The sequence below is a fragment of the Gallinula chloropus genome (assembly GCF_964237585.1).
Source record: "Gallinula chloropus genome assembly, chromosome: 11".
NCBI lineage: Eukaryota > Metazoa > Chordata > Aves > Gruiformes > Rallidae > Gallinula > Gallinula chloropus.
The window spans coordinates 5,788,321-5,932,499 of record NC_140096.1 but is presented as its reverse complement, the minus strand read 5'-3'; the positions used below and the strand labels follow the sequence as shown (position 1 = coordinate 5,932,499).

The window sequence follows — 144,179 nt, the reverse complement described above, 5'->3', positions numbered from 1 at the left end:
AGCTGACAAAACTCAGTTGGCAATGCTGTGCCGAGGGCCACCCCCCTGGCAGAGGTGGGCATGCCACGGGGCTGGGTGTCGGAAGCAAGATACACAAGGATGGGGGACAGGCGCCCCTTGTAGACCCCAGCACACTCGTGTGATCTGGCAGAGGGGGGCCATGCCGGCAGCGCTTCCCGCCATTTTGAGCAGAGGGTGCGCTCCTCAGCCCCAGCGCCAGACCATGGGGTACCAACCCCTCGGATTCACCTCCCAGGGCGGCTGCCTTTCGGCCTCGGGTAAATTTATCTGCAGGCTCTGGCAATGCTAAAACTCTTTTGAAAGGAGGGCCAGGGGAGGGAAAAGAACATTACAAATACACTATATACCTAGCTGGTCTCCACGACAGTTGGCAGCATTATCTTTTTCTTCAGTAGTTCAAAATAAAATAAAAACATTTCAACCCACAACCACCAAGCCACTGCCACTAATGGGATGCAAAAAGAACCATTTTTATATATCTTGCATTAACATAAACACCATAGCCTTATTCAAAAAGCCATGTCAAGCCAGCAATCAGAAAAGAAGAGCTCCTGAGCAGCCTGCTGTACTACTGCCCGTTCTGTAAGCACCAGAAAAGGGGCAAAAATCTCTGCTAGCCAAGGCGGCCGCCATCCTGTTTCCAATGAGAAGGCCCAGACGTACACATGCCCGCAGTGTGTTTAGCCTGACATGCCTGCCAGACGTTTAGATATGGAAAAGCCCACAGGTTCCCTCAGTTCTGGAATGTGGAAATACTATATTGGAATAACAAACAGCAAAACACACTCACAGAAAAAATAAATAAATACATGGATAGCTTAATAACATAGGAACAATAATAACAACAACAATAGCAATAATCTGATAAAAGATAAGTAAGTTATTGAGTATTTGAAAATTAGACCAAGACATTTTCAGCAGGAAAGTAATAACATTACACTGTAGCATTTAATTGCTGGGACAGACCCTCAGTGGTACCCACTGCTGTATTTAGGATGATCAGGAATGGGTTGAAGCTGTGCCAGGGCAGGGTCAGATCAGAGATTAGGAAAAAGGGTTGTTGGGCACTGGCACAGGCTGCCCAGGGAGGGGACTGAGTCACCGCCTGGGTGTGTTTATCAGATGGGTAGATGAGGTGCTCAGGGATAGTAGAGGACAGGAACAGTTGGACTTGATGGTCTGAAAGGTCTTTTCCAACCTAGGGATTCTGTGATTCAAATGTGCTTATCCTTGCTTCAGAAATCTGCTCTAACCTGAAACACTGCATCAAAAAAACAAAGCCCTGGATCTACTTTGGGATCTGCTTTACATTACACTCCCAGCCAAACAGTTAGTAACACACAAGCTTTAAGGCTTGTGTAAAAACAGGAACGAGATTACACCTTGCAGCTGCTGATCACCAGTGGGTCCCGTATGTATTGCAGGGTGGGAGACACTTTAGGAATCTACTTCAGGAATACACCTCTAGTAAGGGGTGTCCCTGCCCGTGGCAGGGGGATGGAACTTGATGATCTTTCAGGTCCCTTCCAGCCCAAACCATTTTGCGATCCTGTGACTTGGAACAAAATGCCCACTGACCGAAGTGTTCACAAGCATGGCCACTGACTCTCCTCAAGACACAGGAACACTAAAAAAACCTGTTTATCATGCAGGTTATATGCCATTTTACACTCTTAAGAACAGGGTTTAATTTCACTATTTTATTGTAATCAACACAGTCCTGGTGATTTATACTTTTCTGAGCAGATTTAAACTTAAAAGGACCTGTATTTACATTAGTCATTAAAACCTGAGCTCCGTGTAACAAGCAACTGTAGCAACTACCTTTCTGTCTTCTGATTTATTAAGCAGAGCAGGCCCGTGGTAAGGCAGACATGCAAATGTAACATGAAATATTTACGCTCAGTGCAGTATCTCCAAGAATGAACAAAATTAGTGAAAAAAAAAAAAAGGAAAGAAACTTTGTTTTGAGAGGTTCAGGGAAGGTAGAGCTGGGCGAGTAAAATGCTGCTCAAAATCAGACAGGCAGCATTAGCAACAGGGTAAAAAATGCCTCCGATGCACGCAGAAAGGTCAGAGTTAATTCATCATTGGAGAGGTTTGTCATTCAAAATGTGGGCAATAGCTTAGCAAAGATAAAACCGTATCATTCCCAAAAGGCCACACAGCCAATAATTAGAGGTGTTATCAAGTATTTTCTCCTCTCTCTTGCACTGGGGGAGGGGGGGAGAAAAGAAAAGAAAACCACAACACATCAACCACACAACAGAAAATGCAAACAAAAACCCAAACCAGGAAAAAAAACCCCTTGCAACATAAAAAACCAACCACAACACCGGGTGGGGGGGAAACATATGTTTTCATGCAATGCTCTGGGATGGAAATTCAGTGATTAAAGAGTTAAGAGACGCTCTAAAAGTATCTCACCCTGATACGCTGAGAATTTGCCGGGATCTCACGGAGGAACGGGTGATTCTTACATACCATATGTTCTGCAAACGCTTGCAACAACACAGAGGGGAGCCGGGGATGGAAATCCACCTTGGCTGCAGAATTTCCCTGCTTTCTCTAAAGCTATGGAGTCCTATCAAGCAAACCTCTTCCCTCACAGCAGCCTTGAGTGGGGCCCCATCAGGAGCCCAGATAGGGAGGAGAGCTGGGCTGGGAGGGAGGACCAAAGGTAGGGGACCCCAGGCTTTGCCACCTACCCCAGCACTGCAGTGCCAGAGCTGCACCAGCCCTGGTGGCACCTCCCCTGGTCTCAGTTTCTCCATGTCACAGTGGGGCAGGGCAATAGAGCTGGAAATGCTTTGAGGAATGACTGGAAATGGGCAATCACACCAGTTTGGTCTGCATGGAAGATCATGGCACTCTCAGAGGATGCAAGGCTGGGCCTGAAGATTCCATCGGCGATGTTTTGTTAAGGTTTGCTCCCCACTTTGAACGGTACCTACTGTGCTGCAACCAACCCCAGATTAAATGCCAACAAAGGCCAGACAGAGACATTTGATGCATCTGCAAGTCAAGACAAATCTAGAAATATCTATTGTTGGAAATTTCCACCTGCTACAGATAGAATCCCTGGCCATCCCTTGGACCACTACCACCACACAGCTACTCATTTTACAGCTCCAAAGTAAGTTTCTGGGTACGTGGTAGGCTTAACAGTGTTTTTCTGCAAGGGAAAACTCACTATTATGCTAAATTCACTATTGTGCTAATAAATGCAGACAAAAATATCCTGGAGGGGAAAAAAAGCAAACAAAAAAGAGAAGAAAAGCACAAAGCACAATTGGTAAATAACACATCACAGCACCGCAGCCCCATCTCAACCAGTGTGGACTTACCTCTCCAAGAGTTTCCACACACAGAATTCATTAGTGATGAAAAGCACATAGAGAATGTAATCATTTAATTTTATTATTTGTATTGCATGATGGCATCTGGGCAAGATTATAAAATAAAAGACCAATCACCTTTCAAAAGGTGATTTTCACTCTATTCCAAGTAACAGGACGTAGAAGTCACTTTACACACCTTGTCTGGCCCAGCCTCCCTGTAAGAATTTACAAATAGTCTATTTCCACACATACACACACACACAACCCCCACAGTATGAAACCTTTGTTCTGTACTGCAGCTATGGAAAAACATAAAATCTATACAAAATAGGAAAAACTCTTTGAACATACTTGTACCCGTATCTTCACAAAAATAGCCTGGAAAACCACAAAAACTCTGATGATCTTTTCTCAGTATTGCTTGTTTTAAACACTGCTCACAACTCTGGGAGGTAAAAAAGCGTTCTTACAAACAACAAATTTTGAAGGTGATGACATCCCTTTGCAAACAGTAGCTGCTGCCAACAACTAGCCACACAGTTTTTCCCTCCCCTTTTCCATACCTACATTTTTAAGTAGCATTCCCTTTAACTAGAGCAAGAACACATGGAATGGGAGGCCACAGGACTGCCTCCTAAAAGCCACACACACAGGAGATAAATGGGGCAGTTTTGCTGATGGGAAAGCTGGTTCTTTGCCCAAAGACCCCACCCAAAACCCAGCACTACCTTAGCGCCCAAACCCAACCAACCAAAACAGAGTCCAAATCCTTCTACCAGTTCTCTCCCAGCATTCAGAAAGGGATGGGGAGAGGGAAGGAGGACAGGAACCTTATGAAAATGCGGCTCCAAATTCAACCTCTACCTGTACTTCTTAGCCAGAGTAATCTGTGCTGAATTCACAGAATCACAGAATCACAAGGTTGGAAAAGACCTTTGAAGATCATCAAGTCTAACCATTCCCATCCTACGCTGAACCATATCCCTAAGTACCTCATCAACCCTTTTTTTGAACACATCCAGGAAAGGTGACTCAGCCCCTCCCTGGGCAGCCTGTTCCAGGCCCTCACAACTCTTTCAGTAAAAATTTTTTTCCAATATCCAATCTAAACCTGCCCTGGCACAGCTTGAGGCCATTTCCCCTTGTTCTATCCTCTGTCACGTGGCTGAAGAGACCAATCACCCACCTCTCTACAACCTCCCTTCAGGTAGTTGTAGGTGGTGATAAGGTCTCCCCTCAGCCTCCTCTTCTCCAGGCTGAACACCCCCAGCTCCCTCAGCCGTTTGTCATAGGATTTGCCCTCCAGCCCCTTCCCCAGCCTGGTTGCCCTTCTCTGGACTTGCTCCAGGACCTCAATGTCCTTTTTGTGGTGAGGAGCCCAGAACTGCACACAGTACTCAAGGTTCAACCTCACCAATGCTGAGTACAGGGGCACAATTACCTCCCTAGACCTACTGGCCCCACTGTTTCTGATACAAGCCAAGATGCCATTGGCCTTCTTGGCCACCTGGACACACTGCTGGCTCATATTCATCCTGCAATCACCCAACACGCCCAGGTCCTTCTCTTCCTGACAGCTCTCCAGCCAGTCTACCCCAAGCCTGTAGTGCTGCCTGGGGTTGTTATGTCCCATGTGCAGCACTCTACACTTGGCCATGTTAAACTTCATCCTGTTGGTCTCAGCCCATCGGTCCAGTCTGTTCAGATCCCTCTAAAGAGCCTCCCTACCCTCAGGCAGATCAACACTTCCTCCTAGTTTAGTGTTATCTGCAAACTTACTGAGAGAGCATTCAATCCCTTTGTCAAGGTCACTGATAAAGTTGTTGAATAAGACTGGACCCAGGACTGAGCCCTGGGGGATGCTACTCGTGACCGGCCTCCAGCTCCATTCTGTTCCATCCTTTGAGCCCTTCCATCCAGCCAGTTTTTAACCCAGCTGAGGGTCCACCTGTCCAGGCCAGTGGCAGCCAGCTTCTCAGTCAGAATGCTGTGAGAAACCATGTCAAAGGCTTTACTGAAGTCCAGGTAGACACATCCACAGCCTTCCCCTTGTCCATTAAGTGGGTCACCTTGTCCTAGAAGGTGATCAGGTTAGTTTGGCAGGATCTACCTTCTGTAAACACATGCTGACTAGGCCTGATCCCCTGGCCATCATGCATGTGCTGCATGATAGCTCCCAAGATGACCCTCTCCATGATCTTAACCAGGACTGAGGTCAGGCTGACAGGCCTGGAGTTCCCCGGATTCTCCTTCCGGCTGTTCTTATATATGGGTGTCACATCTGCCAGCCTCCAGTCGAGTGGAACTTCCACAGTCTGCCAGGATTGCTGATAGATGATGGAAAGGGTTCATTAGGGAAGAATTAATTACCAGCATTTCTAACATTTTTTGATAACTTCAGCTACCAAAATCCTGTACTGTGTTTCTCAGAGGTGTACAGAAACACGGGAAACGTGAAAGCAAACATCCACTTGAATGTCAAAATGTTCATTCCAGGGTGCTCAAAATGCTTTTCATGCTAAATTATCACATACAAATACAGGCGATGTGACATTTTTTGAGGTGAAAGAGCTGGGGGCGGGGGGGGACAGAAGAGGTTGGTTACTTACAATTGGGCTTTTCTTCCCAATTTGATGCACTTGATTTTTAGAGTTGACATCTCCTCTGAGATGAGCCTCTAAAGCTCATATCTCAATATGCCGCATATTCAGTACAAAATGAATTAAGAGATTACACGCTGAAGGTCACATAAATATCTACAAGGACTGGAAACAATTTTATAGTGGGAAAGAAGCAGCTTAAACCTCTAAGAAAACAGAACGTGCCACTGGAATATCACTGTTGAAGAGAGAACCAACGCCCTACAAGAAGCTACGTTAATTTTAGATCAGAGCAGGCTCTGCCAGATGCCCATCACAGCCAAAACATCACCATCCCCAGCTGCACGCCCATGGAACAGAAGGGCTCCTTTGAGCCCTACCTACCAACTGCCCGCGTGTGCTCATGGACACGGCGACGCACGCGCAGAACCCAGGGAGTTTGGAAGGGAAACCGAATGGTTTTGCCTATGGTTTGGAAGACTGCCCTCAGGGAGGAAGAAGAGCAGCCTGTGAGCATCCACACACCCCCCTCCACCACCGAGCCCAGTCCTGAGCGGCTGCAGCATTTCGTGGAGACAAAGATAGTGGACGCTAAATGCCAGAACGCAGAACGTAAGGGAGAGATAATACATGCACACAGCATGCACTCCACACTCGAACTGTTTATCAGATTGTAACAGCACTGCGGCATCCAGGAGCGTGGATGTGCTGTTTTGTTCACATTTTAATGTGCCATCTTGCAGTAGATGCTTGCACAGCAGAGTAAATACAATCTCTATATATACCCTGCGTGGGCGTCAGGGGTTATTTCTGACTGTCTTCATTACACTTCATTGCCAATTTAAATGTAAAAAAAAAAAAAAAAAATACCTTCAACAATTCTCAAAGTGATTTCAGCCTGATTTTTATAATTATTTCCAGAACCTTTTCATTATGTAATTTCAAACACTTAGTGAAAGCTCTCTCTCTTACAAAGTTATCCTTGATGTAAGGCAAGCAAACCAGACAAGCTAAACCTTCTCCCCCTTCCTTTTCACTAACAAACACAGACATGAGTAACATTCACAATGTTTAGCCCCAAGAACAGTTTAATAATAATGCTGAGTCTTGCTTTATAGGGAGGGAGCTAAAAAAGAAACTCAAAGGCTAATAGGTACAAATATCATGCTTCAATTGTGAAAAATAAATAGTGCTGAACTGTGGAAATGTACCCAACAGCAGCAATCTGAGAGATGTGGGTCCTGGTAACCCTCAAGCTAAAGCCGATTAGGTTCTGTTACATTCATCCTTTGTGTATTTTTGTGCTGCTGCACCAGTTAAATTGACCTCCACAGGCACGTGTGGTGCTTTTATGGTTTAATGGCTTCATATCTGAAACCCAACTTGGGCCAGCAATAACAAACACAGAAAAAATCCCCCCCCCCCCAAACCTCACACGTGTGTGAAACTCACCCATGAAAAGGCAGGTTTCTACAGGCGAAAACCAGGTGCTACAACCCAGGGAAGGCCAAGCAATCAGCCCCATGGCAGCAGGACGTGTGAGCCCTCAGGCACGATGACACTGGGGCTCAGGGATGGCAATCCAGTTGCACACACCGGGCAGGAGCACTGGGTCACACTCCATTTGTGTGTGTGTCCCTCCCCGAACCGCGCTGGGTCTGCCAGACAAGGGCTCTGGGCCTTCCACACCCTGCAGCCGTCAAGAATGGACCTTTCGGAGGGGACATGGAACTTGCAGCGCACAACAACAATGCCACACAAAGCTCAGCACAAGGAAACATTTCTCCCCAGCATTTCCTTCTTTCTGACAATCGCCTGCCTGTAATCGGCTCTCCTACAAATGGAAACCCAGCAGCTGTAAATGAAGGCCTTTGTAAATCCAGCCACTTTGTTTTGACTCAGCGACCGAGCCCAAAGCCAGGCCGCACTTCCCCTCTGCAGTGATACTGCAACCAGCCTTTTCCACTGCACAAAGGGTTGGGTTTTTGAAAAATTTAAAAAAAAAAAAACAAACCCAAAAACCAGAGACCTGAGCAGTTTATTTATTACAGGTCTTCTGCACCTGAGGACAGGAAGGAGCCTGACCAGCACATCCATGCAAAACACGTCCCTGCGGCTGGCACAGGGTGCAGCTGCCACCAAAGACTCTCAAAAAGGGAGGAGACAGATGGGAAAACCTAGGTCAAAATTTTCTTCTATTAAAAATAACACCTTTACTTGCCCACTTAGAACAGCCTGACCTCAGGGAAACTGAGGGGGCTAGATGGAAGTTTTAGCCAAGTTCTAAATACGTGTATTTTTCTGGCACTTCAAGGAAGGAGAATTACTCAGTTTGGCTCCAGGCCATAAAACATAATTACTTCTGTAAAATATGTTTAAATATGTTTAAATATGTAACTACATTTGCTAATAGGAGTGCCCAGCCCCATAAATACACAGCGTTTCTATGGACTAGCAGCTTGGGCACAGGCAAAACGGCAGAGATGGTTCCCGAAGGAGCAACCACCTCTTCAGAAAGAGACCTCAGAAATTTAAATATATTTAATAGGCACAGGAGGCCTCGATGTAGTTGGGCGCTGATAAAGACGGGGGGCAAAACGGTGCGCTCTCAGAACACGCGGCACATCAAAAAAGATGGTTTGGGTACCCTGGGGGAAAAAAAATACAGGAAAAAGAGCAGGAGGAATCTTTTTCATGGAGTAACAGCCCATCTCCAGCCTCCAGGAGATGCGGGGTCAGTGGAGAGCAAACTTCCACCGGAAACAGGAGAAAGTCACTAGCTAAAACTGCCAGAAAACTTCACAGGCACCGCTGAGTGGTAACAAACCTTCAAGAGCTTAAAATAAAGGAATGGTGTATTAAGCGATGTGGTAAACGCAATTTGTCATTTAACACTGTGAATCTATGGATTTTAATGACAGGGTCTCATTTACATTTAACAATCAGTGTACTAGAACATTTCTTGGAAACCACGGATATTTTCTTGTCTCAGTAGGAATATATAGAAATTTCTTCTTGATTAACGACAGAGTACAGGAGCTCTGCCCTGAAATCTCAGTCCCTTGGTTTCTCTCTCAAGCTCGATGAGTATCAACATACCCAACCACAATCCTGACAAGCAAGCTCTCCAAAATTCAGCTGCTTGTAATAATTACGTATTTAACAATTCTTCCACAAGAATAACATTATAAAGCACCTTACATTTTATTGTTCATTTGTACCACACATCTGCTTTAAAAAGCGTTACTGGCGTATCTTGTTCTTAACGATACATTTTGGATGTGACTTTCAAAAGCACTTACAGCAACTTAGGAGCATAAATCCCACTGATATTCAATGGTATTTGTGCCCTTAATGCCTGTAGCCATTACTGAAAATCTCATTCTTTTCCAGAGCTTTGGAGTTATTCCAGAGGTCGTACATGTAGAAAGAAATGGCAAGTGTCACAAGGTATTTCATGTTTTACAGAAATGCTATGCAGCTTTAGGACAGACATCAAAAATACTGAATGCACGTAGTTAAAACCATAAGTGGGAGTTTAGGAAGAAGGTAAAGGCTTGAGTCTAATTCAGCTCGTGAATTTCGGGGATAAGGTCAATTTCTGTTCCACCCCAGCCAACAGAAAGTGGGATTCTTACTCTTTTTCATTCCACTAGCTCATGGGGCAGGCTGCAATGTAACTATGTACTCCCCAGACATACACCCCGACCAGCAGCACAGGCCACCACGCTCCAGAAACGTCTTTTCCCACTTTGACAAGAACAATCAAACCTTTAGGCCATAGTTACAGGCTACCAGTTTAACTTGGACCTCTGAAATGCGTACCTTCTGGCAAGTCCTAATTAGTTTTCATAGCTGGAGGAAATCCCAGTCTCGATTAACGACCACCTCCTTTACTCTCTTGCCATGCTTTGGCTTGTGCAGCAACTGAGTTCCCTTGCTGCTTTCCATGGCCACACTGGTGTTCATCAGGTTGGTGTTGGTGTGTCACTATCTTCTGCAGGTTGGTGTATCCCTGTCTTCAGCAGGTTGTCCATATCACCTACTGCCACCAAGCGCAATCGCAGATGGGAGAGCTACAAAGCTGCCAGAAGCCCCCGCATGAACATCAGTCCTGCTGATCTGTGGAGCTCAGAAGTTGGCATGCAGCTGCAGAAAACTGAGGGAGCTGCAAGCATACACACAGGTCTAAATGGATGGACAAGGCAGTCTGCAGTGGCTGTTGTAGCCACCACTACTGTTTCAGGTTTGCCCAGATCATGGACAGTACAATAAACAAGATCACTCTGACACTAATTTGCAGATGAACATCCACTGGCTCCTATTCCAGGGAACGAGTCAATCTCCAAGCAGCTGTACAGGGAACCTGACTGAATCGCATGACCCGATACAGGCACACGTGCTTTTTGTGCTAGATTAACTAACCTCTGCAGCCTGATCCTCATCACCCCTGCTGACATCCTCAGGAGCTGAGCGCCTACACCACCTTTACACAACTGGGCCATTACTCTGCTTCTCTGAGCTTTACCTTCCATGAAAAAAGGATGAAAAGATTTCTTAAAGAGTGTCACTAGCACAGCCATCACTTTTGCAGAGAACCTGGCTGGAACTGGTGGACATCGAGAGCATTCACCACCTGCACACAACTACACCGGCACCCAATGCTTCTCTGTTGAATTTCTACATCCTGCCAGAAGAGTTTCTGCAAGAGTTTGTCCTGACAGACTGGGAGGCTGTACTGTTATTTTACCATTAACTGAGATGTACAAGTAACCCAGAAAGTTTCCAGAGAACACAAAGAAAAACTTACACTCCAAACACCTGCTTACAAGCTGCTTACAATCAAGCTTTTTACAAAGCCTTAGTATTCTAGTATTCTTAGTATTCTATTCCTTCCTCACCACCCTCTTCCATACCATCACTTTTGGCTTGCTAATTTAATTTCTTGAACATTTGTGTGCACTTACTGGTTTGACTGTGTTATTTGCTGAAACCAATGACAAACTCTGGGTAGCTGTGTACCGCAACAGCCAGGCCATAACAGATTTTACAGCACGCCAACATTACAGGGTACTGTGTTGTGTGAAGGGGTATTGCAAGCAGTAACACAGTCCTGCAAGGAGACTTCTGTGCAAACGACTTTATCGGTTCCTCAGCCCCGACGGCTGCCAGCGTGTGGTCACTTCCAGCACCTCGCCAGCTCACGCATCCCTGCTCCCTATTACCATCTGCAGTTTGAAACACAGCCTCCATGCCAGCAACGCAAAGGATACCAAGCAGGGGAAGCCAGGGAGACAAATCAAACAGACAGACAGTGCCCGAGTTTTCCTGCCAGGACCATTACAGGCCAGTGCGATCATCCAACCCCGAACAGATACCCACGCTCTTCCAGTAACGGGACAAATGCCCGAGCGGGACCTGTGTTTACAGGGCTGTGCCTCCGAGAATCACAACCACCAGCTTCTCCTCTCCTTAAAAGCAGCACTGCTGTCTGTGCAACACCGGACTTGCCAGATGCCTACACCTACACCACAATACTCCAAAGACAGTTTCCTGGAGATGGCAGTGGGATGGCCCCTGCACCTCCGGCTTCTCCTTCAGCATATCATCCAACATTTTTTGCTGAATGACCTTTCTGCTCAGGAGGGATAGAAAGAAGGAACAGCAGTACAGCTGCAGAAGGAGAGTGGTGATTCCTCCCAGCCCAACACAAACCCTAGCTGCAACCTCATGGCAAGCCTTGAGTCCAAGTGCCACACTTCTCACCCTGAAACTCAGCATGTGCTCCCAAACCCCAACTGTCTGGGTCGAACACATACATCTGGCAAGTGAATTCTAACTCCTGATCAGAATCGCTGATCCAGTTATTAAATGAGCTGTGTATCATTTCCACGTGCCCCTCACTCCTGCTCCTCCAGCCGTGTTCCTGGACACACTTCAGATATGCTGTGAGACTCTCTCTTGAGAATGCACCTGAATTGACGAGTCAAGACCTTGAACAGACTTGCTGCAAATACACCGTTCAACCCACTTAATCCTTAATTAGAGTTTCATTTTTTTAATTTAAGGCTTCGATAATCAGCTCAGGAGAAACTGTAAAAGCAGATGCCTGGTCACCAAGGACTTCTTCCACGTGCATCTCTACCAGTGTGGCTACAGCATTACGACACTGCTTTTGCAGCTGCACCACCCTACCTACCACTCAGTGCGGATGCGGTTGCACTGGTCCCACAGCACTTACACCGGTACAGCCTATTCTTGTGTGACAGCGAACTGCATACCCTGGGAGCTGAACTGCGCTGCCGCCAGCAGAGAGTGGAGGAGGAGCCACCCTTCAACAAAACACTTAGCAACCATCCAGCTTGGACGCAAAGGCAAGTGTGTACAGGAAAGGCAGAGCTGTCGCCGGCTTTGCACTAGAAAAACACTCGTATCTCCTTGGAGTCTCGTAGTGTTACCCTGCAAATCTGGGCTTTTCATGCAGGAGGGACCCAGGAGCAACCTGCCTCTCAAAGCACCGCTGTGGGAGGAAACCAGCTCATGTGGGGCTCTCCCAGCTCTGCAGCCAGACCTACAAACAAGGTCTGTATTGTCGCAGCTTCCTAAAGCTTACCATTAACAGCTAATCTCCAGCAATAACCCAGGTAGGTGGAAACCAAAGTCAGGACTGAAGAGAAGTTTCATCAGCTTAACTAATTCAAAGGTAAGGGAGCCACCACCCCTTCCGCGTCCCAAGCTCCTGCCGCGGGACATGGCAAAAACTTTGTGTTCTGGCACCTCCAGCTTGCTACCTGCATTTGTCTGCACACAGAGGAGACATCCATTGGTGGCAATTAGCAAAGGTCTGAGCTGTAACTCAAAATATGAGCTTTAAAAAGCAGTCTAAAAGCTCTCCTACAACATTTCGACTTTGCTAAAGCCAAACATAAAGTGTCTTTGATAAGAAACATGCACAACCACTAGGAACAATAGCTTTAAAAAAAATTAAAAATTTAGAACTATCTTGTCTAGATCAGCTAATTACACTGCTTAATACCTTGCATGTGTATTTCCTGCTCTGACGGGAGCCAGCGGGCAGTTGACAAGCAGCTTCAGCCCAAGTCAGTCGGTGAATTGCCGACCTCTTCCTACGCGCTCGGTCACCAGACCGCGCACTGAGCGGCGCACGGGCCTCCCGCCACCAACAGCCCAACTACGGAGACAGGACGACTTCAAAGGAGCTGAACTATGGGTTTTGTGAAAGAACAAAGGCCATGATAGAAGAGATCCCTTCAAAGAAAGGGTTTGGTGTGCAGGGAGGCTTTCCCTGCCAACTGTTGAAGTCATTCCTGTGAGCGTCCACCGTACGCAGAGCGCACAGTGTGTTCCTCCTCCATTTCTGCATTTCTTTGGATACGTTTCCTTTGTATTTACAGATCAGTAACAAGCACTTCCAAACACGCTGTTCTGGTTTCATCACGCTTGTACCTCCCCAGCAGTCACTTCTCCAACAGCTCCAGACCTGCTGAGACCTTCCCCCAGACTCCTGAAGATGGGCAGACACTTACATTCACTCTTCCTGAAGCATCTGCCTGAGAAGTGCTGATTTTAGCACTACTATTTACTATTAACAACACTTGCAGTGGTTTAGCCCTGGCTGGAGGCCAGACTCCCACCAAAGTCTATTACTCCCCTTCTTAGTCGGACAGGGGAGAAAATATATATTAAGAGGCTCAGGAGACAAAGGACAGGGAGAGATCATTCTGTCAGCAATGACATGGGCAAAATAGACTCAACACAAAGTGAAGAACAGAGAAACTACCTAATTTATTACACTACACTGCAAAGAAGGAAAAAAAAACAGAGCTGGGAGCGCAACCAGATCTTAAAACAAACGTAACCAGATCTTAAAACACTTTCCCCCCACCACTCCCCTCTTAGCAGACTTTAGTCAGGATTTTGCTCCCTTCTTTCCCCCCATTTGCAGTACAGGGCAGGACAGGGACTTGGGAAAATGGGGTTCTCAGTAGCACCTTCCCTCCATTCTAAGCAGACTTCCCTTTAGCCATGATCTTGCTCCTACCAGCGGCTTGTTCCAACGAAGGGTCACAGCATCTCCTCTGTGTCTCCACCAGCATGAAGCCCCTCCACGGGCTGCAGGTGGGGTCTCGGCCTTTTCCATGGGTTTCTCCACAGTCTGCAGGGGCATCTTTCTCTCTGGCACCTGGGCCGCCTCCTCCCCCGCCCTTTCCCAGCCTTGGTGTCTGCACAGCTCGTTACATCTTCTCTCTCCCTTCTCCGGTGGCAAAATGCAGCTGCTTCTGGGTTGTTTTCTCCTGTATGTGACTATCTCTCTGGCCACGACTTTGGCCTTGAATTGCTCGTTGTTTATAGTTTAGGCTGGCAGAAAACTGTAACTGCTGCTTAAAGAAACCGTGTCAGCAGCACAGCCTCACAAAACTGCAACAACACTGTAATCCATAAAAACATGAGTTTATGGGTTTCTTTTCTGCAGTCATGTTTATGTGACAATAGTTTTGTGGACCACAGGTTTACAGGGCAGGGAAACCTCATCACCAGTTTATACTGAACTCCCATCAAGTGACAGGCAGTGGTACGGATGCTGACCCATCCTCACCCCTTCAATTCACCTGCATGATAATTCAAGTCTCCCCCCCAATTTACCTTCATTTTATTAATGTTACTTAAACTACAGTCATTTCTACACATTTATCTGAAATCCCTTTCTACCGAGTGTCCATGAAATTGTCCCTATAACCCTACTGTCATCTTAATTATGACTTCTTTAAGCTTATACCAGTTACTTTCAGCCTGTGATGGAAAACTGGAAAACTTAATCTGACCCACCTCAGTTTCCATTCAACTCCAGTAAGAAGCCTGTTTTCTGTTTCTGCAAAACAGAAACTAATATTGGCTAGTTCTGGATATCTAAGGCCACCATGTTCCCTAGGTAAACTCAAAAATAGTTAAATCCAGGGTTTTGAAAGGACAGCAAGAACTGTGGAAGAGATTTTGTTAACCCTGAATAGGGGTATTGGAAAGACATAGAAATAGTGAAAGAATAAGAAATCATGCACCTGGCAAACTTCAAATAGTTTCTCTTTCCTGCAAACTTTCAGGAAAAACAAAGTAGCCTTTGTCAGAATGAACTTTCTGCATCGCCCCAATAACTGCCCAGCCCCAGCAGCATACTAACTCCACCATACCTCGAGCTTTTTCAGTCCCTGTAACCAAAGCCCCATCCAAACCCAAACTAAGACGGCACCTGCACCAACCCCAACACACTCCTGCCCAGCACCACTTACCCAGGGCCCAGCAAACAGAAACCGATATCAGAAAATACTGACCCATGCAGAACAAACATCCTTCTCCCCCGACCCCCAGTGAGCATCAGTGCAAGTCTGTCTATCAGACAGCACCGCCCAAGCCCATCAAACGCTTCCCCTGGACCAGGAGTAAGACCAGGCCTTGCTCCTGCTGCTTCCCCAAAATGCATCCAGCCCAGTGCACCTAAGGATGTGGCGAAGGCGACTTTCACCTACCGGAGGCTGATGGGCATCCCTGTGCCCGCCCACCCACCCATCAGCTGCCTCTCACACCGTTCTGTCAGCACCCACCCTAACGTGTTTCAACAACACCCAGCTCCACAGGCATCTGGGTTTGATTTCTGATACAATCACTAGCATGTTGGCAGTGCCCATGCACGCTCCTCAGTGACATTTCTTTACAAAACACAGCAATTACACCTTGTTCTGACTTACAAGTTTCTAAACCATTTGGCTACACAGATACCCAATTCCATGAATGAAACTGCCCGATGGCCTCTGACAACAGCGTTGCCTTTTGTGCATCATCTTGCAATGTACTAATTCTCCCTGGAAATGCCTCCACCTGCACACCAAGGTGTGCATATCACCATGCAGGGCATCTGACAAGAAAATAAAAAGGAAATTTTGAAATAATTTTCTTAAAAAGGGAAATTTAACAAACGGGATGCTCAGACAACAACTGCCTTACGGCCTGCGAAACACAGAGAGAGACTCAGGAAGAAAATCTTACTTAATTCATTGAAAAGTAATTTAAGTGAGGAATAATTATTAAGTACAACTGCATAGGCAGCATGGAGATTTAAGACCAGAGACAAAGGTATGAGAGCTGACAGGCACAGTCCAGCTCCAAGCTGGAAATGCAGTTAATAAAAAGCAGAGATTCCAACCTGAAGTTAATATTCCACCTCGAACAATGGTGCAGGAAGTTTGGAAGGTGTAACCTGAGCACCCAATAATCAGAAGACAAGCAGAAGAACATGACATTTCTTACTAAAAAATGCAACGCTGCAGTTTTCGATGCCTGTGTCTGTGTGCTTGCTTTTCTAAATTCACACAGAGATTTGCTCCTTACAGAAAACTCTCTCTCCCTTTTTTAAGCTAACATTATTTGCCAACCTTCCTTTCATTGTTTAGCTTCACAATTCCTCCCCTTTCATTTACGTGCTGTCTGCCGACGGCAGTTACTAGAATCCTCTGAATTCTCATCCTTCCCTTCCCACCCCTCCCCACACAGACATTTTTTTTCTTAACATACGAACATATGCACCAACCCGATGATTTGGCCACTTCCCATCAGGGAACATCACCAGCATCCAGAATAGATTTAAGAATACATGTTTAATTTGTGACTACCACGCCGTCGGCAGCGCTCCCCTCGCTCGGTGTCCTCAGCAGATGGACAGGTGCCCACACCTAGAAGCACGATCTGACACACGTAACGTTGCCAATACCCACTCCGCACGCCGGCCGCAGATGCTTACAGCCGACCAGCGCATGCTCTGTTCTTGGGAAAGGAAACCAATGTTTTCAATAAAACACAGTCTCCCCTCTGCAGGATACAACTCGCTGCGTCTATCTGCTAACAACATCTCGGTATTTCTCCACCCCCTCCCCACGCTTCTCCTTTTTGTCAAGCTCTCTAGCATTTGTTCTGGGATCTAATTAAGGTCCCTTATCACCATGGCAAGAGGGGGGCAAGGTCTAACAAAACAGTATTAATGAACCGATTGTTTTCATCGGCCACATACCGAGTTCTAATCCCCAAGATTGGTACATATCTACACTTGGAGGGGAAAAAAAATGACATCTAAAGAAGTCCATGTTGTTTACATTTTACAAGAATTTAACTAGAAGCCGATATAAAACTGGCATAATCCAGCAGCACCTTACAACTTATTTTTAACGGGAGATTTATTTCGATTAAACAGGCGACTTCATTTTGTTTTCTCTTCTGAGCATATGCAGAAGTCTCGCGCCTACCACCTGACTGTTCTTCTTCAAAGAGATGAGCTTCCCGTAAACTTCATTAGTTAGATGCCATTTTATAGGTAATTCAGCAGCTCTTCCCACCTTTCTGGGTTATTAATTCTATTAACATCCCAGGATATTGTTATGTAAGTACTGCTCATCTCCATTATGCACCAGAATTAGAAGAGAGCTATTAGAACCAAGTTCGCCTTGCTTCATCTCATTCTCCATGTGAACTCCGATACCAGAAGCAAGGCAACCTTCACAGGATGCAGCTCTGGATACTGAAGGGAAAGACAAGTACAGGAGAAGGGAGGAGGTCCATGAAGGGAAAGTAACATGGGCGTTTCAGGTGAGGGTTGTAAAGGAGAAGGTATGGTGGTTTTTTGCCCTGCAAGAGCAAACTCTTCACTCCTCACGATATGTACCTCCTTGTTCTCTCCCTTCATCTTCAATCCAACCTCCAGTCACATCTGAGGATTTCAATACCACCTACAGTCATCCTAGATCAACCCTCAGAAGGTTTGCCTCCAAGAAACGTCTAGGTTAAACTCTGCAGAAAGCCTTCTTAACTCTACCCCTTGCGGTTTAGGTTCCACTGGCTCCCCAGATGCTCTTTGAAGCAACTGCTAAAAGAGGTCATTTTTTGACAAGAAATTGGTTCTGGCCAACATTAATCTGCAGAAAGATCTCCCCACCTTTTACTAGAATAGAAATCTTCATAATAATATCATGAACCTTTCAATTTAGCATGATCGCTCCTCTACGTCGCGTAAAAGGGAAGAAACTCTTAAAGGCCAAACTTTGCCAGGCTGCCTCACCTCATCAGTGCTTAAAGAGAACACAACTTCAAACATGCAGGGTCTGTTTCAACCAACAGCGTCCAACAGTCAGCTGGTCCAAACAGGCTTCCACTGCCATTGCATCGGCCCTAGTCATCCTCAAAGAACATGCCTGCAGTCACCACCTTGTCTCAGGACTGCGGGAAAGGGCAGTATTTCTCTCTCAAGGTCTCATTTCACATCTCCAGGTCCATCCCCCTACACCCCTGTCAGCCCCTCTGCTTCTCAGCTTTCTCCAAAGACGCAGCTAACGTCGTATGAGCCGTAGGCGTCCCTTGCATAGATGTGATGGAGCATCACTGCAAGTATGTGTCAGTGAATGCAGGACCCACAGACATTGCTCAGCTGGGAATGCAACCACCATGGAGTTTCATCAGCATCAGATTTTCTGTCTCCTGTTCCACATTTTGCGTAGTAACACACACACTGAAAATCTGAATCCCAAATACAGGATAAAATAGGATGTTTCCCAAAAAAGTACCTATATACTGGAAGAGCCTAGGGATACTGCACATGAGCAGCACAAAGATCTGCGAGAAGAGTGTTTATAAAGGAGGAGTTGCATTAACAATCAGCACAGAGAGATTTCTTCAACACACTTTTCAGACCTTAACTAATTCTCAGAACACTCCTGGGAAGCAAACACATCCTTATTAACAATTCCATTAACCAAGTGGGGCAAGCAGGACAGAGGAATGATGGCAGTGCCGGACAGCCAGGACAGAAGTCAGTGCTGGTGGCAGGGCTCTGGAATTCCAGCTGTTGGCTCGTGTGCTCAGACCACTAAGTGATGCCTCCTCTGCACTTCAAATGTGAACCCACTACCCTTGACAGCTCATCTACTGCCGTAACACGGCAGAGAAGGAGACAGTATCCTGAGCCCGCTGCTTCAGAGCGCAGGTGAAGATCCCATCTACTTGTTAAATAACTGCCTGCCCAGCTCAGCCTGCTTGGTCATCCTCCTTTCTAGACAATAAAGTACCTTGTGGTGTAAACCAGCTGTTCTGCTCAGAAGACAATTAAACAGTGCAAGTAATGCTCATTGTCTGTTGCTTGTTCTCTCATCCTCTCTGCTGGAGAAGCTTGTGCACCAGTTGTGATGCTTTTTAATAAACACGTGTCTGCAGTCAGCACAGCACAGTAAGACCATGACCTATGACTGGTAAGAACACAAGTACCACATGCTTATGCTAAATGGCAAAGAAACACCCCAACACGCAAACCAGCATTCATTTTGTAGCTGTCCCCTGTTCCAGCATTCATGGTCCTTCTGTCCCAAGCAAGCATGTGTTCCAGGAAACTGGGTTTTTTTCCCCAACAGAGTGGATTAAGACTAGAAAGTTTTGCTGTGCCAAGGAAGCAGTGCTGCCAGCTACAGCCTTGATCTTGAAGACTTGTTAGGTCTTTTAGCTATCGTACGCACAAGGCACGCGCTTCCTTGAAGACACAGACACTGAACTCCACTCAAAATTAGGCAAGAGGCTAAAGCAGAAAAGAAAAGCTCGACTGGGCTGCAGTGTGTCGGGATGCACCCAACCTTCCTCCCCTCAGTCCTGCTGAAACGCTGAAGACTTCATGCCGTGGTGTACCTCACTGCTGTTACACAGTCAAGGAGGACTGAAACACTCTGATGGGATCATCTGTCGGTCACCATCAAGAGCCAGACTCCTCACCCCACTGCAGCAGCAGAAAGCATCACTCAAACATACTGCTATGCTGGAGCCCAGCATCACCACCTGAACCAGGAATGCTCCTCAGCTGTGGACCACATGCACCAGAACGTGCCAGCTTTCCACCAGAGACTTCACCACAACTGAAAAGCTTTCGGTGTCTTCCTTGCCGCACCACCAAAGCCAACATGTAGCTTGGGTTGGGTTTAAATTTCAGAGGCTGACTCCAGTAGCATTTCTTGCACAAGAGCACTCAACCTAATTATGTTTCAGGCATAACGGTAACACAACTACTTCCTATTACATGTAATTAGTGGCTAACTTTCCACAATAAAAATACAGAACAAGGCTATTCATCTACAAAACAGCCATTTTTTGGCTCACACTCTCCCCAAATGTAAATCCACTTAGCACTGACAAATGCCACAGAATTACAACTCTGGCCCACTGGCTTGCTTCTGCCAGTGTGACTGAAACTTCCCCAGTCCTGTGCTTACAGAAACACCCCACCCCCTGCTCACATTCAGAAAATAAATATAACGTATAGATGTAAACAGATTTAGGAGTGCCACTTGCCCCATCAACCGTGCTGATGGATAACTGTTAAAACGGATCAGATTGCCCACCGACTACAGTCGCAGCCTTCCCGTGTCCTAACGCCACGTGCTTCTCCAATTAGTTGCTCTAGACTAATTGTCAGATGTAATTTTCAGTCAGCAGTTTCTCCTTCCTTCCTCCTCCTTAATATATTCCTTTCGCACGCATTCCCCACAGCACCTGACTTGCTCAGCAATCTTTCCTTACACACTCATGCATTATGTCTCAGACCTAATCTCTCCTTACAGCCTTTGAGCAGAGCTCTTCCAGGCAGCTGACATTTAAATAAGCTCTGTATTGACTTTCCTCTGCTGTACCTCAAGTCCTCCTTGTTTTCCTTATGTTCATATTCTGATTCAGCTTCTGTGCCGCTCTTTCCGAGGGTAACGGGAGCGGAGCTCAACTGATAATCAATAAATACCTTTACCTTGCAATCCCTCAGCTGTAAAGCCCAGGAGGAGATTCCTCTCTCTTTCCATACATATTCACTCTTTTGGATAAACTTTAAAAGGAAAAGAAAAGAAAAAAAAATAGTTTTTTCCCAAACCTGCAGCATGTTTCAGACAACACTCAGCCTGTGAACCTTCCTTTAACTTGCATTAAACCGATACAACTTTTAATTAAAAAAGTAATTTTGAAAATTGCTTGTGCGGTACGTAAGGTGATGTTCAGACAGCATCACTGATCCCTGGAGTTCTGCAGCCTTGAGTTTAATAAACTGAATTTTCAAAAGTAAACACAGCTTGCATCAGCACGAACCTTCTATTTTAGACTAATATTTTTCAGCCAGAAGAGGAAGTTTTCAGAGCACCACACACTGAAGGTTGCACGGGTGTCACTGAACACTGGAAAGGGAGAAAATTTCAAGAACCTGGAGGAGCTTTGTTCACCTGCCAGCCAAGTCTTGCCTCTGATGGAGACATCCTCTCTCCCATCCTGGGTGGATGCTATCATCTGACACCTAGGGCCAATAAAAGGCCTTGAAAGCCAAGCTGCGGGACCCAAGGTAAAAAGGCACAGCCCCCACCCCGAATGAAGAAAAGGCCAGGCTCAAGGACTCCTGTAAAATTCACCCTTGCATAATCCAACGCTCACACAACAGCTCCTGCCTTCTAAAATTAGCATTTGGGTTTATTTTGCCCAGTTCATTATTTCCTGTAGTAGGCAACCCAGGAAGGAGGAAGGGTGATGGGGAGAACAAAAGCAAAATAAAAATCAAACCACAATATTTAGCCCTAGGCAGGAACAAGTGAAAAACACTCTCAGGTTTCATTCTGTTTGTTTCTGTAACCGTTTACCTGTTCTTTCTGTGAGTTCTTTCAAATGCATCATGTGAATTACCTTTAATCCCAGAGTTCAAAAAGACACTCAGTGACAGTACAGTGTCATTTCCTTCCTCTTTCCCCTTTATGAATTTATCACCAACAACTCTCCTATCATCACCCCACATGCAGGTAGGAATGAGGGTTGGGAAGTCAAGATTCTTGGGTTCATTTTGTGACTGCATTTCTAGCAGGTCCTTCGTTTCTCCATCAGCTGGTTCTGTGCAGCAGGGAGAGGTGGGCCGCGCAGCTTCACCCAGTGCTTATTAAACAAATACTTTGCCGATCAAGGCACCCTGTGCTGATTTCAAACACCAAGTACTTTGCTATTACACATAAATAAACATAGCAGTTACCATTTCAATCCCTACTTATTCGCATTTCAACTATTTTAAAACTTCTAATTTTGTTAGAAAGGCCAGAAGGAGTCGGCTGGCTCAGCTCTGGTGAGGCCACACCTCAAATACTGGGTTCAGGTTTGGGCCCTTTACACCAAGAAAGACATCGAGGCCCTGGAGCATGTCCAGAGAAAGACAACCAGACTGGGAAGGGGCTGGAGCCCCGATGGGTGTGATGAGATGCAGCTGAGGGAACTGGGACTGTTAAGCCTGGAGAAGAGGAGGCTCAGGGGAGACCTTATTGCTCTCTACAACTACCTAAAAGGGGGGCGGGGGGGGGCAGCCTCTTCTCGCAGGTAAGTAGAGACAGGACAAGAGGGAATGGCTGCAAGTTGTGCCAGGGGAGGTTCAGGTTGGAAATGAGGAGAAATTTCTTCTCAGAAAGAGGGATTTGGCATTGCCCTGGGAGGTGATGGAGTCACCATCCCTCGGGGTGTTCAGGGAGAGACTGGATGAGATACTTAGGGACGTGGGTTAGTGAGTAATAGAGGTGGTGGGGGGACAGTTGGACCAGATGATCTTGGAGGTCTTTTCCAACCTTCATGATTCTGTGACTTTATGTTCTCACACCTGTTCCACCAGCAAACAGTAGACCTGCATGTCAGTTTTTCCTTATGCTGAAACCCAGCATATTTCTAACCTTATTTACACAGTCAAACCTTCCTAATAAAGCAACTGCAAAGGTTTTGTGTTTAGCTGCACCAATACAAACACTTAAACATTCAGCACCAATGCCCACTGAGCAATGTGCTGCTTCTTCATGTCCCTCAACTCCAAGCACCATTGCCGATTACCCTGCAGAATTTATTAACTCTGGACAAGGCCTTATGTTATTAAATATATGCTTGGATTTGGTCTCAGTCCACAAGATATTTAAGCGTGTGCCTAAACATTAAGCGTGCAAGTACTCCACCGAGTTCTGATTTTAGGCTATCTGGTAACACACAGAGCCAACCCCAGAAGAGACACCACTCATGCTTTATCTGAAGAGCTCCACTCCACAGAGCAGCCTTTCAGAGATGTGCCAGCTTCGGCTCTAACAAGCTCTTCACACTTTTTTTTAAGACTAATGGGCTCCCCATATTCATCTCCAAAGAGTATAAATTCCCTTCCTCCCTTTCGCTTTTAAACATGTCAGGCAACATTACAAAAAATAAAACAACATCTGTGCCACAGACAGGCAGTACACAGCATGGTAACCATCAAACCTCACTTTAGAAAGAGCAGCCTGATTTTTTATTTCATTTTCTTTTTGAAAAGGCAGGGGAAAAAAAACCCTCACCTTTAAACCTTGAGACCAGGCAGAGGTTTTCAGTATTACCTCTCTTCCTTGCTTACTTGCTCTGCTGCCCCTATGCATGGATGTTCCACAGCTATTGATGGGAAGTCTGAGCATGCAAGCTATGAGCTCCATGAACGGACTGAATCGGGCTCGAAAGGGCTTTAACATTCAGGAAGAAGATGATGAATCCCAAAAGCAGTTTTAGTCCATGTATACATTTTGTCAGAGCACACAAACAGCACTATGTATTGCCTTGCAAGAGTTAGCAAGCCTTCTTTCTTTGTAAATATAGGTCAACAGAGCTATCCTCTGGTTTTGCCTCAACTCCCTCTTTAAATGCATGAAGAATTAGATTTTTAGGGAGCAGAATGAAAGAAATTGTGTATTTCATGCTATTATATACCCAGCCAAGGATCCCAAAGGGTTTGTTCGGGCTTTAAAAGCAAAACAAAACAAAATCAAACCCCCTCGCATTTGCCAGGCTAAACCCGTTTTTCTTTGGTCCTTACACAACCATCCTTTCCAGATTTGAATAAATAACATCAAACAAATCCTTCTGACTTCTATTACCATGCAATGCACAGACCTTGTCCAAGGAGAGACAGGGCCACTCGTGAAAGCATTTGATAGCAAAGGACTACAAGGAGCACACCCTGCACAACCACTGCCGCATCTAGAAACGCTCAGTCCAAACCCTCCACTACCCTCTTGTTAGTTAAGCAGCCTGTGACGCCCCAGAAATGGTTTAAACAGCCAGAGATTACGTTTAGGAGCTGCCACCATGGGGTACACTTGGAAACGTGGGTGTGATTTAACACAGCCCCTCCAGCAAACGCTTAGGCCTAGCCAAGCAGCAGAACCAAATCCTGCATTAGCCTTAAACCCCCTCTGGTTTCAGCACTGGCCCACAGAATGCAGGGGGAGAACTCACAGGTGATACTGTCGGCTGTAGGTTTTAGGTGTTTTATCTTTATTACCAGTTGCAATGGGGAAAACAGCCCCTACGCTTCCACATGACGCTTAAGGCACCACGCAATCATTGAGCACTTCTGAGACCACAACTGGACTCTGCTGTTCACAACCTTATTGAGGGCGATGCAGATGAAGACTTTCCCGTACCATGCTGGACAGACAGCTTCAAAGCACAACTTAAGCAGCCTCTCCTTCCCCCCATCACCAACACAGCAATGGCACACTGACTGTGTTGCTCCAGCATCACGACCAGGCCCTTCGGGGCCAAACGCCCCAGGGTAAAGCCTGCAACTGGGTTTCTGCTCAGAGCCTCAAGCTGCTCCTGTTGCAGAACTTTCCCTCCAGACCACCTGTGGCAGTTGAAAAGTTAATCCAAGATGCTTCTGAATTCAGCCCGGACTAACCTTTAGGAAGCCTGAAACTCGTCCAAGTATCTCCAGTGAGGGAATCCAGCAGGTATGCTGGCAGACCGTGCATCCAGAGGCAAAGGTCATAAACAAGGGAGGAAAGGACAGGGAAAAACAAACTGAGAGAGGGACTGGGATACCAGGGTTGGCTTTACACGTGAACCAGGTCAGTCACGCCACAAACCATCTAACAGCCAAACACATCACTCACAAACTACGTTCTGCTCTGCATCACAGCCAACACCCAGTTTTCCTCCAAAGCCAGAAATCCTTCAGAAGGGAAAAAATCAGCGCCATAACCCATTGATTGTTAAGCACCAGGCTTTAAATGACTCTCTGCAGAAGAAGGGGAAACAGTAAGCAGCACGAGGCTCATAGCTTGCCTCTGTATGTGGGCACAAACTGTAACCTGAAGGTAAATCCCGAAACACAACGCCACGTTGCCAAACACAGCAATAAATTCCGGGATTGCACGATCAAGCCAATCAAAAATTCACCCTTTCAAACCAGAGACCCCCTCGGAAACACAGTGGGCTGCCCAGCCTCCCACCCACGTTCAGAAAGGCTGGCACTGTGACAGCTGAGACGAGGACAGGCCACCTTCAGACCCAGAAAGAAGCAGGCAAGGAATTAGCACAAATTAAAGAAAGGAACAGGCACAATAAACAAAGCTGTTTTTACTGCAGCACAAGTTCTCCATCAAATTATAAGCTAACCAGACAAATAAGACAATTAAGGAAGCGAAGGTTACTGGGTTAGGACAGATTATTTTTTCGGCGGGAGGTTTCAGCTGACGGGTTCCTCCACATTTGCCGTGCCTGGCTGAGTTACTACCATGCAGCTCCCCTGCTTCAAATAAACTCAGAGGCACTGTGGGCCAGTAATGGTCCTAAATTCCAGTATTATCCATTAATCGTGCTGCCTGTATCATGACCTGCTGTATTCCTGCACAAGCTGGCAATGTCTGCTCGATGCACTTCAAAATTAAATGCATCACACGCACAAAGAATATAAGACAAGCCACTACCTGGGCAGGTGATTTTGATATAGTGGATTTCCTTAGATACAGGCATAAACAAACCACGGGAAATTATTGCGTGCTGCTCCCTACAGAGCCAGCAGTGTCAAGAAGATAGGGGTTTGCTTGTTTGCTTTAATATGAGCTGAAAAATTGTGGTCAGCAGCAGACCTTCCCTTCTGATCTTCCCGAAAATTCTACCCATCCTTCCACATTAAAGGCACCAGCTGTCGATGAAGTAAACCACGCAATGCAAAGCGGATCATTTTAAAAACCCCAGCCCATCACAACCACTTGCTTTCTTTTTCACTCCCCAACAGTTTTCTTCATGCCAACAGGAACAGGCTCTGGGCAACCTCAGCTAGTGGAAGGTGTCCCTGCCCATGGCAGGGGGGTAGAACTAGATGAAGTATTCTGTGAATAATTTTTACCCTCAAGGTTCAGGAGAGGGCCAAGAGTACCAACTGCTCCACCGCCTGATGCAATATGAAAGACCAAGCATCAATCCGCACTGCCCCCCAAAATATCAGCATGAACCTTAAATTCACAGTCAGATTATTAAAATACAACCTTGTGGGCTACAGGGGGAAAAAAGAAAGCGCTGGTAGCTGGCCAACACCAGATTCACTTTGCACTTGTTAAGCTCCCACCCCACCACCCTTGTTATGGCGAAGCGGTTAAGTATTTCTCTGAAGTTATTCAACAACTGTGAAGGTCAAGCATTGTCCAGCCCTGGGGGTTGCAAACAAACACACCTTTCATGGCGGCACATGCTTCGGTCTGCTCCCAGGCACAGCATAAAACCATCACTGGAAGAGAACAGCAGTAAATTGGTGGCAATGGGTACACACACCTGGTCTATAGGGTATACAGTGGATGTTTGCGAAGGATATAGCTGATCCAGCAAGAGACCTGAAAATTGGGGCCAAGGCAATGGACAGGAAAGAACTACTTTTTTTGATGTATGAATCTTATAGTTTCAGCTAAAATACTAAAAATTAAAAAAAAAAATCCAAAAAAAAGAGCTCCAGTGGCACTTCTGAAGAATAAAAAAAAGCCTTTGGAAGCTTTAGATTTGAAGCTTCACAAGCTTCTTATGAAAAATGCAAGCTTTGAAAAACTTCTGAAGATTTAATATTCTTACTTTGGGCTCTTCTGCTGCCAACGGACTATGGATGCTGTAACTAATGAAAAATAATTAATGCCAATAAACAGACCCTTCATAAGGCTTCAGCTTCTCTTCTCTGTCAAAGACTCAAGTCATTCAATGGGACACTGTACAGGAAACAAAACCCATCCACAGAGCTCGTCTGTTCTTCGGTTGGTTCTTCTGCACTACAACTTGCAACCAAAAACCTTCAAAGTGGGAGGAAAGGAATCTGATTTCTTTCCAAACATACAGCTCCAATGACAGCTCCTGAGCACGGCAGAGACCCTGCCTGGAAAGGGGCTGAGGATGAGCTGGGAGCTTGTGTGCCAGCCCTCCAAAGAGCCCAGGTCTCATGAAGCGAGCAGGCAGTTCCTTGGGAGCGCTTCACGCCAAGCGGTACCCTGCAGAGCACCAAGCTGCATCCTGGCACTTCTGAAAGCCTAGCCATGACCTGCAAGGTTCGTAAGCACTCATCTACCTGACAACCTCCATCTGGGAGTCTGAACGCCCTCAGAGATGCAGCAGTCTTCTCAAAGCATCAGTCAGGGAAAGTACATCACAACAGAGACAGGCCAGCCACAAGACCGTCACACCACAGACCACCGTCCCCTGCATGAGAAGCCCCTCTGTGAGGCAAAGGCTCTACATAAGCAAGGTGAGACAGCTGATAAGCTGGCAAAAAACCTAACCGGTGCCTAGGCCAACCGTACAGCCTCTGCCATCCCTGCCCATTCCCGTGAAGACCGGCATGGTAACGCCATGTAATGTGACATCTGAACGTCTGACGTTGAACTCTTCAGGCTCTGGAGACACTCTCGGTCTCGTGCCTAGGGACAACAACAGCTATATGCAAAGACAATGATCACAGAAATGGTAACAGAAATTCAGACAGGGGCTAACACTCATTGGGTAAATGAATCTACGGGGCCCAGGTAGAAGCAATGCCAGCCCTTTCGGTCCAGCATGCTACGGTCCTACCTTCCCCAGGGGCAGTGGCAGTAAATGTGAACGACTGACCGGAAACTTCTAGTGACACAACCACCCATATTCTGAAGATACGGCACAAACAAAAGTAAACAGGAAACACAGGATGGGTGAAAGGAAAGAATTAGCTGGCGGAATTTTCTATCACAGGAGACCATCAAGCCAAGAGCTTGGATAAATTAAGCAAACCAGGCATCTTACAGTAAAAAGCGCTAGTAGAGCTTTGTTACAACCACGCCAGACTGCAAATACGAGCTCACATGGCTGGGCATAAATCCATCTCCTGAATGCTTCAGAGTGAGAAGAAAACTTTGCCCAGGAGAACCCCCCACAGTGCTGCTCGCTTCCCGGTCTCCCCACAGCCCCCTCCGACACAGCCAGCACAGACCCCTCCTGCGGCCAGAGAGTACTGGGTTCCATGCCCGTATCACTCACAGCACTGACGTAGCATGCAGACACAGATCCAGCTCACATGTATCGTTGTTGGGAGACTGCATAATCGCCTGGCTAAGCCCATGCAAAAGCAACACAAGAAGGCCTTCTGTACACAAGAAATTCTCAAGATTTAAAGTTTTAACACAAGCTAACAAATGCCAGGGATGAAAGAAATCCCGGGATGAAAGATCTCCATGACACCTGCTTTGAATAAAAAGATACTGCTACAAAAATATCAGAGACCTGCTGGTCTAGAGCCTTTGCTACATGTCATTCCCCAGACATCAATTTGCAGTAGAGGCACACAAAAGCAGTATTACGCAGATTACATGCTACTCCCCTGAACTGCAAACAAAATCCACCCAGCACTACCACCTCGCTGTCCAAAGCACCACTGAACTAAAGCCACCTTCTCTCACTGTTGGTAAGACGACTTTGCTGGGGATCAGGCACGCAGCTGGGTTCAATGCTGATCTGCAGAACCGACAGCTCCTCCCGCACACTTGGCTGCGGCTCGGCTTTACCAAACGCTCCCAGTCCTTCCTCATGTCCACGGGTACCAACCCTTTGGCATGGACCGCAGGACAGCTTATCCCCAATTCCCGCATCCTCCAGGCAAAACCCTCACCCAACAAGCAGGTGACACCACGGGAAGGAGGGGAGAGCAAGGCACCAACAAAGCATGGCTCGCTCGGTTTTATGCCACATGGCTCATTTACTCGCTGCTGGCAGCTTCCACCAAGCCAGGCTCGCCAAGCACCTGACTGTATGCACAGGTAATGATTATAAAGCCAACTCAAGCGGGGCTAAAAGTACACAAAGATCTAGCATAAAAATAAAACAAAAGTGCAGTCCTCTCCCGGGTGAAAACAGAGGACTTTGAACGTAACAGGTGGATTAAATAAATACAATTTTGCTCCCAATTCTCAAAATATTTCTTTTTAAATTCCCTCCCAGACCAAAAATTATCATTTTTGGGAAGCAACAGCAATTTCACTGCATTTAACATGCAGAGTACCCATCTCTCTCAGGGCTGAACACAAACACAACGACAGCAGCATCTGCAAAGCCCCCGTGCAAGGAGCAGGGCAAGGCCTGGAGCATCCATGGCTCTCCTCCCTGGATTCTGCCCAAGGAAAAGATTATTTCCTGACACTGCTTTTTGTTTGCGACGGGACATAAACTTTACTGTTGGGCTTGGAGAAATGAGCATGGCTGGTTTGTTATTGCTCTGGCTACCCTGGAAAAGCCTCAATATCTGAGAAGTGCTGCTGCAACCTTGCATTGGTGGTTGCATCCCGCACCCTGGATGCCAGCCCTAGTCGGACCCCTTTGTCCCCAAGCCTTGCCTGTGTCTGTCATAGTCCTGCAAACGCGTTTCTTTCCAAAGACAAGGAAAAGACACACACATGATCCATGGTGCAAACATCCACGAGGCATCACCACCTCAAAAGAGGAGGACACCATCAGAGCACTGCCCTGCAGGTGTACCCCCTTGTCCGCGTACCGGCTACAAAAGTTAAAGCCCACTGGCCCCAATTCTTTTCCTTTTGTTTTCCAGGGTTTTTTTAGATTCAAGAGAGTCCTCATGATTCACAACTCAAGATTTCTATGGGCTGCCAGAGCCTCGCCTCTGCAAGGAAACAGCAAACACAAAAAAAGGAAAAACAAAAGCACAAAAATCCCCCCTCCCCAGGAAAGCGCCGGGGGAGGTGCAGAGAGGGGGACGAGGCGGTTGGGGAAGCCGGCCGCTTGCTCCCCTTTTCTGCCTCCCTTTTATTTCTGCTGAGTGTAGTAACACTTGAACTGGCTCCCTTTATTTGCAGCCGGATACGCGCTTTCAAAGATACTGTACTACTGTGTAGGCCAAGCAGGGACTCTCTTTCTTCCCTTAGTTAGGGCTTTTGGGAAAATAATTATTCACCAGAACTGCCATCGCGAACAGAGAAAGCTAAATCAATGTAGCTTTGTATGGGCCATTGCCGCTGCAAAGCAAATACTCCATCAAGACATGGATCAGTGAGAATTTTATCACTAGGAATCCTTATGCACATCATTGCGTGTTTTTAATATCCATCTTATCACCTGGCACACCCCCTCCTTCCCCTCCCCGTGCTCCCCGCACCTCGCCCTCCCCACGGATTTGTCTCGTGTCCCTGGCAGCCACCCGGCTTGGCCACAGGATTCACATGCTCAGTCGAAACACCTTCAATACACACCCAGGTTTATTACCTTTTAAGAAAAAAAAAAAAAATCAAAATAAATAAAATAATAAAAATTGCCATTAAAGCATTGGTGCATAGCAGATTTATTCACTGAACAGGTGGATGTATTTAACAGACTTGACACGCATCAAACCCTACTACGGGCTTACATAACCGCTCCCCACTTGGCAGCTGTGCTGCTTTTGTCGAGTATTTGTTTTTAAAAAGTGCTTCGCCCCAGCCGGGCAGCGCTCACACGCTGAACAACCGCGGTCTTGCGCGGGGCACCGGCCGGGGAGCCGCTCGAAATCGCATCCTACCTGGCGGGAGCACCGAGCCGTCATTTTCTCCTGCATCCTTCCCTCACCTGAGCCGAAAGCACAAACCGAGCCCCGGCGCGGAGCGTGAGCCCCTGCGCAGCCACACACGCACCATTCACTTTCCAGCAGGCTCTCTGCCGCGGGCACCGCCGTTACCGCATTACCGCGCCGCCGACAGCCGGTACCCCCAGCACCCGGACCGCGTGCCCGGGTACCGGGATGCGAATGCTCGTACGGAGGCTCCGGGCGACGCCGGCCGGAGGGGCTGGCGCGGGCCAGAAGGGCCGCACAACCCCGCCGAGCGAAGCGGGGGAACCTCAGGGACGGTCTCTTAGGCACAGAGCCGTTTTGTTTCAGGCAAGCGGCTCGCTCAGGCCCCGGCTCGCACAGGCGCACCGCTCTCCCCCAGCCGCACGCATCCACCCGCGACACCCAGCCGCCGGATTCCCCAAATACGCACCCATCCCGCGCCCGTTCCGAGCGGGAGGCGGAACGCCGGGCGGCATCCCGCAGAGAACGCGCGTAACCTCCGCTTGCACCCGCCGCCGGCCCCACTGAGGCTTGTTTGGGTTAGAGTACTGCAGGCCGCCTCGCGAGCGAGGGGCGCAGCTCGTTTCGGGGACGAGGGCTGCGTTACACACGCGCACACACGCGGGGCACATCTCCCGCCCGGCAAGCGCAGCGCGCCGCGGCCGCACGGAGGGCGAGCGGCGGGGTGACTGAGGCGAGCGGGGTGAAACCCGCCCGAGCCCGATTCGCCGCCGCTCGCCGGGCGGATGGTTAATCGTATCCCCGGCCGCATTTTCCGCCGGGATGGAGTTTCAGACAATGAGCCGGGTTTATTCGATGAGCCAGCTCTCCGGTTTAACGCGCGGGATGACAGCTACTGCCAGGGCCGGGGCGTTTCTTCGTTTAGAGAATTAAATCCATTAAAAAAATCCCATCTCCCCCCTCCCCCCGCTCCGCTCCCCGCGTTTATTTTGGTTTTTGTTCTGGCCGCGGCTGAAGTCAGCGCAGCCCCTCCTGCCCCCATCCCCGGCCGCCGCCGCTGTAAATAAACCGCGCCGGGGCGTGAGGGGAGGCGGAGGCGGCACCGGTGCGGGGCACACACAGACACACGCTCCCCCCGGGGCCCTGCGGGGCGGCGCCCCCGCCCAGCGCGGCACCTGCCCGGGGGGACGCGGCGCCCGGCGGGGGGAGGCGCCAACTTGCCCGGCGCAGGCCGCCCCCCCCCGCACCCCCCCCCCACCGCACACACACCGCGAACACCGGCCCCGCCGTGCCGCGCCGCACCGCTCCTTCCGCCGCCGCGCAACTTCCCCGCAGGCCTCCGCGCTCCGCACCGCCGCGCAGGCCGGCGCTGCCATCAGCATCAACACCCCCCCCCCCACAAACCACCACCCCCGCCACCCCCTCCCCGCTCGCCTCACGCCGCCTCCCCTGCGGCTCCCGCGGGCGCGTGTCCGTGTGCCGGGGTGCGTGTGTGTGCGCGCGGGGAAGCGCCGCCGCGGCGGGACTCACCTCAGCGCTGGGCCCGCGAGGGAGGCGGCCGCGCGGGGCCGGCGGGTCCCCCCGCCCGCCAGGCGGTGTCGGCGGCGGCGGCGGCTGCGGCGCTCAGCGCTGCTCCATGCGCCCGGGGCCCCGGCGCGCGCAGGTGGACGCGCCCGCCCCCCCCCCCCTCCACCGCCCCGCGCGCGCCGGCCCCCGCCCCTCCCCCCGCGCGCCGGCCCCCGCCCCTCCCCCGCCTCCGCCGCCGCAGGGTCCTCGGCGGAGCCAGCGCTCCCGGCCCTCAGCGCCCCGCCGCCCGCCGGCTCACGGCCGGGCCCCCCGCGGCGCGCAGCCAGCTCGCGCCGGCCCCGCGCTCCCTGCGGCGGGCGGGCGGGAGGAGGGAGGGAGGAGGGAGGGGGGGCGGCTCCCGCCTCGCCCCTCCGCCGCCGCCTCCTCCTCCGCTGCGGCCGCTCCCTCCTCGCCGCCGCCGCCGCCCCCCCCACCCCGGTCGCCCGTGCCCATTCAGAAGGTGCCGGGCAGCGCCGCCGCTGCCATTGTTCCCTCCCTCAGCCGCGGGACCGGCGCCCGTTTCCCCCCCCCCCGCACTTCCCTGCCGTCCCCCCCCACACCCTCCGCCGCCCGCGGGAGCGCGCACCGCGCCGCCACCGGGCATAAAGGGCGCGTCGCCGCGACCCCCACACGCGGGCCCGGACCCCGGCGGGGCGGAGCAGAGCGGCCTCACCTGCCGCACGGGCCCGGGGCAGCAGGTGCCGCTCCCGGGGTAGTGGCGCAGCCTCCGGCCGGGGGATGCGGGAGGCGCCGGGCAGCCCGCCCGCTTGCCCGGCCGGCCCGGTGCAGCGGAGCGGCATCCCCCCCACCCCCTCTCCCCGGGCGGGGGACGGCGCACCGGCGTGCGGTTATCGCGGCGCTTGTGGCGGGGGTGGGGACGGAAGATGGGCGCCGGGGGGAAGGCGATCCGAGCGGCGTGCGCTGCCGGGCAGGCCGGGCCGTGCGGCCGGGAGCCGGCGGGCACGGCCGGGCGGATGGCGGCGGCCCCGGGCACCGCTCCGAGACAAAAGTGGAACTCCAGTCCCTCCCCGTTAGCGCTCTGAAGCGGGGACACACACACGACACAGCAGCTCTGGTGCCGAATTCTCGCCATGGCAGCGTGGAGACGCAGCGGCGCCGCAAACCGGGCTGCTTCTTGGGCCGGGCGTTAAAGAGCGGCTTAAAGATGGCTCGGGACTTGCCCTGTGCCCGAGGAACGGCCAAGGCAGGAGTCTGCGAGGTCATGCGACGCATCCCTTGGCGCAAGAGCCCACCGGGACCCCTCCATCACCCCTCCATCGCTCTGCCTGGAGCTCCGTGACACCCGCAGCGCAGTGAGCCTCGCGGGCGCCCGGAGCTCCAGCCCGGGAAGTTCTGGTATTAGACCCGTGGAACAAGTTAGCAGACAGAAAAGTGACCCAGACACACGTATTTAACTGCAAGGGAAGGAACGATGAGTATTAGCCTTTCAGTTTAATTAAATTCACTGTGATATTTAGCAGAGGTTCCTATCCTTAAGTTACCGCTTGAGCTTGCAGGAAATCCTGCTGCCTTTGCCATCCTCAGCAATACAAAGTTGATGAGGTAAACGCTGTGGCTAAAATGTTAACGCATCGAGTGCTTCAGCCCTCATCCTCACAGCGTCAGCGAGCCCCACGTGTCCGTGCGGCAACAAACCAGCAGCAGCGTACAGCAGCGTACGTAACGTGCTCCGGACCCGCAGTGCTTCACCCTCCAACTTGGGTGCTGCAAGATAAAGCAGCGCATCCCCTTTGCTCCTCGTTCATGGCGGTACCCAGGATGTGCTGCGCAGCATGTGCAAGTGACCACAAGTAGGCAGGGCACGTACTTGACGTGTGACACACACTTGACGTGTGACATGCTGCTGTAGTATGTGATTTGGTGAAGGCCATGGCCCAAGTCGTCACCACAGTGGCAGCAGGTCCCGCTCCTATCCTGACTAACCATTTTCCTCTCCAGCATCGCCATGTTGCTGTGGGAATCCCGCAGCTAGGGATCTGCACCTTTGCACATCAGCAGGCTCTGCCAGGGTGCTGCATTTCATGTCACTCTCCCATCATGATCTCCACAGGAGGATTCAAGTAACTTAAAGAAGTTAAGTCAGGTGAGATGGAGACAGAGCACTGGCAGTGCTTGGTAAACCTGCATTGGGATGCTACACAGTAACTGCTTTCACAGTCTCAGGGGAGGTTTTGCCCTCTCTTCCTTCCCCCTTTGGCACACTCACATTCAGGCTGCTACCTCCAAAAGTGCTGCCTGAGGCATGCCGGCAGAACCAGCAGCTCCGTGGGAATCACATGACTAGAAGCACCAGGGCACCAAGTTTGTCAGACATACCCAGCTCCTCCGGCTGCTCTTCCGGCTGCCTGCAGAAAGGAGTTGGCAGCGGTGCTCTGCACAGGGAGCCTCACGGGCACCTATGGAATCAGCAGAGTGTAACCACATTGATACAGTTAGAGGTATCTCAGGGGGATGGAGATACACGTTTGGCTAAATAGGCACCGCAGCTGGATCCTGTTTAGCAGATGACAACCCAGGTATATGTTTAAATGCTGCTTTCCAGAGCAAAGGCAAACGCCGGGCTCAGAGATCACCCCTGCAGCCACGACACAGCAGAGCTGTGATACAACAGCCTTGACACTCGCTTACTCACACACTACTCATTTAAGGTACTTCAATTATGGGGCTACCACAATACGAATCGATCCGCAGCATAAAATTCTGCAGAGCATCTTGGGCAATCTTAAAAATTAACAGGCTGTGCACTGTGATCCTCTTTATGTACTGCTGCAAACACGTGAGAGGTGCGCTGACATGATGGAAGTGCAGCAGCCCACCTTGGCTGGGGATTCGTCTTCCCAGCTGCCAAATAAAGAGACTCACAGGTGTGAGAACAAGGTGCTAAGAAAACTCCTTTTGGCAGGGAGAGACAGACAAAGCCCCGAGCAAGGAGCAATTGCGATGCCAGCCAGCGCCTTGCTCTGCCCTGCCGCACCCCCTCCCCGCTCTCCTGACCTCCCCAGTGCAGTGCAGCCACAACCTGCATTGCAATCATTCGCTACAACCTGTAAGATGGAGCAGATCAGACGTTTACATCTGTCCCGTCCTCCCAGCTGTATCCACAAAAAACCTGTGTGACCAGACGCACAGTTACGCCAGGAGCCTACGCCTGCCTGTCAGTCACTCCAGGGAGCCAGAGTCTGAGGGAGCAGAACCTGGATTACGGCAATGGACTGATTCTTTCCAGCAAAGGCATACCCAGGAAGGCTGAAATCTTTCCTTCAGCCCAGCCTAATTAATTTCTGCCACACACAGCCCCTTGGCTAAGCAGTACCAGAGGGAAAGACAGAGGTTCTCAGGAGGATTCTGGTTTAGTTGTGGCACACCACGAATGGGGTTTTCAAAGATGTCAAATCCTGCACTTTCAGGCAGGCGTGGGAAGCCAGGGTTCTAGCAGAAAGCTGTCCAGATGTTATAAGCCATGAGAAAACCAGAGGAAAAAGCAGCAGGGTAACAGGAGACATTATCATCTGATCCCACCCAACCATAAAGGCCTGGAGAGGATTCCTTACCTCTCTCTGTCAGACTTTGAGGCCAAGCCCTGAACAAGAAGGGTGTAACTACATGTGGAATGGAGACACTCCATGGGGGAAAGGCTTTGGGGCAGGCAGGTGAGGGCCCCCTCCCTCCCTCCCTCCCTCCCGATGCACGATTCAGAACTGAGGGCCTGTGGTGGGAAGCAATGCTGAGCCTGCACAGGGATTCGCTCTCACTGAGGCTGAAGCAGTTGCTGCAGGAGCAACAAAGTTGGAGCCGTTGACTGCCACGTGCTGGATTTCCCCTTTCCCCCCGTCCCACCTGGCAAGCCCTACAGCTTGGTCAAAAGCCCAGCAAAGCCCTCCCCAAGAGAGCTGCTCCTTGCGAGCCCCGTGGTTGCAGAAAGACCCCCTCACGCTCCTGACTTTGTGCATCCCCTGTCCAGTGCGCTGCTGCCTAAGAGGAGCTGGAGAAACAGTGCTGCTGTCTGTGCCCTTCCTCACCTTCCTTCCCTGTGTGGGGGAAGGAAGGTGAGGAAGGTCCCAGGTTAGTTTTCCAGGCTTCTCTGGTCCTTGAGATGCTCCTTGTTCTCTCCACCCAACACAATACAACCCAATCCAACCCAACCCAGCCCTCCCTTGCAACTCAGAAGGTCCCAGTAGGTTAGTAGCCTCTGAGGCTCCCATGGCCCGAGGGGACATTTGAACTCTGGTCCCCCAAACTAGCCCATACCTAGTTCTATATCTGCCCCCACCTTCCTCCCAAGGTTTCAACTCCATATGGTGACTCTGCTGAAATTGTGCACTTGTCTCACCATGTTTCCACAGCCAAGCCCCTCGTTATTGGTGGCTTCTGACCAGGAGGAAATACGAGCTTACATTTGTGCCTTGGCCGAGACGAATGCTCTGGGGACAGAAGGCTCTGTGTTCTCTCCTCTCCTTGGCAGGACTAACAACCTTGGGCACTTCAGGGGCGGCTGCTGTGTTAGCGGGGGGAAAAGGAGGAGGGGAAAGAAACAAAACCAAAAGAAAACCAACCACCGACAGGAGGAAGGAAAGAAGGGAGGAAAGGAGGGAGAGAAGGAGGAAGACCAATGTGTGTAATGACAGCTTCTGAGACGGCACTCTAACTGCAGCAGCAGAGCTGGTGAGCTGCTCAGCTCTTGATGCCCCCAAGCCAACACCCCTGATGCTGCCAGCATCCCAGAGCGCCTTCTGCACCCCCCCGCTCCTACCTCTGTGAGCCCATTGAGGGGACTGTTGGGTGGACAAATATCAACTGGAACGGGGAGGTGGTGTTGAGTCCCTGGGTCAGGCTCCTGCGTTCCTGCTCCATGTTTGGCTTGTGTGCAGTGAGTAGCCTGTGCAGGCCTCACGCACTGCTCGGGCAGGGAGCCTTGGTCCAGCACGTGCCTGGACACAGTCAGACCTGCTTGGGATTCATTAGGGGGTTGATCTACTCTGAGGCAGTAGATCTAGTGACCTGGATGGGGCTGGATGCCTTGACTGATGATCTGCAGAGGTGCAGTAGATGTTTCCGGATATCCCATAGCTCAAACCTTTTTGCTGCTTTGGCCAAGCTGGCTGACACCTGAAACTCCTGGGTGAAGATGGCAGTGAGAAAGAGCTGGCAAGGTTAAACAGGTGGAAACTCAAATTTCCTTTAACACTGCTGTCTCATGTTACACAATTGTCTCTTCTTGGGGCGGGCTGCAGGAAAACAGAAGTGAAGTCCTGGGTGTTGCTGATGGAGTTGTTCCTTGCAGCATTCACACAAATTATTTCCTTTCTTCAGGAAACATTAAGCTTCTTGTGCTCAGAGGCACCTGAGGCTTTCTGCTCTTGCTTCAAGTACTGAACAGAGGTTACAGGGAGGAGAGCTGATGAAAACGGTTGGTTTTGATGCAGACAGGGCAGCGGCATCCAGAAGCCACGAAGACCTTGCCACCCTAACTGCTGCTTGGCTGGTCTTCAAAAGTAAAGGTTAATTCTTCTTCCCAGTAAAAGCATTTGCTAAAATGAACGTTCACGAAAATGTTCACTTCCTTTCACAGAATCACAAGGTTGGAAAAGATCTTTAAGATCATCAAATCCAACTGTTCCCATCCTGTGCTAAACCATATCCCTAAGTACCTCATCCACCCTTTTTTTAAACACATCCAGGGTTGGTGACTCAGCCCCTCCCTGGGCAGCCTGTTCCAGGCCCTCACAGCTCCTTCAGGGAAGAACTTTTCCCTCCCAGCTGAGCTGACCCTGCACTGGGGCAGCTTGAGCCCATTGCCCCTCATCCCATCTCCTGTCCCCTGGCTGAAGAGACCATCGCCCACCTCTCTGCACCCTCCTGGCAGGTCAGTGGAGGTGGGGAGAAGGTCTCCCCTCAGCCTCCTCTTCTCCAGACTGAACACCCCCAGCTCCCTCAGCCCCTCCTCATAGGATTTGCCCTCCAGCCCCTTCCCCAGCCTGGTTGCCCTTCTCTGGACTCGCTCCAGGACCTCAATGTCCTTCTGATGGTGAGGAGCCCAGAACTGGACCCAGCACACGAGGTGCCGCCTCACCACTGCTGAGTAACCTGAGCATCCCCAGACTTTGAACCTGAATATCCTCAAACTATTTTCTGGAGGCACTGAAAGCTCGGGAAGGTCTCTGAGTTAGCGGCAATTCAGCCTCAGCCTACAGAACCACCCAAGCTTAGCTCTCACCTCTTTTAAGCCCTATTTAATTATGCAACTTGACTGCAGCGAGAACAGAGTTTTGCTGAATATGCAGCAGTCTCGTTGTCATCTTCCCATGCGGGGAGACAGAGGAAAAGACCATTTTATTTAAAGTTCAAGCATTTCTATGGGGCTTGACTAGCATGGAAAAGATGGGGCCCTCTCCAGTGTATTCCTCCTGTGCTGTGGGCACGTACCCGAACAGAAAGGTACAAATCTTGAGGGCTCATTAACTACAGGACACACAGTTTCATTAACGTGCACTAACCGATGACTCTCCCATTACCACTGCTGCCTCCAATCAAAGAGTCATTTATGGAAAACAAGGGCAGAGGGAGCAACGTGCTTTGGCAGCTTTCAGATTATAAGCCTGGATCTTTATACCCTCAGTCTTATATTTTTACGTTAAAGTATCATGAGATATTACCGTATTTTTCATTATTATTTGTGGCACTAAATACTGCAGCACACGCTGCCAGATGGCTAATATTCAGAATAAAAATAATGCAACGCCAATCTTAGACTCAGGGAGAATGTACCAGCATGGATCCATCCTGCTTCCCCCCTCACACAGTTAAAATATGAGCAGACTCAAACCCTGGCTTTCCAGTTGAGCAGAACAGCCCAGTACAGCATTCCATGCACACACACAGACACGTATTTAAATACATATGTATAAAAAAGGTAATTCCTTTCCATTTTAGTCACATGTTTCAAGGGCCTTAATGTAACACACGGGCACATCTTCCTTCACTCTTCAGAGGTTATTTTGATGAGTACAGAAAACCAAATAGTTTCAAAATGAATTAGGAACATAAGAAAAACCTTTCTCCAGAAACTGTTATCGGTACAAAATACTCTTTTTTTTCTTTTTTTTTTTTAATATATAAACAGCTTGAGTCCTAAACTTAACCAGATGGAAACGTGCCTACAAAGAGTTGGATCTAATTCAGATGAGACTGACAGCCAACAGATGAGCCAATTTAGACCATCCTATGCCAAAAATGGTCAATCATGTTATCTTATGTGTGACTCTACTCTGGCAGATGCCAACTCTATCCAAACAACTTCAAGCATCTTTTTGGAAGACAGGATTATTTTACACACGCTTTAAAAAAAAATAATCATAATAATGCTTGATTTTTCTGGAAACATTCCACTTGGTTTCAGCATTTTCACAAGAGATTTTTATTAATTTAAGGATTTTTATTTTTTTAGAGCCTCTGAACAGAACAAATGCTTTCCAAAAGACTGATTTTTTCCAAGCATGGATTGAAAAATATACAAAATTGCAGTTCAGTGACAGGCTCCTGTTTACTGAAATGTTAATAAAAGGAAAGCTTTACACCTGCTAAGCCAGTTTGAGGTAACATGTTCACTCCCCAAACCACAAAAAAACATGACAGCACGTAGAGTTTAAACCTATTTCCCTCATCATCTTCCCCCCAAAATGAAGACTAAAGTGAAAATTAAAGGACTTTTATTTTACAGGGATTACAACCAAGCTGGGTTTGGTTTGGTTGGTTGGGGTTTTTTTTCAACTTTACTTGTAATTCATCACATCTCAATGAAATGTATTGAGTTCTTTTTTACCTTCCAGAAGCCGTATTGACGGATGTGCTCTCAATCCACCTCAGACCAGAAGAGGAAAGGGCTGTCTCCCCTTTCCAAGAAGAAAGGGCCTCCTCCTCTGTCTCCACTCTAACCTCTCCGCTCCCCCTCGCGGGAATATAGTGCTGCTAACTTACTTCTTACCCCGAATTTGAATAAGAATAGGCTAAAAGGGGAAAAAACCCACTTCTTCAGTTATTAGCCCATCCTAAGAGCACAGGACCGTTCAGTTCATTCTCCAGTGCACCCCATAACCTGTACTTAAGCCCCGTATCTGCTGTCAGCTTGGGCTCTATTTGAACTCCACCTGAATTTTAGCTTCGCGCTGAAGCCCTAGGAGGTCTCCAGTGATGGGTTTTCTCCATCTGCTCATTTGAGAGCAGCAGAAACCTGTGTAAACGCTTATGACATCATCGTCTTTCACAAGGTACCTCAAAGGGCCACATTTTAGAAGATTCACATCTACAAATCGATTACCTCCAGAGATGACTGCAAGCTCTCCTTCCAAAGAGGGCTGCTAGATAGCCTGTAGTTTGGGTGTCACCTTAACCAACGTTCAGGTTTCGGCTGGTGTGAACATTTATGTGGTTTAGGTAACCATACCCTGCTCACATCAACCCCCATCCTGGGCTGTATCCCCAGGAGTGTGGCCAGCAGATCAGGGGAGGGGATTCTGCCCCTCTGCTCTGCTCTGGGGAGACCTCACCTGCAGTGCTGTGTCCAGCTCTGGAGCCCTCAGCACAAGGACATGGACCTGTTGGAGCAGGTCCAGAGGAGGCCACAAAAACAATCCAAGTACTGGAGCACCTCTGCTGTGAAGCCAGGCTGGGAGAGTTGGGCTGGTTCAGCCTGGAGAGAAGGCGGCTCCGGGGGGACCTTACAGCCCCTTCCAGTCCCTGAAAGGTGCCTGTAGGAAGCTGTGGAAGAACTGTTCCTGAGAGCATGGAGTGATAGGGTGAGGGGGGATGGGATTAAACTAGAAAAGGGAGATTCAGATTGGGTATTAAGAAAATGTTCTTCAATATGAGGGTGGGAAGACACTGGCCCAGGTTGCCCAGAGTGGTGGTGGAGGCCCCATCCCTGGAGACGCTCAAGGTCAGGCTTGATGGGTCTCTGAGCAACCTGATCAGATGTCCCAGCTCATTGCAGGGGCTTGGATTAGATGGCCTCTGAAGGTCTCTTCCAATCAAACACATTCTATGATTCTCCTTAACTAGTTCTGGCTAGTTTGTAGATTATTTTGTTCTTACACCTCGGCAGCACGTTGGGCTCCACTCTAGAACTATTTTAAGGTGTCTCAGCTAATCCTCACAGAGCCATAACTATTTCTGATGCTTTCAGAAACAGACCAGTGTTTCAAACAGCACAACATGCTGCAGGCTGATCCACAGAGATCACTTTCCATCTGCCATGGGAAACAACCTCAGTGTGATTCACAGGCAGGATCAGAGATGCTCTGTGCCAAGCTGACCCAAGGCTGGTGAGAAGGTATGGAGCCCTTGCAAAGACCCACAGCCTGCTGGGGAAACTCTTGAGAAGAAGGTAGGTTTGGGTTTTTTGTAATTTTTTTAAGTAAAGGAGGTGGGTTTGGGTTTTTCTTTTTCTCTGTTTATGGACAGCTAGTCAATGGGTAAGGAAGTCCATCAGTCAGCCACAGCCAGGCTGATCACAGGCCTCCTACAATTCTAGACAAACATCTGGCAGAACAGCAAGAGGCAGCTCAGCACAAAGGGCTTCCACTCACCCTGTTGTTCCCGTACCTCACAGCTGTTTCCCACCTCTGTTGTATGATCCATGATTCAAAAACTGCTTTGGAAACAGTTGGGCGAGTCTGCAAATACTTTTTTTCCTATGGCCGCATTCTTTTAGCACCTATTTTCAAGAATTTAGTTGACCACGTTGCCACTACCTGGTAACCCAGCGTTTTTTTGAGTTCCTGTGCAGCCATTCTAACAGGCCTTCAAACAGGTTCAGTGATCATAGAATGGTCTGGATTGAAAGGGACCCCAAGGATCACAGAGCTCCAACACCCCTGCCACAGGCAGGGCCACCAACCTCCAGGCCTGGAGCTACACAAGGTTGCCCAGGGTCCCCATCCAACCTGGCCTTGAACACCCCCAGGGATGGGGCATCCACCCCCTCTCTGGGCAGCCTGTTCCAGCCCCTCACCACTCTCTCTGTAAAAACCTTCCCCCTAATATCTAATCTAAATCTTCCTTCCTTTAGCTTTAATCCATCCCCCTTGTCCTGCCAGTCTCTGCCCTTTAACAAGCTGATTCCCCTCCTGTTCCTCTGGTCCCCTCAGGTACTGGAAGGCTGCAATGAGGTCTCCCCACAGCCTTCTCTTCTCCAGGCTGAACAAGCCCAGCTCCCTCAGCCTCTCTCCATAGGGGAGCTGCTCCAGCCCTCTGATCATCTTCACGGCTCCTCTAAATCCATTCCAACAGTCCCACATCTTTCTTGTACTGGGGCCCCAGCTCTGGACACAGGACTCCAGCTGGGGCCTCAGGAGGGCAGGGCAGAGCAGAGAGGGACAGTCCCCTCCCTGTCCCTGCTGGCCACCTGCTGGGTACTTTAGGACAAGTGCATATTAAAACAAGTAGATGTTGCCCACAAAACATCCCATAGAGGAAGCTTTGGGCGAGGAGCCATATACTCAAGTCAAAGGGCATAACAAACTAATCTAGCAAAATCTTTTTATGTAAAAGGATGGAGCTCTTCTACTTGACCAGCCACACTTAGGCATCTTGCACGTTGCAGGCCTGCTACACTTAGATGACGTATGTGCACCTGGGAGTTTACATCTCTTCTCACCCTGCCCGTTCCATTCTGAATTGTCGCCGAGCTGCTCTGAACCATGAAGCCATTAGTCTGTGTTTACTTCCCACGTAGACAGCGCTGGTCACGTCAAAGCACTCAACAGCAAGGACTTTGTGAGGCTCTTCTCATCTACTCTTCTGTTCTCTGCAAAGTTCACAGGCTAACTATTTTCACTTCATTATCTCCTGCAGTCAGAGAGAAATAATCCATTGAGTAACTTCCCTTCGCTCTGGCTCAAGCACTCAGGCTGCGCTGCGGTCATGCCTAGAGAAAGTCACCTGGATGACAACACGGGTGCTGGAGGAAGGCTTCCTGCTCCTGCTCTGGAACACAGCCACTCCCTTTGACCATGAAATACCACTCACATCTCACTGCAGCCAGCAGGAATAAACCTGTGCACGGTGTAACAGGTGTCACCAATGGTTTCCAGATTGTCACAGCTTTCTGACGTTTTCTAGTAGCTGGTTATTACAAGACTCTGCAAGTCACCTGCCTGCAGTGCGGCCCCTCTCCCTGCTCATCGCGTCCCGACTGATGACGTGAGCTGCCAGACTGTAAACTCAAAGTTGTCAAATAGCTGTAACTTGCAGATCTAGTAAAAGAACTTAGCACTCCTTTGAGCAGAAGACTTAAGAAATGCATTCAGTGGAATTCCAGGTCTGTGAAAGTCCATACAGTTTGGAAGAGGATCTCCATAGTTGAGCTCAAATGTCAGTGAAGCAGCTTTGGTCTGAATCACAGACTGCCATGAGACTGGAGCTCCCACTCCCACTGAATTCATTTCCACAGAGACTTTAATATTCCATCTGAAAACAGCCAGTGGTAGGATCTGCTTCCTTAGGTCCCTATCAGAGTCACTTGGACACATTTGCCTGGACTTGATTGCTTTCCAGTAAACTAAGCAATGGCTAGGAAGCTTGGGGCTTACATTAAACTAAACCCAACAAAATAATCAATGGATAAAACACTTTTTGACAGTTTCTGGAGCTGGTCAAATACAGCAAAGTAGCTTTCTGGATTTCCCTTTTGGTTTCACCTGTTATTTGTAGTGTAGCAATAGGATGAGGGGGAATGGGTTTAAATTGGAAGGGGGTAGATTTAGATCAGATATTAGGAAGAAATTCTTCACTCTGAGGGTAGTGAGGCACTGGCTTGAGGGTGCCCAGGGAGGCGGTGGCTGCCCCCTCCCTGAAGGTGTTCAAGGCCAGGTTGGATGGGGCCTTGAGCAGCCTGGTCTGGTGAGAGGTGTCCCTGCCCATGGCAGGGGGTTGGGACTTGATGGTCTTTGAGGTCCCTTCCAGCCCTGACCATTCCATGACACCATGATTTGCATCTGGCTTGCTGTCACTTACTCCAACACTGTTTATATTAGGTCACCTTCTCAGTACTGCAGTTCACCTTCAGTTGTTGCCTGTTCCTCCTCTTGCTAACTGGGATCTCAGGTGTGTATTTAGTACAGACACACACACACTCTGGGGGGGACCAGGGACAGAGCCCAAAGGAACAGCATGAAGCTGCGCCAGGGGAGGTTTAGGCTGGGTGTCAGGAAGAGGTTCTGTACTGAGAGGGGGGTCAGGCACTGGCACAGGCTCCCCAGGGAAGGGGTCACAGCCCTGAGCTGGCCTGAGCGCAAGAAGCACCTGGATGATGCGCTCAGTGCCCTACTCTGACTTGGCTGGGTCTGTGTGGAGCCAGGAGCTGGACTCGACAGTCCTTATGGGTCCCTGCCAGCCCAGGAGACAACATGGTTCTATGATTCTACATCGGCTTCCCCATGTCAGTAACAGTGGCAGTCCACTCCTCGGGGGTCGAGCTGGTTTGCTTACCTTGCCAACGTTAGTGAGCTGCTCTTAGAGCATCCTTCCCACTGAGCCCGCAGGACTGTCCTGAGACTTGACCTGGTGCCTCATTTTTTGGTGAGTTCTTATGATCCCAGATCCAAAAACCCAAACCCCACATACACTATTTCCCCCAGAAAACAGTCTCAATCTTTTATCTGTGTTCTTCAAAACCCAGGAAGCTTCTCAAACCACCAATGAAAGACAGATACGTGCACCCCTGTGTGAAAAATGCATGAAGAGGCATCTCCATCCTTCAAACGCGTCCGAGCCTATTTTGTAATTCATGCAGGAACTGTACTTGAAATGTTCATTCCGAATTACAGACTGACCTTCACATTCCATTCTCTCTCTCACCAGTGCAAAATGGAAACTTTTCATCTTTTCAGCCTCCACTTTTCTAAATTTTTCTTGGTGGACACACAAGGCCAGCCAAACCTCGGGATGACACTAGCAGAGCACTTCACAACAGTCTCGAAGGACACGACACAAGCTGATACGCCTTGTTTCAGCCCATTCCTTCCTCCCCATAATGGAGGAGGAAAATTTTTGCCTTTCCTTTTCCCTCTTTTTTCTCCAGGATAAGGTTGATAGCTTTACAAGACACATTTTAAGTTGGTGTGACATAAACGCTTTACCTGACAATGTTATCAAGGGCTGCAAAGCATTGAAAACTGGAAATGAAATGTGGGGGAGCCGAGATGTCACATTAGTCTTTCAACTTTGGGAACGCTATTTTAAATTCTGCCCAAGACACTAGTAAAAATGCTTGTATTTTCCTCTTCTTTTTGAATTAATAAATTCACCCAGTACCACTTCTCACCCGGGAGAGGGGCTGCACTGAAACACCCAGGGCACTGAGGGCACGGCGGCTCTGCGAGGGCTTAGCTTTAACTGAGCACACAGACCGTGTTCCACCAGCCCTGCTTTCAGAAGCTGCTCAGAAGGAAGTCTGTCCTCATTTACTCTCACAGGACAGGTCTTAAAAGGCACCTCCCTTTAGCCTGGCATGCAGCTTGCCAGTATAACCAGTGCTTTAGCCAGTGCTGTGCAAAAGAGTGATTCTTACTTTAGGCACCCTGGCTGGGCTCTATCAGGGTCCTGGTGGGAGACGAGAAGGAGCTGGGGACTGGAACAACCTTATCCTGCAGACATTCCTCGAGCAGACTGATCCCTCAAGGTTCCTGTTGGGTTTCCCATCCACATCGAGCTCTCATCTTCTCCTTGAGTTTGGTTGTGACATCTGCAGAAACCAATTAAAAGTCACAAAACAAGAATTTAAATGCTATTTTTTCCAGGGATGAACCATTTAAGGATTTTATTGAAATCAGGTTTATAGACTGAAGTCAAGTAACTGAATTCCAGAACATCCCCTCTGCAGGATGCTCAGAATCTGCAATTTGCCTCCCTCAACATTTTATCAACAAGACGCCTGCCCATCACAGCACTGCTGCACCTCTTCCCAGTGCCTGTTCTAAAATAGCAGTTGTATTTTTCTAAAGATGCCCTGACTGCTTCCAGGAAGGACAACACACTCTTCAGCAAGCAGTTAAAAAAAACATCCAGTTGCCATCAAGTCTCCCATCCTGTGCTGTAAGAGCCCAGCAAACATCAAGGCTAAAGGTAGGGAAGGCTGCTGAGATGCTCAACTAACCAAGATAAATGTAATTGGAAATGTTTCACTGGGAAGCAACAGCTAATCGATAGAGTACTAAACTGTCACTTCTGCAACCATTGTTTGAACGCAGACGGGATGTTAAATGAGCGTGGTAACCTCAAAACGACTCCTAATTTATGTGAAGATTACAAATCCAGCATTTTCTAATGACTATTTTCCTTGGTGCACACATGCAGCTCAAATTAGCACTCATAGCAGTTGTTTGAACACACAAAGAAGGAAGAACTCCACTACGGTCCCGTTACAGCTCCTTCCCCTCAATAATCAATGGTGGTTTTTTGTCAGCAAAACACTTACAGAGCTCTCCTGCATGGTATCATTACAAGATGTAAAGATGAACAAATGAACCTCTGGAACTGAGAGCTGGAAGCTCACCTGGCCACACTTCAGAACAAGGCCACTGGTTCTGGGATCTCGCAGCCAGCCATTCGCTGCTTCATTCCAGACTTCGCTCAGTGCCAGCGACCTCGGGACAGTGCAAAAGCAGGACCAGGGGTACTGCAGCTGAGTACGGTGGCAGCACATCACAAATATCAAAATTCAGCAAAAATGGGCCGTAACATACCCCTACATCTCCTACTTTCTCATTTGGCAGTGAGAAACCAGAGTTACAGCAGCACGGAACCAAGCCACAGCCAGGAATTAGCCATAAACTCACATCAAGGGCTCAGCGAACTCCTACAGCAGATCACAGGAGTGCACATGTCTAAACATGGTACATAAAGGTGGCATTAATGTGGTATGAAAGGTGACACACATTGCATGAACTTACCTGCCGGACCCATCACCTGGAATGTGGCCGCTGTGCGCTACCCCGCAGCCCCACTGCTCCTCACCCAGTTCCGCAAACAAGGGCTTCCACTGAGAGGGGCAACCTGGCCCTGTTACCAAAATCACTGCTATTCACTTGCCGTGCTCTTTCCTCTGGGAATTGCAGGGAGCTGGAAGAGCCCTTTTGTCAGGACACCCATTGCTGTTTACAAAGATAAACCCTTTATTCAGCAATAATTATCTATACACAGATGAACAACAGGACCAGGGGTAAGTAGTCTTCCAGCAGAACGTTTACACAACACAACAGTAAACTCGTTTCTGTTGGGCTTGAGCACCTATCGCTTTACTCTACGACATGTATTTTAGCTTCCCTTCTGAAATGAGACTTGAAGGTGATTTAGTATCTCTGTGTTAAGAGATGGAGTTAACTACATGTAACAGAACTGCAGGGAGTAAACTGAAGCCTCGTTCATAGGCAAAGCACAGATTCCTGTTTGTCAGAAGCAGAACAGGCTCCCCACCAACCAGCTCCAAGTTCCTAACTTGGAGGCTAGAGCAGCCAAAAGCACGTTGGGTGTTCACATCCCATGCTCAGTCCGGTTTCACGTGGGAGTTAAAAATGAAATTCCTTATGTTTGTGGCCAGCAGATGACTATCCACCTGCTGCAGGAAGCTGCCCCCTTTTTAATGGCCATTTCTCACAAACACATTTCCTTTAAAAAGAGAGCGCAAGGGAGGGGAGATTAGATGGTGTTGCCCGCTCTAACATTGCAGACAAAGATTTTATAAAGGTAGTAGACAACTTGAATTCAAAACCAACACCTGCTGAAGGTCCAGAACATGAAAAGTTGCTGTTTAGAAAGTGATGTTGCAGACTGCTGAGGAGCATTATTACCAAGATCCACAGAGACAAGTGAAAGAGCTCCAAAAGAAATCTGTCCCCTGTAAGGCTTCTGGAAGAGACGCCACACATCACACATACAGGGCGCTACGGCGAGTTGCTCCAAAGCCGCAACTCTCCCATTCAGTGTGATTTAATGTCTGCTTGACATTAAATGGTGACACTTTGGAGTCGTAGTATATGAGGAAAAATAATCAATTAAAGCACCCACAACGAGGCGAGAAAGAGAGCACCAGGTTCACTTTCCAGCAGGTAAGGGACCTGCTGAGTATGGCTCCTGCACCCCACCTGCTGCCGCACAAAGCATGACCCGCAGCGTGCTGTCCTTGCGCCTGTCTGAGTCACATAGGGCTGCAGAGGATCCTGCTTATTTAAGACTCCTCAGCCAGGCACTGACGACTCTTGCTTTTTAAAGGAAGTTTTTATGCCATTTAATTTGGGAAAGCACTGGGGAGAGAAAGCCCTTTTCACTCTCCTTAGCACAGATGCCTTTTTTTTCACTTTCTTGTCTCCATTTCTTGTGTGTCCCTGCTGAATTTACACTGAAGCACATCTCTAACCTGTGCCTAAGCAGCAGCCAGACCAGCATGGAGAGAATTCCTTCAAAGCAAACCACAGACACGTCACAAGCACTTAACTAGCAGCTCCATGACACAGGAAGTTTTCAGTCACTTCCAGAACCCACTGCTAGACTTCAGAAGGAATATTCCACTGTAGGAACGGGCACCTCTATTAGAGAATGCCTTTCGGGAAGAGTCACCTCCTGCCATTCAGTCTGCTTAACGTTGGACAAAGCTGTTGCTTACCAACTGGCATCAAAAAGGATGGTAGAGATAGGCAATGACCTTATAGCTCCATCAAACCCTTCACAGACATGAAGAAACACGGGTCATTCCCAATGTTTACCACCTGGAAAAAGTCCTCGTGCCCAACCTGCAACACCCAAGGCTCCCGGAGGAGTGGTAAAGTCCACCCCCAGCGACAGAATGCATCAGCTTTGTACAATCACTTATTCAGCGGAAAGCTTCCCTCCTCAAACACAACCCAGTCTGGCATCACAGTGGGTTCTGGCTGCAGACCTGGCATCTCCTACGCTCTCTGCAGACCACGACCAGGATGTCTAAGCCCTACAACACAGAAGAATCTTCACGGAGAGAAAACTTTCCCTTCACCTTTCAGACCACAAAATGTTTCTGATACTTGTGCCAAGGAAAAAAAAGACATCCCAAGGACCAAAGTCTGACTTTTCACAGCCCTCACACATCACCTGCTGTGTGCAACAGCAGGCAAGATATTTCATTCCAAAAACTAGCTCTTGCAGGGCAGGGAGGGACTGGAGAGGGACATGCCGTTTGGGAAGGGGTGGGGGGGCTGGGTGGTTATTAACCACGACAGAGGAAAGGAAGATGCCTCTTAAAAAGGCTTTTTAAATAAACCTTCGCTCCCAGTTCCTGGAAGTGCAGAGATAACTGCACCTTTAGAGTCAACCCTGCTGCTGTCAGGAACTAAAAAAAGGAGACAATTAGTGAAAATAAAAGGAAGATTGTAAGCTAGAAGAACGCTGAACTGCCACTACATTAACAAGGCTTCACTTCACTCCTGCGCTCCAAGGAGGAAAATGAAAGTCCCTGCATTCCATGTACTTTTATAATAATTTTTAGCTGGAGATGGATGCCAGGTTGGTTTTTTTTTCACCCATCATTTTAACAGAGAGAAAATGAGTGACTAGCAGAAAAGACAGCAAAGGTTTTGCTGTCTTTAAGTTGCTGTTCCTATATTTAGTTGCAGGGAGGGTATAACACAAAAAATAAACACTATTTGCAACTAAATTTCCAGAATTCAGGGCTTTGCTAGTGCCCACACTGAGAAAACCTTGCATCTGATTTACAAGTGTAATTACATTGATGTAATTATACTGGTATAATTTCCCAGAAAAAAAAAAAAAGTAGTTATTTTTCAACATCCAAGATTTTGGAGTTCAACATGAGGCATTACACCAGAATAGCCAGTGATGAACAGACATGATATATCTCCCCAAAGAGGTCAGACCCAAAAATACAACCCTGGTGCACTGGGTTGACCCAAGTTTGGACCCAGGTGCCCACCCAGCTGCTCCACACCCCCCCCCCCCCCCCCCCCCCCCCCCGCTCAGCTGGGCAGGGGAGAGGAGATATAACAAAAGGCTCCCACATTGGGATAAGGATGGGGAGATCATTCACCAGTTACTGTCACAGGCAAACAGACTCTTCTTTGGGAAATCAATAATTTATTGCCATTTAAATCAGAGTAGGGCAATGAAAACCTTAAAACACTTCCCCCATCCCACCCCCCATCTCTCTACTTCCCGGGCTCAGCTTCACACTCCATTTCTGTACCTCCTGCCCCTGAGCAGGACAGGGAATGGGGGTTGTAGGCAGTTCATCACACATGGTGTCCACTGCTCCTTCCTCCTCACACTCTGCCCCTGCTCCAGCATGGGGTGCCACCCATGGGACACAGTCCCCCACCAACTTCTCCAATGTAAGCCCTTTCCCACTGGCTGCAGTTCTTCACCAACGGCCCAGCATGGGTCCTTCCATGGGGTGCAGACCTAGTCCAGACCGCTCCAGCCTGGTTCCCCACGGAGTCACAAGCTCCCCCAGCAAACCTGCTCCGGTGTGAGCACCTCTCTCCATAGGCTGCAGGTCCTGCCAGGGGCTTGCTCCAGCGTGGTCTTCCTACAAGGTCACAGCCTCCTGCTCCAGCCTGGGGTCCTCCAGCAGGTATCTGCTCCACCACTCATCACCATGTCTGCTGCAGGGGAACCTCTGCTCTGGCACTTCAGCACCTCCTTCCCTCCTCCTGCATGGGGCGAGATGCCTGCAGAGATGTTCCGTCACGCTCTCACTCCTCTCTCCTGGCTGCTGTCGTGCAGCAGTCTTCCTCCTCTGCTTACCTGGGGTACGCCAGAGATGCTGCCACCGCTGCTGATGGGCAACCTTGGCCAGCAGCGGGTCTATCAGTGCTGGTGGGCACTGGCTCCGTCAGACCTGGGGGAAGCTTCTGGCAGCTTCTCACCCCTGCAGCCCCCGCTGCTGAAACCTGCCCCACAAACCCAACACACCTGCATGTCCTGCCCATCTCACAGATGGAGGTTTAGAGGTTTTCACACCATTGAAGGAGTTTTGACCATTTAAATGGTTCTTAGAGGAACGCTCTCAACATTATCCAGGTCATTTTCTCTCATACATTAATGACATAATAGAAATTTATGGAAGTCCTTATTGAATCTTAATTGCTCCCTAAGACCATGGCTGAGACAGAAAAAGTGACTGCATACTACTTTGGCCACAGATGTTGAGGACACCCAACCTCACCTTGGAGTTGTTCACTTAAGGGAAACCTCTGATTCCTCAGATTTACAGACAACACTTTGTATGCCTTCTGGAACTGACAAAATCCTGCGTGACTTCAGAGATTCCTGATAGCTCTCTTTCAGAATACTACCACTACATTTCCTGATAGTCCACTGTGAAAGGTGTTTTCGGAGGGGAAGATGGTTATTTCTTATATTTAGTTTGCTGCTAAAAGCCTCTAATATTTTGTTGAAGCTTTTCTTACTCTTCACAAGGAAGGACATTTTAAACCAGAACAGCACTGAGCAATTTAAACTGCATTCTTCCTCAGTAGCAAATGAGTTCAAATTAGCCCAATTACAATTAAAACATGATGTATTTATCAACAATTAATGATGAGAAATAATGTAAATCAAGGACAAATCTGTTTATACTATTCCATCTCAAGCAACTACCAGGAGAATTTACCAATGCCTAAAAACTGCGATAAATTACACCCTTAGTTGAGGAGTTGTAAGTTTTTCACAAAGCTCAGCTCTCGCCGATGCCACTGAATATTAGAGGTTTCTAAAGATGTAAAAATAGAGCTCCTTTGGTTGAAATTCTGTCCCTCTGAGAAACTGTAAAACCCAAGAACTGCAAACCCCAGGAAGTTTTTGAATGCTGATGTAGAAACCAGAACTGCACTTCGCTGTAACCCTTGTGCATTTGAACCTGCTAGAGAACACGAACCCAGGGCCACGCTCAGCACGAGCAGTTTCCACAGCCTTTCACACTATTGGTGATTTCTTCTTCTAGTTTCTTCCTTTCTTCCTCTTTGGACATCCGATTGTTTCTCTCTTCCCAGTTTGTACTGTTCTGACTGTTCAGTACTTTGCTGCTCTGTGTATGCCACATCTCATAGTAGAGGTTGTTAGGGCTTGCGAGGAGGTCCACATGTCTGCCACGTTCCACCACCTTACCCTGGAAAAGACAGGCAGTGAGTCAGGAATCAGGATTACCAGATCTTTAGGAACACAAACGCTGCCAACATAAGGGCCACTGTTTCACAGTACAGTTCACAGCAACTAATGAGGAGGAGCTTGGGACAGCGCAGAGCGCGTGTTACACTGCGGGCTGAGAATGAGGAGCTGTGTTCTTCTCACTCTCTCCTAAATGGGGATGTAGATGCCTTTCGCCCATCCAGACAAAATATAAGCCCACCAACCTGGAAAGTTTTACAACCTAAACTATGAGAGCTATTTAAAGTAAGTGTAGACCTCACCATGAGGAGTGAGGTGTAAAGCTACCAGTGCAAGAGTCACGTGGATGTACCAAGAGAAAGATGGATTTGTCTTTGCTTGATAAGAAACACACTCAGTCTGAGCAGCTACAAGAAACAAACACACAGCCAGGGATTCGTACTAGAAAAACACATTTCAAAATCACATCTTAAAAACAGTTAGTGTGGACTATGCTTTTAGATGGGTGCCCAGTAACTTGTGTTGTTGCATTTGTCATCAGGAAAATCAAGCCGGTCGGTTCACCTCTGCCACTCTCAAGAGCAAAGACGATTTACTGACTATCCCTGTGGAAACAGAGAGTTGGAGGGGAGAATTCAAATCCTACCAGACAGTGAGACAACACCACTGTTCAAAAACACAGGCCCATCTTTTTACTTTGAGATACATATTTGCACACTCACTGGCTTCAAATTAAAATAATGTTCCAGCTATTTTTTCTTTCAGGGAAAAAACAGCATTACATGGACAACCACATGGATTCTCTATTAGTCCTGAAGTCTGACCTACAGTGAAATCTACCTCCTTGTGACAGCTGCTGATGAACGTGCTGGGAAAAAGATTGGGTCTTGTCACTTGTATTGCTAGTCGTGCTGGTGGAATCTGACCAAATATACACTTGACCAATGGGACAACAGATTTAAAAAAAAAAACCAACAAAACAACTTTAGATGGTTAATTTAGAGAGGTAATTGTACTAGAGACTGGGGTTTTGAATTACAGCCTTTTTTAATCATAGAATGTTATGAGTTGGAAGGGACCTCGAAAGATCACCGAGCCCAACCCCCCTGCCAGAGCAGGATCACCCAGACTAGATCACACAGGAACACATCCAGGTGGGTTTGAATGTCTCCAGAGAAGGAGACTCCACAGCCTCTCTGGGCAGCCTGTCCCAGGGCTCCAGCACCCTCACAGGGAAAAAGTTTCTCCATGGAACTTCCTCTGCTCCAGCTTATACCTGTTGCCCTGTGTCCTATCGCCACCATCACTGAGCAGAGCCTGGCTCCATCTTGAACAATCATAAAAATATCCTGACCTCTCTGGTCAGCCTCACAGCATTCAGTTGGCTATCATTAATACCAGGTTTGTTGAGTCACTTGAGAACTATTTGGATTTTACTGAGGCAAAGCCCTGAAATTGTGATGCCCCATTTCCACTGCTAAGCAAAACCAGTGCCCATCACCACATCTCATCCCACTGCCGAGCCTCGTTTATCTGCTCACTAACACCGTGCTCATCAATCAAGCTGGGACAAGAAGTGACTTTGTGCTGAGCCAACGTCAGCGATGGCTCCTGAAGCAGTCAGGCCCAACCCGTGACATGGCACCTTACTCACTGGTGCTCTTCGTTCCACTACCACCACTCCTGAGCCCAGCACCCTGGCTGCCTTACAGCTTTACGTTGTGCTTTTATTTTTAATGTAACAGTTACACTGTAACACAAAACACACTCTCAGTAAGCTGTGAAAGCTTGCGTGGAAAACAAAACGTCGCAGATTGCTTTATTGCATGCTAAAAACCATTTGCAAGATGTTCCATGAAAGGATACACCTTAGGAAATGGATTTCCAGCAAAACAGGGGGGGAAAAAAATCCCAACCAGATCAAACCCAAAGAACCCCACAGAGCAGTCCTGAGCCAGTTATCCCATTGCTGCATTTTGACATTCATTCGAAGCTGAGATTTGCACAGCCAAGGCAGGCATAAGTCTTATCATTTCATAAGATTTTGTTCTAATGCCCAATGAAATAATTTAACATACTGTTGGAATAATTTATTTTCTTTTAGGTATGCAGATTTCAGTCACTAAATACACCTATGATCACCAGTGTATAAATAGCAACTGAAAAAAATGAACAGAGATAAATTTAACATCCATTATCAGCAGATTAGAGCGCTACATTTTCAGCATTATCAGTTAAGAGTAACTATGAAGTTATGATAAGGACTTTTGTTTATTTTAAATCTATAGTCAGATATGGGTAATAGAGAAGAAAATGGACTGAGGACAGACTGAACATGAGGTTACAGCTGAATAGTGGTATTAGGAAGTCAGATGCTGAAACTGTTGCTTTTTCCCCCCCTTCTCTAAGAGAACCATACAGAAAGGGAATAATCACATTTTTTTACAAGTACAATAGAGAATGGTGTTCAGATTTATAACATAATTAGACTGAACAATCCTACAACAGTTTTATCTGCATGGAAACAGAACACGCCGTCCTCTCTTTCCAATGAAAGAGAAAAAACAATGGATGCATGTGAAAAACAGACACTCACCAAGTAATGAGAACGAAGCACAAACAGGGGGGACACATTAGGAAACTTAACCTGGCAGTAGCATGTAATAAATTAGATTAAAAGCATGCAAAATTAAGACAGTCCCCAGAGCATCAAGTGAATTTTGCTGTAATGCACATAAAGAACATGTAATTAAGTGAAGGATGCAAATGAAGTAAAAATACAAGTGTCACGTGCAAGTTCCTGCGACCCATTAACTGCCAGCGGCAAAGAAAAGTCAGCCAGAAGCAAAGCTTGGGCCAGAGTTTTGTAAACCAGCTCAAAGAACTGCCAGTGGCACAGCATCCCAAAGCAGAGACACAGACCCCATAAAGCAAAGGGTGATGCTGTGTGTGACTGACATCGTAGGGGTATCACTGCCTCACCTGATCCAGCACGATGATCTCATCCGCATCGACTACTGTGGACAGCCTGTGAGCGATGAAAACCGACGTTCGGTGCTTCACCATGTCCCTCATGGCACTGAGAATATTCTGCAAGATTAAAACGGAGACAAAACTCTTACACACTCCTGGGTGGTATGAAGAGAAATAAAACACTGTCTGGAAATATGCAAATCACTGGAAATAAGTTTTGAGAAACATCTCCAGTATCGCTACAGCTTCACAGCAAGAAACAGCTACGAGTGTCTACAGACTCACAGCATGGCCTGGGTTGGAAGAGATCCTTAACATTGAGTCCAACCACAGGCTGATGCTGCCTAACATGCCTCTAGACCATGTCCTCAAGCACAACATCTATATGACTTTTAAATGCCTCCAGGGGTGGTGATCCCACCACCTCCCTGGGCAGCCTGTGACAGTGCCTGACAACCCTTTCAGTGCAGAAATTCCTCCTGGTATCTGACCTAAATCTCCCCAGGGCAATTTGCCGCCATCCCCTCTCGTCCTATCGCTTGTCACCAGAGAGAAGAGACTGACCCTGACATCTCTGCAGCCGCCTTGCAGGGAGTTGTAGAGAGTGATGAGGTCTCCCCTCAGCCTCCTTTTCTCAAGACTAAAAAGCCCCAGTTCTCTCAGTTGCTCGCAGGACTTGTGCTCCAGCCCCTTCACCAGCTTCATCACCCTCCTCTGGATGTGTGCCAGCATCTCAACATCCTTCCTGTAGTTAGTGAGCCAAACCTGGACACAGCACTCGAGGTGTGGCCTCACCAGAGCTGAGTACAACGGAACAGAAGAATCCCAAGCATGAAATGTGGCCCTGATAAAATCCACATTTATTCACAGAAAAATGCAGATATCCCGTGGGACAAAGGAAAAGCAGTGTTAGCTCATTTCAGAACAAGCTTCCTTGGGCAGCCTTGCTACAAAAGCAGTAAAGGCATGTGAAAATAATACATGATTAACAATAATACTTTCCAACCAAGGGAAGTTGAAGAAAAAAAAAAATCTCTGACTATCATGTCAATACAGAACAAAATTAAAACAATCCTAGGAAGGAGCTACCCATCTATCTACCTACCCCACTGCTGCTTTTGTGAGCAGCTTTCCACCTTGCCAAACTGCACTGGGAATCCATGCTCTCACGACAGTGAAGCGTCTGCTTTCTTTCCTGAAAAATGCTTGCCTTTGTCACAAAGCATTTCTATTACCAGACATACTTTTGTGGAAAGGGCCTGTTTTCATTTGCTGTCTTTAAAGTGCAGTTCTGCTGTGAAGCTTTCAGCTCTGCTTATGATTCTTGCAATAAATACAGTAAAGTAAGAGAGAGAAAGAATCTGAGCAGCGCTCCATAGAGCTGTTACAAACATTTCTGTTCTAACGAGGAAGCTGTACTAGATTTGAATGCTGTGCTATATAGATGTACAGTTTGTACTCTCATTTCTTTGTATCTGGAAAATGAAAGTAATTTAATGATTACAGGTCAATAAATTCGCTCAATAATCTGCATAAGTGAACACAAACGTAGCTCTAGCTTTAGTTTCTGATGACAGTTTGTGAAATTACTGCTGGTGCTAAGAGTTCTGTGTTGAACCAAAGATGTAGTTAGGAAGCCTGATGCAGTGACTGTGGTAGTGTCATGACATCTGTGTCACAACGCTCCGGCGTTTTGCAGCCCTTCCTGTGCAATGAATACAAATTAACACCAGCACTGCTGGCTACACCGACCTGGTTTGCATATTGGAAAGGTGCTGCACAATAAGTGAGGTTTTTCTAGTTCACATTACATCACAATAATTTATAAGACATTTTTAATGAATGCTAGATGTCATCTAAGCACCTTTTAAAGCAGATTGGAAAGCTTCACACTTCGTGGCCCCACCAGGTATTTGCAACAACATCAAGAGATGAACATTTGATGGTGAACGGGACCCCAAGAGCATAAAACAGAAAATATACCCAGAGACAGAGTTGATATTCTTCACTGTGTCTCGAGGCAGACAGAGACTCAGCATCTCTGCTGGGAATTTGGGAAAAGGGCTTAGTCCTGGGACTTCTTAATAACACTGCCAGGCAAACACATGACAGCAACCCAGCAAAAAGAACAGAACTCTGAGAGGAAAAGAACCAGGAAGAGTCAGAAGAATCACACAACACTACACCACTTCGGGTTTGTATTAGTTTTTATCCCAGCTTACCTCCTCTGTAATTGAATCTAAAGATGATGTGGCTTCATCATAGAGAAAAATAAGTGGTTCCTTTAACATGGCTCTAGCAATCGCAACTCTTTGCTTTTCTCCTCCTGAAGGGCAGGAAGAGGCAAAAAAAAAAGTTACAATCTTGATATTCTGAATTCAACAGCAACATGATTATTTTGGGGGCTGTGTTTGTTTTTCCCCCACATTTTTTTTAAATATACCTCATAGTTGTCTGTACATGTTACAAAAAAATGTCACACAAGTTCCTACTCCCTGGTAAATCTGAAGTGATTCAAGATTGCTTATTTCAGAAAAGAGCAGAGAACTACTTTGAATGTACTACAAGATGCTGATGGTAGTAACCATGAGGTACAGTATTCCCCTGTATACACCAGGGAGTACAAGCTCATTACCTAATCTATGCTGTGTACATACATCCTGCTACCTCTCGCAAACAAGCAGTGCTCTGCCCACATCTGCTGTATTTCATTTCATGCCTCTTGCACAAACTCCTGTTTCCTTTAGGACACTCCTTGAACTTCATTGAACTTCCCACTCCATCAACAGCCCAGATTTAAAGTGTCCATACTCAACAACTTTAGCCAGCAAATTTCATTACAGAACACAATTAACATGGTACTGAAAATCAGCTTCATCATGCGAACTACTGCCTGCTGATTTCTGATGTAACCAGGTTGTAGACTGGTTTTCTTCCTTCACAATTCTTACAGCCAACACCTACCCAAGAATAATTTAGTACAACGTTTACAACTGCAGCAAGTGCAGCAAGAACTGCATTTGAGAACTTAAAGCCTGATGAATTGGTATGCAGTGCCAACATTTCACATTTGTGCACTTATCCTCCTTTGTTTTATACAAGATTTCAAAACACTCTATTTAATGCCATGATAGTCTTGCTAAAGTTCCATTCCTATCAGGAAAGAACATGCTTTAATAAACCATTTAAAAGGCTGATAATAACGCTGCAGTTCAAATTTTAAACTGTCTTTGGCAGAAATCAGTTGCAATTAGACCTGTGCAATTTACTCTGATTTTAATATTCTCTCTCTCTTCTTTAAAGCATGTTCAAAACTCACAGCTTGACAACATCCATGTTGAAAGACATAGTACAACACTAAAACCCAAGGTCCTTCCTTACATTTGGAACACATCGACTTGATTCGTGTGAACCATTTCGTTCACAAACCAGGGCTCTAACACATCTATTAGCAAACACCACAATGGATTCTACTTGAAAAAGCCCACACCAGCTTGTTTTTCATTACTTAACTCTTGATGAATTGATCAGCGAGACCAGTAAGAACTGCACTAATTGCTTCCTTCCCCATTTAAACTGTTGTCATAGTAAGAAAAGCTGCATCTAGCTTGCTGTCTTTGGAACAGGCAGCATCTCTGCCTAAACATAGCTGCACTCTGCCTCTGAACCCCCACCGACCAAATAGCTATTAAGAGATATAAAGACTTAAATTATAATCAGATAACCTAATAATGATATATCCTTCAACCAAATCAGCAATGCAACTTCAACCCACGAGATGTGAGATTGAGAGCATTCCAGTGGAATCTAGCTACTGCCTTAAAAGTTAAACTCTGTACTTTTAGAATCCTACATCTCCCTGATAAAACAGAAATCATTTAGATATGTCACAGTTTCCCTGTGATCTCTCATCTTACACTAGGACTCTCCCACAGGAAGAATGCTTGCTCTGAAGCATCACTTTCCTGCAAAGAACTGTCTGTAACTTTGGTATTACAGACAGCTGTAGGGAAAGAGGAATAAAGTGAGCATATTGTAGAGAGTAGCCCCAAAAGGCTGGCAGGCCTGGCTGATGGCATGCTACGAGCTGCCTATGCTAGAACAGTTACGCTGTTCCATGGATTTCTACACCCAGATACAAAGGCACTTTGAGAACTTAAACTCAGGCTTCTTTTGTTTCACACCAAAGTTGTGTAATGAAACCAACAGCTCGCAGATACACAGACACCATTTTCATGGTGCTGCTTACACAGTTCACGGGCAACTGGATGTGAAGGCCCCTTCATTATGAACAGGGTTTAAAATGCCTCGCTGCAACAATATCTCCCATACCAACAGCAAAACTAAACCACCACCTACCTTTCAGGGGGCTAAAGAACTCGCATTTGGAAGGTCTATGCAAGTGTACATGTATGTAGAGTCCTACTCATACGACACAACAACCCCACACAGCAATATAGGCTTGGGGGAGTTTTTCTTTCTTTTTTGGCCCTGTACTGGGCATTGGTGAGGCTGCAACTCCAGTACTAGGCTCCCTGCTATAAGAAGGACATTGACGTCCTTGAGTATGTCCAGAGAAGGGCAACCAGGCTGGGGAAGGGGCTGGAGGGCAAATCCTATGAGGAGCAGCTGAGGGAGCTGGGGGTGTTCAGCCTGGAGAAGAGAAGGCTGAGGGGAGACCTTATCCCCACCTCCACTGACCTGCCAGGAGGGTGCAGAGAGGTGGTGAAGATGGTCTCTTCAGCCAGGGGACAGGATATGGGACAAGGGGAAATGGCCTCAAGCTGCTTCAGGGCAAGGTCAGAGCAGATGTGAGGGAAAAGTTCTTCCCTGGCAGAGTTGTGGGGCTGTGGCACAGGCTGCCCAGGGAGGGGGGCTGAGTTCCCACCCCTGGGTGCGTTTAACAGATGGGTGGATGAGGTGCTCAGGGATATGGGTCAGCACAGGACAGTGACAGTTGGATTTGATGATCTTAAAGATCTTTTCCAACCTCGTGACTCCGTGATAGACACTTATTGCATCCTAAATGAAAAGCACACATACACAGAGTTCCCCATTCTCATACAGATTCCTCAACCCAAATAGGTTACAAGAAGGATCATTTTACTCGGTATGTCAGCACACAGATGCATCTGACTCACTCAATGCAATCCTCTGAAAATATATTCCTTTAAATATCTTTTAAGGCAACCACAGCTTACACTACACATCTTAATATCTAGCCATACAATTATCTTAGAACATAAGTAAACAAAAAGTAAGCCTGACTGAGGAATATGCTTTGAACCTGGAGGCAGCAAAAGGGAGACAAGGATCTTGTGTGCTTAGGAACCTACCTGAGAGCTTGAGTCCTCGCTCACCAACCTGAGTGTTGTACCCATTTGGCATTCGTAGAATAGCATCGTGGATTCCTGCCAGCTTTGCTACTGCATACACCTCTTCTGGTGTCGCACCGATGTTGCCATACAGCAGGTTGTAATAGATAGTATTATGGAAGAGAACAGCATCCTACAGGTATGAGAAGATTTTAGACAAGAAACCATGAACAACAGTTTAAAAACTGTCCCCAGCCCATCAAAGAAAGCAATACAGAATACCTTATATTTTTCTACAAAGCCTGAATGTAAAAACTATTTGGGGAAATCTCCCTGAAATGATATTTATATATATATATACACATATATATATTTATATATATATGTTTAGGACCCAAAATGTATGTAATGCATACTTTTACCACATTGTTAACTCATTAGAGGTGGTAATCAACTATAATGCTAAATCATGGCAGTTTCTCATGGAGAGGCTTAAACACGTTTCCAAAGCTGGATCTGTATGATGCTGCATATAAAAACATCATACCTCCTGCAGGGGGGAAGGCAGCATGGTGACTGCCAGATGAACCAGACAGTACCGCTGCACCAGGACTGGCCTGCAGCAAGCTGCAGCGTCAACGTGCAGAGCAACTGTCACGACAGACTGCCTGGGGAGAATGAAACGTGCCATACCTGAGGTACAACTCCTATTGCTTTTCTCAGACTTTCCAAGCTGACATCTTGTATGTTCTGCCCAGCAACATAAATATTTCCTTTCTGAGGTTCATAGAAACGAAATAATAATCTCACGATTGTGCTTTTCCTGAAATTGAAAAGAATTTACACTGAAGTTTGCCATTTACATCTCCAAACAGAACTGATGTCACAGACAGAAATAACAATGAGCAAAACACAAGAACACACACATTTAAGAGACAAAATTCTGCATCATCGATTGGTGTATTTAGTCCATTTACCCACCCTGACCCACTACTTCCAACAATGGCCACTTTCTTTCCAGCAGGGACTTCAAAAGACACTCCAGCAAGGACTTTCTGCCCCTCAAGGTATTCAAAATGCACATTATCAAAGGCAATGGCAGCTGTCTGCGGCGTGATCTGCAGGGGTGGAGCCAGCTCTTTGTCCTGTTAAAAGAAGACTGCCAGTTAATATGCTGTCCAGAAAGTATCTCAAGCAGTTCAACCATCTAACAGTCCATTTCCCAGCTCAGAAAAAGGCAGAGACACTCCAGCTTGGACACACTCTAAGTAATTACAATCTGCCACACAAGTGAAATGGGTTTGTTCCTCCTTTTTGCCAGAGAAAGTAAAAAGTTTCTGCTATAAACACTATGCTTCACACCACCTTCTGCAGTAATAAATTCTGCATGATTAATTACAAATAAAAAAGATTCAAGCACAAGACATTACTACTTAAATAACAAAATTTCAATATAAACACAGCTTCTGTGAAGCAACTTTTGCTGTCGATGAAAGGTTCTGTAAGAGAGGAAAAAAAAGCAGCTGTGATGACAGTAGCTCCACTTAAACAGGAGGCAGAACAGCACCCTTACACTGCGTATCTGTCTTGAATAGAAAGTGAACCCAGAAGGTAATGAACAGGGGGAAACGATGGTATTGCCAGAAAACAGCCCTATTAAATACCCACATACTTGAGCAAAATAAGCTGCTACTTACTTTAATTTTGGTATCTACACTGAGAAGTGTAAATAAGGTATTCATATCTATAAGTGCTTGTCTTGTCTCTCTGTAGACCGTTCCCAGGAAGTTTAGGGGAAGAGAAAGTTGGAACAGCAATCCATTCACCATCACAAGATCTCCCACGGAAAGGCTGCCTTAAGACAAAATGGATGTGAGAGAATAAAGAGACTGGAAGGGATGGTTTGTTAGGAAGCACCAAAAGACTTAAAAAATAAATAAGTCAATCAAGTCTAGTTTCTTTTATCCTATTTCTAAACCCAGGTGTTTAAGTAGAAAACAACAGGTGTTCCCAGAAGATCAGCTTTTGTATAGGAAGGTGCCTGAAACAGGACAGTGGCTGCATGGATTTCACTTTAAAAAAAAAAGATATAATAGCACCTGCAAATAAGACAAGCAGCCTATCAGGAAATTCATGGAAAACACCAGATTGTGAAGTCTAGATACCACAGAGAGAAACATAAAGGGGCTTAAACAATTTAGCAGGGGAGGAACTAATAATATGAAAGCAAGAATCAGGAATGACAATCTTACAGACAAACCCCAATGACAGAATTTGCCACGATCAAGAGTGAGGACCTTCACAGTGTGTACAACAGAGCTGCTAAAACCTACTGTGAGAATCTCTGGGCAGCTTAACATCAAATATGCTGATTAAGGGAAAACTCAGGGTGACACATTAGCTAAAGGTAAGTGCCTGGTCAGTTCAGATGAAACAGGCCCAGAAGGATGATTTAAAGCCATATTTCTATCATCCTGCTGAGAGGCTATCCTAGATCTCCTTAAGGACACCCATAAACTGCACCCATATTTGTTCACATTTAACTCTTCCTTGTCCTGACATCTCTTAAAAAGAGCAAAGCAGATGCAAGACAGTGAACATGATAAAGGTCTACCCTTCAACACACCTGGATACTAGCAGTGTTTAAACCTTCATTGTTTTTACTCTAAAACCACCTTGCTTTAGGAGAACATCAACCCGATGCTGCTTCAGCTTTACTGTGTGTTCCTAAACAAGCTGGTTTCACTTCACGTAGTAAATTAAACAAATATAGATGAAAAACTCCAAAATGTAGAAACAATTCTTTTAACAACGTGCCCTTGCTAATTTAAGTGAAGGACACCAGTAATAAAATTATTGGAGACAAAGCACATGGATATAGCCACATCAGGAGAAGTCTGGAAACTTGCCAACATGACAAGGAAAGAAGGCAAGAAAAAAAAGGAGCTTTGTAGAAGATCCACAGAAGCAGAAATACCCCAAAATCTCCAGCAAAATCTCCTAAAATAAGCCATCATATCAACCACAAGTTTGTTGATTTCAACCCCTCTTTTATAGGTGAATTAAGGTAAAGGAGAGACATTTTAGCTTACAGACAGATGAGTTACCTGCAATGATGCCCTGGCTAGCAAGCACCATGATGGCCGTTAAGCCAATGCTAAATATCGCGCTCTGTCCAAAGTTCAGGAGAGCTAAAGTAGAGGTAGTCTTGAGGGAGGCATTTTCATACGTCTTCAGGAATCCATCGTATCGCTGGGCTTCATACTTCTCATTATTGAAATACTGTGGTACACAGGAAAATAAGGACTGTGACTGTACACATAACACCACCATGGAGCATGACAGACTGCAGCACACACGGTCATTCGAGAAGACAGGATGCTGCAGGCTGACATTCAGGAGACAATTCTGCCCACAGGCAAAGAGAAGCTTCTTCCAGACCCTAAGTGAACACTTTGCATAGAATCATAGAATGGCCTGGTTGGAAGGGACCCCAAGGATCATAGAGCTCCAACCCCCCTGCCACAGGCAGGGACACCAACCTCCAGGCCTGGATCTACACAAGGCTGCCCAGGGCCCCATCCAGCCTGGCCTTGAACACCTCCAGGGACGGGGAATCTACTACTTCTCTGGGCAGCCTGTTCCAGCACCTCAGGAGAACCAATTCGGGTCATGAAAGGAACTTCTCAGGCTTTAGTATCAAATACATTGTTTCAAGCCACACTAACAGTTTCCACACTGATGTGTCAATACCCTGCAGTGGTCTTCACATGAATAACGGTCTTTAAAATGTGCTATTGCTCCAAATATGCAGCCCCATAAAAGATGAATCTTATGGCTTAGGCTGACAGAAGGAAGGCAAAGAGCACAGAAGTAAGGCCTGGTCTTACCTTCACAGTCTCGTAATTCAGTAGTGAGTCGATGGCGGCGTTGCCCGCGTCGTTATCCGCCTTGTTCATCTCGATCCGGAACTTAGTCCTGCAAAAGGAGGCTGCAGCCAGTCAGGAGGCCAGGCGCAGACAGCGCTGGGCAATCTGAGGGCATGTCTTACCTCCACTGCGTAACTCCTATCGTGAATGCTGCGTAGGCTCCCAGTGTCCCCAGGGTCACCAAAGCAAACTCTGCACCACACTTGTAATACTGGAGTAGCGAAAGAGAAAAGGTCATCGTGATTTTTCAAACTGGAACCGTTGGCTCAAAGCGATGTCAGCCAAGCCTAAGACCAGAACTCTGAGTGTCCCTCCCAACTCACTCCCCGCTCCAAACAGCTCCAGACCAAGCACAGGTATAAACACAAAGGCAGCAAGGAGAAGGGTACAGACACAAAGGTGGGACGTGATACCCACGAGCTGCTACACAGAACAATACTGGCAAGTTAGTTTTTCCATTACAAAACATAAACATTGCTGATGTTTGTGCTGTTTGCACAAGTAAGTAGGTGTTCACAAGCTTTCTGGGAAGATTTTGAAAGCAAGCTGAAGACTGCAGAAGAAGAAATAAATAGCCTTGCAAAACAATTTAGGGCATGTTTTTTCTACTTTGAGAAAACCCTTAAGAAAGGAAATTAAAGCATTGTGGCAGGATGGCTGACAGTCAGCTCAATCTGCAATTTCTAAAGGTTATGAACTTTAACCCTCTATCAACAGGGGGTTTAACTCCTGTTGTTACATTCAAATTTGATTAAGTCCTTCTAAAGAGGAGAACAAACAAAACAAGACCCTTGTTTTTAATTTAGTCTAAACTACATAATAGAGACTTATATTTTAGCATATAAATATCCAAAGATCCTGATTTCAAAGACAGTAATTGGGGTTTATAAAAGCTTAAAATTGAGCTTATTAAGTTTAAAACCTGCAAGCAGCAGCCTATTTTCCAAAAAGATAATTTTCTTGACTAAATTCCAGTTAAGAAAGGACGAGTATTCAGAACAGATCCAATAATTACTCCTCCTTTACCCTTTAACCACTCAGACACAACATTTTTGGACAGTTATATTCTGCTTCCTCAGTATTGACCCAGATAGATGGGTGCACATTTTACCTTTCTGATTTAATTTTTTCAACAAATCTGAAGAAAGCCATTGAAAACTATCCATACTGAAGATGGGTGTTAAAACATGGAAATAGTTTTAAGTAAGTTGATTTAAAATAACTAATAACTGAAAATTATGGATTGCTCTCTTGTACAGTAACTGCTTTCACAACCACTTAGTAAATTCAATTAGCATTATTATTGATGCTCAGTAGACTTTGGTAAAAGAAAAATCAACTCCAACTCATGAATAAAGGACACCTACCAGAATTCCACTGACTAGTGCCACCTCAAACATGGTAGGTCCGAGATTAAATACTAAAGCACTAAGAACAAAACTGATGCCTCTTGTTCCTCTGTCGATGGTTTTTGACAGAGCTCCAGTTTGCCTACTCAGGTGGAACGCCAAATCCAGGTTATGAAGATGCAGGAAAACATTCTTTGCTATCCTTCTGATTGAATTTTGAGCTACTTTCCCAAATACTGCGTTTCTAGCTTCATTAAATAACGCTGCCCCAGCTCTGGAGATGCCATCTAAAAAAAAAGTTTACAAAATGAAAACGATTACATTTGCAACTCTCATGCACGAAATTACATCAGCCTCATTCTTTATATATTTTCAACATTTTTAGTTCAAAGGTAATTTATACTTAATTGGTCCCAAGCTTTATGCGCTTTTCCATTTATAAATCATTGTGTACACATTTTAAATCTGTTTCTTTGGCAGCTGGCTATTAGAAAGGGAAGGATTTATTATCAAGAATCATTTCTATAAGCGCTACTTCATTTTTTTTAAATTGGAATACTAGAAGCAAGGTCACAGAACACTGGAAACAGACATCATCACAGAAGTTAACTATGAAATTTAACCGTCCTAGATGCGGAGCGGTGCAAAGATCCAAAGCTCTGCTATCCCACTACCTCACTGAAGGAGGTTAACACTTCCCAACAGGTTTGGGAATACCACTTACAGCCAATGAGAACAGCAGTTGCCACCGTTGCCACTGTATTTGGTGCATCCCCGAGGTTGAGTATGTTTCCAGACATCTGGTTGAGGTTGTCTACTGCATATTTAAACATGAAGGGAACCAATATATTCATAGCCTAAAAGCAAAAGAGCACCGGTCAGTCCATAGGCATTAAAACATACATCTTAGCAACATGACTATTGCCTCTGAAACCTGTTACACTGAGTTCCTGACCACTCGGCGTGGGTGGGCTGGCTCTTGATTTCAAGCACAGTATTCCCCACACCATCGAGTCTTTGCTCCTGGCACCGCAGGGTTAGCCCGTCCCTCTCACTGACTCCTTTTAAACATCTACTTCGATCCTACACAAACTGTACACTGCCACAGCTCTTCAACTGAGGCTGGGCACTCAGGACAGCAATGGCACGACCAGGCCTTGAATCAAGTAGCAGGCACTGCCTGACACATACTCACACTGCTACTGGACTGTCAGCACGGCAGGCAGCGTGCTCTTTGTGACAGTGGCACCATGCACTGTGAAGACCTACGGCTACAAAACCAGTCGCCCACACGTTGCTGACACTGGGTCAGTCCAGAGGGATTAAGCCCAAGGGCCAGTGAAGTCAAAGAAAAGAGGTTAACCTATCCTTTGGCTCTTCTGAGTGCTAATACTACCTTAATATTTAAACACCACCTTCCATTTGCAACATCAACATAAACATTAACATAATAACTACATTACCCTGTCCTTGGGCACTAACAAATGATTTTAACACTGTTTCCAAACCACATACTGCAGCCATATCCACAGCCGCATATGGGCTTGAGCATCTCCTCTACATCTGAGGAGGAACACTGCTAGATATGTAAACAGACCAACTTTAAGACTTTTTAGTTGTGCAAATGGAGCATGAGAAAATACTGAAAATGTAGCAATTTTCTGTTTTCTTTAATGTCTCGTTAATGCTCCATTGGCATATCACTCATTCGTACCAGCCAGAAGAAACAATGCTGTCAAACTTTGTTAAGCCAGACTTCATTAATTCCAACTGCTTCTAACGGTGAAGTTCTGAAAATAAGGTGTCTGAGGTGTTTTAGCAGTGGAACAAGCATGTTATAGTCATGGCAGATGTTAAAATACTTCACAAAGGTATTTCTGCTCTCTCCACCAAATGTTTTGTGTATCCACTTAGATCTCAACTGTACTTTGGGACATCTGTCAGAGCTGAAAGCCCAGTGAGAAAGCTGTAAATTAACTGGATAAATCTACGTTTTAAGTGAAAAGACTGGTACAGTCTTTCATAACTTCAGTCCAAATTCAAGCTGGAAGATGGGCTTTTAGTAATTAGAATAACTATCCTGGTATCAAATATTCCTGGTGTTACAAATTACCATTAGGAGTGGAAGACAGGTTCTTTGAGGGGAAACTAGCTTTGAAAATACTTCTTGTAAGATTAAAGAAACGCTTCTAAAGCTCCCTTTTTGAATTTCATGTTTATTTTTTTTAAACACTGTTTTAGGCAAAAGTTGGAAATGCAAATGAGGAAGGAATCCATTTTCTCCAATTCCCTCCTCTGTCTCCGCCTGTGAAATACACTACAGCAGGAAACCAAATTCTCATTACAGCATAATCCAGGCAGCTCCAAGAGGCGACAGGTGGGATCTGAAAGCATCTAGGTGAGATTATTACCAGTTGGTTTGTGACTGAGAAAAAGAAAATGACTGAAAGATCACATCCTACTTCAAATACATCCTCCTGGAATTTATCCAGTGCAAGCCTGAGTCTCATTTGGCAACTGCTCCCCTTTTAATAGATGGGAATTGGGGAAAGATCCATTAAGATTTAAAAAAAAAAAGACTCCAGGTTAGCATTGTCTGCAGGAAGCCAACAAATACCATCAAAGCAGTGGGTCACAATAAGGTCTGGTAACTTCAATTACAAATAGAAGAGGTTGCTGCCATCACATGCTTAAATCTTAAGCATAAAGCCCCACAAAGAACTGAGGAAGCGCTAACAGAGATTCTGAACCCTTAAGATACTAAAATTTAACATCCCCCCCCCCCCCCCCCCCGCCCCTCCCCGTCTAATCAAAACCCCTTACTTTCCCTTCAGAATGACTGAAGCTCAGTATTTGGGTGACATTTTGGTCTTAAAGACTAATGTACTACCGTATGTGCTGCAGCAGTGACCAAGGTGAGAAAGCACAGGATTCCCAGGGAGTGACCACTCAGTAGCAATCAGGGCTTGGAATGCACATCGCCCACACTGGCTGCTGGTTCTCATGAATCCCTCTGCAGGGACTTGACTCTTCAGCAGACTACACTACACTACAGGTAGTTTAGCAATAGAACCACAGATATTTCTGAGTCCGTTTAAAGACAGAGGGGTTTGTAAAACTGCCATTCTCTACTCACAATTAATTTAACTGGTAACAGCCTACAATTTTGCAGAAATGTCTTCTTTTACATCAATATAATTCTACCAAATACAGTTTTAAATGAAATGTAAAGCCTGGTCTCAGGTTATAGCTGTTCTGACTCCTGGAGCACAGAGCTCAAAGAACAAGGCAGCCCAGCACTGCATTTCATTAACAATCAAGGCTTCCTAGTATCTTATTTTTTTTTCAAATGAAGTTAATCTTACAAAGTTTATAGCAAGAGAGATGAGAGGCCATTATTAGAAATAGGCCTTTCCTACTCAATTTGTTCTGTCAGTCAGATCACGTTCACATTAATGGAAGCAAGATTTCAGCCCTCCACATAAACTCACAGCTATCTGCTAGTTTTGCTGGCACAGAAGGAAAAGCTTGAAGCACACCCAGGTACACTGTGACAAGCTCCCTGCTAAACAATTGTCTTACCAACGAATCTAGATAGGTTTTCCTCCTCTTCCTAATGCCTGAAAGCTTGACAACAATCCCCATTAAAAGACCCTTTCAATATGAATTAGGAAATTTTCTATTTATAATTCTGAATTAATAGCTTATCCCTGCCTGAATTTATCGGAAAGCAAACACAGCACCCATGGAGTCATCCCAACTCAATTGCCCACATTTAACAGCACGTTATCCTGCAATGCATCATGCTTAAATGAGTTTAAACATTTCTTTAAATGACTGCACTGTTTTAAGCTGACAATGCATCATCATCTCTAGTCCCTCATGGGACTACACTACTTTTAAGGCAAACAGTCTTATCTTTCATTTTGCTCTTCCCAGTATTTCTTGCTTAATAAAGATGATGAATGAGTGACAGGCTGAGCCTCAACATGATAAAACTGGTCTACAGTGAACTCTACTTTTGCCAATAATTCAATGAGCAGTGTTGACACGAAGACAACTGAATTTATCTCTGGACCAATATAAACATACACATCCAACAACTCCATTTGTGGAAATAAATCCAGAAAGCTCCATCCCTTACAGAGGTAAAGCTGCTAAAGGAGCTGCAAAATGTGGCCCAAAAGAGGGAAGAAGCATCTGGATTCATGTTGCTTTTGAATTTAAAGATGAGCTGAAACATACTTCTGCTAGTAAGCAGGGAAAAAACAAAAATAGAATTTAAAGATACTTTTCACTTGAACCCTCTCAAAAAGCTGACAGTTTCACAGGCTGGATACAATGATCTAACTCCACCTGAGCCCATGGAAAGGGCTCAAACACCAAGATCACACATATACGCTTAATTCATCAGGACACCCATCACTATCTTTGCACACGGACAAAATTTATAAGCACAACACTTGTGTCTTGCCTCTTGAGACACACAATTTCTTCTCCTGAACCTTAAGCAGTCCACAGAAACACAAGACAGCCTGAAGGACTCCTCTGTCTCATGAACACCACACACCTGTTCTGTGACCAAGGAGGCCAAACCCCATTACAGGCTGATGGTAGTGACAAGCGATTGTGTCATATTCACGTGTTTAATCGAACTTGTCAGAAGCCTGAGTGCTTTTTCTTCTTTCACCATGGAAGAAAAAAAGTGAAGAATCCAAACAATAAAGCAGCATTTACTATACACACACGCCACTCAAGATGACAAAAATGGGAGAGGGAATGTGGAAAAAGCAAAGAGAAATCTGTAAAACCTGAGCAGGCTAATCTGTACGTCTGAAAACATAGATAATGCCTTGTGTACTCCTCTCACCTATCTTCCCGCTGCATCTTTCAGATCACACATGTCTAGATAGGCTATAAATATTTAAGATAAAAATTTAAAGTGTTTTATAATACAACAAATCTTCTAAGGAAAAAAAGACCTTACTAGCCCTAGAGCAGACTCCATCCTGTCAGCTCCCCGTCATGAAAAGCCCCACAAACAGCTCCCTTTGAAGGCTAACAACACTACTAGCGGTTATACATAGACAAAAAGGAATCAAAAAACCACAGTAATTTGTTCAGTGACAGGAACCTGGGCCTGGCAAGAGACAGACTGTAACTGCAGGCTCTTCAGTACCTGCACCCAAACGGACTTTGGTTTTGAAACTGAACTTTACTGAACCAGAAGAGAAATAAAAAATAAGTCAGCAGGACGAGGAGGTATGATCTCCAGCTTCTTTGTCTGGTGGGTAAGCCACCCAAATCCAACTGAGCATGAACTCCACTGGGAGTGGAGGGGTGCTCCCCCATGCCAAGAACAAAACCAATTTGGGTTAGGATCATGAGGGTTTTTACTATTCCTGAGGGTTACATAGCCTACCTCTCCTTTGGGGCTTCTCCAGAGCTTCCCTGCAGTAAAATCAAAGCCTCCCTACAGGTTCTGACATACTAACTGAAGGCTTTTTTAGCAGTACAGAGATATAATACTCAGACTGACCTGGCCAAATGGCTTAAAAAAATATTTCTTCGGGGGAATGTGAGTAGCAGCAAACAGCCACTGCGACCGTACGGTCCGTGCAAGACCTGCAGGAACAAGCAGCCCTTAGACAAAATCCTCCCAAGGATGTAAAGCCTTCCCAAGGATGTAAAGCCTTCCCAAGGATGTAAAGCCTTCCCAAGGATGTAAAGCCTTCCCAAGGATGTAAAGCCTTCCCATGCAGACAGGTTCACAGTGAACAAAGAAATCACGCCAGGACTCAGAGGAGAAAGATAAGCTGGTATTCTCATGCTGACAACTGCAGAGCAGAGAAAGTTGAACCAGCCGCTTGTGTGGTCTATCAGAAATGGAACAAAACGTTAAGGAAGCATAGCTAGAAGACGTGCATGAGATTTTTCCACCCTAGTCAGCCATAATACATATCCTGTAGAGGCCTCGTTGTGTGTTTTCCCAGCGAAATCCTGGGTTTTGAAAACAAGCTCTCTCACGACACGCTCTAACAGGCTCCTCCTAAAACCTGGGCAAAGCTCGAGAGGTTTTCTGTTCCCTCCTTCTGGTAATCTGCTCTGGACATCAGGGCTTCCAGGCTGCCTTGTACATAATCTGAAGTGGGAAATGTAAAAGACCACTTAAGAGAAATCCAAACATCCAGTTACTTCCCCACAGAGCAATTAAGCGTCTGGTTTTCTGACCAGGGGAAACATCTCTCCCTCCCAGTAGAAATGTAATAGCTCTGTAATATACAGAACACTGAGCCATTTGCAAGAGTCAGACATCCTGGTCATCAATTTTGTTTTCATTACACCCCAGAAAGCTGCAGAGCTCCTAAAAGCAAGGTACAATGCTGCCACATGCAGGATTAGATTCTGGATTCACATTCATATAACCCAACAGATTAGAAAGCGGGTGGAAGAGCAGAAGAGAAAAAAATACTTCCAACTTATTTCAAAACTGCCTTCAGATTATTATCCACATTACTAATAAGAGGCTTTAAAAAGAAACCAAGTTAGGAGAATTTTCATATCCATCTGGTAAGTGGGTATCCTTAAATATATATCACAAAACAGTGAAAAACCAAGAATATAATCAGTTAATTATTACAGTGAGGGCAGCTGCACAGCATACAGGCAGAATCCCAAAGTGTTTTCAGTTTAGTGGAAAGCATTGCTGCTTATTTCACACAGGCAGACAGAAAGGGTAGCAGTTCACTTGTACAGACATGCTGCACTCCGTATGCTGTCACCTGCACTATCAGCTACATCTCCAACAGCAGCACACACTAAGTATCTACTGCAGACAGTACCAGCTAGCACCCAAAAGATTGCTCATGAGAAAGAGCTGTAGACCAAATGATTGGCCTTTCCTCTTCAGCTCAAATAAACGAGCCCATTTCTCTTCCAATTACTCGTAGCCGAATTTTGTTCCTTCTCTTTTTCCATGCCATGGGGATGCTGCTGCATGCTAATAAATTGCCAGTGCAACTAGCTTCAGTGCTAAGACTTTTCACTAAGTAGCACCTACTTCAGCTTGTCCCAGCAAGATTCTAATATTAGCTTTGTGTCTGGTTAAACTGCCATGCTTTGAAGGAAGCCAGTTGAGCCATATGTCTCAATGACACTTACACAGTTTACTTGTAATCAATTCCTTCTTTTTTTTTTTTCCCAAAAGCAAAAGTGAACATTTGCTCTTTTCAGCTATTTCTACAAGGTTTGCACAAAATTTGAATTCTAGCCTCCATTAATCTGTAGAAAGCTTTTTCACACCGATTTCCTTCTAAGAACCAATAAACACTAATTTTGATGCAGGCAAGAACATAAATCCCTTCACACAATGAAGTAATGGTAAGAGCAGCTGTCCATTTCATGCTCAAAACACTACAAGAGAAGTCCTTTGAACAAAAGCATGATTCAATATAGAAAATAAATTAGCACCTTTCACACTAGGACAACAGAAGAATCCCTGAAACAATTCCACTGCCAAGTCACAGAGAAATATCAAAGAGACTGGAGCTCAAATCTGCTTTTCCACGGCACAGTAAGACTTCTGAGTAGATACCACCACACTGTTTAAATTCAGAGCTGAAGATGGACACAGACCCATGAAGAAATCCTGTTTAACAGACACAGCACCACCCAAGAAGAGATCTGTAGGCAACTCTTAACTTCACATTTCCCATAAGTTATGAGGTCAATGATTAATTAGCAATAGAAAAGCCTGGACAAAGCTAATGAGCCACAGAAGTAGAAGTTCTGGTCATCACCACCACCACCTCAAACACACACACATATCACATACATCCAACACAGTCACAAAATCCAGGCTGTTATGTTCCTCATACAGGAAAGAGACATCTGAGGAGTGTAAAAGCCCTTTAAGAAAAAATTATTCTGTGTATGAATTCCAGATGAACAGTAACTATCACAGTACAATAAAGCATCTGTTCTTACCTTTGCACTTGCTAAAAACCCCAGAGATATGGCTACTCTGGCTCGCAGGTCTGGTCTGTCTTTGGGCCACACGTAAGACAACATTGCTCTAATAATCTTTTTGGCATCTATCTCTTTCAGCTGTTGGAAAGAACAAACAAACACATCCCGTTATAAAAGAGACCCCAGGAAGCCAAATTGTGGTATAAAGAAAAAGGAATTTTATACATTTGGATCACTGCTGCATTTTATTTGATAGGCAACAGACACTTCCCAGTGTTTGAGACTGGGGCTGCCTATTAAAATTCCAAGCTCTAAGTTTTATGTTTATATCCATGACACGCTGTTAAAACAGATGAATTGTTCTTAATTCACACGTCCTCAGGAGTGCAAGCAGAGCTAGCTGCAAAGAGAATACAGAAAGCAACAGCAGAAATACTTCACAGAACAAATAAACTGACCCCTCTTATCTTCTCAAGATTTTGGTACAGAAGGCAAGGGTTTGGTGTGTCTCCATTGGAAGCTTTTTAACATTGTGTAAAAACAACGAGAAGGAAAAAGCAAAGAGTTTCAAAAAATAATGAAGTAACAAAAAAACTAAGGCAAGAAGATAATCTGAAGGGTCTACAATAAACCTAAATAGTTTAGAAAGCATTTTGTGAGAATAAAGACTAGAATCATAGACTCATAGACCGGTCTGGGTTGGAAGGGACCCCAAGGATCATAGAGCTCCAATCCCCCTGACACAGGCAGGGACACCAACCTCCAGGCCTGGAGCTACACAAGGTTGCCCAGGGCCCCATCCAACCTGGCCCTGAACACCTTCAGGGACGGGGCACCCACCCCCTCTCTGGGCAGCCTGTTCCAGCCCCTCACCACTCTCTGTAAAAAACTTCCCCCTAATATCTAATTTAAACCTTCCTTCCTTTAGCTTTAATCCATCCCCCTTGTCCTCCCATTGTCTACCCTTTAAATACAGCATTAAAAAAACCCATCAGCATTGTAGCAACTCAAACTGATCTGTGAAACTGAACAATTCTGGTGATATGCATTACCTGAACTGAATGCACAGTTCAGGTCAGATGATTTGGTTGCATTACAAGAAGCTGAACCATTCCCCACCACCAGCCTCACAGCTCACCAGCTCTGCAGAGAAGCAAGGAATACCCTTCTTATGCCCATGTCCTTTAGGGCACGTTTCCAGGAACACAAAGGGTGTGTGCCCCACGAAGTCACAGCTACAGCAAGACAGCTCTTCTAGTGGCCTTAACTCAGCTTCCAGAGTCACCACTTTACAAAATACCCCCCCAAGGTCAGGTAATCAGGTTTTGGGAGGCAGGTGCCCGTGACCACACCTTAACTAATTATGTCGATTTTTAACGAATTCTTCAATAGGTTTTCCTTCTTCAAATGTTACTCTAAGCAAGAGAACAAGTCAGTTAACAAGCCTTCATGAGAAACATCAGGGGCTTTGGTGGTTGTATTTTTTACAGAAATACAGGTTATTTTACAGAGGGACAGATTTCTGCACCAGTTATGCTTGAGGTACATTCCACTGACCTCCCAAGCTAAATCAAATCTATTAGCTGAAGCCCAACGGAGAGCAAGAACACAGGCAGTAATGCACAAGTACCAACAACTCCTTTTTCTGGGCTGGCTGCCTGGGGTTAACTTAAAGACAGGAAGGTTATCTAAAGCTGAAGGGAGGGCAGCAAGTAGCAGCTAATCTCTTCGCTTCAGGCACTATTTTGTAGTCTGGGAGGATGGGGGGGGTGAGGGGGAGAGAAAATTAGTCCACACCTTTTAGAGATGACTTTTCATTACAGGAGTCACTAAAAAGGGGGAGTCTGAGAATATGTTTTAATGTTTCCCTTATGAGAACGTGAGCTTAAAACGCTCTCTCCTCAAATCTAAGGAGAACACAAATTAGAAGATAAAGTCTCTGTTAAGGTCCAGTATGAGCGAGCCAGAAAGGAGAGTTCTGTAGAAAGGTAAGATTGCCGGGGGAAGCCAGTCCTGTAAACATAAGCTTTTAACAGCACCAGAAAATTCGTCTGGGTGTTTCTAGTCACAGCTTCAAAGAAAACCGAAGGGGAGAGAGATTGTGTTTTGTCAACAATTGCAAATGTACTGGAGCATTAGGCAGTACAAACAGATCTCAAACCACTTCTAAACAATGGCTGTACCAAGATTTGTAAGTGAAGAGAGGACACAGAACTGTTGTGCCCTGCCCATTCAGGGAACAGAGGTATCTGCTGCAGCATACACACAGATCTTTCCACTGGAGCTAAGGATACACATAAATAGCAGTTCAAATAGTTGGAAAATGTTTGATCACCACTTAGAGGTTTAAAGGAAGTTAAAAAAATGTTATTGCATTAACACAAAAGAGATACCAGTCCAAGCAGAGCAGTTCTAATTACATGTTGCTATTGGCTAGCCAGGCTTTGCACAGAAATGCTATTAAAGAGAACAAAATACTCCAGCTGCAAACAAGGAAATCTATTTCCATTTCTTCATGGGTTGAATGATGACAGAAGTAAATCCGTTCAGGAAAAGAGTCAGAAGGCAGCCAGTCATTTGCCAAAGGCCTTGCAAAGGAGCGAGAGGAAATATCAAAGGGCTGCAGAATGCACACACAGTACATCAAAGTTTCCCATGAAATAAATGTCACTGTTGTACAGAAACACGAGTTGAAAACGGTTTAAATACGCAAGTGGCAACATTAAGAATGAAAATGAGCAATCTGTTTCATGGACTCAGGCCCTTTTGTGATTCTCTGAGGTATATAAAAAGGTTGAGAAGCATTTATTTTACCTCTTTTTAAGTGGCTGTAATGTTTTATATGTTCTTCAAGGCTTATTTCTACAGAAATAGGAGGAGCAGAAAGAAAAGTATTATAAATCTAATATAGCAAGGAAGAAAAGCCTTTTTTTCCTTTTGAATGCAGCATGGTTTTCAAACACACCACAAATACTGAAGGAGATCTGCAATGGAATGAGCACTGACCACCTTCCTGGCCCCCACCCATCCCATCCAGGTTCTGAACCGTTTGAAATACCTAAGGAGGGGAAAAAAGAAAGTCACTGTTCCTCTTCACAATGCCCAAGATGGAGCACTGCAAAGCACTTGCTGGGCTGACCCTGTGGCTTTATGGATAAAGCCTGCACCAGGACGACGAGCTCTCAGAAGCGTGATGGAAGAAAGTGGTAGTTGACTTGCATTTAAGCTGTCATTGCTGATAAAGGGGGAAAAAAAGACCCAGTCCCAGCTCCTGTGTGCTCACTCAAAGCCATATTATCCTCTTTATTGTACTACCACAAGCTGTCTTACATCTGCACGAGCATTTTCTGCAAACTGCTAACAGCCTGCTCCCTCCCCAGCTCTTCCCTCCCTTTGCAGCACTTGGTTGTACAGTACTAGTTCCTTTCTCACAACACCTCTGGAGCCCATGAAACACCTTAACAAACTGATTCCATTTATGGAACTGTCAGAATAAACTCTGCAGTGTTTGCTGCAGGGTTCTGTCTCAGTAGACAGTCAGATAAACCTCCAAATTCATCAGGGTAAGAAAAAACAGCACTGAGAACAGAACCTTTTCTTTTTAAACCAGGAGGCATTTAGATCAACTCAGTGTGATCTGCATCCTGCAGTGAGTGAGCAGCAGCAGCTGTTTGGGAAGGGACCAGTCAGGCACCTTTTTCAGCTAGACCACTTCACATCAGCTCACTATCTGACCGCATGGACTCAGAGCCAAGCGCCCAGGTGAGGAAGGAGGTAGGATTCTTTAGTCGGTTGCCTTAGCAGCTTAAATAAATGTCAACCTCAGGCTTCTATTTCCCTTCCAAACTTTGAGGGGAAAAAAACAAGTATAGGCTTAAAACTATTCATCCCTTTGCAGAAGGCAAACTAACCAGCAAGGAGTGAAACGGTGCCAGGGAAAGGCTAATTACCAGTAGTAGGGGAAAAACCCCCAAAACAAAGAATTAAGCCCAACAAATGTGTGATCACTGAAGTGACAATACAGGGATAACACCCTCCTCCCTTTAGAGCTGGTATGCAATACATAATAATTAACATGTATAGCTAGGGTCAACACAGAGAAAGATGGTCTGATAACTTTGAAGTCTATTTTGCTTAGGCAACCTCTGAAGGAGCCTGCACCCAGTGCAAGGTGGGTCTTAAAATGAGTCTGAAGCTATTGCAGAGCCAGCAGCACTACTGACTGAAGATGTCCAATTCGTAATTTCCCCTGTACCTTAGGCAGAAAAAGATCACAGGTGTTTGCTAAAACAAGCTGCCTTTACTTCAGGTTACAAAATTCCCTCTTACTACCAAAGCATAAGTTCTGGTAGCCTCTATCCTTGCTTCTGTTTGGATTCAATGAAGGGACAACTCTCAGATCAAAATGTAAGTGGAAATCCCAGTTTCTTTAGAAATGAGGCTGCAAGAAGGGCATCATTACACTGAAGCTTGAGCAAACCAGCCCTGAAAGACATGAATTCTGCACTGAAATTTTAGCTTGTCATCACTGTGGCCTTCAGTAGTTTCAGGAAGATCCAACCCAAGTTTAAACAAGTTATAACCATCACACAGAATTGTTCTGCAAACACACAAAGCATCAGAAGTAAGTATGCAAAGGAAGTGAGAAAATGAAGGTTACCTGAACTCAGAAGTTTTGAGTTTGCAATTTTAATCATGTCAACTTAATATTGTGCTGTTTTAACCAAAAGCTTGCCTCATTTTCTAATTGTGATCACTTGGTCTAATAAAAGACACTGCTTCTCCTTACATACCTATCAATTATTTTAACACATGCTTCCTGAATATAAATAGTCAAAATCTCAGATGCATGAACATTAAACCCAAGAAAAAAAAACCCCACAGTTTACTTACTTCTCCCCCCACCATTTCAAGTGCAATTTTACCAGCCAGTGCACTACCTTGTACCCACAAGCTGATTTGTACTCTCTCAAATGCCAAGTCCCAGGGGAATATCAGTCACAAACAAATTTTTTTTTGAAAAAACAACAGTAAATTACAATAGAACATCATTTCCATCAAAAAGCCTCTAACATAACACAGGCCAATTTCAAAGCAGTGAGAGACAAGATTGTTGTTTTCATAAAACAACTGAAACATTTTAATACCTGTTTAAGTATGACAAGTGTTATTACAAACATTTGGTAACTTAAGGACTGGTATGCCTACATTGACAATTAAACAGTACCCACTCTGCTACAGTATTCACATATATACCAATAGTTTTGCACAAATTGTTGCTTGGGGTCTTCAGCTTTTTTTGGTGGGGGAAGCTGATCACATTTTTCATTTAAAAAGCAATATTAATTAAGGATTTTTTACCCCTTCCTTTGGATCTGTGTGAAGCCCTCCACCTGCGTGACCATGCCAACACATTCTCTTTTCTATCAGTCGCCACCTTGGGAGGATCTGTGTGAAAATGAAAAGGCAATTTGCAAGAACCTCAGGATACATGCACATAAAAGCCAACAAAAAGAAGAACTATCAGTAAGTTTTCCCTCCCTCATCCTCCAACTGTATCAATTTGCTTTAATAAAAGATACCAGTGCCCTCTCAAAACCTTGCCTTCCTTAAGGAAACAAGAAAGGGGCTATAAATCTAGCAGTAAAGAACATGTTCCAAGAGGTAAAGATAACAGAGCCTTAAATATTTCAGTTGAAAGGACACCTTAGAACCAAAAGTGAACAATTGAAGTTTCAGAAGATAACCACACTTGGGCACATTAATATATAAACTGGAACACACTTAACCACTTTTACACACTTTCTGTGTACACTAAGATTAACTTTATTTGGAGGCAAAATAAATAGATAAATCCTCTTCACACTGCTCTTTCCTATCCGGATGAGAATGCCCTACTGGTGCCATCCAACAGGTATAAGTTAACCTGGTCTATTCCCAGTACATACAGGAAAAGAACCTGCTTTTAAAAACAAACACTTCTCCTAAAGTGTGGCCAGGATTCCCTGATGAATAAGGAGAAAGTTTCTGAGTTTATTTGTGCATGCAGATGTACTGAAAAACAAGGACTCACTACTACTAGGCATTTCTCCAAGTTGAATTTCAAAGTGCCTGCCACAAACAATGGATGTGTTAAAGCTTTACAAATCAAGTCTGCATTTTGCTAAAAAGATCTGCTACGTGCTGGCAGAACCTGTGTTCAAGTGATGTAAGAGCTCTTCAGGAATCTCTGTTTATGTCTATGGTTTGACAGCAGACCTCAGGGTTTCCCAAATCAGTGTTTCACTTTCCATATTTTAAAGAAATGTATTACAAAAAAAACAATCTAAATGGATTTTATGCTTTAAAGTCCCAATGGCCTTCAAAAGATGTTAGCTGCTTAAGTCAGTTTGATGAGTGGGGTTGTTTAATAATTTAAAAAAAAAAACCAAAATCAAGACAAATACATTTCTTAGCTGCATTCAAGCAATGTGTGTTGCTGAGAAATGTGTCATAATTATTCCATGAACAGTAAAAATCACATCTTCCTTATGCTTCCATCAGTGTAACAGCAAGCAGACCTCTTAGGAACAGGCTCCTGCCATCCTGGCACTCAGAATGATAAGAATGAATCTCCACAGGTTCTTGGTACTCCACAACCTAATCCAAATTTTGCAGTAATCAAGCCCTAGGTACTCAAGGAAAACTCACAGCTTTCTATGCACTGGTATCTTCTGCTCCTGACAACGTAAGTCTAAGTATCAACACACAAACCCCCATATTTTTAAGAACTCTTTGTAAGCTACTGTATTAGCATTGGTTTCTAGAGATTCAGAAACACTTCTTGAGGAGAGTGCAACAGTCTGAAGCTTCTACAGAAAGTTACCTCCTTTGCTAGGGGCAGGAACATAAATTATGATTTAATTTGCTGCACTTCAAAAATGAAAATGGGGAAGTTGAAAACAAAACCCAACAAACTAAAACAGCAGAATAAACTGAAGGATGCTCCAAGGGCTTGAGTTTCATCTAACATGCAAGCAGGAAGAAAACAATTTAAACCTACCCCTGAAGCCTCTAATAATGGCCTTGAATAGTCTCCACCCGGACTGTGCCATGATCTTTGCTTGCAGATTGTTGGAACCTACAGAATAAAAAGGGGGAGAAAAACAAAAGTCCAAATGGAGTCATACAGAACACACACTTCACAGTCACAGAATAGTCATTTAGTTTATGTAAACAAGCATAAAACAAAAACAAGGGAGATACTTTTGTTTAACAACTGACCACAGAAAAAGAAAATTAGTGGGGAGCAGCTGTAAAATGAATTACATTCAACCACTGGAAATGCTAAGTGACAATGGACCTTTTCCTTCCCTGAATCCACGCTCCCATCAGACTTCATTTCTTTTGTACCATGAAAGCCCAAAGTTTTCCCTTCCCTCTCATTTTAATTTTCCCCCAGGTTGCTGTCGGTTTTGTTGTGTTTCTCACGGCAAACTGTTACTCTTACACTTACAGGTTCTGCCATTTCCAATCCCCCTTAGCTCAGCTTGTGCCATATTTGTCTCATGGACCACAAGGCTAACTAATCAAAGCTGCAGCTCCTGACTGGGAAGCACTGGGACGACCAGTATGAGAGTACAGTGGACCACAAGGTTTAGGTAGCCAGGACACAAGGTACCCAGTATTCACATACCCTTCAGGGCACCTTTAACAGCCACGCTGCCAGGCACAGCTGCAGCGTGCTTCACGTGCCCTGCTGAAAGCAACTCATTTCCCAGAAGAGTTTCAAAGGAGCATTTCTTTGCCTGGGACAGTGCTTCCCCGGGGGCAAAACAGGGACCTCTCAGTTAGCAATGAGGGTGCCACATCACCTTAGACACATTAAGCATTACATCTTCCACTGCCCTCTTGCAATCTTAAACGTACACCTCACACTGCATAAAAATCACTAACACGGAGCAGACCAGCAGAACAGCTGCTCACCAGCCCCAGGCAAAGGGCACATGTCACAAAGGAAAAACAACCCAAACCAACTTGATCATATAAAAGGGGATTTTAAACCTTGATAAAGAGCAGCAGCATCAGATTTTATACCTTGCCTTAAACATTCCTTTGCTCTTGCCCTAGTGCAATTTAGTTGGTCATTTTTAAGGAAATGAAGCTCATTCCCCCACAAGGCACCACAAACCCTGCTGCCTTCAGGCATTTCTATTATATGGCATCGTGTATGCACGAAGAGCAAACATCAGAATTACACAGTTTCTATCTAGCAGAGCTAAATGCCCCGATGCTCAAAAAAACTGGGTTAAATGAAGGAGCATTTATGAAGCACTTCACCATAGATACACCCCTAGTTTACAATTTCACGTCAGCACAGGGGATTCCACCTCCACTAATCTGCTCTCTAGATGAGCAGCGACAGTCTCAGAAGTGGAAAAAGATAAGGACTTCAAGATGCACATCCTGAGTTACTGCAAATTAATATAATTGACAGGGAAGACAGCAGGCCTGCCAGTGGCCTAGCTCTCTTCACCGAAGACACAGACCCTGACAATATCCTTGTGTTCCCACGACACTGAAAAAGTTACTCATGCTGAGAGGATCTTAATAATCACATTCTCAAAACACAGTGGCCTTGATGACAGGGTACAGGCTACCTTAAACCAAGACGTAGTTATGGGAAGGTACTTGTAAGTAACGGAACACGTTAAGAACCAGCCTTAATAAGATGGTCAAAACAGCCGGTGTGTGGATGTTTTTAGGCATCAAAGGTAAACTAACGATATTTAGCTGTAAGATAGGGTTATCAGAACTCGTTATAATCACTAACTAATCAGTGGGGTGTAAACAGTGTATGTAACCAATTAGTGGTTTTTTAGCTTGCCACATTTGCAGTAACAAATGTCTCTAATCTGTGTGATTTCACCCAATAATAAACAGCTTCACCTAAAATTCATATCGAATTGTGTGTTGATCACCGCAGGTCTCCACACATGATCATTACAAAAGCACGGTTATTTTAGATAAAAGCTCCCAACAGGGAAGAGGAAGAGTAAGCACTCCCAGCAGCACCCACTATCAGGGCATTCGCAAAGTATGTACGGTCCAACAGGGAATTAAATTGTACAACCATGAGACAAGGCAGCAGCATTCCCTAATTCAGCAAAGGCAGTTACAGCAACACAACCCCACCTGCTTTACCCACCAGCAGCCATTCAGCAGGATGGGTTGAACCATGACAATGCAAAATGTATACCAGAAACATGATCCAGCATAGAGGCTTAATACCAAGTGTCCTACATTCACTCCAAGGTGAGATGGAGTTCCTAGAGCACAGGCAGCATACTGAACCCTCAGCATCCTCACACCAGCACCTATGCTTCTTTAAACACGCAATGCTAACAAAAGACTAAGACACTGTGCCAAAGAGAAGTTATGGGGCAGATGAACCACTGCTCACTATGCTTCAGCTTTCCTTAAGAGAGCCCGGCTGGAACTAGGACTGGGGAGGGACTCTTTAGAAGGGCCTGGAGTGATAGGATGAGGGGGAATGGTTTTAAACTGGAAGGGGGTAGATTTAGATTGGGTATTAGGAAGAAATTCTTCACAACAGTGGCAAGGCATTGGCACAGGGTGCCCAGGGAGGCAGTGGCTGCCTCCTCCCTGGAGGTGTTCAAGTCTGGGCTGGATAGGGCCTTGAGCAGCCTGGTTTGGTGAGAGGTGTCCCTGCCCACGGCAGGGGGTTGGGAATTGATGATCTTTAAGGTCCCTTCCAGCCCTGACCATTCCGATTCCCTCCTGAGCAGTACCACTCTCTCCTGCTTGGCCTTGCAAGAAAAGAAACAATCAGGAATTTAACTCTGAATGTGTTTTTGCTGTTGCATATTCCTAGTACCTGTGAGTAGACAACTGATGCTCCAGTGGCTATTGGAAAGAAGGTAATTACTGTTCTAGAGTGTAGTCCTAGAGCACCATAAAAGTATTTTACCAGTAATTCATATCCTTTGACCCAAAGTTCACTTCTGACTGACGTATGAGACAAGCAACATCAGAGAAACAAGTTTTCCGTTCCACACCAGCAGATCTGACCTCACTCTCTGCATCAGCCTATGAACTGGCACAGGGTTAAGAGATCAAAACAGCAAAAAAGATGGAAAGATTTGCACAAGGTATCCTGGAAAACTTAAGTTCTTATTTTGAGTCTTGAGCCTGGAAAACTGGAGGTTTTGATCATCTCACAAGCTCCTGCTAAAACCCAAGTCTAAGCAAAGAAATAAAGAATCAAGGTGAGCCATTTACTTCACTGGTAAATCCGGCCATCATGGTATTATTACCAGAGCTGCCCCGATGAGCAGCGTACGTTGCATTCCCCCCCGCCTCCCCCCCATCCTGCAGCAGGCTCGGGACTCCCCTCACTCTCACTACAACTCTTTCCCAACAGATACAGGGCTACAAAGGCAAGGCATACACCAACCTTACAGTGACAGGTAAAAGTAGCAGGTTATCGTTTTTAAGGAGCAGGAGCAAGTCCTGCTTAATGCTGAACTTAAATGATGCAGAGAACTTTAATTCCGGCATTTCCTCACTTCTGAACGCCTGTCCCTGCACCATTATGATCTTTTAATGTATTTTTGGGTAAGATTCTATACACTCTAAAGGATGAAACATGTCTAGTCCTGATTACACATAAAAGTCATATTGCTGAAGTGTCATGACTGTTGGTAGCAGTGTAAATACTATAAACACAAACAAATAACAGGGATTAAACACATTTGCACAAGGTCAAATCCATACTTAGAAGCTTCTCTCTGGAGTATGTTACACACTGTTCCAGATGTACCACACTCATCTAATGGGGGTAGTTTGTTTTTTTCTTTTAAAACTAACTGCAGCAAGGTAGGATGCAAGGAGCTGGGTAGCATTCAAGTCCCAGAATCACAGTTAGGAGTCAGAATGGACTTTGAAAGATCATCTAGTCCAACCCCCTGCCAGAGCAGTATCACCCAGACTAGATCACACAGTAACGCATCCAGGTGGGTTTGAATGTCTCCAGAAAAGGAGACTCCACAGCCTCTTCTGGGCAGCCTGTCCCAGGACTCCCTCCCCCACACAGGGAAAAAGTTTCTCCTTATATTCACAGGGAACTTCCTCTGCTCCAGCTTCCACATGCTGCCCCTTGTCCTGTCTCTGCCATCCCTGAGAAGAGCCTGGCTCCAGCCTCCTGACTTTACATATTTATAGACATTAATGAGGTCACCCCTCAGTCTCCTCTTCTCCAGGCTAAAGAGGCCCAGCTCCCTCAGCCTCTCCTCATCAGGAAGGGGTTCCACTCCCTTCATTATCTCAGTGGCCTTTCAAGGAGTTCTCTGTCCTTGAGCTGAGGGGCACAGAACAATATCCCAGGTGTTGTCTCACCAGGGCAGAGCAGAGGGGAAGAAGGACCTCTCAACCTACAAACCATCCCCTTTCTGATACATTCCAGGATGCCATCGGCCTTCTTGGCCACGAGGGCACAGTGCTGGTCATGGTCACCCTGCTGTCCCTCAGGACCTCCAGGTCCCTCTCCACTACGCTGCTCTCCAGCAGGCCAGTCCCCAACCTACACTGGTACCCAGGGTTCTTCTTCCCCAGATGCCAGACCCTGCACTTGCTCTACAAGTCCTACTGTTAATTCTGCCAAGTTCCAATGGCACCCCAGCCAGCACCCCAGCACACGCCACAGCACCGCTACTACACGAGCGCTGCTCAAGGAGCTTCAGACACTCCTCTGCTAAGCACGTATCTGTCAGTAACACTGCTGACTAACGGAGAGCGCTGATTATCAGTTTCCATGACCAACAGCAAGTTTAGACAAGAGAATCTGGCAATGCACATGGACACAAGAAATGTCTGGACAATAAACATCAGTGTAATTTTACAGGACAGACTGGTAAAAAAAAAAAAGAGGGGGCAATGTAGAAGTAAATTTAACAAAAATACCTGAAACTTCTCTTAGAACCACTCCCAGAGCAAGGGCTATTATTAAATTGAGCAGAACAGCATGCTCTTTGTCACCTCATGTGGCAGCTGGAAGGGAAAGATAACAAGGCAAGGAGGAAAAAAAAAAAGTCTCTTCTATTTTTTACCGTTACACTTACAATAATTTACCAAGCCCTGCTTCCCACGACTGCCAAAGACCTTTCTGAAGACACTCCACAGTGTATTTCCTGACTTATATGAATTCCCAATAAAATAATTATGCTTAGTTAAAGGCTGTTGGACTTTTTCAGTCAAATGCTGTTTTGCATCCATGTAAGTTTTAGATCAAATTGAATTTGCCATTGCTTTTCTTCTGGATACAGGCAAACTGTTCTACAAACAACCCTTAAGCTTCCTTGGGTAAAAAAAAATAAATACAGCCTTTGCATGGATACTTTTCAGTTTCAAAAGCATGACCCAACATCCAACACCCCCCCGTCTCCCTACTGCTACTCAGCAGAGATCCTACATGCCAAACACGAGCTCTGACATGGGGAACCCCTGCCTGGTCCAGCTGTAGGAGGGTGAATGGAAGGAGCTCCCTTTACAGAAACACAAACTGATCTCAAGTTGAAGAAATGGAGTCAGATCAGAGCTCCACAGTATTTATGACCCTGTTTCACTCCCTTTCCCCCCTCCCCAAATACATGTAGCTGTTTTCCTCTCCAGGATACAACTGTTACAGAAAATCAAGACTCTAACCAAAACCACTGAAAAAATATAAGTGCAAAGGAAGACAGGCATGGCCCTGTGCTGCAATGGCACACGAACTCTACTGTACTCAAACCTCACTGTACCAAGTGCCACAGAAAATACCTACACTGCATTCTAATGCAATTAAGCTTACACTTAATTGTAAGCTTTAAAAAAAGCACTTACAACCAACATGAAACATAACAAAGGAACTGAGCACTGCACAAATGCAAAGAACAGGAGGATAACAGGCAAGTGTTTGAAATAGTATTTGTCAAAACCCCAATGGTTAGTTACTTTGCCTTTATGGTCAGATTTCATTTTTCCTTCCTTACTTCAGCTTTTCCTTCCCTTTACCACTTTAAGCTATGGCTCTACCATCCCCCAGCCCGAGCTGTGAGAGGCACTGGCAGAGCTTCGCTGTCACGAAGCAGGACTGTGGCTGTACAGTTGGTTTTCCTCACCAAAGCGATTTTAGCACCGTGCTGCTGGTACAGCCACGTCCCATTAGGCGAGTTGCCCTGGTACGGCCCTGCTCCAGAACCCTTACTCCAGGCAGAGCACGCACCTTCGGACCGCAGCAAGCAAGTTCACGTTGGTTTTCAATGGAAAGCCAAGCGCATGTCTTCGATTCCTTTAATACACAGGAAAACTTTCAGGACATGCCCATTAAAGCCATTTACAGCCCTCATTAGCGTATAAACACCGCAAAATAATTGAATAGCTGCAACTAAAACAGGAGGCACGTACTCGCTCCCAGGAGATAGCGCCGAGTGCCTGACCTATGGGAGCCAACACGGGCACCGCGGGGACAGGCGAGACAGACGGGGCCCAGGCTCCAACTTGCCCAGGACTTTGGCAGCGCCTCCCCCACACCCGGCGCGGGCTCCCAGGGTTGCTCCGCGCCGCCACAGCACTGCCAGGGGCTGCCCCGGCGGGGCTAACGGCGGGGCGGCTTCCGGGAAGCGAGGCGCCAGCCACCCCCCCAGGCCCTCCACCGCCCCCCGAGACACAGCGACCGCGCAAGGCAAGGACGAAATGGGCCGTCCCCGCAGAGCCGGCGGAGGCAGCGCCGCGGGGCCCGGCGCCCCTACTCAGCCCGGCGCCCCTACTCAGCCCGCCCTCGGCCGGGACCGGGACCCACACGCACCTGAGCGCTGCCCGGAGCGGCGTGAGCCCGCTGTCGCCCGCTCCCCGCAGGCCAGCCGTACGCGCAGGCGGCAGCAGCCGGAGGCCTCAGCAAGGCGAGGGCAAGCAGCCGCCGCCTGAAAGAAGCGGCTACCGCCAGGCTCCGCGGAGCCCCCAGCAGCGCCATGTTGTGAGGGCCGGGCAGGAGAGGATTGTGGGACGGCGGCAGACTCGCTGGGAGGAGCGGCGGGGCGGGAGGAGCCCCGCTTGCTGCCCGGCCGCCCTGAGGAGCAGGCGGGGCAGGTCGCCATGGCAGCGTCCCCTCAGCGCTCCCGCCCCGCAGAACCCTCAGCTCTGCCCGGCCCGAGACGGGCGCAGCCAAACCCGTCCCAAGCTGTCTGTCACCTCCCCGGCTCCTTTTGCTGTGAATGTACGGGTAAAGGCGGCCTTGGTGGGGAATTGGGGCTGCTGAAATTTGGGGGGGGGGGGCTCAAGCCCAACCCACGCACCCGCAAGCATCGGCGAGCAGCCCCGTGGATGCGGCTGTACCCATCTCTGGTTCGGCTGGGTGCTTCACGCTTTCTCCGCGTGCAGCCGGACCCCGATGGTGCTGTTAGAGGAGGGGCAGGGCCCGAGCTGGCAGACGTCCCTCACAACAGGTTTTGGGGATCCTGCTGCCTCACAGTTCCCTCAGCTGGGCAGAGGCCCTGGTCCCCAGAGCTGCGAGGGGAAGGTGTGACCTGCTGCTGTGTGGCATGGCCCAGAGAGCTTGGATGAATGCCAGCACGATCACAGCTCAGACGTGGTTCCCGGCTAACACAGCTTGGTTCCTAATTAAGCACCCATCTCACCGGATCGCCGCACAGAGCCGTGAGGAGGCCGTCACTGTGTGGCAGTCTTAATCGCACAAAGATTTCAAAACTGCCGGAGCCTGACCACCGATGCTCTTTGCCTTGAGGCAGAGCAGTAAGCTCATTAGCAGGGCAGAAAGACAGACAGACAGAAAGGGAGAGGACAATTGACTTAAAGCCGGTTTTTTTATGAGGGGCCTTCCTCTAGCCCGCGCTTGATACGCAACTTTGCCTCTGACCAGGATTCGCTGACAAGAGGTGACATTTCTCTGTCACTCACCTAATTCTTCTCCACAACCGCATTTACCAGGGCAGGGTTTGAACAGTGCCGCCCAGCGGCATCGCTCGGAAGGATAAACAGAAATTCCAGGCTTACGGCTTCCACACATCTGCTTCCTTCCGCATGGCCTTTTCAACACGGAAGCTGGACCGGGGAAGATGTGCTAATTGTATCTCTTTGCCTGGGACAGCCTGGACAGCCAGGCTGGCCAGCACCGCAACACCCCTCGAGTCATTCTCTGCGTTTCTGCCGTGTTTCCACGTGCATTGCTGTGCTAGCCTGCATACACAGGTTTATGTATGCAGGGACTGATCCCAGCTGCAGAACAGGCTCTCAGCCATATCATTCCTGCCCAGTATTTCCACCATATCAAGCTCTTCGGACATGCACGATGCGGAATATCCCACACATGGATAAATGAATCCCGACTTGTAGCGTCGCAGGGTTTGACATAGCTCCTACGCCTGTCTAATGGAGATGTACAAAACCACTCCACAAATGGTATTGTTAAACCTCACAATACCATTCAGAGACAGCTGTGTTATTACTGCCATATCTTCATTAAATACAGGGAGAAGAGTGGGTTCTGTACGCCCGTACACTGCATCAGCGTCAGAACCTGTTACATACTTCCAGTAAGACCTAAAAATCAAAGGCGGAAAACATGCACTCTCTGCTACAGCAGAGACCAGCACTCATTTTTGTCTATATACAACAGCTTCAAAGTTCTGAAGCAACCAGCGACGGCATAAGAAATAGAGTATTCCTGTCACGAAATACAAAGAGGGCTCTTTAGTGTTCTGATGGAATATTGCAGATGATGATCTGTCATTCATCTAACACTGAAAAAACCCACATCAGCAGACAGGGGGAGAGGAGGCGATTAATTCTGAAAAAAAGGGATTAAAAGTGCTGAATGCTAGCAGCTTTGTTTACAGATAACAAATGGGTACCTGTACCCCATGCTGTAAACATTTAAGAAGGGTGAGAAACTAGCGGTGATGGTAAGAAGGAGTAGTGGAATAGGGTCAAAAATTAAATACAGGAAAGTTACAGATAAATAAATATCTGCAGATAATGAATTGTCATGCTGGAAATGTGATAGGACAGTGGGTATCTCCTCACTTAGGCTAATTAGAATTAAATCGATGTGAGAAAATTGGCTGCACTGAAAAAACTGGCATTATATATTTATGTATATACTTACACCATCAAGTGGGTATGTGGTACTTGATGGAAACACGTAATTTTACTATTCCATTATCATCAACTAAGCAAATAATCAGCTTTAGAATTTATATCTGTGACACACATTTCTGAAATAGAGGCAAGAGGTAACTGCTGCCACTCTGTAAGTGGATAAAGTGGACTGTCTGGTCTGGGGTGGAGTGCGATGCCTCACCAGGTTCCTCCTGGAGGCTAAGAACCTTTTACCCAGGGCAGGTAGAGGAAAGTGACCAATACTTGGTAACATTGATTATCAGTTCCAACCCCCCTGCCAAAGCAGCTCCCCAGCTCACATTGCACAGGTCGGTGTCCAGACGGGGCTGGAATATCTCCAGAGATGGAGACTCCACACCCCCTGGGCAGCCTGTCCCAGGGCTCCCTCACCCTCACTGGGTAAAAGTTCTGCATGTTGGTGCGGAACTTCCTATGTTCCAACTTGCAGCCATTGCCCCTTGTCCTGTCTCCACACACCACTGAAAAGGGGCTGGCCATTTTCCCCTGCATCCCATACTTAAGATATTTTTAAACATTTAATCCTGTTGTCTTTAGGCAGCTACAACATGCACAATCTTACCTGGGAGTGTTTGGTATTGATTTCCTTTTCCTCTGAAATCCCATCTGTGTGCAGAGGCTTCCTCAGCTCTAGTCTTTCAGAATGGCCCAGATAAAAATGGATTCAATCTTGGGGTTGTAAAAAATCTTCAGCAAGTGTTTGGAGAAGAAAAAAAGCTCTGGTTGCTGCCTGTTGCCTCTAGGTAAGTAACAGTCAAGTCAGTGCTAAAAGCTGGTGCCAGCTAACTGGAAGGTCTGACTTGACCTCGTGCGTTCCACTGTCACATGTGCTTGGCTGGCTGCTGTTGTGTGTCCCTGTCAATGCACCACAACCAGCAGCTGCGGTAATCACAGAATCATAGGGCCTGGAAGCGACCTCAAGAGATCATCGGGTCCAACCCCAAACGGGATGCTGTGCACCGGGAGCCGGGAGGGGAGGAAAGGGCTTTGAGGGCTACATGCGCTGCACAGGGTGTTTGAACTCTCTTCTTCAACTCCCATGGCACACACAGAATCACAGGATGGTCAGGGCTGGAAGGGACCTCAAAGATCCTCCAGTCCCAACCCCCTGCCACGGGCAGGGACACCTCTCACCAGACCAGGCTGCTCAAGGCCCCATCCAACCCGGCCTTGAACACCTCCAGGGAGGGGGCAGCCACCGCCTCCCTGGGCACCCTGTGCCACGGGCTCACCGCCCCTCATAGTGAAGAATTTCTTCCTAATATCCAATGTAAATCTACCCCTGTCCAATTTAAAACCGTTCCCCCTCACCCTATCACTCCAATGTCCTTCTAAACAGTCCCTCCCCAGCTTCCTTGTAGGCCCCTCTGGTACTGGAAGGTGCTATAAGATCACCCTGGATCCTTCTCTTCTCCAGGCTGAACGAGCCCAACTCTCTCAGCCTGTCTTCAGAGGAGAAGTGTTCCAGCCCTCTGATCATCTTTGTGGTGTCCTGTGGATTGTCCTAACCCAGATGCAGGACCTTGCACTTGTTCTTGTTGAACTTCATGAGGTTCACGTGGGCCTGCTTCTCCAGCTTCCCTTGGATGACATCCTGTCCATCCAACTTATCAGCTGCACTACTCAGCTTGGTGTCATCTGCACACAGGTGGATGGATGTTCGCTTCAAGATCGGGTTTTCTTCCTCTCCCAGATTTTCCTGCCTGAAACAGTTTCTGTTTCTGAGCACAAGGGGAAATGTTGCTCTGGCACCTGTTAGACCAGTGCTAATAGACACAGGAATTTAACTCCTTTAGGAATTGGGCTCAATTTAAAATAAAGTCCTTGCACAGCAGGTCTTTTCCAGGATAAAACATGTAGAAATTGGCATCCTTCAGAGGCACTTGCTGCTTTTTACAGTGCCTTTCTCTGCCTTTTCCGTGCAGCCAGGGCGATGGACATTCTTTCCCAATGAGAATGTTGTGCGAAGCACAGAATCCTCTCCTGGCAAATGAAGAGCAGTGGGAAGATGATGAAATAGATGAGCCTCATGGTAAAGTAGCACTAAAGGAAATCAACTGTGTCTTGACCTACAGTGCCTAAAGGATGAATTACAAGAGCTAAACAAATAAAAAAGTAGTGTTGGCTGTGTCCCAGAGCAGCTCTGACTTGACTAATGAACACAGACTCAAAATGAGCCCTACTTTGGAGTCTTTAGTTTAAGTAGCTTTTTACTTGCAAGTAAATGAACTGAGAGGTTGTTACAAATTGCAAAGAGAAACTGAGATTTCCACAGAGTATATTTCTATGTAAATGCTGCTTCATGTAGCAGAGTTCTATAAAGACATAAAATTGTGCTTGTAAAAATGAAAAGATTTTTAAAGTGTGTTTATCCCCTGGGAGCTGGGGAACACGTGCATGCAAACACCTGAATGCAGTGATGCCTTTAGGAAGCTGCTTTATACTTTGTTCAGCTTTATTAGAAGAGTAAAGAAGTCCATCTGGTCTTGATGCTTGCCTAGCTCTGCACTAGATTTGATGCATTGTCTTTCTGGCTTTAAAGCTGATGACACAGTTTTGCAATAGGCAAAGCCCAGAACAGAGTGATCTCCATTCAAAAGCTGCGCTTCAGGTGGCTCTGAGCTGGCTGCTTTTACTGGGAATGATTCTCAAACACACACTCCTCCACTAAGTGAAAATACGTTCTCAGTGAGAACCCCAGATTTACTGACCTCTAACGACTTTGTCTTTCCTTCTGTAGGTTCTGGTGAAGCCTCGTACCTGGCCATAGAAAGGGAGACATAACAGTTTGAGCAGGAGGCAGTAGAACGCTTTTTGGGAAAGGTCAGTGTTCCAGTGGTGTCTTCCAGGCCTCTGGGCCCCATGAAGGGCAGAGACCCTCTCACCAGGGTGTTGTCTTGACACACCTACTCATGGTCATACTCCACCAATACCTCTCCACTTTGCCCAGCAGGGTATTGATTAAGAGGATTAAAAAGAAACACCTGGAGCCTGGGGCTGGGTGCTGAGACAGTTAACCCAAGAGCTGAAAGCCCTGTTTGTGGGGGAGGATACAGCCCCTCCAGCCCCCAGGAAACGTGGCAGGAACGACTCCTGCCACTAACTTGTATGGGTACCAGATTGGCAGTCTGTATAGTGACCCGTTACAGGTTTGGGCAGGTGCAGAGACAGGGCTGAAAGAAACTGTGCAGCAGTTTCCCTGTGCTTCTGGCACGGTCAGCCAGGCAGCCACGGCTCCTCGCACCAGAGCTCACGGCTGCACCTTTTGCTTTATTTCCATTTCAGCTTCCCTCTCAGGAGTCAGCATCCCTTCTCTCAGCAGGGACTTCTGTCTCAAGGGGCAGAAAACAAGTGGAGCTTCAAGATGAGAAAACATCACGAAGCGTCTCCTGATGGCAATCGGCATTCTAGTGTTCCTCCAGAAATCCTGCTGTCCAGACCTTTCGAGGCTTTGGAAGTTTGAGTTATGGAGTGAACAGAACAGTTTTATAGAGCGATTCTGGCCAAGCTCCTTTGGCCTGCTCTCTTTATTTTATAAATAATATATATTTTTTATTCAAAATAGGAAAAAAGTCTCGATGCAAGGGCATTTCCAAAGGCCTTTTTGTTTTGCAAACATCAGGGACTTGAAATTCTTCCAAGCCATAATATTCTTGGGGATGTTATTTATTTTGACACTGATTCTCCAACCTTCTCTGACAAGTGGTGGTTTTTAATATGCTTCAAGCTCTGAGTCACTTCAACTCAGTGAGAGACAGACCCATGTCAGTTTGGCACAGAACTACTAGCTGGATGGCAGCGTGCTGAGAGGAACAGTGCTGAGCGTGCGTGTATGTGTGTGCAGCTGGGTGTGAAAAGAAACACACTGCCAGGATCCAGAGTCAAGAATATTGGGGCCATAGATTTTAAAAAAACCCCAAATAACAATTTAGGAGGGTGTAGTTGTCTTAGAGTTGGCATTAGAGTGCCCTTTGAGCCCAATCCTACTTGCAGGCACCTAAAATGCAAAGGGGAACTTTAATCCCCAGAGTTTGTGTTCGTTCCTGGGCTGAAATGCCCGAGTTGGCCTGGTAGTCAGGGTACTATCAGCTCATTCCTGGATCGGTGCTCCATGGAAATTCACGTGTGTGTGGAGTCAGGAATGAAGGTGGAGATTCAAAACACGTGAGTTGGAAACGTGTGCTGCTGGTTGAGTGCCAGAGGCAGCGTTTGGCATTTACACTCCACAAAGGTGGTTTTAGTCCCATAATGTTGAAGAGATAATTGATGTATTGAGTTTTTCCAGACTTCTTCCCAAGTAAATGCACTGACTGGTCGTTTAAAGGGTTTTCAGTTATTTGCTCCATTTGCAGTCATGATGGGTATTCCCTTTCCTTAAAAGCACCTCAGCCTTACAAACTCTGAAGTTCTGAAGACTCTTGTCTGGGCAGAAGCAAGAACCAGTTGCAGAGCTTCAGGGCCCCTTCAAACCGTAGTGGCAGCACAAGGCAAGTGTCTGGGAATGCAGCGGCTGTGGGGTGTTTGCTGCAGTCGTGTCTGTTCTTCAAGGGACAACAGTCCGATCCTGAGGGAAACTTTGTGTTCCTCAAAACAGGTCATTTCTTTGTCCCTTCTTGCTTGGTACAGCAAACGAACAACGGACGTTTCAAGTCCCGTGCCCTTCCCATCTCTTTGAGGCAGTCTCGCTCCTCACAACATGGCGCAAGGGGGAGCGCAGGGGGGCGCTGCTCTGCCCGAACCATCCGCAGGAGGAGTGGATCCCCTTCGTGGAGCCCGCCGACGAGAACAGCGGCCGCCCCGGCGCGGGCAGCAGCAGGGAGGTCGCGGCGGCGGCACCGGCAGCTCCGGGAGCTCCAGACGATCCCTACGGACAAGCGCGCGGGCAGCGACCCGGGGAGGCGGCATTCCGCTCCGCGCGACTGGGAAAGCCGAACGGGCGGACAGGGAGCGAGGCCGAGGGTGAGGCCCCGCCGCGGTTCGCAGGCTGACAGCGGACCCCGTGCCGCCGCAGAGCGGAGCGACCGGCGAGGGAGGCGCGAAGAGCGGGAAAGCGGCGGCACGAGAAGACCCCCGCGCCGCGAGGGACAGCCCACCTGCCGTGCCAGCGCTCCCGCGCGGCCTTGAGTGGCGGCGTCGGCAGCCAATAGGACGCGGGCAGGCCGGCGCGCGCTGCTCTGCCCCGCCCCCCCTCCGCGGCGGCGCAAGCGGGCCCGGCGAGGCGCGTGGCGGCGGGGGGGGGGGGGGCGACCCGGCGCATGGAGGCGATGCCCGGCCGGAGCCAGCAGTTCGACCCGCGGCCGCAGGACGAGCAGCCGCCGGGGACAGTGGGCGGCGTGTCGCGGCTGATCCGCTTCGCGGAGCCCGGCGAGGACAGCGGCTGCCCCAGCCCGGACAGCAGCAGCAGCAGTGGCAACGGAGTCGTGGCGGCAGCGCCGCCGCCGCCGATCCCCGGGGGACAGGGCGACGCGCCGCCGATCGGGCCGCAGCTGAAGCTGCTGCCCATGAACGACCAGATCCGGGAGCTCCAGACCATCATCAGGGACAAGTGAGCGGGGCAGCGGGGCGGGCGGCGTCCTGGAGGCCGCGCGGCGCCGGCAAGCGTGGCCTGAGGAGGAGCCGGGGCGGGGCGGGGCGGGGCGGCCGGGGGGCATCGCGGCCCGCCGGCCCCCCTCCCACCTGGAGCCGCCGTCCTTCCCCCCAGCCCGCTCTTGGCAGGTGTCCGGCACTGGCTGCCGCGCTCGGCGCAGCTGTCCCTCCCCGGCGTGGCCGCCCGTCAGCCGGGACGACCCCGCCGGGGCCGGCGGCCGAGCTCGGGGCAGTGTGGGGGCGGCGGGTGTCCCTCCGTGCCTGCCGGGCTGAACGCTGGCGCCCCCGCCGTCCGGCCATGTCTGGTGACGCCAGGCCGAAAGGCGGCGTGCGGAGGGAAGGCGGCCCCGCCGCGGGGCCCGGGCTCGGCCTCCGCTGCGCTCCCGGAGGGATTCGGTGGCCGGCCCCGCCCCGGCGCCGTCGGGGACAAAGACAGCGTGAACTCGCGCTCCCTGGCGTGAGGTTCTTGCGACCCTCGGCGGCGCGGCCAGCGAGGAGCTGGCCTGACACACCGTCACCGCCGCGCGACGGGGGTGCGAGACCCCCGGGGCGGGAAGCCGCAGCCTCCTGTGGCGCCGCCCGGCGGGGCTGGTCTCGTTACCGCCGCGCGCGGCGTGGGCCGGGCTGAGGCACCGCGGGTACAGGAGCACACACGGGATCTGAAGGATGACAGAGGGTTTGGGGTCACGGCCAGACGGAGGAAAACGGGTCACAAAGGCAGCCTGAGAGAGAGGGAAAGATTGGAGAGAAAAGTGGGACCAGCTGAAAGGAATGTGAACGAGAATTTGACGGATGTGGAGTGGGGACTGGAGCAAGTTGTTAGCAAAAGGAGCTGTCTAATGGTAGGTTGGGGATGAGCGTGGAGGCTAAACCGTGGTGGGCTGGGAGGAATGGGAGAGAGAGGTTACTGAGGAGAGAGGCAGGCAAGGAGCAGTGTGTTTGCCTGGGGTGCCGTGTCTTCAAGGGAGTGTGTCTTTTTTGAAGGCGTTATTTCCCGTTGTTACTCTTGTGTCACCGTGAGGCCTCGCAGCTGCTTTTCCTTGTGAGACATGAAGCTGTTACTCCAGTTTTACAGATCTGAAACCGAAGTGCAGGAATCCTGTGCACAGCTGTGCCCCACTGCCCAGCATCCCAAGTGAGATAGATACCTAAAATTAACTGGTCACATCTGTGGGTTGGGTTTGATGACACCGAGTTTAGCATGCGACGCGTGACAAACACCACTAGCGGCCATCCATGAAAAGTACGATCTGCCCGCTGTGATGCAGGGACCTCCAGCAGATGCAGAGGTGTGGAGTTAAGTTTATTGATAGCATGATCTGGTTCTGAATAAAACCTTCTGTTCCTGCAACGTGCTGCTGGCTTTCCAACATCTGCAGTACTGAACATGCAGCGCTGACAGGGTTCTTTCCCTTGTTTCCTATCTGTCCATCTGCGTAGTCTGTGTTTTGGTATTTCCTGGTTCTTTGCTGCTTAACTTTGTTGCTCATAACACTTAATGTATTTTCGTGCAAAACTAATCATAATTTCTCAAGGACAATACCTACATTAGTTTTTCTTGGTTTACACAAGCCTTGTTAGCTTAAACTGGTGTGGTGGGGGGGTTTTGATCTTCAGAGCATTGTGGGAAAACATCTTCTGGTGGCCGGCAGGAGCACACAGAGGTCTGGGGGTGAGGAGGGCAGCAGCTGCGGCAGGGCCACCCAGCAGAACTCTGCCAGTGAGCATGGCAGCCTGGCAGCTTCCCTGCAGAGCAGAAGGGGAAGTTGTTAAGTGGGCTGAGAGAGGGAGGAAATCCAAGCTAGGCTTGGTGATGGCCTATAAAAGGTTTTGAGGTTAGTGAAAAGGAAATAGCTTATAGTTTTGTGAATATCAGCAGTGTGGTTACTGTACCCAGCTGGGTTTTTTTAATTATTATTTTGTTGTAAGTAGGTTTCGAACTCTTGCAAGTACATTTAGAGCTAATCCAGAAGCCAGCAGTTGATGTTTTAATGTTGAAGAGATTTTTCAAGAGTTGCATCAGCTTCATTGCACAAGACTTCAGTAAGGGGAAGCATAGAATAAGACTTGTAAGTAATGAATTACTCATAACAGCTGCAGTGATGGCAAACTCTGCTTTCTTCGGAGCGTGATGCTGCCCTGGCAGTGGAGATGTCACTGTTACTTCCAAGCTCCCTTCCCAACCAGTAAGGAAAACTGGGTAACAGCCCACTCAGAAAGGCGGGTGTAGGCTTTGTATGCAAGGACAACAAGGAAACATAGTTTTTTACACTCTGTCCCAGAAAGTCTGGTGCATCTCAGTAAATAAAAGACCTCAGACTGGCCTGGTTCAGTGCCTGTCATTGGAAAAGGTGCTGAAATGTGCTCAGCTGCAAGGGCAGGAGGATCTCTTAGACACTGGCTAGAAACTCTGGCAGAAACTTTTCCAGGGAAAGTGTAATCTGCCTCTGTGGCAACTGTAGTATTCAAACCAAGGTCTAAAAGAAACTCCTTAGAAGAAGTATCTGTGGATAAGCTGCTGTACGGCTAAGAGGAGCTACTGGCCAAAAAGTCCTGTTTAAACTGGCAAAAGGGCAGGTATGTTCACACACACTGCTTGGGAAGAGGGAAGAGCTGTGTCACCTGCGGGGCAGGTAGATAACTACCACTTCATCTTTCTTTCTGGATTAAAGCAAAGAACAGGTAACACCAGTGCTGCCTTAACTCAGGGAGGATACTTAATGGTCTGGAAGGTGGATGTTCTAGGTACAGCCATCACCTGAAAAGGACAGAAATTAAAAGGCACATCAGTTCACGTCCCATCAGAGGACTCAACATTCACACCCAGCACACAGTGTAAGAGGCATCTACCTGCCCGTTGGTCTGACATGGGAAGCAAGGTGTTGAAATCTGCTTTTAAAACTCAGGCTTTTTGCGTGGCATATGTGGTACATAGGTGGAGGATGTGAGCTTATCCTGTCTTCTGGATAGGCCAGGAGCTCTGCAGTCGCATGAGCAAACAGCCACACCTGAGCTATTAAGATTACAGAGGTGTTTTCATGGGAATACTTGTTGATCCCTCCTCATTTTAGTCTCAGGTTCGCTAATCTAGTCACACTGTGAAGGAACTCCAGATAAGAGATAGTGTATGTATGTGTTAACTGTCTCAGGGCTTGGCATCAGCATCACCACCCCGTGGTTCCTGATTGACCTGAGAACAGGCAGAGCAAAGCGCTCTCGCTCAGAGCTGTTGGGAACGTACCATGTCGGTGCACATCTGAGCTCACGAGGTGTTTCGGAACTGAGCTGGGGTAGTGGTATGACAGAAGGCCTACAGAATATCGTCCTTATGTTCTCACACTCATTGCTGCTGGTGCAGTGCAGCAGTGCTGCAGTAAGAGGCAAAACCCTCCTGCATTAGCATCACAGCCTTCACCACCACGCAGGAAACCCATGAAGCAGAGTATCTGTGGGATACATTGTGCATGTGGTAGGAGACTTTTCCCCGAAATGCCTTTAGAATATACTGTCCTTGAATTAATAGCATATGTAAGCAGTGTTCTTAAAGTTATTCCCCAATTTAAAAAAGACATTATTACCTTTTTCAGGAAATCCAGTAGAGGAGACTTCGTATTTTCTGCAGACCGTCTGGTAGGTGAAGAATTTCTTCCTGGTATTGTACTTTGTAACTCTTCTATAAAATGGGTCTTTCAGGCTAGAATAATGGTGGTGTAAGGGCAACTTTTCCATGCAAAGGGAATTGCTGTTTGATAGCAGCTTTCTATATAGGGACTTCTCTCTTACGGACTGCTTTCTTCTCAAAGGGTTCCAGAAACCATGTGATTGCCAAACACAACTACTTCAGGACAGACAGCAGCAGTAGTAAGAGAATACTGTTCAAAAACAGATGCACAGAGGCTAGAGCTAATTGAGTTTTACTTTGAAACAGCACTTCAGATGTTGTGAACAGAGCTGTGTGATTTGGTACAGCCTAGACGTTAGCAATTGCTTGCATGCAGAAGTGCCTCCAGCCACTTGTGTGTTGCATTAGTAGCTCTGGGTGCATCCGTGCTGGGAACTGGGTTTTAGCTGTGTGGTACTTACTGGCAGGGACGAAGCAACTTCAAGTGTTCACACGTCAGTAAGTCAGAACAAAGACTTTTGGGAGTGCTGCATTTATCTCAGTTACACACCTAAAGAAAACCACAACACTCCTGCCCACACATCTACCTCCTTGTATTCACGGGGGTGTTTGCTGTTTCCAAATCCATGTTCATTAACTAGGAAAGTCTGTCTTTCACCCTGTTGCAAAGATGAGTCCAGCCAGTGACCAGCAAGTCCAGTGACCATACCAGGACCGTTTGCTGCAGGAGGCATGTTTCCTGCAATGAGCCCAATCTTAATCTGTGCCTGATCCAGGCTTGCTCGGGGTTTAGCTACGACCACAACCTAAGACTGTGACTGCAGTGTTTGTATCTTTGCGGCTTTTCCACCGCCCCTCCTGCTTTTTCCTTCTTGAGGACATTTCTTGCATTCCCATTCACCAAGAAGGGTAAAGGCCCAAGCCGACAAACCCCATCACTCAGAATTCAGCAATCAAGTGACTGACTGGGGTGCTGCCTCTGCCAGCAGTGCTTTGTGATGAACAGGCAGAAAGTCACAGCCCCAGCTCCCTGCCAGCCATTCTCAGTGGGACTATTTAAATAGACACGTCTGGTACAGTTCACTGGGTGAGTAGGAACGGTCCAGGGAACACGCACTACCTGTGAAGGACTAGCTCAGCCACGTGTTGTTCTGAGTTTTGTGGTTTCAGGTTTTTCACCTGATGAAATGTGCCAGTAAGATGCAAGAAGCCAAGACCTGGGGCAGCCCCACACATCGGCAGGTATCCAGGGCAGGCATCAGGCCCCTTCCCCACCAGGTCTCCTTGCACAGGAAGGATTTCATAAAAATTGCCAACAGTGGCCATTCTAAGTCTGACAGAAAACCCCTTAACAGTCTTCACTGCCCTTTGTTGTCACTGATTAGTGTGAAGGACCTGTCCCATGTATCTGCTCACTGTACTTGGAGGTCCTGTGGCATTCCGATGGCAGAACTGCCTTTCCCCTCTACCCCATTGCTAGAAACTGCTGCTTCCAGGCAGCAAGTTCAGTCCAGGCCCTTGGACTAGCATCCTGTCTGGACTGGCCAGCACTTGCACAGCTGGAGAGCTGAAATGCCCGTTGCTGGCCATGCAGATGTTTGCTAGGCGGTCTTCCGTTTTGTAGGAGGAGTTTCATGCAGAGCAGTAGGCAGGACTGCCTCGTTTTTCTGTTTGTTATTCCTAGGTGTGGTGAAGAATAGTTATCATTTCGTGTGGGACACGGTCTTGTGCAAACATAGCTAAGACTTGCTATGTTTTCTACCCAGTTAGCAAACAGAGCTTAATGGCAAGCTGCAGTACAGAGTGAGCAGAAACAGATACAAGGGGCTGTAGGGGAACAGAACACATCTCCTTGCAGAGAGCAGAGAATGGAGTTAAGCTTGCTGCTGGCTTGGCAGTTAGTGGCAGGACCTCGTCGGGTCACCACAAGAAGAGCTCTTAAGGAGGGGTGGATTCTCAAGCTGATGAGTGTCCAGCTGTACAGTTTTTTCTTCTGGCAGCTTGTTGCACGTGGTAAGGGGGTGACATGGAAGAGCAGTGGTGCTCTTCAGCAGAAGGTACATTTTGTGGTTTGACTGGAGGTCTGAGGTTAAGGAGTTAAATTAGCTTCTCAGCCCCACCAGTAACCCCCTGTGTAACACTGAACAGGTCACCTCACCTTGCTGCCCACCTGCCTTTCTTTCAGAGGGGTCATAGAGCATCCTTTCAAAGTGGTGTGAAATCCTGAGGTGCAAAAAAATACAGATGCAAAGTATGGCTGAGAGACCCACTACTCTGCCTTCCCTTCAGCTTCCAAGTAATGCTACAACATCATGGGTTAGAGCATCCCCCAGGAATTACTGTGAGCTTGGAAATGAGGTGATGCGTGTCTGTCACATAAAACACAGTTTTAGATGACTGCCTTCCCACAAATAGAGGAAGATAACAATGGTCACTCCAGAATTGAATTAAATTCTGGTTTATTGGCGTTCAGATGCTTCACCTTTTCCCCAGTTGCAGGCAGGCAGAAGAGGTGTAACATGCTGAGGATCACGGATACCGTCTGAGGTGGCTCTGGCAGGGCTCCCATTTGGTCTAGTCAGAGCGGCACCACCTCTGAGTGCACCTAACCTAAAGCTCTGATTTAGAGATTACACCTCTCCCAAACGAGAGTGCTGCCAGCCAGCTTTCCACAGGTGCTCACCTCCCCAGTGCTGTGCTCACTACTAAAGAACTGGCTAAAACCTGCTTGCTTCAGTGGGCAGGAGACTGGTCATGCACTCACTGGGCTGGGAGAGGGCCGGTTTCACTGACATTTGCATGTTCTTGAAATGTTTGTGTGGCAGTTAGCTGAAACTCCCTGGCCTCTGTTAACTGCTGCCTCCACTGACTGTTCTGACAGGTCTTGTGCTAACGAAGGTTCCCAGCACCAAGTGTTTCCCTTCACGCGCTGCAGAGGCTCTGGGGTACATCTTAAACATCCCATTGTAATCACTGAGCACGCTGAGATGAGAGCTTGTATAGCAGCATGAATTGCTGCATCTAAACCTTCAGCACACCGCTGCAAGCCGGGACAGTTTAACTAGGCCTGCTAGTTAACATCCCTTTTAGCACCACCCCCCCAATTAAAACCAGGGTTTAGTTTTGTTATTGGCAACTTCAGTGCATTGCTTTCATTTCTGGTCAAGCTCTTCTACCACGTGACCACAGCTTTACTCACCTTACTTCACGTGGGGGCCATAATAATACCTGGTGTAGCTTCCAAGCAGTGGCAGCTTGGACACTGCTCTGGGAGAGGAGCAGGGCTGCTGCTTCTCAGCACCTGTGAGAAAAGAGATGGAAATGTGATGCTGAGTGTGGGGGCAGAAGAAGGTGTCCTGCAAAAATCAGTGTTTCAGCAACAGGTCAAGTTTACAAAGATACCCTTCCCAGCCTCTGTATAAAATGTTGATATGAGGAGTAACCTGACTGTAGAGCTCCATGGGTTTACTCTGAACTTGTGGCAGATCTGTGGAGCGATACTAACCCTGTCAGCATGGCAGCAGTATGAAAAAAGCATTTCTTCCAAACCTGGCTTATGGTTTGGGTGGGGTTTTTTTGTTGAAATAACTTTTACAAAAAAAATTAAAATTTTGTGTACAAACATCCCAGAAACCTAAAATTAAACAAGGATTCCTTGGCTTGTTTGGGTGAGAAGATGTGTCCTGCAGTAGAACAGACTGCCTTCAGTCTGAGGGTTAAGGAGATGGAGTCAAAAGTCTGAGACAAAAACCCTACTTGTGGAGAGACAGGAGGAAGAGGAGGAGGAAGGTAGTGGAGCTAGCTTCTCTACTTCCACTACCTGGAGCCACCAAGCCCAGAGGGAACTGACAGTTCAGAAGGACCTGAATCCCCCATGCAGTTTTGCTGCAGTGGAAGCTTTACCCCAAGAACTGCTTTTCCAGTCTTTTGCTCCCATTCCATGCGAGCCGCATGCTCGCAGCCCTGCACCAGCTTAGTGCCAGAGTGACCCAGAACACCTTCGGGGAGGGGGGGCTGCACATTTAAGGGCCTGCTTGTGACTCCCAGCAGAGCCTGGGGCAGGATGTGAGATCAGCAGAAGCCTCCTCATCTGCTTTGCCCTGTTTCTGACACGGGCGATGTCTGAAGCGAGCAGGGTGCTCAACCTGGCCCTAGGAGCAAGCGCCTCATTCCTGCCAGGACTTCTGCTTGACAGGTTTCATCTTGGGCTTGGCAGTGGCTCCCCAAGCAGCTCTGCCTGCAAGTCTTTGGCTCACTAGCAGAGAGGATTGTTACATCTTTCATATGCAGAGCACATGTGGGCAGTCATTCTGGGTTCAGATGAGCACATTTTGGTAAATTTGTTGGGGGTACAGCTGCAGGGCCAGCGCCTGGGGAGAGCAGGAGGTCTTCTGGCCTGGAGGGGTGTGCGGCTTAGAGCTGCCCCTCGCATAGACATCTCTGTGTCCCTGGTGTGAGAACACCAGCACTTGGCTGAGCATCCCTTACTAACCGCAGCGGGCAGAGCCAGAAGGAGGAGGTAGTAAAGAGACCATTTTAACATCACCTGACCTATGTTTGGGCCCTCGGTGAGGCAGTTACACTGCTGTGAGTCTGGATGTGAGGCTGTTTGGCTGTTTAGTCAGCGAAATACGGATGTGAAAATAGACCTGAGAGTGCAGCCAATGGGGAACTGAGAGTGTGGGGTTCCCCTCCTCCTCACTAGGATTCTGTCAGCAAAATGAAGTTGCATTGTTGCTTCCTTTATCTGGTGAGAAAAAATGTGTCCCTGATGCCTATGCCTGTCAGAGAGAAAACTCAGTTTCATGATCTCTGATGATCCTCCCCCTTCCCCCAATTTTGTTCTGCAACACCTTCATTTGATTTGTGGACAAAACATAGGCATCTCCCCCAAAGGGGCTCCAAATAGTCCCCAATTACTGTTAAAGAGATGCACTTAGACCCTTCAGACTGTTAGGTGTTCACTTAGTACCTGGGAAAACTACTCAGGGTTAGTATTGTACCTCCACAGATAACAGCCCCCTTTAAGCTGACAGATCTCTTTGTTTGGTTCTACAGATCAGACTCGTGGTGGAGGAGGGCCTGAACCAGCTGCCATACACAGAATGTACCGTCACCACTCCAACAGGTACCTGGGAACTTACCCCTCCCCAGTAGGGCTGGAAGTGGAGCGTAATGCAGAAAAATACAGCCCTGTTACAAGAAGTGGAGACCGCAGAACCCCTGACTGGTTGGGGCTGAAAGAGCCCTCAGAGCCCCACAGTGTCCCCTGTCATGGGCAGGGACACCCCCCCACCAGCCCAGGGTGCTCCAAGCCCCATCCAACCTAGCCTTGAGCCCTGCCAGGGATCCAGGGGCAGCCCCAGCTTCTCTGGGCACCCTGTGCCAGGGCCTCACCCCTCCCTGGGAAGAATTTCTGCCTTCCAGCCCCTCTCCATCCCCCTCCTGCAGCCGAAGACCATTCCCCTGCACCTGGCCCTCCCAGCCCTCAGTACCAGACCCTTGTCAGCTCTCCCCAAGCCCCTCAAGGGACGAGAAGGAGCTCAGAGGTTTCCCTGCAGTCTTCTCTTCTCCACGCTTATTTTGTGTTAACACCCTTCACATAGATAATACCCGAGTTACAAACACATCCTTGAAAGGATCGCTTCCCTGCCACTTCTCTGACATGACTCTTAAAAGTCAAAAAAAGCACCATGTGCAGGTGGGGTCCTGCCACCCCTTGAGAGGTGCAGAGCTCGCTGCTGTCCCCTGGGTCTGGCTCCTGTTCCCAGCAAGGTCACTAGCCAGCATCCCCCTGCCCAGAGGACGGAGCAGGGCAGAAGGGAGCGGTCGCTGCCCCTGATGACAATTTCTTTCCCCTTGCAGGACACAAGTATGAAGGAGTCAGATTTGAGAAGGGAAATTGTGGAGTCAGCATCATGAGAAGTGGTAGGTGCTTTCTGGTTGTTGAATGAGCAGAAACCTGTAAGCAAATTCCTTTCAGAACTGTGACACAGCTTCCCTACAGCCGAGTGTTACCCAAACCTGCCCGCTGTGACTCGCCCTTAGCTGTCCCTGGTCACAGAGTGCCAAGGAATCGGCTGCATTCCCTGTTCAGGAGACAATGGGCTGCAGCAGATCTCACCTGGCTTCTCCTCCAGCAGCCGAGAGGGGCCAGGCCAGCTGCCCGGCCTCGTCTGCCGCTCATGTCTCCCGCTCAGGGCCGGGCTCCCAACAAACCCTGCCTGGCCCTGGCCAACTCACTGTCGCTTTGCTGTGGAAACCGGTGCCTGTGGGATGTAAAACCAGCAGCTCTGCGGCTTCTGCCGCTCTCCTGTGCTCTGCACCACGGTGTCTCCAACCCCCATACGTTTGTTGTGATCTTTCCAGCTCTCGCCTCTGAGAGCTCAGTGCTGGTGAGTGGGAACACTCGTACCCGGGAGCGAAGTGACACCGAGGAGACGCGTTTGCTGTCTCAACAGAGCAAAAAGGAAACAGCTTCAAGTGGGTTTAACACTTAGAACCAAGAAAAAAACAAATCTCCTTTTGGGACCTCTTGCCCAGGCCGGTGCTGGGCCTGTTGAACTGCAGCATCTCGCAGCTGTGCCGCTCCTCCGCGTGTAACAGTTTGTTGTTGGTTGTTTTGCTGCTGCCTGGAGGAGAGGCGATGGAGCAAGGCTTACGAGACTGCTGCCGCTCGATCCGCATAGGAAAGATCCTGATACAGAGCGACGAGGAGACACAGAGAGCCAAAGTGTACTATGCCAAGTTCCCCCCAGACATTTACAGGAGGAAAGTTCTTCTCATGTACCCAATACTAAGTAAGTGCCTTTCATCACTGGGTCCGGGCAGAGCATTGGATTTAAGGGAAAATTAACACAGTTCAGGGATTTTCATCAGGTTCTTTCTGTGATTTGGGTGACGTAGCAGGGAATTGATTGGGCTGTGTATATTGACCATTAGTCAGCCGGCAAACTGTCTGGGCAGGCCTGTGTTTGTGAGAAAGGCTGAAGCATTGGGAGTTGATAGAAATTTCTTTTAATTTTTGCTACAAGAAGAGACTCAAACACTATTTTTCTTATGTTCTTTTAAGACAATTTTTAGATGAGTGTAACAATCCTAGAATTAAATTATTTCAAAATTAAAGACAGTTAAAACTGCCAAAAATACGAAAAATGTGCCAGTGTGGTAAGGAGTTTGTCAGGGTAAGTAATTTACCCAGTCTTAAGATTTAATTCCAGTTCTACCCATGGAGCTTGTAATTGCCATTTTACACTTTTGGGTAAGCTTTCTTACCTCAGGCTTTCATAAAATCCACAGATCTCAGTGCCTGTAACTCATCAAGTTTGCTGTTTCAGAGTAGAGGTGAAGGTCCTTCATCAGGAGGCCAAAGTTTTCCACAATTCCTACGTGTAGAGGCAGGTGATGGTTTTCCAGAGAGAAAGGACAGGATCATCAGGCAGCATTAACACAGATATGCTCAGATGGCCAAGGACAAGTTCTTCAAGGGGTGGGGGGAGGAGGAAAAACACCCAAAAAATGTCTCTTTCCCCTTTTAGGTACTGGTAATACGGTCATCGAGGCTGTCAAAGTTCTTGTAGAACACGGTGTACAACCAAGTGTCATTATCCTGCTGAGCCTGTTCTCCACGCCTCACGGTAAGTTGAGAAGCGTGAGCACAGGTATGTTTAACGGGGAAGAGTTACATCCTCACATGCTTAGGCCAGCAGAGAGCCGTTCCCTTGCAGGTAGCAGCAGCATCGCTTTACTCCTGAGAGAGGGTTCCTTTTTTCCTCCCTCTTCTGCTGAAAAAAAAACCAAGAGCGAACAGCGGCAAGTTCAGCATGGGCAGTGGAGTGGCCCAGCAGAAAGGAAAAGGCCTCTTACACCTGATGGAAGAGTATTCCCAAAAGCAGTAATCTGCAGCACTGCCTGGGAGATAAATCACTGCTCCAGCTCACAGAGCAGCACCAGTCCTGCTGCTACTCTGGGCTTGTAGCAGCGCTGGGTTTGTGTGTCCCCCCCAAAGAAAACATCAGGTCGGTAAGAGCCTGAGGTCAGGGAAGCCACAGAACTGTCCTGCCTGCACGTTAAGGGTCTTAATGTGGAGGATCTGGTTCTGAGAAGCAGGACAGTGGATCCTGGGCATGGGTTTAAGCATGGTATGAAATGGCTCCCAAGGCATCTGAGCTGCAGAGAGTTATTCCTGTCAGGATGTGAGCACATTGGTGACTAGAGTACATGCCTATGGTAAAGGAAAGAACATCCCAAGTAACAAAGCCCCAGAAAGCAGTCTGCTAAATTCAAGGAGTTCTTCCTCTGAGAGAGCCTGCTAAGGCAGGAACACGAAGTGGTAGACGAGCAGGGGCTGACCTAGGGAACTCTGCTAATCGGGACTTAATGTGGTCCTGGGGGGCTGCTGCAGGGCCACAGTCATTGTTGCCTTTGTCCTCTCTCCAAAGGTGCCAAATCCATCATCCAGGAATTCCCAGAGATCACCATTTTAACCACAGAAGTTCATCCTGTTGCACCGACACACTTCGGACAGAAGTACTTTGGAACAGACTGACACACTCGGAACCAACCCTTAGGACCCTATGACATCAGAAGAGTTTTTTTTCTATGTTTTATAATCAGAGTTGGTTGAGGGCACTTTTAAAAGTCTTTTTGGCCAAAGGGGGAAATACTTGACTTTCTGGCCAGTCACTGCCTGAACTCTGCGCGGGGTTCAGCTACAAAGCACTCTGTTAGCACGGCGCCCAGCGGCTCTGTGGTGGGGCTGTATAAACTGCCACATGTTTTGCTTTAATTTATTTATTCTCTTGTCTTGTGGCTGCTTGCAAGAGCAAAATAAAGCAACTACATCACAAAGGCACGTACTTCATTTCCAGGGGTAACATTTATAGCGGCAGCTGGTACAGCTGCCCTGAATGCTTCCAAACCGGTGGGTGCACCTGGACCCCACTGTCTGTCCCAGTGGCCACACTGAATTTTTGGCAGAATTTCCAGTCTTGGGCAGGTGGCCAGGAGCTCCAGCTCTCTACATTTTGATCTACACAGATGATTTTCTATAGTAAAACACATGCCGTTGCCTTGCTTGGTGGTACCGACTAAAGCAGCACCCCCGTTGTGGTGCACCAGTCTGGGCAGACTGGGTGGGAGCCCAGGGCAGGAGCAGCGCTGCCTCCAGCAACCCCACACCTACAGTGCCACAGTTTTGTCTCTGAGAACGGCTGTGGCACAGTGGGTGCCACTGACCCTGCTGAAGGAAGCAAACCTGTCCAAGCGCAGCTCAGCTTGTGGAGCAGCAGGGCTGGAAGGCAAAGGACTGCCATGGCCCTCAGGGCATGGTACCACTCTGAATGCTCAATGTGGAGATTGGATCAGATCTAACATCAGTCTGCAGCCATGTTCCTGCTTTGGCTTTGGCTCTGCCTGCAGCATGTACACAACATCCAACACCAGCACCCAACTAGCTTGTGTCTCACTTACCATAACCGTCCCTGGAGGTGTTCAAGGCCAGGTTGGACGGGGCCCTGGGCAGCCTTGGGTAGATCCAGGTCTGGAGGTTGGTGGCCCTGCCTGTGGCAGGGGGGTTGGAGCTTTATGATCCTTGGGGTCCCTTCCAACCCAGACCATTCTATGATTCTACATAAAGACAATAGAGTGTGTTGTTTTTAAAATACATCTGCATTCCAAGCGTGCAGGATGGCAGGACAGCATCACATGTGGAGTGCTTCTTCCTTCTGAGGGCAGCGCTGAGCAGCTGCCCCCCAACACCTCCTGAGACAAGGGCAGCTGTTAGCAACTCTGACACACATAAAACCTTCCCCATGCCAAGCAGTAATTGAAATTCATTAAGGCTTCAAGAGGATGTTTTCCCTGAGCACAGTCTTAAGCCATGAGAAATAACCACTCACAGTCCAGTGAATTAGCCCAAAATGGTTTAATGCAGTCCTTGCCTGCAGAACAGCGTAAACCGTGCAGGCTCTCAGTAGAAACCATAATAGAAAATGACAAAGCAGAATGTACAGGATATTCAGCTGTAGAAACCATAGAAACACTTGGAAAAAGCTACTGAAACATCACAAAGCATTCCTGATAAAGACAACGTTTGTCAGACAGTAAAAACGAGTATCCAAAGCTTTTGTAAAAACCTGTTTGATATCAAAAGTCTCAGTGCCAGCAGCAGCATTGAACTGAACCTGACCAAACATCCCAGATGCTGTCAGCAGAACCTTCCTGACCTTCACTGGGAAACATACATTTCCTATCCAGTTACAGGGTGAGAAATGGGTGTTGAGCAGCAGCTCTGAGCAGGATGGACAGCCCAGACTGTACGCAGGATACTCACAGCACCAACAGCTGCCCGACCTGTGCTGGGGGGTCTCAAAGGCTGAACACAGTAACAACTCCCCACCTTGCCCTTAGGTTCCCAAAGGCCCAGCACCCACTGAGTGCATCTTCCCTCATGGGAATGGGTGTTGCGCTGCCAGAGGTGGGACGTGTCTCGCCCCAGAGCGGCTGCACAGTTACTGCTCTTCCTGGCACAGGTGTCCTGCCCACACCATGCCCCAGGGAAACCCCCTCACTTCACTTCGAAGCCAGGTGAAAAAACTCCTGAATCCATCCTGAGATTTAGGAAGTTTTGTCTTTGAGGGACCCATTTTCCTGAGCCTCCTGCAGATGAAACCCAGAGGAAATCACACAACAATATGACTGTTTCTGTTGTGTAAGTTACCAGCAAAGGGAATCTGTCAGGAGTTCCCTGCTCCAACCACACAGTCTGGGATCAGTCTGGAGCAGTGAGTAAAGCAGGAAGCAACATGTTAATACAGTTACTGCAGAAGGATGCTGACACACAGGCAACTCAGCACAGCACAGTGGGTTCCACCTGCCTCCTCCCACAAGCTCTTCTTCACAAGCCTCCTCTGAGGAGGAGGCACCTCTGCACCTGCCCAGGTGGCTCATTCCCTCATCAGGACAGCTCACTGCCTCATCAGGACACCAGGTACCCATAGAAGGGACTTGTGCCTGTCCTACAGGCTCCTGAGCCCTCTGGAAAAGGGCAGGAAAAACTCATTCACCTGCAAGCTCAGGAACCCACTGGGATTCATTGCTCCTGCAAAGGGAGGTGCTGAGGTGAGGAGGTGCAGTGCACATGCACCTTCCCTGCCAGAACAGGGATGGGGAGGGCAAAGCACCTGCGTGTGCTGGGAACTCTGACACCAGCACGGGGCAGGCAGGCATTGCTTTCTCAGCACAACTGGAGTAAGCAGCAAAGATGGGTCCTTTTGTTGGGGTTTGGGTTTTTTTTCCCTCCTTAAGTCTTCCACGATGTTTTTAGCAGCAGCCGTTACCCACTACAGCTCTACAGCTGCTGCTGGAAACCTTTAAAACCTCAAACTGAAAAGGAAAAGTCTTGGAGCAGCATGGAACCAGAACCGGCTCCAGGCTCCGCTCCAAAATGTAAACTCACACAGCCCTTCACAAGGCTGACAGGCCATACCACAGCTAGAGAATGAAGAAAGGTTCCCAGGGAAGAGCAAAGCATGCAGGAAGCTGGATCCCATTGCTCCAAGCAAAGCAAACACAGCCTGAACAGCAAGGATCTCAAACCGATACCTGGCAAACATGAACAAGAGTTACAACTAAAACATGTGGCACAACTGCTTAAAACGATGCCTATGCAGCATCCCCAAAACCAGCACAAAGAGCTGAGAGCTGGTCCTATTTTACCCATATTCAAGAGGAATAGGAAATGTTCTCAAAGGGAGATGGAAAAAGGAGAAGACAACTGAAAGTGCGTGCCAGGGTGTATGACCTCAGTGTTAGTTACCAGGAAGGGAAATAACACAAGCAGCAGGATGAGTGCGTGGTAACGCCGCAGCTGGCCCGGCCGGTCACTCTGAGCTGCGTGACCGACCGTCGCTTCTCATGAAAAAAGCCTCTTTGCCACACCAACGCCTTAGCAGATGGCTCTGCAGTTTACAAGTGCTCTGTAACAAAAACTGAGAGAACTGGAAGAGTACCAAGAAAATTAAGGGGTGCTCAAGTACTATGGATCAGTCTCCAAACTGCACCACAGGAGCCACTGCTGTGGAAATGTGCCCCTTTGAGTTAACTGACGCTGGGTAACACACAGGGTGGACAGCACCTCCTCAGCCTGCTAACTCAACACTCCAGCAGCTACACCAAGAGTAAATCTGTTGTGCTGATGTCAGGCTGCGCAGGAAGCAGCGGGTCCCTGGACGCATCTTAGCACATCACGCTTGTACCTAACTTTGGGGAGAAAAAGGTACATTCTGTGGTTTTTTTCCCTGACACTTCACATTCCTATTACAGTACAGACTTTATGCATCAGGTTTGGTAACTACATCGCGACTTCCGTCCACACCAACACAGAGAACTAGAAAACTGCAGCCAGTACAGACGTCACTGAATGACATTTCTCCTTGGTCCCAGGAAGTAAACGCTCCCTGGACTGTGCTACTCAGCAGCGTCCTGGTTCTGTCAGTGACAGCATGCTGCAGGCACCAGGCACAGCCCACTCAGACCATGCAGTGCTGCTTGGGGTCTTGCTGTATGCAGCGACGTACCGCACCGGTTTGGTGAGAGACAACACAGCACTGCTGCAGTGCGGTGATTCCTCAGTCAGGACTCGCTGGCCAAGGAGGGGGCCTACCCCCATGCTCTCTGTAGAAACATCAATATGATGTTTTCTCTGGGTTGGTATTTTTTTTTTCTAAAAGAGTACAGTAGAACTGACTGTAAATGGGAGGGGAGGGGGGAGAGGGAGAGGTGAGGGGGTGGCTGTTAGTGCTCAGTTATTTTGGAGCATTAATTTAGGAGTGTGGGGATGAGACAGTGATGGGTATCACAGTAATACCCAGCAAGAGCATTCATGCTTTCATACCACAATACCCCCTTGGAAAGTTCCCCTCGCAGAGAAAGGACCTGAAACACGCAAGCAAAACACTGAGGTACAAACAAATGGGTGACAACATGCTGCTGAACTGTCTTCTGGGCCCAACTGAAGCTCAGAGAGCCAGAGCTGCATTCAGCACTTCCAGAGACATCCTGGCGTTGGGCACAGCCAGTCGGTGGGTTGAGCCCTGCGCCACGAGTGCTGGGATGGGGGCTCAGGCTGCAGGGGGGCAGGACAGGGAGGTAGGGGAGCTCTGCACAGCTCTTGGAGCAGGCAGGGTGCACATCCAGGGACAAAGAGCGAAGGAGATGCGGGAGGGGTGTACCCCTTAACGAGCGGTTTGTGCGTTAGGAGAGCAGCCACACAGGGCTGAACTTGTCTCTTGTTACCCGCAGCGGTGGCTGCAGAGCCTGAGGAATTCCTATTTTCCAGTGCATTTACCAAGGGCATGGGCAGAACTGTGTGCATAGATCACAGTCACTGTATGTGGCTTCCTTTCAGAAGCAAAAGGTAAAAAAGTCCATTTGAAAAGCCAAGAGCAGCCCAGCTTTACAACCACAGGTAGCAGGGGCACAGCCAAAGCGACCGGTTTGGCGCTGCCAGGATCTGTAGCTAAGAGCCTTCCTAAGGCCACAACCCCACCTGCAAAAACCATAGTCCATTAGCAGGCTGCCTGTGGCATCAGCTGCAACATCACCTCGAGCGGAAAGATCTCAGTGGGAGTGTTTGGAGGAACACAAAGTTTCCCCACAGGATCGGACTGTTGTGCCTTGAAGAACAGACACGACTGCAGCAAACACCCCACAGCCGCTGCATTCCCGGACACTCGCCTTGTGCTGCCACTTCGGTTCGAAGTGGCCCTGAAGCTCTGCAACTGGTTCTTGCTTCTGCCCAGACAAGAGTCTTCAGAACTTCAGAGTCTGTGAGGCTGAGCTGCTTTTAAGGAAAGGGAATACCCATCATGACTAATTATGAGGGAAGTCACTGGGAAACCTTTAAAGTCATCCCTAAACCTGAGCTGGATAGCTGCATTCACAGAATCACAGGACTGTAGGGGTTGGAAGGGACCTCCAACATCAAGTCCAACCTAGGACAGGTCGCACAGGGCAGCATCCAGATGGATCTTGAATATCTCCAGAGAAGGAGACTCCACACACCCTGGGCAGCCTGTCCCAGGGCTCCCTCACCCTCACCAGGAAGAAGTTCTTCCCATATTGGTGCCGAACTTCCTGTGCTCCAACTTGTTGTGTTATCACAGACGTATCTGTCTTAGTAAAAATTAAAGAGGTCAAAACCTGCCTGTGTGTGATACCAGCGAGTGCTGTGGGCAGGCAGCGGGCAGGGACAATGCCTGCAGATCCCTTTGCCAGCTCTGCTGCTGCTGGGCAGAGCAAGGGCACAGAAGATGATGTGGCTGCAAACAACCCAATCCCACCAAGGACACGAGCAGCTGCTCAGAAAACTCCTGCAAGCCCACATGGCCTCAGGCACAGCTCTGATCCCCCAGCTTAAAGATCCACTTCAGTGCAGAGTGAAGCAGAAAGTCACCAGCCCAACTCCCTGTTCTCACAGACAAGGGCTGCAGAGCTTCAGAAGGCGCAGGCAGCACCTCTGCAGGTGCTGGAGTCCTACACATCTCCTGGGGCCTTCAGCTGCCATTGGCCACACAGGATCCCTCTCTGAACACACTTTGCCAGACAGGAGGGGATTAATCCTCCTGCCACCTTTCACCACCAAGAGATGTACAGCAGAAAGGCAGGTTCAGGATAGTAGGAAAAAGTTTCAACAATCAACAACCGTTCAATGACAGAACCACCCGACAGCCGTGGTTGACAGGACCAAAGCAGGAGCATTCAGAGGTTCCAAGGAGAGTGAGCAGCCAGGCGCAGCCTGGGAGAGCCCCCCAGCCCCTAACAACTCAGGTCGCTGCGCGTTCTGAACCACAGAGGCCAATGTATAAAATACCTGTCTGCAGGGTGCAGGCTGAACCAGAGTAAACAGAGGAAACAAGGATTTGGTATTGTCACCAAAATGATACTTATCAAGTAATTTCTCATGTAACTGCTGCTTTAGTTGCTGTCAACACAAAAGGGCTGATAAAGGAACACAAAAATGGGATAGCAAATGGTAACAAATTATCCCAAAGGCAGTAGCTAATCCTTTAGCATGCACCTAATTCAAACAGGAGTTGTGGAGTTGCGAGGTCTGAATCATGCAGATAAAACCCACTCAGGGCGCGAAAAAAAACACAGTTCCTATGCATGGAATAAAAGCAGTGACTGCAAATGGAGCAAAATAAAGAACAAAATCTGATAGCCTCTTAGTGCTGAAAACCCTTTAAACGACCAGTCAGTGCATTTACTTGGGAAGAAGTCTGGAAAAACTCAATACATCAATTATCTCTTCAACATTATGAGACTAAAACCACCTTTGTGGAGTGTAAACGCCAAACGCTGCCTCTGGCACTCAACCAGCAGCACACGTTTCCAACTCACGTGTTTCAAATCTCCACCTTCATTCCTGACTCCACACACACGTGAATTTCCATGGAGCACTGATCCAGGAATGAGCTGATAGTACCCTGACTACCAGGCCAACTCGGGCATTTCAGCCCAGGAACGAACACAAACTCTGGGGATTAAAGTTCCCTTTTGCATTTTAGGTGCCTGCAAGTAGGATTGGGCTCAAAGGGCACTCTAATGCCAACTCTAAGACAACTACACCCTCCTAAATTGTTATTTGGGGTTTTTTTAATCTATGGCCCCAATATTCTTGACTCTGGATCCTGGCAGCATGTTTCTTTTCACACCCAGCTGCACACACATACACGCACGCTCAGCACGGTTCGTCTCAGCACGCTGCCATCCAGCTAGTAGTTCTGTGCCAAATTGACATGGGTCTGTCTCTCACTGAGTTGAAATGACTCAGAGCTTGAAGCATATTAAAAACCACCACTTGTCAGAGAAGGTTGGAGAATCAGTGTCAAAATAAATAACATCCCCAAGAATATTATGGCTTGGAAGAATTTCTAGACCTCAAGTCCCTGATGTTTGCAAAACAAAAAGGCCTTTGGAAATGCCCTTGCATCGAGACACTTTTCCTATTTTGAATAAAAAATATATATTATTTATAAAATAAAGAGAGCAGGCCAAAGGAGCTTGGCCAGAATCGCTCTATAAAACTGTTCTGTTCACTCCATAACTCAAACTTCCAAAGCCTCGAAAGGTCTGGACAGCAGGATTTCTGGAGGAACACTAGAATGCCGATTGCCATCAGGAGACGCTTCGTGATGTTTTCTCATCTTGAAGCTCCACTTGTTTTCTGCCCCTCGAGACACAAGTCCCTGCTGAGAGAAGGGATGCTGACTCCTGAGAGGGAAGCTGAAATGGAAATAAAGCAAAAGGTGCAGCCGTGAGCTCTGGTGCGATGAGCCGCGGCTGCCTGGCTGACCGTGCCAGAAGCACAGGGAAACTGCTGCGCAGTTTCTTTCAGCCCTGTCTCTGCACCTGCCCAAACCTGTAACGGGTCACCATACAGACTTCCAATCTGGTACCCATACAAGTTAGTGGCAGAAGTTGTTCCAGCCACCTTTCCTGGGGGCTGGGGGGGCTGTATCCTCCCCCACAAACAGGGCTTTCAGCTCTTGGGTTAACTGTCTCAGCACCCAGCCCCAGGCTCCAGGTGTTTCTTTTTAATCCTCTTAATCAATACCCTGCTGGGCAAAGTGGAGAGGTATTGGTGGAGTACGACCATGAGTAGGTGTGTCAAGACAACACCCTGGTGAGAGGGTCTGTGCCCTTCATGGGGCCCAGAGGCCTGGAAGACACCACTGGAACACTGACCTTTCCCAACAAGCGTTCTACTGCCTCCTGCTCAAACTGTTATGTCTCCCTTTCTATGGCCAGGTACGAGGCTTCACCAGAACCTACAGAAGGAAAGACAAAGTCGTTAGAGGTCAGTAAATCTGGGGTTCTCACTGAGAATGTATTTTCACTTAGTGGAGGAGTGTGTGTTTGAGAATCATTCCCAGTAAAAGCAGCCAGGTCAGAGCCAGCTGAAGCGCAGCTTTTGAATGGAGATCACTCTGTTCTGGGCTTTGCCTATTGCAAAACTGTGTCACCAGCTTTAAGCCAGAAAGACAACACATCAAATCTAGTGCAGAGCTAGGCAAGCATCAAGACCAGATGGACTTCTTTACTCTTCTAATAAAGCTGAACAAAGTATAAAGCAGCTTCCTAAAGGCATCACTGCATTCAGGTGTTTGCATGCACGTGTTCCCCAGCTCCCAGGGGACAAACACACTTTAAAAATCTTTTCATTTTTTCAAGCACAATTTTATGTCTTTATAGAACTCTGCTACATGAAGCAGCATTTACATAGAAATATACTCTGTGGAAATCTCAATTTCTCTTTGCAATTTGTAACAACCTCTCAGTTCATTTACTTGCAAGTAAAAAGCTACTTAAACTAAAGACTCCAAAGTAGGGCTCATTTTGAGTCTGTGTTCATTAGTCAAGTCAGAGCTGCTCTGTGACACAGCCAACACTACTGTTTTATTTGTTTAGCTCTTGTAATTCATCCTTTAGGTACTGTAGGTCAAGACACAGTTGATTTCCTTTAGTGTTACTTTACCATGAGGCTCATCTATTTCATCATCTTCCCACTGCTCTTCATTTGCCAGGAGAGGATTCTGTGCTTCGCACAACATTCTCATTGGGAAAGAATGTCCATCGCCCTGGCTGCATGGAAAAGGCAGAGAAAGACACTGTAAAGAGCAGCAAGTGACTCTGAAGGATGCCAATTTCTACATGTTTTATCCTGGAAAAGACCTGCTGTGCAAGGACTTTATTTTAAATTGAGCCCAGTTCCTAAAGGAGTTAAATTCCTGTGTCTATTAGCACTGGTCTAACAGGTGCCAGAGCAACATTTCCCCTTGTGCTCAGAAACAGAAACTGTTTCAGACAGGAAAATGTGGGAGAGGAAGAAAACCTGATTTTGAAGCGAACATCCATCCACCTGTGTGCAGATGACACCAAGCTGAGTAGTGCAGCTGGTAAATTGGAACCAGAGGGGCCTACAAGGAAGCTGGGGAGAGACTGTTTAGGACAGGGAGTGACAGGGTGAGGGGGAGTGGTTTTAAATTGGACAGGGGTAGATTTCGACCGGATATTAGGAAGAAATTCTTCACTCTGAGGGTGGTGAGCCCGTGGCACAGGGTGCCCAGTGAGGCGGTGGCTGCCCCCTCCCTGGAGGTGTTCAAGGCCGGGTTGGATGGGGCCTTGAGCAGCCTGGCCTGGTGAGAGGTGTCCCTGCCCGTGGCAGGGGGTTGGGACTGGAGGATCTTTGAGGTCCCTTCCAGCCCTGACCATCCTGTGATTCTGTGTGTGCCATGGGAGTTGAAGAAGAGAGTTCAAACACCCCATGCAGCGCATGTAGCCCTCAAAGCCCTTTCCTCCCCTCCCGGCTCACGGTGCACAGCATCCCGTTTGGGGTTGGACCCGATGATCTCTTGAGGTCGCTTCCAGCCCCTACGATTCTGTGATTACCGCAGCTGCTGGTTGTGGTGCATTGACAGGGACACACAGCAGCAGCCAGCCAAGCACACGGTGACAGTGGAACGCACGAGGCCAAGTCAGACCTTCCAGTTAGCTGGCACCAGCTTTTAGCACTGACTTGACTGTTACTTACCTAGAGGCAACAGGCAGCAACCAGAGCTTTTTTTCTTCTCCAAACACTTGCTGAAGATTTTTTACAACCCCAAGATTGAATCCATTTTTATCTGGGCCATTCTGAAAGACTGGAGCTGAGAAAGCCTCTGCACACAGATGGGATTTCAGAGGAAAAGGAAATCAATACCAAACACTCCCAAGTAGGATTGTGCATGTTGTAGCTGCCTAAAGACAACACGATTTAATGTTTAAATTGCCTCATTCATTAATGATATAATGAGCAGGTGTTATGGAACAAACAAATGGACCCATTGTTATGGTGAGACACAAAATTAAGACGGGGAGGAGAACCTTGGGTGCACTAAACCAGATTTTATCTACCTTCTAAGCTGCTGTAGAGGTCAGATGTTTTGGGACAGATGAGTTTCAGTGCCCTTTGACATGAATTTTAAAGTTAGTAACTATATAAAGTCTGCTCAAACTCTCCATAGTGTGTCTTTGTGATAAAACTTTATCCAAAAAGCTTTAAAAACTGAACACTTATCTGAGGAAAGACAGATCACTAGGAAATCTGGAACAATATGATTTTGCCATTTCATTGGTTTTATGGACATAACTTTTGTCAAGGCTTTTCCCAGCCTAACTGATCTGTTTTGGACATGATCCAGCCCATGAGCATAAAGAACCACTGCCCCTGAAAAGCTGCACTTGTTTCACAGCAAATGCACATAACATACATACACATAACACTTTAAGGCTGTTGGTTCCCCATCAAATCTTTTGTCAGACCAGCTGATAAATGCATTTGAAGTGATAAATTCTGCACTGTTGCCCCCGGACCTCACATCTTCCTCCCGCTGAAACCCAGCAGCAGCGTGTACAAGGCAAAAGCTCATCCTTGTCTTCTTTCTTAAGACACACTTAAAAAAGCCTCAGGAGCCTTACCTAAGGTCGATCTGTTTCGACTGACGAGCCAGCAATGGTAGCCAAACAGAAACATGAGGCTTACGAAGAACATGACTGCCACAAAGAGAAGGAAAAGGACATGAAATTTGGAACGTCCATTAGTCAGTTCACCCTGGAAAGAAAAGCAACACAGAGCAAGTGAGAAGAACAAATAGCAGCTGGACATTCCTGGTGCCTAGAGGGAAGAGAGGGACCCTCTCCATCTCCTACTTGGAGTTCCCAAACTTGCACAGGCGAAAGCCACACCTTGCTATACAAAGCAAGAAGGGACAAAGAAATGCCCTGGCTCGTGTCCCCTCCTGTAACCAAAGTAGAGAATGGGCTTTGCTGCTCCCTTTCTGTATCTAACGGAGCCGGTACAATCACAGCTTCCCTCCCGGGCACCAGAAACCTGCCCCGTGCCCCAGGAAAGCAGCAGGCACAAGCTCCCAAAACCTGTTCCTGAGCCAGGGATCCTCATCTGCATCCCAGATGTATGGATGTGGGGACCTCCAAGGGAAAAAAGGGCTCCTTGGGCCTTGTGTGCTCCAGGTAGAGAGCCACAGAGCTCAAGTCTCTGCGCCTGCCTTGGCGTAAGAACAATTTCTGCTGGCCCCATGAGCGTCTCGGGGCTTTAGGCAAGCGGTTGGTCAGCCAACAGAAATCCAGTGAAGGATGCATGGCCAAGGCAAGTTACTAAACACAGTCATGCAGGTTAGCAGCAGAGGGGACAGAAAAAGCTGGAGACCAAAGGGCAGCCTCTTACAGAGCTGTCAACTCGCACTGCTGGCATCTGGATGACAATCAGAACTAAGCAGCACGTCAATTTTTCACTTGAGAAAGGAGTTGGTTGGGAATCAGAAATAGAACAAGGTTTCCCATAGTGTTAAATAAACCTGTATAAATCAATGCCAGGGCGTTGCACTTTGCTCCCCAAGACTTTGAGCTACATACACACAACCACAAGGGGAAGGATGGGACTTAGCCAGAAGTTAACTCTACAACGTGAAACTCCCAAAGTCTCTCTGCGTCTCACTGTGCGTTTCAGGCACACACAGGGTGTTGTACTCAAAAAAGGGCACAGGGAAAAAAAAACTTCAGGAAGGAGATGCAGACCCTCTATGAACTGAAAGGAAAAAGGAACAAGAGGGACTAACGCCCACAATACTCAGAGGATAGGAAAAAAGTAAGTGGATTTCACAACTTACTGTCCAATACTTAATGAAATACTTGAAGACTGTTGCAGCAATATACAAGCAATACAACAAAGAATAGGCTAAGAACAGTAGAAAGAATTTGTAGTTAGAAAATCCAATGCAGTTATTCACCCTGGAGAACAAAAGCAAAGGTACAATCAGGATATGTACCACACACAGTTGTAACACAATGAAAATGACTTTTTTTTTTTTTTGGTTTTAATAAGCCTCTTGATTACACAAAACAGTTTTGTCAATAAATAGCTCCCCTCAGTGGTTAAAATCAAATGTAATTGTGGGCTTTTTTTGCTTTTCCCCTCACAGACTTCTTGCCATGACAAACAAAAGGACAGTTTCTGGTTTTGGAATCTGTTTTAAAGTTGCTACCACTGGCAAATTTGTCTCAGAGGCAGGCTCTACAATTACTTAGCATCTGTTTGTTGCCTGCAAAGGTAATCAGATCTGGGATTTCTGTATGACTTTATTTGCAAAACTCAGGAGCCAGATTCACCACTGCTTGTTCACATGCAAAAGAAATAAAACCAAATTTGCTTGAATTCTCCACGCACAATGCAGCTGTAAAAAGAAACAAGGGGATGCAGAAAAGTTAGCAGTTATTTGTCTCAAAACTCAGCTTTGAAGAAATCCTCTACAATTTGGGATTGCCAGGGAGGTTGAGGGAAATGTGTGTGTTGAAACCCAAAATGAAAGGCAAAGCTGAAGTCCTGTTAAAATCTGCATAACTGGCAAAGAGTGAATTAGCAGTTGGGCTTTAAATTATATCAATGTAACAGCTTTTTTCCATCTAGCTCACAGGACAAACATGAGCAAGCTGTCTTTCAAAATATCAAACATTTCAGGAAATTTCAAAGTGGAATTACTTGATTAATTCCCCAGCAGAAAGTATTTAAACAGCCCTTCTTGTCAGAATATTACAAACCAGAATCTGGAACGTACCACGGACAGTGGTGATCCATTTTTAGCACACATCTGCAAAAGGACAAGAGAGAAAAATGCAAGATTTTTATTAGGTAGTTAATTGCCACCTGCAGATCAATAGCAAAAAGCCTCTACTTCCTGGGTGATTTCTGCATGACACACACTCAGGATGATACCGTCTCTCTGACATTTTCTAAGGCAGGTATAATTTGGAGACAGCACATTTATTATTTTTTCAAAATCAACCAATGCCCTTGGCAGTCTGCAAGATAAAAAGAAATTACTTCTGCTGAGAGGGCTTCAAACTTCTCTGAAACACCTGAGCTAAGGGCCTAGACTATTTCAAATAAGTAAATAAACAAACAAACGTGCAAACCCCCCCAATTCCTTTATTTCAACCTGCCTGGGCTAATCAGTTGATTTGCACTAGACAGCCTGCTTTCTAGCAACTTAGCACTGAGAATGCTTGTAGGTGGGAGAACTGCAAACACTTCAGGGCCAAGGACAGCACGAGTGCAAGGCCGGGTCGCACACGAGCGCGCGGGAACCTTTACGCGTTGCGAGACCCGCGGAGGCCCAGCCCACTCAGGTAACGTAGCGGCTGGACTCTCCGTGGGGAAAATCCAACCCAGGGACTTACACAGCACAAACAGAACAGTGGTGACAACGGTCAGGTTTTATTAGCTGGCATGTGTCACAGAATCGAACACCTGAAATGAAAGACACATTAATGCCAAGTAACAGCAACACTCTTGTTTCACATGTCAGTTAGCATTCTGCTCGCTCCCCACCTATTCACATCCCTCCCTCTGCCACTTGAAAAGATGAGTGTGTTTGCAGCTGATTTCTGCTGCCAGGTTGTAACAGATAAGTCATGCTCATAATTCTTCTGGAAACTGGCAGGTGTGGGGAACAATCCTCACTACAAAGCACACCGCCAGCTCAAAAGCCATAAAGCAGAATGGTACCCTTGCCTCTGGATTCTGCTTCCTCAGCCTTTACATACAGCCTGCTCTGGTAACTGCCTGCACAGCAGTTCTTTAATTCACTGTTCCTTGGCTTGTTTGATGGAAATGAGCAGGTCAGAGCCTCCAACATGAACAGAGGTTTCGTTTCAGCTTTGAAGGGAGAGCATAGAATCATAGAATCACCGGGGTTAGAAGGGACCTCAAGACATCGGGTCCAACCCCCTGCCAGAGCAGCTCCCCAGCTCATATTGCACAGGTCAGCGTCCAGATGGGTCTGGAATATCTCCAGAGGAGAAGACTCCACAGGCCCTGGGCAGCCTGTCCCAGGGCTCCCTCACCCTCACTGGGTAAAAGTTCTTCCCCATGTTGGTGCAGAACTTCCTATGCTCCAACTGGCAGCCCCTGTCTCCACAGACACTGAAAAGGGGCTGGCCATTTCCCACTGAAAGTAGGCATTTAATCACAGAATAAGGTCCAGAAACCTGTCCACACAACCGTGTCCTGCATCTCAAAGCCAGACTCCATTTAAAGTAAAGACAACTACAGATTCTGTCATTCTATGACTATTACTAAGCACAGACAACGTATGTAGGCTTTAGAACTGTGAACTCAAGGATGAGCATGTTGCTCCCCCGAGGCAGCACCTGGTTTTCCACTAAAGATGAACAGAAGTGTGTAAGGCTTTTTTCCCCCACACATAAAACCTGGGAGAAAAGGCACTGAAATTATTCACACAAGAGTTGGTGGGTGCGCACAGTGGCATCAGGACAGCCCCTTGGCTGGCAGTGTCATCTGGATCTACAGAAAGCAAGCTCTGTGCTCAGCTGACCTCCACTCCCCGTCCGTGTGTACACCGGCAGCTTCCTGGCAATTTCAGCAAGAATTTGCCTCTGCACCTCTGGCCTTTCTTCGTTTTCATAACGCTCCTTGTCAGCATAGGACATACGGTACTAGAAGCAGAATTCATGAGAGGAGCAGTTATCCATGAGCAGCAGAGATAATGTTTCTAATACAGGCAAGTCTGGGAGTGTTTCTACCTCCCACTCCTAACGGGATGAATCTAACATGAAAATGTGTGTGTTAGGAATGAAAAGTGCTTGCACTCTTACCTCTTTGCCTGGCTGCACTGGGGGAGTAAAAATAGACTTCCAATATGCCCACACAAAGAGCACAAAGAGAGCATGGAATATTGTAAGATAGGCCACTGAAAAAACAAACAAAACCAGAGAGAGAAGCAGAATGGTGAGTTCTTAAGCACAAGTTTCATTCATGATAGGCATAATTCCAATCTTTCACAACAATGACAAAAAAATTGAAGGCAAAAAGACAGGTTTACTGTACCAACCAGTACTAGAACACAGCTAAAGCTTACGGTCCAAGGGTCAGCAGAAACCCAGAGAGCCGTGGCTGCAGCTCTGTGTCACCTGTCTCACAAGCCTCCCCTTGACCCGACCCGATGCAGTGGGTGAGGAAGAACATGGCTGTAAGAGACTTCACCCCCAGGGCAGTGACAGCGTCACCAGGAGCGACAGGACTCCTGGCTCTACCCCATAGCCTAGGCACAGGCCAAGAAAAGCTGGCTGGGGCTGAGCAGTACAAAGTTACTACTGCAATTCTCCAGCATCTCCAAATTTTGGGTTCAGGTGCTACTGAAGGCACTTAGAGTCACAGTACCATCTGATCAGTGTGCTGTCCACCTGTGCAACTTGTTCTTCACCACTTAGGAGAGTTGAGAGAAGTAAAATGCTCTAGTGGAACTATATCACAGGAAAAAAAAAATCAAATCTCTTATTAAACATCTTTCAGATTTGCCACAGTTGGTAAAGTAAAACAAATCAGGAAAACATCCCTCAAATAGAGCAAAACAGATCTTGTGATTACTGAGAAAGTGGTGTAATCCACTGCACAAAACATGATCACATGAAATGTGATGCACCACAGTAATCTTATTCCAGTATGCACAAACTGTATTGCAAAGCCTCTGGGCATAAGCAAGCAGACTGTGGTTCAGAAAGCCAAAGGCCAGCTATCCTCCAGCTACACACACTATTTGATTGGTTTTTCTTTAATGCTTGACTCGCTAAGACAGTTTTAGTTAAACACACCATTTAATCATCTAATAACCTCTTTTTCCCTGTTTCATTCAAGCTTCAAATTCTGCCAACTAAGATTAGAGTAACTACTATCACTGGTGGGAAGAGAAGTCTAAAACCCAAATGCTTCCTAACGTCTCAGGAAGGCTGAAAAATGTAATTAGTGAAAAACCTTTGAGACTTTTTAATGAGATGGCAAATGATCTGATTGTGTAACTGACCTGTGAATCGGCACTAACTCTTGCTTGAGTTTGAGATGTTATCCTTATACCACATGCAGGTGGAGCTCAGTCATTTCCAAATTAGTATGTAAGGAGTTAAATCTTGCAATATTTTGTTGACAAGCAATACAGCAGCATGTTATGTTAGAGGAAGCTGACCTGGAGATGCACTAATAGATGAGGCAACTAATAACTTTCTTCTGCTGGATAATCATGAACATTGTGCTTTCCATAGTTTTTCTGTAACTGTTTCAAATATTAGGGCCACTCTCTAGTGGAGAGGGGATTTCCTTGATGCAGCAATCTGGAGGCTCTTTAAAGCATCAGCTGGCATTGTTCTTCATAGAACAATTCAGCTTTACCAACTCAAGCCCAGAAGTGTTCTAGCCCCAAAATAATGAGACAGAAACCTTTGCTCTGACTCATCTGTGGCAGTCACTGAAAGTTTCTGCATCACCACTCAGTATATGGCTGGTGGTCAATAGAACCAAGGGGAGAAATCTTCTGCAAAAGGCTCTCTACAAAACCCATTAAAAATCAGAGTCACTGTATGGTCAAATGAAAGTGAAAAACCAGGTGGGCCATGGGACAGAACCAGCCTTTGCTGTTCAGCCTGTAAAATCAGCTCTGAAAATATCAAGTAGAAAGGAAAAGGCAGCACGTGGGTGTATGCAGAGAGACATGGCATCTTCTTCTGAAAAGGGATCAAAGCCTCTTTGTGTTCCTCTGCTTACCCTGTGACTGAACAGGGGCACCTCCCAGGACAGCCAGGAGTTCAGCACGTCTGGCAGTGAGGGCTGGGCCCTGTGTGAATGTGTAGTTACAGGAAGGAACCGCTGCAGGAGAACGTGAGGCTAAAAGGACAATGGAAAGTACTGCTGGTATTTCAACCAGAACCTCTGGGAATCTCTGTACACAGGGGCTGAAGGCCAAAGAGCAAACTGAACACACATACCTTTTTCCACAGGGTTGCTCAGTGTCACTGAAAAAGAAAAAAAAACGCCCATATGACTACAGAGGAAACAGGATTCCCAGCAAGGTTTGTAACAAACAGTGTTTCCAGTGGAAATACAGCCATTCTCAGAAAAGAGGGTCAAATTCAACAGATGACAGTTCAGCAGCAAAACCAAAAGCATCCATAACAGTTCCTGTTTACTCACGCAAATGACACCCACAACAAGATGTTCAGGAACTGTTGCTTATGCTGTATTTTCCCTTGTTATAAAATATATTCTGTGTATTTTCACATTAGAAATACAACAAAATTACTCCACTGGAGGCAGTGACGTGACAGGATTATCAGGGCTCCACTAGCAACTTTCCAAGCAGCATCTCTGCTCCTGTAACTCAGAAGCATGTGCTTGCAGTCGGCTTTGGACTGGCCTCTGGGCAGTCTGGATCCCACACAGCCAGGCGAGCCTCAGTGCCTTTCTGCACCAGCATTAACACAAAACGACAGTCTCCCAGCCAGCAGGCAGCCAGGAAGGACACGCTGCAATGACTCAAGTGTTTCCACACTTCCCACTAGCAGGTTTTACAACCCCTCCTTACATGACCATAACCACAGACCAGTCCCTACGAAGGGACCCAGAGTCACCAGCAAAGGGCACACTGCTCAATGTCTACTCATACTGACACCTTAACAATCCATCCACCATGTCAAAACCCATCAGCCTTACAGCACCTGAAGGGGCCCAGGGGAAAGCTGGAGAGGGACTGGGCTTTGGGCACCCTAGGCTAGCAGAGTGTCCCTGCCCATGGCAGGGGGGGCACTGGTGGGCTCTGAGGTCCCTGCCAACCCAAACCATCCTATGATTCTATGATCCAAAGACAACTGTCTAACTGAAGATGGGGCAGTTTTGCGAGGTCTTGACAGAAGACAAAGACCATTCATGGGCTGGGAGTGTCCATCAAGTCCACAGCCTTGAACCTAACGGCTGCAACTGAAATGTGTTGCTCCTTGGAGGAACAGGAGAATGAAAAGGAACTAGTGGCTGCAGATCACCTCCCAGAGCACAGTAATCTCACAAAAGTAAGATCATACTGTTGGAAGACTCAACTGTTTGAGAAATGCAAATTCCAGTGGTGACCTCTCCAGTAACTGTCAGACTGGCGAGCTTGAGGGACTGGAGCCTTTTGCTTCTAGCCTACAGCTAGTGCCTGCTCAGAGGCTCTACTCTTCCAGACTCACTCTGTCACCTAACTTGAATAACAAATTTGGAAACTGTAAGTCTGAGCAGAAACCAACAAGGGGTTCTGCTTTTGCAAATAAAACCAGCTTTACCTAAAACCACACTGACAATTTTGATCTGCAAGCTCTGTGACCCAGAATCACAAGGTTGGAAAAGACCTTTGAAGATCATCAAGTCCAACCACTCTCATCCTATGCTAAACCACATCTCTAAGTACCTCATCTACCCTTTTTTTGAACACATCCAGGAAAGGTGACTCAGCCCCTCCCTGGGCAGCCTGTTCCAGGCCCTGACAACTCTTTCAGTAAAACATTTTTTTCTAATGTCTAATCTAAACCTGCCCTGGCCCAGCTTGAGGCCATTTCCCCTTGTCCCATCTCCTGTCCCCTGGCTGAAGAGACCATCGCCCACCTCTCTACAACCTCCCTTCAGGTAGTTGTAGGGATACACAACAATGGAGATGAAAAAAGAAACCAAACGTTTGCTCATGTCTCTGTGCACTCAACTTCAGTTCAACAAGACTTTCAGGAAACCATTTTTTCCTTTGGTTTGCTCCAAATCAAACTACAAAGAGCACATCAGCTTTTCACAATCACTGCTTGGTTCCCTCCTGAATTACACGTTGCACTTGCCTGTTTTTAATTTTCACATGAGAAAAGAGCAAACTCCTGCATAAAGATTATCTCAAAGGTTTTGCCACAAGACACTGGCTGATTGTTCTCAAGTGTTCTCACTGTGGCAGCAGCCACCACCAGACATGGAAGGCCCCCTCAGGAGTATGACTTGTTGGCCACACATTCACAGGACAGAAAACCAGCTGTTGGAAGCTTACAACCCAGTATCCCAAGATACACGCAGACCGTCGCTCCCACCCTACTCCCAATCCTCAGCAGTCTGTGCAACTACAGATGAAAATCAGGAATCCAAACAGAGCATCTACTATTTGCATGCCTGAACCAGCAGAAATGGCAATACACAAAGGATCACCTCCCTGACCCCTCCCCCCAAAAATAGCCAACACATAAAGCCTGGCTACAGTAGAAATCTGGAAGAGAGATGATGCCCTGAGAGCTGGTTTTCAACTCGCTGCATATGTCAACAGTTAATGTTCAAATCCTAAAATAATTAATTCAGTCGCTACAACTTCTGTACAGATAACCTCCTCCACACACAAGCAAAACAGAGAGAGAAAAATGGGGCAAAAAAATAGATGGGTGTGGGCAGAGGACTGATTTTAGGCTGTGATTCTAGGCACTGAGATGAGCTTATGCCAGCCTAACCAGCACCCACAGGACAATGCAGGCCCAACCCAAACCCCATTTAAATCAGCCAAGTCTTTTCTAATAGGTGCCCTGAGACTTGGAATTGACCAGTGAGTTTTCACAGTGCTGCATACAAAGTATATTTCAAAAGACTTTTGGCAATTCAGCAAATACTCCAGATTTCTGTCAGGGGGTTTAATGGAGAGTTCCCCACGCCTTGGAGACACCATTCCACGTGAACCCCTGAAAGACAGAGCCCACCGTCTCAGAGATGGGATACAACGTCACCAAGTATCTGGGGGCTTTGCCTGACTGCACTGGCAGCTCCAACAAAACCCCGATGCACGCTTGCCAAGCGGTACCAGGAGGCAGCTTTTCCCACAGAAACATCTCAAAGTCCTGCCTGGAGAACTCCGCTTTGCTTCCTGCCCAGGGAACTCAGGCTTACCCTGTCCCGAAGGGAGAGGCCACACGCTCCCCTGCGCGCTGCCCAAGGCCCAAGCCCCCAGCTTTCCTCCCCTGACCCCCCAGACCCAGCAGCCCTCTCATCCAGCAAGGGGCTGTGGCACACACACTGCACCAGCTGGCAACTTGCTACACGGCTTCACGTAGCCGTTTACCCACACAACCACCAGCCCGTACCAGAACGTTCCTCTGTACAGCAGGTGTTTAACGCCCGAGGGTGATGCCGTTTCCTCCTCAGAACGTTAAACGGCGCAGGCGCGACCCCGGCGTTAACCGCCCGCCTGAGCGCTGCCTTAGGGCGAGTAGCTGGGCTCCGCCGTGGGTGTGACCCCCGCCGCCCAACATCCCCCACCCCGGCCGGCACAGGGCCCGCAGGCACGGCCACCCCGCCCTGAGGAGCCAGCCCAGCGCAGCTCGTAAGCCTCCCACCGCCTCACCGTCGGCGGGGCGCGGCAGAAACGGGCCGGCCGGCGGCCCCGCGGCACACAGGGGATTCCTTCTCGCCGCGGCGGGGCGGCCCCAGCCGCCGGCCAAACGCCACCCCCCACCCTCGGGACCCTGCGCGCCGGCGCCGGGAGGGTACCCCCGGGCCGGGCGGGCTCCTGCGGAGCGCTCACCCAGGCACAGCTCGCAGACGTAGGCGTAGTAGGACCAGAGGACGACGAGCGCGATGATGAGGACGGGCAGCCAGGCGAACGCCCGCTGGCAGCACCGCAGCCCCCGCGACAGAGCCATCTTTCCCCGCCGGGCCGCGTCGGCCATCGGCTGAGCAGGGCTGAGCGGCGGCGGGGGAGGCGGGGCGGCGCTCAGAGCTCGGCTGAGCGGCCTAACGGGGAGTCGCGGGGCTGGGTGCGGCGCTAAGGGCGCCCCCTGGCGGCGCGGGGGTGGGGTGGGTGGGTGGGGAAGCGTCTTTGCGCCGCGCGGCCCCAAGCCTCGTTAGGCACACGGCTCCGTGTGACGTCATCAGGCGAGTTCCGGCTGCGCCTGAGTTCTCGCGGCCCCGCGCTGACCCCGCAGCTCTGCGCGGGCCTCGGTGACCGCGAACGTACGCGGGAGGGCCCGGGTTGGGGGGGGTAAAGCGGGACCCGGCTCCCGGGCGGCGAGGGGAGGGCACGCACAACACCCCCTGCCCCACCGCCCCTGAGCCCCCTCAGTGATGTGCCTGGAATACCTGTATATAAGGAATGCCCCCTTCCAGGTACTCTGGCCATATACACTTGGTGTTTGGAGGATCTGGGAGACAGGAATGCCTGCTTGCTTTCTCCTCCGTCCCCACACGGCCCAGAGGCCAACATTTTTGCCAGCAATGCACTTTTACAAACAGTAGGATATAAAAATCACTCTGGGGAGCTAAATCGCTGCCTGAAGACTCACAGAATCGCCTCTCCTAAAGTCTCAAAGCCCAAAAAACATGCAGATGGGAGACACAGCAGAGTCATGACGCATCTCTCCTGCGTGTGTGCATAGAAAGCAGGAAGGCAACCTCACTGGCCAGCAGCACTACAAAAGCAAGCAGATGTTTTCAGATAATGCCTCTGTAAATAAAGTTAGGACTGTTTTTTGGTCAGCAGCCAGTTTTTTCTATGTGTTCTAAGATCCATGTGGATTATCTTCAAAATTCTTTTGTTTCATGGGCTTCCAGGGGAGACTTAGTCATATATAAACATGAGCTCATCTGAGGTAAGAGATTCCCAAACACGGCTCTTTAAAACCAAAATAATCCTGTGACCTTGAAATCACGTGATTCTCACAATGTATTTTTGCACTTGTGGTTCGGATGGTATCACCCTGTATTTCCCAGCCTGAGTTAGACATCACTGGTACAAGGTGCCTTGTGCCCTTTCCAGAAATCAGCACTACAGATGTTATTCAAAGTAAGTGTTGAACCTGATGTTGAGCTACAGCCAGCTTTACAAAGTAAAGAAAGCCCTCTGGCTGTGCAGCCTCACTGGGCTCTACAGCAACTGCAGCAGTTGCAAGTAGCCGGATTTAAGAGAGTTGTTAAGGAAGACATGGGGTTATCCTAAGTAATATCTCTTAAGTTTCACTCTGGCCCTGAGGAGTTTCCTGTGAACGCACATCACACACCACTCTGCATAGTTCAGAGAGATGGGATTTCATCCGTGTGCTTAAAGCCACTGTCAAGGGCTGCAGCACTACGGAAGGCAGGTAAGAAAATCAAGTACTAGCAGCTTCAGGGTAATAAATAAGGCTTATCATCATCAGCTGATTCTTGGAAAACATAACTTTGCTCAAAGCAAGTAAGTGGTGGTGACTCACCAGTGCCACAGAGACTTGGCATCAGCAAGTGCATCGCTACAAAGGGCTGCAGTCTGAAGAGTAGAGTAAGACTGACACCATCAAGGGTGGCTCTGGCTTTGTCATGGGTTCAGAAACCAGGGAAACAATATAAACTCAGGAAACAAAGGCCAATTTTTACCACAATTTATCTACTGCAGAAACACCTGAAGGACCATAGGGTTGAATTTCACCAAAACACTGTCTTGTGTATGAGAAAAAGCTTTAAAAAAGTTACACGTGGTAGAAAATGCTTAGTTGTATTGTCCTGCAAAAAGCCCACAAGAGGAACATGCAGTTTCTAATGCCAGTGTTGGACATGCAACTCTGCACAGCATTTTGAAATTATATTCTAAACCAAAAAAACAAAGTTGCTCAAGTTCCCTTCCCCAGTGCTCCTCAAAATCTTGCCTAAGCCTTTAACTTGTACAAGCCCAGAAGGTCTGTGGACAGATAGCTAAAATGTAATAGTAAATAGGAATGAGCCAAACCTTTTGAAAATTGAGCTTTTCAAACTACTTTTAACCTAGTTGGTGTAAAATAAAGGTGTCTGGTTTGGGGTTTTTTTAATCAGACATACTTATAGCTGGGTATGTTACCTGTGGTTTTGCTTATCAGCGACTGAGATACAGCCATGAGCAAAAGAAAGGAACTGTTGCAGTTTTGTGAGGCTGTGCTGCTGAGACAGTTTTTTAAGCAGCAGTTAGAGTTTTCTGCCAGCCTAAACTATAAACAACGAGCAATTCAAGGCCAAAGTCACGTCCCGAGAGATGGTCACAGCGCCTCTGAGAATCACATACAGGAGAGAACAAGCCGGCAGCAGCTGCATTTTGCCACCGGAGAAGGGAGCGAGAAGATGTAACGAGTTGTGCAGACACCAAGGTTGGGAAAGGGTGGGGAGGAGGCGGCCCAGGGGCCGGAGAGAAAGATGCCCCTGCAGCCCGTGGAGAAACCCATGGAAAAGGCTGAGACCCCACCTGCAGCCCGTGGAGGGGCTCCACGCTGGATGGAGCAGGTGGAGACACAGAGGAGATGCTGTGACCCTACATTGGAACAAGCCCCTGCCAGCACTTGCAGCCCATGCCAGCACTCCCTCCCCCCCCAAGCTGAGAAGGGAACCAACTTGCAAGGTGCTTGATTGCTGCCATATCAAAATGTTCTAAGGACTAAAGGACCAAAGAATCAGGATTTGGGAATACTTTTAAAAAGGAAAAGTAGATGCAACTGATGACTTGATGATCCTTATGGGTCCCTTCCAACTCAGGACATTCTCCCTTCAGGCTTCACAGAGGACCCAATCACTTTTACTGGTGACTTCTCAGGGATGTATTTTATAAAAGCATCTCTTCCCCAATTTTCCAGCCAAGTGCTGGAAGATGAAGGAAGTGTAATGAGGACTGACTGGTACTAACCTCTGAGCCAGATGTGGGTTTTGTTATATCCAGTAAGAACTCTGCTGCGTGTGACGAGCCACCATGGCAGAACATTGATGTCTCCCCAGGAACCCCCATTTTCTGTTACTTTCTGTAGGACTTTGCAGCTCTGTACTGGGGCTCCCGCATTTTACTTGGGTTTGTGCACACGTACAATGGTCCTATCACATATCTATCCATGTAATCTGTGTACAACATCATGATCCTGTCTTGCAGGGGATAAAGTAAATGCAGAAACATACTTGATGTAAATCAGCAGAGCTCTGATGAAGTAAGAACTCTGCTTGTACCTACCGGCTTTAAAATCTCTCTCTACAGGTCTGAGACAAAAGTTAGATTATTATCCTACCACTACGACTGAAACCGAAGTGGATTGACTTCTCCCCTCTCCCAGGTTTCCCAGCTTTCCGTGTGTTCACCTGCTCCCTGATCTCAGATTACTCAGTCGTTCACTTAAATATCTTATCCCAGTTCCGTGGGGGAATAGGGGCAGGGTATGTGCAGCAGGCAGGAAGGGCTGTCAGCGCAGCCTGCGGGAAAGGCAGCTAAAAATATTACAAAACTTAATTGCCACCCAGAGCATAAGCGGCCATTTGGAGCTCAGTTTGTCTCATTCCACGGTCTGTAGGCAGGAACACGTGGGGAGCAAGTCCTGCACCATTAGAGGGTGCTGGAGTCCGCGCAATGCTCCTCGGCAGGCACCTCCACCCGGCTGCAGAGCGAGCAGAGCCGGGCAAGGACCGCACACCGGCCTCACCCAGTCCCCGTGCCGGTGCGTACAGAAGGATCAGTCACTGGGGGTGAGAAATCGCATTTACAGCCTTGCCCAAGCATCATTTGAAATGTTTCCCCGCAACTCCTGTCTTTGTATGGTTCAGGGAGGATGGCAATCTGATCCAAGGCACCAGTAGTGCAGATCTAGGTAAAAAGTCACATAAAATACTATCAGGGTGGCATTGTTTTCCGAGTTCTTTGTTCTGCACACTAAGAAACATCCTTGTAATTAGAAAGGTGATATATATCTTTCCATATCTTTTAAAGTCAAAACATTTGAAGGAATTTCATCCTGTGTCCCTGCAGCAAACAGGTACACAGCATTCTGGGCACCTACACCCCTCTTCATGTCCTGCAACTATAAGGTCGATCCTCAACTTTCATCGCAGACATCTGCTCCTTCGCACTGGACTAACTCCATCAGTTGCCAGTACCCGAGACTTGTAAAGGACGAGCAAAGCAAAGAGGGGTCCCTTGGAGAAGGAGAGAAAGAAAAACAGGCTACACCTGGGGAGATGCTTCTGTGGTGCCTTAAATCTTCCTGGCAAAGGGAGTCCCTGTCCCCTGTGGCACCCACCACAGAGGGGTGGGATGCTGGGGAGAAGCTCTGGGTCAGAACCTGTTGCTGCAGTGGTTAAAGCAATCCCACATGCAGTGCCTGCTGCTGCTTGGTGCTACACAAACCTGTCTTCAAAATGCGCACGCAGAGCAGTTGCAACAGGAGGGGGAAACACAAGGAAGAGAAACCGTCACTTTCCAGTGGCTGAAAGCTGGGTGCAGGTCTTTTTCCCTGCAACAAAGTGAAGGCTTCACAATGCAGGGCCCTGCTGCAACAGGGAATGTGCTCGGGAGGTTTCAGAAGAGCATCCTGTGGCCTCTGCCCGGGGACGGGCCCATGTGGTCCTGGCTTAGCAGCCCGACGTGCTCGAGCTCGATCGGGCCTTCCGGCACGCAGACAGAGGTGGGAACAAGGCCTGGTAGATCAGATCTCTGATAGAACTATGGACCTTTGGATCCCTGGTTCTTTTGTGGCTCCCGTTCTTAATGCTTACCTGAGCACTGCAGCAGCAGACACAGCTTCTGCTCTCTAAAACAGCTGCATTCTGTGATTACCTTTTTAAAAACCTGTCCTTCCAATCAATCTCCAGTATCTCTTTTCCCTCACACTCCTGAACTGTGAAACCAGATAAACACACTTCTAGCCAATTCATTATTTCCTTAACTTTTAAAACAACATATTGTGGAGCTTTGAGTCCCCTGACCGTGGGGAAGCTTCACCAAGACTAGGGTTTTGGGTTTTTTACTCCATCTTTCCTGAATGAGATGCACACAGCTATGTGATTCTTTAGAGTTTTGTTTCAAACCATAAAAATGAGTATTTAGTCTCAGAGATGCACAGAATGACATTTTTGTCATCTCACCAGATTTTGCAAATTGATTTTTTTGCAAATCAATTTACTTGATTCTCTCCATACCTGGTGGGCAGGATTTCAGAGCTGAGCAGCAGCTCTGAGTGTAGGCAGGCAGCATATGCCACGTGTAATTTTTTAATTTCCTGGTAGCAGCAATTCTTACGGGCACAATAGCAGGTTTGTTTGTTTTTTGTTCTTCATCAGACCTTTTATTAACATTCTGTTAGATCTCCTGACTGCACCTGGTTTGTTAGTGACTGACTATAATGGCATCTTTGCCCCGGGCTCTTGGAGACAGTGCATATGGATGGGGAAGGCAACAGATAATATGGATGCAAATTTCAAATTACTGGTTTCATCCCCGAGGCGCTTGAAGAGGACAGATCTCAAGGAAATAGGGAGAAGAGCATGACTGGGCTTTTAGATCCTACTGAAGGTATAGAAACACTCTTCATGGTCCTTGCAGTTATTTGCCTTTGCAAAAGAAGGGAACATCATTTTATTTGGGTCAGGAGTGCCCGTACTCTCCTGATGGCAGCTTAGTGCAGTGGCGGGTCATTGCGCGCGCTATGTTTACCCAGCAGTGCCTGAAGAAGAGCCTGTCACCAGCAGAAACCCAGCACGATGTCTTTCTGCTAAGCACCCACTAACAATCACTGCCAGAGAACATACACTTGTTTGGACTGATCACTGCAAGGAGCAGTCTTTAATGAACAGAGAGGGAGGCATTTTCAACATTCACCTCCATGTTCTCTTGCCTACAGAACCACTCACATGGAAAAAGCAACTGCCTTTTCTATTTATGTAATTTTGTCTATCTTACTGGAGGCTTTTTTTTTTTAATTTATTCTTTCTTTCCTTCAAATGGCTTTGTACATATAACCCTCCCCCCCCCCAATCCCACAAAACAGATCTGGTGTGACCCCAGCAGTGCACTGGTATTCAGCCTCTGAAAGCAGAACACAAACTGAACCTTCTGTGCTGGAAAGGTTTACCAGGTTTTACCCTTCCTGAGATGGAGACTCCTCTTGAGCAGTAGTGTCCATCTGATTTGAGACTTGCTGCCTCAAGTCTCCCACTGCATTCACATACATGATACATACATTTGCATGTAACTCTCTCAAACATACTGCTGCCTCCTCAACCAACTGCCAAGGGAGGCTTTGTAAGAAAAACAAGCTTCATATATAGGAATATTTTAAAATCAGTACCATAATTACTGACTTGATGTGTTTTCCTACTCTGTTCTCTGCTGATGTGTACCCATCTCCTGGAGGATGCTCCAGTCTCATTTACATCTGATGTTTCTTCCAAACTTCAGAACCTATGTCAGTCTGCTAATTAGTTTGAAGACAGAATTCATTAAACTGCATTGCTAGAATCAAACCCATGATATCCTGTGAAGTCTGATGGTTGTAATCAGCTATGTAACTGTTGCTAAGATACTGGAATTGTTTATATTTTGGAAAAAAGATCTATTAAAATATTTGCCTTTGTAAAGCTACAAATCCAAGAGATCTCATACAGAAGTAATATATTAACTTTTGATTCAGAAAACATACAAAACCCCGAAAGAATCTACTAACACATCTTTCAGATATATTCCTAAAAAGAAGCATGTCATATTTACTTCTGTGACCTTTCACCTCTTTTAGCCTGAGCTGCCTATACACAGAGATCATTGCATACACAGAAAGCAGTAAGTAGCTATTATGTGTCTTAGATTCAGTCTGTACATCTGAGAGTAACTACTGTGCATCTACAGCACAAAAAATAGGTAACATTGAAATATAAAGGACTCAGTGATGATGCTTGGAACACCTTAACCAGGACAACTGGACCAAATTTGAGTTTACCCTTGGGCTCTTTTTCTCAGCATCCTACTTGTGGCCCCACAGAAAATGCTGAATAGTTCTACTCCCTCTCCAGAGCTCAACTGCAATTACTTTTATAAGGTTTTCTCATCCTTAATTGTCATTTCTCCAATTTATAATTATTTAATCCTTTAATCTCTTTTCAAAAGTCAATCATGAGCTCTTCCCTACTGTTGTTCTTTTCACAGTGTTCAACTACCTCAGCAATGACAGATACCCTCCAGCATAATTATGATGCACGCAGGGAGTAATTTTCTAGTGGTAATCCTTTAGAGATACGGCTCCTCAGCTGTCCTTAACAGGCTCCCTCAGCTCACTGCATTGCTCTCTACATCGGATTCTGATGGATAACGTTGTTCACTTTACTAGGTTTGAGAGATAACGATGCCCATTTTCCTCATTATTATTTTCCCTTCAGTCCCAGGATACATTTCCTCCACTTTCATTATCTGATAGAGACGCTGGCGCAGACAAGCCCGTAACTGATGAGATGTAATTAAAGCAATCGGAAGAAAAGGCTGCATTACCTGCATGGCTTTATTTCTACCTTATTTTCAACTGCCAAACATTGGTGAAAGTCTGGTTGCACTGAAATTGATTGAAAATCATGATTTAATTCCTCACCTCTGCTTCTCCAATTTTTTTTCCCTGGTTGCTATTCCGTTAATCAGATAGTAAAGAAGATTTGGCAGCTATGGTGTAATTCAAGCTGCTCACTATTCCTAGCAGAGACTATTTCCCTTTTCTAATCTGGCATGTAATCTACTTGAACTTCAGTCCTGAGAAACAGCTAATTTTATTCACTATGATGCGACAAGTCCATCAGTGATGAATGTCCTGTTGGCAATGTTAGGAATCCCTGAGAAATCCATTCCATAGCAAACCAGGACACCTTAAAATACCTTCAAGTGCAGAATTAAACGACCAGTGTAGTGACCGCTGCTGGTTAAGCCCACCTTTGACAGTTCACATTTGTTTTCTCTTGCTTTCTACAAGCCCCAGCCAGCCTAGATTCTGACTGTTAAGGCTGCAATGGGTGTTGTGAATTATAGCTGATGACCCTGAGAAAAATGCAATTTATCGTCAATTGTCCATTCTAATCTGTGGGAAAAACAACATACTTTTCTTGAAATGCTGTGTGAAAAACAAGTTTTGGCCCAAAATTTTCGGAACATAATATAACCACTAGATCCACTCTTCTCTTGTAATGCCGATGAGCCCCAAGAGCACTCATAAATATTGGCAGACTGAAGTAGGTAGTATTTTGCCAGGTTTTTTTCCTGCTAAACTGTAGTTAGTGTTTTTAACATAGTGATACATAACAACGCCCTTAATGCTATTCCTTGGAACTTTGTCCTGAAATTCAGTTTCAACTCACTTAGGTCCTAGGACATGCAGATCAGCTAGCAATATTGCTGCCAAAAATAGTTAATGACTTTGCTGACAGACCCCAAGAAGAAGAGGGTCTGCATTTCAAACAGCTGCATTCTGACTGCAGCAGGAGGAAAAAACCCAACTTTTGCACTTCCAAGTTCTATTCACTTTTGCTCCGTGTGTACCAGTGTGGCTTTCATTGAAATGGAGTGTTCCAGGTATCTAATTTCTGAAATTCTTACAAAACCAGTTTTTTGTGCCCGTACCAGCTCTGTTCATACCAAGATGCATGTGGAAGTTGAGAGCTGAAGCACACTGCAGACATACCCTCCCAACACTTCACATTGCTTTTCTTTCAGTCGTTCATAGCCAGGTCATTGTTATGGGGAGATCTAAAATGTCATTTTAACTCAGTTGGTATTTGCCTCTATCTGGACACTCTCTAGATTAACACTGTCACGTTATTTCAGCAGAAGGCTTGTGAATGAAGACATGAAATGGAAGTGAGGATATCTAACTCATTTATCACTGTGGCTGTGTTACTGACAATGCCTGGGCTGCTGTTATCCTGGTAATGCTGTGTTATTCGTCAAGTCTGTTCCTGACATTTGTGTCAGCGGACAGTTTGCTACTTTACAATGCCTGCTGGGCCACCAATGCATTTTGTAATACTTCCACAGAACCATATGCAGAGTCGGTGGCTACACTGCATCAGGAATGGCAGATGTATTATTAGCACACTGAGCATCATTAAGTCTGTGAGATGCTAGCCAGGGTGGAAAAGGCACAATATCACAGCTGAGACCTGGGCACCAAGCACAAACCTGTCCAGACCCTGAGCACGTTGACTCATGAGTTGTATGTGTAAAGTATCAGACTTCTCCTGGTTGCTGTTTTGTTCAGGCCAACAGCCCACACATGGAATATTAGCCTGTTTTTCAACCTTCTAGTATGGTTAAAGTTCCTTCTCCTAACAAAACCTTTTCATTCCAAATTGAAACCACCGCTAGCGCAGCCTTCTGAGCCACTAATGAGATGTGGCTGTGGGAATCCTCAAGACCAGTGAGTTTGAATCTTAAAAGATATTTGTGTTTATGTAGTGGAAATATGAGAAAGCATATTTTGACTAATGCTATCACCCTAGAGAGAAACATACTTGTTATAAATATGTTCCATTGCAGTTGCTGGAAATCTAACAAAATTGCCATAAACAGGACTTACATCAATGTTCCTGCTTGACCTTTCTGGGAGAATAAAAGTACCTTCTGGGAATGCAAAACAAATGAATTTTTTGGAAACAAAATGAGTAACACAGCCCTTCCTCTTTATAGCACGGAGCCCTGATATAGCTGCTGCTGCTTAGTAACAGTTCCTCCAAATGATTCATAAAAGCACCAGATGTAAAGGTGCGCACGTGTTCCTAACTCCAGGTTCTGATGCAAAACTCAGCAACACTCACGCTGTGGGTATAAGAATTTGAGCTTTTAGATGAATAGTGCTTTCAAAATGAAAACCATATCCTCCTTGACATGGATAAGCCGTGCAATCAGCTCCCCTGACAGTCTTGTTTCTGCCAGTTGATGTGTTGTTGGAACTGCGCTAGCTGCTGCGTACCATTTCCTGGGGCTTCCCAACAGCGGCTAGTGAGCTGTTCCCTTCCATGCTGTCCCCTTAGGAGGAAGACACCCTGTCTAGCACTGAAAACTTGCTAGAAACAGTGTGATAAACCCCATGGTTTTTGAGAACTTGGTTAACCCACAGAAATACTATCAGCACCGAGTTGAGTGTATTTAATAGGACCAAGACACTTAACACAAATCATAGTCAGTGTTCCTGTCCACAATTAAATACTATAGATAAATGTAAATACAGAACTGAACTAGCACTAAAAAAATTTTAATTTTTCCCCTTCAGACGTTACTCCAAATGACCCATTAATTTGGATTAATTACCACAATAAAGTACTTTGTAATATCTTATACCAATAGCTAAAAAGACTGCTATGAAACCCCCTGTTTTAATGCATTCCTTGTAGCATCTGCAGTATCACAGGATTGTAGGAGTTGGAAGGGACCTTGAGAGATCATCGGGTCCAACCCCCTTATGTTCACATAAGGAATATTATTAGCCTAAAACTGTAACAAAGCTCCCAGAGACATCCTCATCTTGTGCAGGCAGTGACTGCTGAAGCAGTTTGATCCCTTACCCAGCTCTTCAAGGCGGTGAAGTGAGAAAAACAAATCCCTCACTGCAATGTACAGCTCCCTCATGCAGTTTCTTTTAAAGAGAGGAAATAATTTAAAGCCAGTTCGAATTTTTCTTACCCAACAATCACACCCCCCTCCCCAGCAAATAGCAACCCAACTTGGTTTGTTTTGCAGAGCCCAATAAAGCAAAATGAGGGACTCCCCACCCCACTCCCAAGCCATCCTGAGCAGAGCTCTGCTTTGGCAAAGCAGGTTTAAAACCATCCAGGAGCCTTGCCAGCAAAAGTACAGAACCAGTGCATTTCTAGATTGGCTCTTCTCCTGTGGCCTCTGCCAACTGGCTCCCATCACCACAGCAGAGCAGTCTGAGCTCCTTTGCTTAACCCTCTGCTACAACCAGGCAGAGTCAAAAGGTTGACTCTCGCCGTCCTGATGGGAAAATCTCCTCTTTCATGAGAAGCCATGGGCTGGCGAGTGTGGGCTGCTCAGCAGTCATTAGCAAATCCACACGCTGCAGATTTTTGAAAGGCATTAGTAGATAGAGTTATTCCTGTGCACCCCATCCTACAACTCTCCTTCCTCTCTCCACACATCCACATGTTAAAATTAAGTGGGTCTTAACAGATCTGTAAGTGGAATATACCCAAGTGTTTCCAATTTACCCTCAGTGAACTTGAATGAAAAACATTTGAAAATGAAATTTGGGGTGAAATCTTACAGCATCACTACAGCATATGGAGCTAATTTCAAATAGCACTTTGATAATGTCATGATCTGTTAGAAAGTGTTCACCTTATACCGATGATATTATAAACTCTGTTGCCTCACTCAGTATATGTTCATCTTACAATCCATAAGAAAGCTATTTAGTGGGTTGTGAAATAGGAACTTTGTCCAGAGCTAATTTAGAAAGATTGCTGTTATGCTATGGATGGTGCAGCTTGTTTCTTCTCTGAGTTTCATATTATTCAACTGTTCACAGCTAGTAAATTCACATCTAATAAGCTGCAAAAGTTATCAGATGAAACACAGCCCATTGTAATCCCCACGTGAAGTAAGTAACTGATGAAAAGTTAGTTCTAGCATGTGTAACAAATATTTGTGCAAACAGTGATAAAGGAACGGGCTTTAGCAACAACTAACTTATTCACACAACACAGCAACATGCACAAATCAGTTCTATCTCAACAGGCCACAGCATTTCTCCAATGCTTTCAAGAAAAAGCTGTAACTGGAAACAAAAGCAATATAGACCACATCTCCTGGCAGGCATATGCACCTTGGCACTGGGAACGCAGTGGTAGAAATATGTTGAAGGAGAAGGGATTTGCAGGATGTGAAACAGGGGTGAAAAGGCATTTGTGCTAATGAAAGCCTTGTTATAGGGCTGCTGTGAGTTGCACTGACACCACCAAGGAGGCCATATGCCCAAGTTCAGGCAAAGTATCCATTGCTCAACATTTAGGGTTAAGAAAGTAGCAAATTTACACTCCACATCTTGAGACAAAACAAGGGGCAGCAGCTCACAGAATCACAGAATGGTTGGAAGGGACCTCAAAGATCATCTAGTTCCAACCCCTTGCCATGGGCAGAGACACCCTTCACTAGTCCAGGTTGCCCAAAGCCCCATCCAATCTGCTCTTGAACACCTCCAGGAATCCAGGGGCTTCCACAGCCTCTCTGGGCACCCTGTGCCAGGGCCTCACCCCCTCAGAGTAAAGAATTTCTTCCTAACATCCAACCTCACCCTGTCCTTGTTCAGCTTGAAGCCATCACTCTGTGTCCTGTCCCTGCACTCCCTGGTGACCAGACCCTTTCCCATGTTCCTGTAGGACCCCTTGAAGTATTAGTAGGACATCATCAGGGCTCCCCAGGGCCTTCTCCAGGCTGGACAAGCCCAACTCTCGCAGCCTGTCCTTGTAGGAGATGGGCTTCAGCCCCCGATCAGAACCCCTAGGGTTCTCCCTAGGACAGGCACTGTAACCTGTGCTTCAGGACTCTCCAATAAACAGCACATGATCAAACAGCAATGAGCAGGACTTTACACAGTGCTTCTCCTATGCCCCACCAGAAAGGATGCTCAGGAGCAGATCTGATGAAAAGCAAACTATTCAGAAGAGCAGGAAGCTCAAGCAAGATGTCTGGGGCTGCATGTGTTACAGAAACGTCTCCCATATGTAGTGACTGCTCCAAGCACTGAGGATCCTACCAGGTGGTTTAAGTGAAGGGCAGCATGTACATGTAGAACAGGTAAATTTGCTGACACAAGAATCAGCGCTAGACTAGCCAGAAATCTCATGTCACTAAGTGCTGAGTCCTGGGACCTTCACTCCATTTTTCTTTTGCTTTCACAAACTTATGCTATTGTTAGAGACAGCTGGAATAAGAATTAAGAAAGGTCTTTCAAGATTTAACCTTCAGAGAATTAGTGTTAAACCTTGTACTAGGGACAACCTCATACACCAGAGATGGTGGAAATTTTGTTCAGATGTGGCAGATTTTCTTCTTTCCCCTTCGTTAAGTCAGTCCCTCAGCCCGCAGCAAAACTTCTCCCTGAGAGGCCAGAGGTTTCTCAGGTACCAGCAGGAACAGCCCTGTTCCTCAGCCTCATTTCTCCTTCACACCAGCAGCAATTCCTCTGCCTCTGAAGTCTCTCATCTTTCCTTGCCAAAGAGAAAGGAATGACAAACGCATTCAAAGAAAAAGAAAAACAGAGAAATCCCAAGCCTCGTGTGTGACATAAAGAAAACAATTCACATGATCTTTATTTTTGTAACCCTCGTCCTCCTCTCACCCCCATGCCTGTTGTTATCACTCAGCATGTTATTGTTATTACTTGAAATTTGTTTTTAAAAGTGCCTATCCAGCGCCAGAGGTGCTTGAATACACATTGAAAATATACAAAACATATGTCTAACTTAGACCCCGTGTTCCCCGAGGAAGGGCTGGTATCCTCTGTAGTGCACTCAGCACACTTAAGGCATGAACAAATTATAAACAATAATAATAAAGAATAACTTGTGCCTATTTATCTGTTTGGTCTATGAAACTGATCTGTCAATGACCCTGAAAATGCTGGGTAACACACGCTGTGGTTGAGTTAAAACCAAGCTGCTCTTTCCATTATTTTTTTTCCCAAATAGCTCGAGTCCAAATCCCAGGGTAGGTGACATGGGGCGACCCTCCTGCTTTTGATGTGAATGGGAAAGGATTTGTCTTTTTATATCAAAGCTAGCTGGGAAGAGGAGGTGGGTGGCCATGAAAGGGAAAAGCCATGAAATTATCTCCGTTGGTTTATAAGAAACAGCCATTCGATGGGATTTTGGGAGGGGGAAACCTTCTGAAAAATGTGCTCGTGTGATTCCTCTAGAGGCCAGCACGTCTGAGCCAAGAGCTCGTATCAAGCGAGGGGAGGCAGGAGAAGTTCTTAACTTAATTGAGAACACACTTGTTTGCAGAGTTCAATGTCGGGAACTCCAATATTGTTTTTAAAAGACAGAGTATTGTGTAGGTGTCGGAATTCAGAAGAGGCAAAACAAAAACGGATGGAAAAAGGCAGCTGTGATGATTTAACTCTCTGAACACCTTTTGCCATTTCCCTTCCTGTGCCCCACCAACTGGATCTTGCTCTTCTCTCTTGGCTGCTGCTAAGAGAAGCAAGCCGGTCTCTTTGGACTCTCTCCCTGCTCGCTTCTCTAGCACGTTCTTCCTCCAGCAGCCTCCTCCTGCCTACACCCGGCTGAGTGCCTCTACCCCTTCTTCGCTCCTGCCTCCCACAGCCACTTCCCTGGCTGCTGCTGCTGCCAAGCCGAAGGAAAGCTGCCTGCACAACCTACCCGAACCTCCTTGGTCCTGGCTTGAGAGAGGAGACAGAGCTTGGTGGCACCAAAAGGGCTTGTGCAGAACTGACACTCAGGAAAGGCGATGAGTTTCTAGTGAGAGGTGTTCAGGTCAAGAGCAGCACTCATGTACCTTCCCCAGAGAGCAATCCTTGGCACTGCCAGATACTTGAAATTTACATCGTTATCTTAGGAATTAGCAATGCCTCACACAGTCAAACCTGAATGGTATCTCTTGCCACACAGAGCCTGTAGCCTACACCTCCAATGTTCTGCCTTAGGGGTCTTCTGAACACAGAAGTAAAAGGACACGCTTCCACTGACCATCTCCATCTGCCAATTTTAACAGAATACAGAGCCAGAAGAGACATCACTACAACCCAAAAAACCCTTTACAAATGCTAATGGTTTTTCATTACTAGGGCAAAGCTTCTGTATATTAGTGGGAGTCCTGTCAAAATACAATCTGTAGAGAGAGGCTGATGGTAATGAGCATCCTCCCATATCTCAGCATTCGATTGCTGCTGGTTTGGCACAATGACAGTTCTGCATGCCTGCCTTTGAGAGAGACAAATGAAACAAGGTAGTTCTGCAT

General features: G+C 47.3%; 3 protein-coding genes across 3 annotated transcripts; 1 reads left to right on the top strand and 2 right to left on the bottom strand.

The window, feature by feature from the left end:
• Positions 1-50,541: 50,541 nt before the first annotated feature.
• Positions 50,542-88,125, bottom strand: ABCB7 (ATP binding cassette subfamily B member 7; the record flags this gene model as incomplete). The annotated part of the gene is made up of 16 exons (XM_084269136.1): positions 50,542-52,584; positions 55,566-55,673; positions 57,779-57,882; positions 60,893-61,064; positions 61,565-61,694; positions 61,853-62,016; positions 62,569-62,726; positions 63,979-64,153; positions 64,762-64,849; positions 64,923-65,011; positions 66,168-66,436; positions 66,874-67,006; positions 74,136-74,255; positions 79,479-79,565; positions 81,160-81,237; positions 87,961-88,125. 16 exons carry the CDS (start codon positions 88,123-88,125, stop codon positions 52,366-52,368), a joined length of 2,259 nt encoding a protein of 752 aa, XP_084125262.1. The 3' UTR covers positions 50,542-52,365.
• Positions 88,126-95,563: 7,438 nt separating this feature from the next.
• Positions 95,564-108,352, top strand: UPRT (uracil phosphoribosyltransferase homolog; the record flags this gene model as incomplete). Its single annotated transcript, XM_084268996.1, has 7 exons — positions 95,564-95,853; positions 99,482-99,524; positions 104,575-104,644; positions 105,382-105,444; positions 106,155-106,316; positions 107,055-107,153; positions 107,958-108,352. The coding sequence occupies 7 exons, from the start codon at positions 95,564-95,566 to the stop codon at positions 108,062-108,064; spliced, it is 834 nt and encodes a 277-aa protein (XP_084125122.1). The 3' UTR covers positions 108,065-108,352.
• Positions 108,353-115,726: 7,374 nt separating this feature from the next.
• Positions 115,727-129,114, bottom strand: ZDHHC15 (zDHHC palmitoyltransferase 15). The gene is made up of 11 exons (XM_084269227.1): positions 128,991-129,114; positions 123,250-123,344; positions 122,970-123,090; positions 121,813-121,882; positions 121,191-121,223; positions 120,246-120,366; positions 119,038-119,170; positions 118,112-118,238; positions 117,056-117,162; positions 116,266-116,348; positions 115,727-115,803 (listed from the first exon to the last, which is right to left on the bottom strand). The coding sequence occupies exons 1-10, from the start codon at positions 129,106-129,108 to the stop codon at positions 116,305-116,307; spliced, it is 969 nt and encodes a 322-aa protein (XP_084125353.1). The 5' UTR covers positions 129,109-129,114; the 3' UTR covers positions 115,727-115,803; positions 116,266-116,304.
• Positions 129,115-144,179: the final 15,065 nt, after the last annotated feature.

Coding starts and splice junctions, on each gene's coding strand:
- ZDHHC15 (XM_084269227.1), bottom strand. CDS start 129,108: ATGGCTCTGTCGCGGGGGCTGCGGTGCTGCCAGCGGGCGTTCGCCTGG. Junction 123,091..123,249: donor CAGTGCAGCCAGGCAAAGAG/GTAAGAGTGCAA, acceptor TTCTGCTTCTAG/TACCGTATGTCCTATGCTGA. Junction 117,163..118,111: donor TTGCTGCCTGTTGCCTCTAG/GTAAGTAACAGT, acceptor TTTTCCATGCAG/CCAGGGCGATGGACATTCTT.